Below are 144,179 nucleotides of genomic sequence, written 5' to 3' on the forward strand. Positions count from 1 at the left end.
ATACTTACGTTATCGAGCGGAAACCATGGATTCGTCTGTTTTGACGATTTTGACGACGCTGACATTGTTAAACCTTGTTGCCCTTGCGTTGCAGGCAACACAAAAACTGAATTATACAATAAAGCATCCACTGCGTTTTGAAATCGAATACATTGTGTCTTTACCTATCTATCACTTGCTATACAAAAACAAGTTAATGTAAAAATATGCACTTCCGGTGAGGGTAAATATATTTGAATATGTATCAAGTCAAATATCGGACAACGCTGTTCGACAAATGATATGAAACCTTCATTTTAATGTTGATTTAAAACTACACGTTTAAAAATATTAATCAAGAATATTATGTTTTACCTGTATAACAAGTCATATTTCATTAAAAAGGTTTCATTCGTATACAATTAACACACACAAACGTTGATAAATTGATAATAAATAATTGATTACCATCATAGGCAGAGAGGAAATAACAGAAATTGACACTGCAATGCTATTTTCCCGTTTCTAAATTGTTTTTATATTTATATTAAAAAAATGATCGTGTTAATAATATTATTCCAATAAAAGGTTTATTATTACAGTATTTATCGTCCTTTTACATTACAACCTACATGATATATCGTTTTAAATAGGAAAACGCTATTTATTTGCTACGTTACCTTTACAAAGTCAGTGTCAATGAAGGATTCGTTTTCTTCGATATCGAAGTGTCGTCGAAGACAACTACCCTCTCCCCATCAACACTTACTGTTGTGTCTGAAATACATATACAACATTTTAGTAAATATCATGTTAAATGATATGGGTTTTGAGAAACACAAAACTATGATGCTAATAACAACTGCATCGCTAATCATTGAATCAAGCAGACAAGAACAATATTGCATTATTTGCTTAAATGCCGACTTCCCGCTTCACCACATGCTAATGATTGCATGGTTTATAAATTCGTTAATATTAATTAATTTCACTGATAAAAATGGTATCTCAGAGAAAAGATTAAATGATAAGATGATATTTCTGTTACAGAGAGCCCCTAACAGAGTTGTACTGAAGTGAAATGGGTAACATAGGCATTCGAATTATTAAACTGTATATTAACATCTACAAATAGTTATTTGGGTTTTGCATCAGTTAGTTGTAAAACTTTATGAATATTTCACGTAAATTTATCAGCAAAATATTTCATCCATGCGCCCGTTAATTTCGATGAATTGATTTAGCAAAAGATCCCTTTTTGAAAAACAAAATATGGGAATTTTATTGGAATCGATGGGCATGTGTTATTAAACTACTTACCTGCGATATGTCTGTTTAATCTGCTAAAAGAACTTACTACATATAATGTGTAACTTTGCAAATGCCTGTGACATAAATGCTGGGGAAGTTATAATAAGTGATCAAAGTAACTCCGATGCCTAAGACTTTTATCTTGTTAATGTTACATGATAAAAAGATTAGTTGTATGTGTTGCATTTCATTCTTATGTTTTGTTTATTCATGTTATCAAAGAGGCATTTCATGCATGTTTGTATGTTTAACATTACATGCTGAAACTTAAATAAAGTAATCTGTTATGTATGAACATCATGCAAAACTGTATTAATTTGATTGTAGTAAACATATAGCAACAATATTAAGGACGGCTTTGTCCATAGAATGCGGTGTCATGCGTGAACGAACGAGGCAATTTTTTTGATCGGCAGTTTATAAACAAATCTAAGTAGAAAAATATTGAAAACAAAACAATTTTTGAACTTCTGACTTACAATGACCACTTGTGACCAATGCTCCATGATGCATCTGCATGTAACGTTCTATGTTTTATGCATGATGAGTAATGATTCCAGTTAAAATAACCTACCCATAATTTAAATGCAAACCGATGTGCCAAACGCTTCTTACTATGTCATTTTTCGTGATCGCTGTGATATTAAATTGTAAAAATCATAAAAGACTTGCCATGACGTGCAGCAAAAACATAATGCTAAATAAACACAAGATTAGCATTAGACCTTCACGATAAACTGACTAGTGGCACATCACATAAAAAATCCATTGGTATTAAGAAGTCTTTTATATAATACAAAAAAAAAAAATAAACTTGAACTTAAATTAAGCCAATCACATACATTTAAACAAGACTGATAGCACTTCATTCCAGTGCGATACAGGTCGGCTGAAGGTCATGCTGATAAATTAGGTAAGATTTTATAGAAAGCTAATAGTTTTAAATACTTTTCTTGAAAGGAGTAATATTCGTTACGTTTATTTAGTCACACATGGCTATTTTAGCAGAAACAAATACAATTTTAATTTATGTGATTTACAGTGTAGCATGACATGATGATGAATTACAATGGTATTCCATTTGCAATATTGCATGCTACAAAGATAAATATACAAAGTCAAATTTTGAAGCTTTGTAAGACGATTGTTGCAAGAATACCTAATAAGTTTGTGTTTTAATTACCTGTATTGATTACAGAGAGAAAATCACCTGAAACCAAAGGTATGGTAACTGATCTGAAAGTAGAAATATAATATTTAATATATCAATTCTAGTTTACCATTAATAAATTTTGCGCGTTGGAACAACATTAAAACAAAAAACAAAAAATATAATCGGAATATCATTAGGCATTATGAATATTAGCCGTTATGATATTGTAACACGATATACCAATATTTCAATTTGACTAATTCCATAACATATATTTAGCGTGTTTTTCAATTAAAAGTTAGGTATTATGTACATATTTACCTATTGAAGTGAATTGGCACGCTCAATTTACGCAAATTGGAATCAAATCTTTTAATTTGAATAACTAATACGGATTGGGCATTGACAACTGCAGTTGACTCAAGATGTGACTGACTCAAGACATCCGTCACAGTATCTGTTCAAAATAAAACATAATAAATGACTTGTTTTATGCAATATTTATATTTTAACATGTTCTCAATAAGCAGAAACAAATAAAGATATGGTCAATGTTATTGAAAATGTTCAAATGAACGTATTATATATATGTACAATGATACTTGAAAGTAGCACAATAAAATCATGGAACTAAAATATTTTAACTTCGAGTTAATAGTGCATAATGCATATGATGCATTGTGATTTTGTTTAAGTAAGAAGCACTGAATTTGGAACAAGGACGACAATTTTATGTTTTTAGTATGAATTTTCCACATCTTTATCTACATCACCAAATTAATAAACAGGTATTTAATATTAGATGTATGCTTGTATATATATTAAGCAGAAAAATATCTACATTGTATTGTCTTCTGACAACACTTGGTCTTTGAAGTATTAATCATCACATTCCTGCAATGATGGATTTTTCATGCCCGGCAATTCAACAGGTAATGTAGTCAGACTGTGGTTGTCGGATATTCGATTCTTAAAATAAGAAAAAATATTTTCAGCTACAACAAGCATTGATATATAACAGGTCTCCGTATAACCAGTCTGTGATTTGTTTCACACAATCAGTATAATATGAAGTATATTCTATCACTTTCAACCGCAGCATAATTAAGAATATCAAATATTACATTACCAAGATGTTAAGCGATTGTAAATAGAGCACATCTTTAAGGTATTCTTTGGAAAATGTATCGATTTCCGTATTTATATCATAGGCATAATTGATATGTCTTTGGAAAAGTTATAACACTTACATGTCCACATCTTGCACAGGTTCTGTTGTAATGTAGAACCACAGGCTGAATCATTTGCTTATCAGAAAAGCGGTACAATAACGCATTGATCAACATGCAAGGTCCTGCTGGCTTAGTACTTTTGTTTCTTGAAATTCTGGCATTTTCTTCGCAGTTTCCAGCATGAGAAATTATTCGATTAACACTATTTGTAACATTGTGAAACTTTTCAGTAAGCATTTGAGGAGTATCGGAAATCATATGACATTGTTCTTTGTTACATTGTTTTCAAACAACGATAACATACAATATGTAATGCTGAAGCAAATCACAAATATTGAAGCAATGTTTTTGCAGACTTCGATTTCGTTACTTACAAGTATGTTGTCTGTTGAATGCTTGAATGTCAAATCGCCTGTTTTCTGAGACATAATTTTAATATGTTTTGAACAACGTCGACTTCGGGCGGTTGTGAGTCTTCCTCTTCTGAGTGATCATGGATGCGTTCTGCAATAATTTGTATTCGTATGCTAAAGCAATACCATGGCAATGTAATACCACATGAAGATATGAAGTATAGGGATAGCATACCCAAAGGTCACATAATGTAGTGAAACCCGATGCTTTAAAAGTTAGTTTCAACATGTTGCGATTTTAAGGGTATAATATCACAGCACTTCATATCTAAATACGAAATATATTCTTATCTCATACCTACACCCGATTGGCCGTCTTTCCATAGATAAATTGAACGATGCTGCTGCAAATTAATTCCCATATATGACATAGTTTGATATAATTAAAGACAATTTTATTGTTTTATGGCGGCTTAATTTCATAAAATAACTTAACAATTCAATGAGAAAAAAAGTACAAATTGTATTTAAAAGTGAAGTCACGAAGGCGACCTATGGTATTCAATTTGATAAATTAGTATAACGCTCGTAACGATAAGAAATACTCTTTCTTATATGGATATTCTACCCGAGGGTCACAAAATTTAGTGAAACCCGAGGCTTGCCCGAGGGTCACAAAATGTTGTAACCCAAGGCTTGCATCGGGTTTTACTACATTTTGTTATCCAGCGGGTAGAATATCCCTATCCTTTATATCCATGTAGGAAAGATAACCTTTCTCTCATACCTCGTCGTTTTATTGCAAATTTCCTATTTTTTATGTCAGCTATTTCAATATTAATTATAAAAGAAACGACTGCCAGTCAATTCTAAGTACATGATAATTGTGTTATATTTTCAACACAAATTCAGTTGTTTGCATCTTCTGAAATAAATCCAGTCTAGTTTTTGAAAAAAAATATTACCTAGAACATATTATTTTTTGTTGATGCTGTGATGTCACGAGGCCTTATTGCATAGGTAGCCATGCAATACAGCCTCAGGTTGCATGAGCTTATTCCCCTGGACCAGCCGGTATCTCACGTGTAGGTATGAGGGAATAGACAATACGTACCCACATGCAATATAATCTATCATATTGCCATAATTATCAATAAAACGATCGTCTGTTTTTTGTATTTATATACAAATATGATGTACATTAGGTATACAAATATGAATATCTGTAAACGGTTACAGAAAATATGTCATTATTATATATATTATTTCACTATGCCAGTTCGGGGAAATATAGTATGATCAGGCGTGGGCATACAATTAGTTTTTGTTCACAAAGAGTCATTTTATCAAATACGTGCCTTTCTTCAATTATAGAGGGATTTTGTTAGTGTCATTTATTAATCATGTATATCTTATTTACATAATTTATCATAACTTACCCGAACATGTCTCGCTGAAATCGCTGAAATCTTTAAAGGCTTGTAGCGTCGAATTCAGCCAACATGTGTTGTCCTTGTTAATAAGGCCATGTTGTAGAATCCCATCGCTATCGTTGGTTTGTTTGTTTGTTTGTTTGATTAATTAACGTCCTATTAACAGCTATGGTCATGTAAGGACGGCCTCCCATGTATGCAGTGCTTGTGTGTATGTTGTGCGAGGTGCGTGTTTTTGGGAGACTGCGGTATATTCGTGTTATGTCTTCTTGTATAGTAAACTGTTGCCCTTTTTTATAGTGCTATATCACTGAAGCATGCCGCCGAAGACACCAAGCAACACACCCCACCCGGTCACATTATACATCGTTGGACACAGTTGGTTTTTGTGTTTCTTTGGTATTTGATGGCATCTTGATGTTAAAGTCCAGTTTCCCCCCCCCCCCCCCCCTTAGGTTTTCTGAGTTTTGGAGAAGGGATAGTGGCTGGCTTGTTGAAGTATCGGCTTTGCTTCGTACGTTTTCTGCCACTCCATTCCTCTTCCTTCAACTCAATGTTTGGAGTTTCATATGATTTCCTTTTGGTCTTTGACAGGGTAATTGATTGTTGGAAGCCTCTAAATCTTCCACGCAAAGTCTTCTTGCTTGTCTTCATAAATTCTCCGGCTCTCCTCCTTTTCTTTCTTTGACAAATGTTTTCCTTTAGAATTTTAAACCAATTCTCTATTATGTTATTCGTATCTCTTGTTTCTTCATCTTCAAGAAGGCAACCGCTCCACACCAGGAGAAGTGGCATATATTTCTGGAATATTCCAAGTACGTCTTCTGAAAAATTCGGATTGTTACAGTTATCCATATTTGACTGTTCTATGACGGAAAAACGTTCGAAATGTTTTGTGAATGGTGAGATTGCTTTGAGGCTTGTGTGCTCTCCCTTTTCATCGTTAGCAACCAAATCTTCTGGGTGATCAAATGACTCTAACCCTTCAGCTATATCTAGTTCGGGTTTTTCCGGCAAAATGCCACTCGTCTGTTCAATGCATTCACTGCCATATTTGTTTCGTCGTCCATGCTGCGACTGAGAAGAACTCTGGCAATATCTCTGTAGATATCCGTAGCTTCTTGCAAGGTTTTGGAATTCTGCGATAGCCCAAAGCAATACATCAGAAATTTCTTCATTTCATTGGAAAGGCTGGGGCTATTCAGTTTTGCTATCCTGTTTGCAACTGTCTTCATCATATGTGCAGCACACACATGGATAACGGTAAATTTATGGATGGAACCTGTCTCGGTTAGAAGGGTCCATGAGCTTTGCAAATATTTGGTGATGTTTTCTTGGTTATATACAAGAATGCTGCCATTAATTAGCGGCCAGGAAAAGTCAACCTCGATTCGATGAGGTTCTATTGGTTCTACTGTTACTTTAATGGATGCATGGCGGAATTTATTGAGAAAAGTCACAATTTTCACTGTGGTATGGTCATTGGTTACCATTTCTGCAACAGGCAAAGGTGGTTCTCCAATCTCTTGATTTTTTATGACCAGTGCGTACATGTAGAACAACACTCTTTTGTCTTGGGAGAATGGTTTTATAACTAGGGACTTGGGATAGCTGACTATTAATGATATTAATCTGAGATTCTGTGAAGATTATAACAGCAAAAGGCTCCAAACTAATGTCTTGCATGTAACCCTTTATCTTCGTACTCTAATAGTCAGTTTCTTCAAAAAGGTCCTTTGTCCTCATCAAGTAAAGCATTTCGCCTTGCGACAGAGATTCCATTCTGGCTTTTCCATACTTTGCCTGCTTGAATACATCTTTGGATGCACATGTCGTCATGTTTCCTGCTTGGAATGCATTTTCTTCCATGTCGCCAATGTTTTTGTAGTACATGTTACTTATCCCGTCTTCATTTGCTTTCTTAGCCACTTCTGTTCTCTTTATTCCCTTCAAGTGACGTTTATGGATGATTCCAGGGCTATGCTGCGCCTTCCCATGCCAGCGAGCATGAACAAGTATCTTTTCAGACTTTTCTATTGGGCACTTTGTAATCTTGAAGCTGTATTTACAACACTGCGAAAATTTGCATTTTGCTTTTCCTGTGAAGTCGCAACTACCTGATTTTCTTGACCTTTCTTGGACCACTTTATTATAGGTGAAGACCAACACACATGAAGGATTATTTTGAGCAAATCTTTCAGAAAATGTTTCTGTCTATCCTCTTCTTAATTTAGAGTCACGGACGCCACTCATTTTACTTGGCTGCATTTGATTCCATTCTGCGTTTGTTAATGTGAATCTGAATCTTTTTGAACAATCAATATTGATTACCCCATCATCAGGCTCAGCATAATGACTTTCAGAAATATTTTTTTCTCTTCCTCAAAATGGTTTCTTTGGCTGTCATCTGGTGATTTCAATCCATCTGTTTTCCTTTCTACCTTTTCTGTGGATGAGGTCTGTTTACCCTTGTCATCTTCCTCTAGATCCGTGAGAGTGACTTCATGAAAGCCATCACCGCTGGTATCGTTCACGAGAAACGTTTGTTTGGCTGTCGTCTGGTGATTTCAATCCATCTGTTTTCCTTTCCACCTTTTCTGTGGATGAACTTCGTTTATCACATCTTCTAAATCGGTGAGAATTCCTTTCATAAGGCAAATCATCGCTTTCACCGTCACAAGAATCATTTCCTTGGCTTTCCCCTGGTATTTATTTCCCTTGTGTCGTCAATCTTCATTTTGTGGATGAACTCCGTTTATCTGTGATATCTTCATCAAGATTCCCCAGAATGTCTTTCATTAGGCCATTACCTATTGTATCTCCACAGTTCCAAGAACCAACATCAGATGTTTCATCAGAAACCATTTCCTCTCATGCAATTCTGTTTCGAATTTCACAAAGTAAGAAGCATGTTTTAATAATTTTGGAAATTCGAACTCGCTCGATTTAATTTTTTTTAGGTCGAGTGCGCACCCTCTTTTTGACATTTTTTAAGATTGAAAGTTTATATACCTTCTACAAAATTGTGCTATCCCTTTTCTTGAATGTGCCATTTTTCTTCACGGGAAGACATTTGCAGATATTTGTGCAAGTTTCACTGTCAATTGCATATGGTGCAGTCAGTTCGTTTAAAGAGAAATGCCTAAAACTACGGCATACTTCCTGGAAAGTTAGTTTTCTTTTCTTTTTCATGTTCTTGCATCACATCCACATTTCCTGTGGGGAAAAAAATGAGAAAATAACCTCCAATCAAACATTTCATACACATATGACTGTGTATTTCATAATTGATATGTAGGAATATATATTTAAAGTGAGTTAAAAATGTATTGTAGTGTAAACAACTTTTCGGTCATCTGGCCGTTGTTTGATAATTACCGCATTTTATTTGTTTATATCTTTAATATCCTCCATACTTATGCAAATATGAACAATGCCTTGTTAATCTATTTAGATTATCATATATTACAATTAACATGTCTTATCATTTCACAATACTAATTAATTGTTAAACGTATATCATGTAATAAAATTATAGATTTATTTAGTCATACTATTTGATATCATTCAAAAACAACTTTAGCCATTACAATGTTAATTTATTCTTATACTGATGTAAATGTATTCGTTATAGCATATTTCAGGACTGTGGTTCGGTAATTTATATCCGTAATTCCAACTATTACAATTTATGGCTAAGGCCCATCTTTGGGCTCTAGGTTTTAATAACTAGTATCTATATTTATGAACAGTCGTAGTTATGTTACGATTGTCATCTAAAAAACATTTGGTATAATTAACCGTTTAGGGCAGCGATTTCAGTTCTTTTCAATCTACTCTTATTATCAATGGGACATATGTGGACTTTTTTTAATAAACTTAAGAAAGTGTTTTGTTTGAACTCGGTGGCTTTACCTATATTTAATAATCAAAAAAAAATAGTAGAGAATTAGTCAATCTATACTTAATATAAAGATAATGCCTAAGGTAATTCCACATTTAGATTACATCGTAATGGGAGTGTGATACGGGGCACAAATAAACTCTGGTCGGTTAAAATGGAAAGTTGTAGAACCTAACGCTTTTATTCAAATATCAAAATGCTATGCAAAACTTCCCGAAAAAAAAGAGTCTGGCAGGATCTCTAATAGACTGCAAAACTATAATCTCTAATCTTATATTGTACCTCAATTACGAAAACGGAGTCAACGGCATATAAGGTTCGAGTACAGTACGAAACGCTGCGTGCATATAATGTGAGGGGTCATATATATCCAAGGAATTCACCTCTCACAAACTACATGGAGATCGTGAGGAAAATTCATACTTCATACATTTGTACTATGGGATTCGAACTGTCTACCCAGAGGAGAGGACGACATGAAATAATACCACAAGCCTCCACCTATTTGCCGTGACAGTTTCGAATCCCATTTGCCAGGCAACTGACCGCTGGTAGGTTTGTTGTTTTTTCTCCTGGTATTTCGGGTATCATTATATCGGGACTATAAATGATACTTGCATGATGTACATTTACTGTACCATAAACATAAACATTCTCAATTCTCTGTCACGTGGAATGAAAAAATTGTGTATACTTTCTAACAAGTATCATATATGTACATATAATTTATTCTCTCTTTAAAACTGGACACCTAATAAATCATGTTATGACTATTGTCATGTGGTTATACAATGAGATATTCAAAACTATTTACGAAATACAATTTTACAAGATGATGGTTTTGGTTTGGGGTATCCACTCTCCACCCAGTGCTGAAGGCTCGTTCCTCTTTTCAATCCTAATTAGATTGCTATAGCGCCGAATGGGTTCAATTGGAACCATGGAGATGGCAGTCACCTTCAAAAGTCGTGGACGAGCACGTCTTCCCACTGCCTGGGACCGTATACGGCTTTATAATATAGACAAGATGTTTTAGGTTTTGGGTTGGGGATCCACTCTCCCACCAAGTGCTGAAGGTTCGTTCCTCTTTCAATCATAATTATATTGCAATTGAATGTTTCAATTGGAACCATGGAGATGGCAGCCACCTTCAAAAGTCGTGGACGAGCACGTCTCCCCACTGCCTGGGACCGTATACGGATTTTGATAATGTATATAAGATGTCTTATTTGACCCGGCGATCCAGTTTAACTACCTAGAGCTAAAGGCTCGTTCCGCTTTCAATCTGAATAAGATTGCTATGGAATATTCTAGATGGGCAGCACTGAATTTGCAGCCAACTTCAAAAGTCGTGCACGAGCACGTCTTCCCACTGCCTTGGACCGTATACGGATGATAATGTATATAAGATGTGTTATTTGACCCGGAAATCAGGTTTCCCGACCTTGAGCTCAGGGCCCGTTGCGCTTCCAAATTGGAATCAAAGATTTCTATGGAATTTTCATGGGCACCACTTAGTCGGCAGACACCTCCAAAAGTCGTGCAATATCATGTCTTATCACTGCCTGGGACCGTATACGGCTCTGAATGTTGTATATAGGATGTGTTATTTGACCCAGAGATCCGACCCGAAGCCCAGGGCGCGTTCCGCTTGTTAGTATTATGATCCAAATCACCTAACTCTTATATTTTTCTTTCTTATACATTTGAGTTAAAAAGTAAATAAATTATTTTACTGTAACCAAATCTTTGCGTTCACATTTATTTACTTTTTAACTCAAATGTATTAGAAGAAAAATATAAGAGTTAGGTGATTTGGATATCATAATACTAACAAGCGGAACGCAAAGATTTGGTTACAGTAAAATAATTTATTATCGACAATAAAACTCCAAAATGATTTAGAAAGGTCTGTGCGCTTTTAAAATATTTACTGGAAAACTCCGAAAAATAGTTATTCCAAGGAATTACACACAAAAAAAATGACTATTTAAATTTGGCTGCATCCGTCAAAAACAGGTGTGACGCTTGAATAACGTAAATAACTGTCTAAACTTTACTTTACCCGGCCAGAGGTAAAATTTAGACAGTTACTCGTTATTATTGTTATAATTACAAAATTCAACATTGTGGCTGCGCAAAAGGAAGCTTCGATCATTGTCATTTAAAGTAAGTGATTTACTTATATTGTTATGCCAAAGCTAGAATGTTTTTTGTGAATATGTTTTTTCTACTACTACATGTATATTCACAATTAGAGGAAAGTAGCACTTGTGAATATAATGCCATTTGTGGGTGGTTTAAAACACTGAAAGGTTGTTTACTTAGCCCTGTATCCCATTTCCTTAGACCCGTATCCCATTTCCGAGGAAAATGGAGTAATTAATTCAAAATCCTCTGAACACCACAAAAATTATCCGATCTGAATATTTATTAGCTTACATTGAAGACAATTCCTTACTGGCCACAATGGTATATGATATGATAAGATTATGGGCGAATTTTATTTCATATCGAAAGTTGAATTACGAGGATTCGTGTAAAAATCGTTAGTCGGAAAAGGACACGCTACACCCCCAGGTCACGATTCCCTAATGAGCACAGACCGAATAAAATCGCCATCCATTCAACGAATGCATCCTTGAAGTGCAGATCCTCAATATAAACTCACTTACATATAAAAAATGCACATTGGTATCCCTTGGCGATCCCCACGCTACATTTATTGTCATACAGAACACATGATCACCGATCTCGGCCATTTTTTGTCTGTCGTCGCCGATTTGATACAAGCTCTCCGATTGACTCCTAGGAGCGAGTGGACCAATCATCTTTTTATATGGGCGATCCAGTTGTCCCTCTCCCCGTTCTGCTGAGCGCTAAGCAGGAACAGAGACTACCACTTTTATAGACTTTGGTGTGTCTCGGACAGAACCCAGAGCCTTCCTCACAGGGGCGAACGCGAGACCAAAAGTGGGCGGTGCCAAGGGAGGCATTAGGAAAGATAACGTCAATTAGGAAGAAGAAAAAAGATAAGATCCTAAATTTAGTCGCCTTCTACGATCTTGCAATAGGGGCAGCTGGTACAATTCTAACAACCTACCTGCAGGGCATCTACCTGGATGAGAAAATGCATTAGAATGGAAGTACATGACGTTAAAATGGCCATTTGAAAGTGAACCAAATTATAATTTAGGAATGGGATACCACAGGGTTCAGTTTTAAGTACCTACTATTTATGTTATGACTGAAGGCAGGACCTTAAAGACACACTATACGTGTCTTTTCAGTTTTTTTAATCACATAAATTTACAATGATCAAACATTGTACCAATGACCTAGAATAATGATGAAAGTCGTGTATTATGACATTATTCCGTGCAGATAAACATTTGATATCGAACGGTCAAAAATCGTCTAGTAAACAAACCTTCCATATCGAAACAGTCGCCATTGCAAAACCGACAATTACCGAAGCATTTTTTCTACAGCCGATATCATGTCGACAGTGAGTGACAACTGTTCATGATTGTTGATGAGTGCATCAGAACTTTAAATGTGAAAATATTTTTCACTGCGCATAGCGGATGTACACATACTCTACATCCGACAAGGAAAATAATAGTACGAGTGCACTCGCACTCAAAATACCCTTATAAACTATATCAAAACACCAGGAATGAAATGCATCGCTGACTACATTTTCATCACTTTCGGTAAAGTTGTTTGTATATAGTATATAGGTGTATTTTTTTATATATGTATACTAAATAATTGTAACAAATATTGTCTCACGATAACTTTAAATGTTTAATTACTATTCTTAATTGTTTTTGTTAATTGTGTTTATTGCTTTGTATAAGTTTGTTTACTATACAGGCAATGCATGTTTTTCTCCTAAAATAGTCGTCTGCTACAGCACTGGCTCTGTCCCTGTGGTGAATGGCTTACCTGTGCCATGCTTGATTGCCTCTGAGGGGTCAAGCATGTGCATGAGAGGTCAGGCACCCAAGGTAGACAGGCAGAGCTGTAGTGTGGAAGTAGGGTATTTTTGTATATACATGTGTGCAAGGGAAATAGGCAGGCAGCAAACCTCACCGGTTCCTACCAGATTCTGATAACGCATGCGTATACGATATTCTAAAAATAACACAATCTATTATTAGATAGCCGTATGTAGCAATGCTAATAATATATATATAGGCCTATACGGTACAGACAGATTGGAAATGTATTTTATAGTGGACATCAACAAATATAAAAGTGATAGACACTGATGACCATATATGACCCAATATTTAAGATTTGTATTGGAACAAATAGGGCCTACAGCAATTTATAATCAACGGGAAATCATGGACTAAGATAAATATTTCATACATGTATAATTGACATAAATATACATACATGTACATGTATAAATTAAATCAAAATGTTAAAATTATCTATGCAGTTCGATTTTTTATATAATAAAAATTATTAATCAACACTATCTGTACTAGAAGTCTAAGCTGAAGTGATTCTTTATTCTTACATCAAACATAGTGTACAACGTATTGCACTTCAACAGTTCAGAATGATTATATTTAATAACTGCATCACGACAATACGTTTTGTTTTTTCCCATAAATGTGAATAATACACGTGCTGAAAAGCCAACCACCTCATTAAGTTACAGTACGTATATCTGTATTTGTTAAATAGACACTTAAACAGTAAACGATTATTGTACTTGTTATAGGTTATGAGAAGCATGTGTATGATATATCGACATACATCTTTTCTGATCTTATTATAAAACAAATTCTTGTTGGCGAATATTATTTCAGAATTAATGTTTCTTTACTTTTGAAGTATTTTCAAATATTATAATAAAATAAACAGAAACAAATCAAACAACAATTTTCAGTTATATACCATTCATCAATTTTTATTTTCACATTATTACATACTACATGTATATTCATGAATAGTAAGATAACAAAACGAAGTAACAACACACACACACAAACACTACACATTATTCCTCCCTATGTTTAGACAACATACCAAGCAACATACTAACCATACTGTATATATACTTATATACTGTATATACGCCCCCTACCCCAACTCTTATACCCCCTCACATACCTCATATCTGGTTCTATCTGGGTGACCGGTTAACCAATTTCACACCAGGTACAACCAGATATACCCCCTCCATACCCCTATACCCCTCCCATACCCCTATCTGGTTCTATCTGGTGAGATACCAATACACACACCGGATACAACCAGATATGCCCCCTACACCACACACCCCTTAACACCCTCCCATACCCCTATACCCCCTCCAATATCCTTATCGGGTTCTATCTTGGTGAGGTACCATACAACACCAGGTGCAAACCAGATATAACCCCCTCCGATACCCTTATACCCCCACATACCTCTATCTGGTTCTATCTGTGTGAGATATCAATACACACACCAGATACAACCAGATATAGCTCCCTCCATTATCTATATACCCCTCCCATACCCCTATCTGTTCTATCTGGTGAGGAACCAATATCACACCAGATACAACCAGATATACCCCCTACCACACCCCTATACCCCCCCACATACCCCTATCTGGTTTCTATCTGGTGAGATACAATACCACACCAGGTACAACCAGATAATGCCCCCTCCCATACCCTATATACCCCCTCCATACCCCTATCTGGTTCTATCTGGTGAGGTATCAATACCACACCAGGATACAACACCAGGATATACCCCCTCCCATACCTCATATACCCCCTAGATACCCCTATCTGGTTCTATCTGGTGAGGAACCAATATCACACCAGATACAACCAGATATACCCCCCTCCCATACCCCTATACCCCCTCACATACCCCTATCTGGTTCTATCTGGTGAGGATACCAATATCACACCAGATACAACCAGATATAACCCCCTACCACACCCCTATACCCCCTCACATACCCCTATCTGGTTCTATCTGGTGAGTGAACCAATACCACACCAGTACAACCAGATATACCCCCTCCGATACCCCTATACCCCCTCACATACCCCTATCTGGTTCTATCTGGTGAGATATCATATACACCACCTACAACCAGATATACCCCCTACCACCTCTATACCCCCTCCCATACCCCTATCTGGTTCTATCTGGTAACCAATACCACACCAGGATACAACCAGATATACCCCCCCACTCCCTATACCCCCTCACATACCCCTATCTGGTTCTATCTAGTGAGATATACACAATACCACACCAGGAACAACCAGATATACCCCTCCGATACCCTTATTACCCCTCCCATACCCCTATCTGGTTCTATCTGGTGAGAACCAATATCACACAGATACAACCAGATATACCCCCTACCACCATTAACCTCTATACCCCCTCACCATAACCCTATCTGGTTCTATCTGGTGATGAGATCAATACCACACCAGGTAAAACCAGTTATACCAACCCTCCGATACCCTCTTACCCCTCACATACACTATCTGGTTCTATCTGGTGATGAATCAATATCACACCAGATACAACCAGATATGCCCCCTCCCCATACCTCTATATCCTCTACCATACCCCTATCTGGTTCTATCTGGTGAGAGATCAATACCACACCAGGTAAAACCAGATACACCTCTCCGATACCCCTTTACCCCCTCAGATACCTCTATCTGCAATTCTATCTAGTGAGGTACCAATATCACACCGTATACAAAACCAGATATACCACTTCCACACCCCTATAACCCCTCCACATACCCCTATCTGGTGCTATCTGGTGGAGAGCTCAATATCACACCAGATACAACTAGATATACCACCCCTCCGATACCTCTATATCCCATACCCCTATCTGGCTTCTATCTGGTGAGATATCAATACCAACACCAGGTACACCAGATAATGCCCCCTACTACAACCCCTATAGACCCCCTCCCCATACCCCAATCTGGTTCTATCACTGTGAGATATTCAATACCACCCAGGTACAACCAGATATGCCCCCTACTGACACCCCTTAAAAACCCCTCCCATATATACCCCCTCCCATATATTCCCTGGTTTCTATCTGGTGATGTAGCCAAACCACACCAGGAAAACCAGATATACCCCTATCTGGATTCTATTTGGTGGATATACCACTAGTGAACTACCGGATATCACACCAGCCCCCTACCAACCAGATATACCCCCTTCCCATACCCCTATACCCCTCCAATATACTCGTATCTGGTTCTATCTGGTGAGGTACCAATATCACACCAGATACAACCAGATATACCCCCTCCCATACCCCTATACCCCTTCCCATACCTCTATCTGGTTCTATCTGGTGAGATACCAATATCACACCGGATACAACCAGATATGCCCCCTACCACATCCCTAAACCCCTTCCAATACCCCTATACCCCCTCCAATATCCTTATCTGGTTCTATCTGGTGAGGTACCAATACCAAACCAAGTATAACCCGATATATCCCTGCATGTACCCCTAAATTAGATATTGAAGTTACAACAGACAATAAAATACAAATATTCTTGATACAATAAAAATATGATACTTTCATCAGTAAAAATACACTAATTATTATTAAAAAGATATATTGATAAAGAGGTTTTATAAATGGAAACACTTTAAGGATGAAATATTTTTCATTTAACTTCTTATTAAGTAAGTTCACCGTGTCAGCCAATCAGAATGCGTAGAGTTTATACCACGTGTGGTATAAAAATTGTAAATCAACAGCTGCACTGTTTATTTGATACCCTGAGGGTTGAATATGTCACAAGAATAATGTATAATGTGGCAGGGTGAAATGCATTTCTTGGTTCTTTGTCAGTATGCTCCATTGATAGGTTAATGGTACAATGTACTAGAATTACAAGGAACAGTATTAAAGTATACTGACATATTGCTACCTACCAAATCAGGATACACAAATTGCACGTTCACAAACTCTTACACATGAAATGAAGTGGTTATCCTTGAATGACCTCAGCTGTTCATAGGATGATAAACATAATTTGCAATCAAATAAGGAAATGTACATACTGGTTGCCAAATAAATAACCGTATGGGCTATACAATGTAACATAAGAACACACGAAAGCAGAAATTGAATCTAAATGATGTGATATATTCAGTTTCTAACTTTAGTAGTATTGTGCCTTACACACAGGACATATAAAATCCTCATTTGGAGAGGATGCAATGTTGACACACGGTAAATGTGACCAACGGCCACAAACAGCACACTGCACCCACTCTGCAGAGGCAGGTGTTTGACATCCAAGCATGTCGCAGTGCTTCCTGTGAGATGGATGCTCTGTTGATGTTGAAATTAATTTATTCATGGCGAAATTTCTCATTGCAACAGCATATTGGTGTGAAGCCCTTGACAGGTCAATGCCACGAGCTAAACATGTTGCATTCTGAAAGAAATAATAATAATAATAATAATGCATATAAATTATGACAAAATATGATATGTGGACAGTGTTAAAGTATCATGGTACGTTTAGTATAATTAAGACTTTCAATTTAGGCTTCTATTATTACTAGAATTTACTCCTGTAATAAACTGTGTCTTACATTATTATGGATTTCACATTTGATCGTTAAGGACACACAACAGTACAATGCTTACCGTAGTATGCACAGTTTATTAGAAGAACAGGAGATGAAAGAATAAGAAAAAAAAATTTGAGTGATTTTATGAAAGATGAATTACCAGAAGCACAAAAGCGCCACATGCATTCCCATCCTCCTGTCGACAAGACACCAACTTTCCTTCTGTCCATATCTTATTGCCAAGCTCCCCGGTTTTAGCACTTCTGATTTGCATGTATTGCCTGTTAAGCATCAAGTGACATTGCATATTTACATGGTATTTTGTGTATTATGTAATATATTACATTGTATATGTAATGCTCCTCTTGCTGGGAATTCAAATTATAAAGGAGACATTTGTCTAACAGCCTAACTTTTCACACTATTAATATAGCATTAGTTTTGCCTGTAGCCATGCTTACATCCATTTCTGAGCAAGGTTCTTGTTGTTGCCCCCCATGGAATCAAGCACGGTGACTTCCCCTCGCTGGACATCTGCCGCCAACAACACCCAATGCATTCCACGAACATTGATAGGCATGAAAATCCATTTCAGGAAGGAAAATTTCACCTGGTGAAATAAAATTATTGTATGGGGTACCATCTTAATAGATTTTAGATCATTTCTGATGTATCTTGTTAACATTTCTGAATATCTATGTCACAAATTACAAAGTTGATTAATATCATCTCTGTCTTGCATTGAAAGAAAATAAAGTCTAATGGTTTGTCTCCTCTGTTCAACTTTGTCAATATAATATCGGTAATGGTTGAAATTCTATTAGCCTAAACCAGAAGTGCACAATTCTCCGTTTTAATAAAGCAATAGTATGGAAACCTCTTGTCAATGAAAGTTAAATACGTACAAGTGTGCATTATTCACTAACCTTTGAAAACAGCCAATGATCATATCTGTTACTGTCCCAGAGAACTGCCAAGTATGATGGGATGCAGAAGATGTGGTTCATCTCCTGATTGTTTTGCTCACGTTGCAAAACAGTGAGATATGCATTGATCACCTATAGATATGGTAAACATTCAATAAAGTCATATGTATTATCACTTAAATGTTTACTCGCTATAAAGTCACAATAGTCTCTCTTCGACAAAAATGTTATTATCTAGAAATTACTGAAATCTGTTTTCCATACTATGCTTTGTTGATATGAAAGGTTGTACAATAGCGGCACGATATATCAACACCTTTTATTACCTTATCATTTAGCCATTGGCGGCCTGTTAGAGTTTTGATATCCCTGTATTCCAGGACCTCTCCGCCAGTGAACAGTCTTGTACTCCCTTTGATGTTGTTCTTCTTTGCCGCCAGCAATTCCTCCAATATGGCTTCCACTAACAGTTTGAATATTACTACTTAATGATTCTGGATCCTAATCACTGATCATATCTGATAAGTTTAAATCACTGATCACTGAATCACTGAATATTTCTGATCAGTTTCCAAAAAGATTAATCTATGTCATCATTTATGAGGTTATAATATATAAATAATTATTATAAATGAATATGATGCACAAAATATAATAATGTGTATTACATACGTCTATTAGAAGTTGTTTCTTTCCATCTTTTAATCTATTCCCCTTTTGTCCCTCGTCGTGTATTGTAAGATAATAACCATGAAATATCTATGTATATTACCTTTACTCGGTGATTGAGAAGTATTCTCAAATCTCACTTTCTTTGCTTCATAAGCTCCTTTGCGGGATCCTGTCAAAATAGTTTCACATCTTTCATTTTTCGATTGCAAATAAAAGTCATGATACTTGTACCTTATAAACAATATGATATATATTTATGTAAATATATTGTTCTTATTAATAAAGGGTAAAATTACAATTAATAATAAAGGGTAAAATTACAATTAATTACATGTTTATTTGACAGAAATAAGAAAAAGTTACTTCATGCAATTTGTACTCACGTGTTGCCATACTTCGTTTGTTAAGACGCAGTATAGATTTTCTTGGCAAAGAATTTGAACTCTCTGAAACTATAATGTTATAATAATGTATACACGCAATCCAAAACAATGTGTGTCAAAATGACTATGTTCAATTAAACAGAACGAAGAAATGGATTAAAACACTGCACATTGACGAAGGTCAGTCACATAAAATTTCATTATACAATAGTAACATGAAGATAACACGATTATTTAATTCAAACACTTACAATCAGTTGAAGGGAGTTTGGGCCCCGGAATTTGATCTGTGCTGGCTTCAGCAGATGATGAAGCTGCAAAACAAATGTTTTTTTTTCATCATTATCCTTGGGTTTGCTATTTGGCGTAAAATCATGAATCTTTCCATTTATGTTTTCACTATTGAACTTTGAGGATATAAACGTATTATTGTTGATATGGATCATATCAAAAGTGTCATTCTATATGCATAGATAAATTGCACGTATCGTTGGAAAATGTTTAAGTGCTATCATCAAATTTATATTGAAACATATACTCACGCATTGCTCTTATTGAATCTATTAAATCCTTCATGAGTTTTACACTTTCAGCATCCTCTTTGGTCAAATCTCTTTTAAGAGGAAACTTCCCATATTTTACTGAAAAAGACAACAATCTCAATATAGTCTTTAGGATATTGTAATTAAATGGATGCAATATTCACATTGTACCATATTTCTTTGTTTGGAAATCTACACAACGATTTGCAATTCTGCTGATCTAATCTCCTCTCGCAAAGGGTAATCTTACCCCTCTCTTTTGCCCATTTTGTGGTCTTATCAAGTAAAATACAGTATACATGTGACAATGTATTACGATCTGATGACTCTATAGATTGACAACATTATTTCTGATATACATCTGTATTACATGTAATACCTAATCTGTGCAGCAGTACAAAAGAAAGTCTTAAAGTGGAGTCCACATTCAGGCTTTGAGGGGCCAGTTTTGATAGTTCCACCAACACCTCCTCCTGTTCCTCAGTTGGACAACACTCGTCTAAGACTGCACATGCTACCCTATGAGTCATGTCTCTGTCACTGCTCGGAGTTAATTTGGCTTCTTCCACCATACCTTCCCAGTCTTCCTCTGTGCTGCTTTTTACCATATCTTTAGAAATAAACAAAACAAAAATTTTAAACCTGGTCTGGTCAATGATATGTTTTTATTCTACCCCATTCCTATTATTCAGTCTATCAATATCAACAGTTTGTTACAGTGTACTAGTTAGCCCATCATCATTGTCCGTCCACTGATAATTCTTGCTGTCAGAAAGTTCAGAGGGATTTTTTCTCAGATTTCATGTGAAGGTTTCCTAGTTGTACATATTGCTTTTTGGGATTGATCAGGCAACCATCTTACATTTCGATAGTAGAATTTTAGTACCGCTATTTCTCAGAAAGTTCTAAAGGAATACCTATGTAATTTCATATCTTGCATGTTCGTTCCTATAAATTGTCAATTGCATTGTGTGAATAAAAAAGCAAAAAACTTGACTGATAAGTAGATATCTTGGATTCTCAGAAGATGTCTAGTTTTCTCAAATTAAACTTGTAGAATAGGTCTTTTTGGTCCTGTATTCTGCAAGGCCATTTTAAATTCTCTGGGATATCATGTTTTGTTGATATGTGTCATAAGTTACCTTTGATGCGGCAAATTACATCCTCTTTTGACACAGAGAATACTACTGCAATGAAACAAAAGATAATAGCATTGAAATCAACAAAATAAAATTTACATAACTCAATATTCTAGGATATATTATGATATTCACAGAACATCAAATAAAAAAAGTAAACAACATGTAGCTTATGACGTATCAAATTATTGAACGTGTTTGATAAATTTCATATTATATTGCCACTCATGTAAGATCCTCTATAACCCAAAATATTTTTTAACTCTGCAACTTACTGTCAAAACTTTTGCTAATCTTCAATGCTTTGGTTTTTCTTGTTACAACAGGCTCGCCTGAACAGAAGGAACATGTACTGTTATTGTTACAAACCTGAACAACATAATCCTTTATAGAAACATCAACATGTTGGAGTTTAAAATTGCACACATTTTTCTTAAACTGATTTGTTTAATATATGGACAATAACCTTCTCAACTAGATGATAGATATGATAATTAAACTACATGTAGGAACATGTGAAAAGAATTAAATGCACAATATGTGTATTGCAAATGTACATTTACGTAAATGACAAATACATGTATTTAGATATGTAGTATACCAGGTTATTTATTAGTATATAAAAAAACGTATAGATCTTACGTCTAGTAGAGCGGCTTCTTGAATCATTACTATTGATTTCATGTTCGCTTTTTTTTCCTGAAATATATAAATACAATTACTAGACTGATAAAAAGCAAGATTGAACTTCAAAAAAAGTGAATAACAGATTGCAATATTACTTTCAGTTAAGAAATGAAGTGATTCTTAGTAATAAATAGACAAATGGACAAGTGATGGTAATGAAAGTCTGGCGATAGTACATGTAAGTAATTAATTACTGACTATTCAAACATAAAGAAGTGCATATTCAAGTATCGATTGAAAAATATTCTTTTCTGAGCTTTAAGTGTCAGTTTTCAAAATTTAAAGGTTACAATGAAGGATCAAGGACAGAGGAAAATTACCAAAATAAGAAATATCCTTGCAATAATTCTCACGAAAACATCAAATTAAACTCACCTTTAAAATGTCATAAAAATGACAGCCATACAGATGAAAATTCTATGACAGCTAGGCTACAGTAATGGCTTATGTAATATGTACATAGCTCACCACGTGTTATTACCCGCATATTAATTTTATATCATGAAAATATATGGTATCTACTAGTACTGCTGTTTACATTACCTGTAGACATTCCTTCGTCAGGCTTTACAGAATCCTTTAAGTCTTTGTTGCTTTTTTGTTCTATAAAGTAATAATACAATCCAATGAATAATCCTATTATCCACTGACTATAAGCATTTATAATATATTGGCCCATCCGGCCCTTGAAATCAGTCAGTGAATTTATAAATTTGATTTTTTAATCTAAGAAGAGTATTTGGTTCCATCAAATCTGTGAATTCAGAAGAAGATTTTTGAAATTTAACCATTTTGACCCCTTTTAGCCCCACCCCTAAGGCCCCTGGGGGTCAGTCATAGAAAATATGTTAATATGATTCAATGGCCATTTCATAGGAATTATTCTGACAACATTTGGTTTGGTACACTAAACGTTGTTCAATTGGCTTCGTTTATTTAGCTCAATGTGTCCAAATCGATCACATACTTAAGACATAAGTGAATCAATAATTATTTCTATGCTTTTTCAGGAAAGATCTGCCTAGGCCTCTTTGACCTTGACGCTTAAACCTATTTGACTCCTGTGACCTTGAATGGAGTCAAGGTTATATCTTTGATCAAACTTGGTAACAATTCATCCCACCATCCTATAAGCCAAATTGCAGGACTCTAGGTGTCCTACTTATGAAAAAGAAGTTATTTTATGGGAAAAGTTGACGCCGAACAAAGGAGGACAGATGCCGCACTAGGCATTATCTCACCTGCCATTCGGGCTAAAAATTAGCACTTGTTAGTAAGTCGAACAAATTAATACCCATTTAAAGATACATACCTTTCTTAGTCAGATGACATTTCTTACGTGTTGGTAACGCCTTCAGATGTGACCTCACAGATGATTTTCTTTTCAAAGAGAGTTTGTTCTTCTGTGCTGGCTGTTCTAATAGAAGTGTTCCACTCTTTGGGCAACTTCCTTTCAACAGATCTGCAGTTGATTGGAGTTGCTGACGGACTTCGTTCAGAGTACTTTCTGATTGGCAAATATAAGAAAGGCTGGTGATGTAATGAAGTACATCACGGACCTGTTTTGCCAATTTCCCAACTTTCACTGAATTGCCATCTTCGGAAACTACCTCAGGACTGCTCTGTGAAAGCTTTGCACTTGTGCTTGGACAAATGTCATTAGAACAGATGGAGGTAGGAGGAATGCTGACATTCACACAGTCTCCGTCGATGACAAAAAGCGGATTGTTGATATAAAAGGATGGAAGAGAGTTCCAGCTTAAGCCTGTGCAGTGTGAAATGACAGCACATAGATGTTTACATGGCAAATGGCTCCTCTTAAATGCCTTGCACTGACATTTTGGCATTTCCTGACCAAGCTCTTTCCCAAGGTATACTCTGTACACCTTGTTTGATGGAGATCTAACATCAAAACATCCGTCTTCTTTTGGAACTATCATCTGAGAGGTTATATCTGAGGCTTTTGTAGTTGCGTCACGAATGTGATGAATAATGTGGGGAGGACGATGTTGGAGATCAACGGGTACATGTGTAGATGGCTCTCGCCAACCAGACGACATATCGACATTGCTTAGCATGTATCTACAAATTAAAGATACAGATAAAATATAGCATTAATTTAACAGATCAGATAGCTATTCTATGTGCAATAGTATTCAGACATACAATGTTTTTATATATATCTATAAATTTAATTCATCCATATATAGATATTTTATGTTTCTGTATAAAGTATGTGATTGGACATTTTCAGAATTTTTAAATCTTATATGCTCGGTTTACTGAAATTATACTGACACAACAATGAAATCCAAAAGGCAATCTGTTATTGTTAATGGCATATCATTATACAGTGTGCATGTCATAGGTGCATTGGTATGTTAGATTACAGCTTCAGTCATGTGGGAACATAATCATATACTTACAATATACTGAAAAAACTCAAATATTATTATCATAATTCATTGAAAAGTTCCCTTAGGGTTATAAAATAGGTTAAGATTTATTTAGTAATACGTATAATATTTGGTTATTGAGAGACACCGTGACAAAATCATGATGTTGCACACAAATTTAAAAAGCTGCACATACACTGCAATAAAACAAAACAATAAGCAAAAACTAGTCCACAAGAATGCACATGAAATGCTATTACTTTCACAAAAACAGCATATATAATAAATTTCATTGCTTTCACAAATCATACAGAACATACAGTAATGTCACACAAAACACTATTTTAAAAATACAGTTATATGCGTAAAATAATTTAACCTTTACCTTCAGATTATTTGTGCAGCTATCTATTGACTTATCTATCTATAATGCAATTACAGCATATACATGTGGTTTTGATAATTAACTCTTTCATATAAGAGTGACCACACTATTCACTGAACCCATTTGGATCAGGTAGAATCCATTATAAAGCTATAATCAAAAAATGTCTGATACACTAACATTGGAAAAGAAAAATCATAGCAGTCCTCAAGACATGACGCAGCTTCTGATTATACAATGAAGAGTACTATAGACACAACAATGATATAATGACAAATGTAAATGGACGAGTGTAGGACAAACAGTAATCATATAGAAACATGGGTCAGCAATGGAAAAACATTGAGTTCAAAATCTGTTTTAGCATTTTTACATTCTGGCTATAATCTGCAATCGAAAAATACTGTAAACAAAATTATTTTTGTGTGAGATTAATTTTGCGGGGCAATTAGAAATATTAATGTAAATACCATGATATTAAATCATCGCAAAAACATTGTTAGACGTGAAAACGTGAATTAATTTGCCACAAAAATAACTCGATTTACAGTACATGTTTCTCAGAGAATTTACATAATGGAAAAAGTGGATAGGAAGGATAGATATCGATACAAATAGTTCAATGTACAGTAATTTTGCTGCTATTAGCATTATAGCAAATATTCATTATTTGCTGAATATAATTTGGAAACTAAGAATTTTAATTACATCTTAAATGTAACAAATTGTTTGTTCCATGTTTTTGAATTCCAGGTTGTTTCGTTTTTTCAAACAATTTTACCATACATCACTGTGAGGGACATGTAAGGAAAATGTGATAAATACAACATAGTTCAGAGGTTAAAAAGCTCACACCAAGACCACAAAGCTTCCCATGACCTCATCTACTTTACTCACCATTATACTGAACTGAAAAAAGTAATTATTATTACACAATAAATGCCAGTTAACAGAGGTAAGTTATTATTTGGTGGCGAAGTGAATAGCACACTCGTCCTTCAGCACAGCAAGAAAGCCGAGCTGGGAGTCGAGACGTCAAAAGGTTATCTCATTTTTTTTGTAGTTTGTCTTGGTAATCCCATTTCATTTTCATAGAAATCTCCGCATATGCTGTAATCTAGGCTAATGGATTTATAGTTTAATATACCTGGTAAATTGATTGGCATGATTTGCCTACGTTTTGCACGCAGACTGAGTGATTTTTCTAAAATCAGAATATGCATGATGAGCATTATCTGCTGAACAGTGGAAACTATTACAAAATTTGAAAAAATACATGTGGGTTATGCATTGCAAGCTATTTCAAATACACTGCAAAAAGCAGGTAGCTAGCTGAGCTGCTCTCTATGTCAAATTATTTTTCACATGAAGTCATGTTCTGGAATTATTTCATGTTTTCAAACATATTTCTGCTATTAATAACTTAACATGTCTATGAATTAACATTTTCCAAATGAAGCCAAACTAACATAAACTCTCGTGCTATTATTAATACATACCACATACGGTATGTACTTCGAAGGATTACGTCGTGTGTAACCCGCAGGCAATATGCCGGTGCGTGTTATTAGAAATTTATTTTACAAAGTCATAGAAAATGCCTAATTTTGCAACCCGTTGGCTAACCTAGGTGCGGGTAATATTCAGGAAATTATAGTACATGTTGTTATAATCTGTTTTGATGTATTGCTACCAATAGAATGACTTAAACTCTTGATGACTTACAGAAGCTTCTATAATAGTGTAACTTACCTGCGTTCAGCATCAACGAAAAAGTCCTCCACTAAGACTGTCATGAGACTAGTCACCGTTTTCACTGGGAGGGAACTCAAATAGGCATGCTTAAACACCTTGTTCTGGGATTCCACCCCATTGTTAGTGTTGACTACTAAAGTCATGGCACAGTTTCTGAAGGCCCATACCCAGGTCTGTACAAGAAAAATATGCATGCTACTAGCTAGTAAAACAGCTTTCATAGATTTCTTTTCTTATACTCCAAATTCTGTAATTATCATTATCAAATGTACAAATGGAAATGGAAGAGAATATGGTTATCATGTTTTCACTCACATCAAAATATTTTATCAAGATGGCAATGTTTTTTTTAACAAAATAAAATAGAATATCTTACATTTTTCATTTGCTATGTTTTTTACATCATCTTCTTTAAAGATGCTCCACCGCCGACAAATGGTATTTTTTCATTATCAAAAACAGGAGCAGACGATTTGGTATATTTCTTCAGTTATAAAAGTTACTTACTTTACACCATTATCACCATTGAAAAGTTTGAGCTTCTAATTTTACTTCAAATTAAAAATATGAAAAATAATTAATTGCATCCCGAAAAAATTCCATGGCACTATATCTTATATGGAATGAAGTAATGATTGCGCATGCACCAAAGGCGAAATAAATTATTTCATGTTATTTTTTGTGTTAATTAGGCATATAAATACACGATTAAACTCCAAAATTATGAATATCATTTATGCTCTGTCGGCGGTGGAGCATCTTTAAACTTACACGCTTACCTCATGCTTGTTGAGCCACTGGGTCTGCATGTATTGTCTGAGCTTGGGCTGAGTCTTCCATATCTCACTTTCCTTAAGACGGTTCAAATTTTGCTTATACTCATCAGGAGTGCAAGATTCTGCAACAGCCTACAAATGATCATATCATCAGCCCAAACAATGAATTCATCCTGGAAAGTAATTACAATCATTGATTTTTGAATCATGCATAATTTATGAAGAGGCAATGTCTTCATATCTGAAACAGCAACTTACATTCATTAGCTTTAAGGTCTCATCCTGCTTGTTTACATCATTCTTCAGAGTATTCACCCATCTCAGCCATGCTTGTTTTCTGTGAAAGTCACATATGAACAATTTGGAGTCTGCAAAAAAAAGAACTCATATTTAACTATTGGCTTTGTGTGCAATATTGGTCAATGATGGTTAATTGGAGACCAGAAGCAAGGTGCAATCACATAACAATCATAAATGTTCTGATTTGAATAATCCTTATAAATTTGGTGTGTAGTTCAAGTTTGAAGCATTGAGGATAATAGGTGTGTAGTTCAAGTTTAATTCACACTTTATAGTGTTATGTCACTGGTCTTATTTTTGAACATTCAGATAAATAAGCTTATTCCGTAAAAAGATATGGGGAGGATACATTATATTTATATTCCAATTGGGTCATACCTGGGAAAGAAATGTTGATGGCGTTTGCTTCAACCTCAGAGGCATCAACCATGAAGCTACCTGGGTGCCACGTTGGATTGTTGTCCCTGATAACCTGGAGAGCCTCAGCCACAGAAGCAGTGTCTTCTCTCTCAGTTATGAAGGATCCAACAACACAATATCCAGAATTGGTTTGCACACAGAGAAAAAAGAGAGGCAAGGCATATTTGGTAGTCCTGTACGTAGCATCAAGGAATACTACTTCCTTCCCATATCTATCCAGCAATCTTCTTTGCCAGGCAGTTTGAAACACAACAAGGAAGCTGTCATCCTGTAGTTTTATAACTGCATCAGCTTCATCATCCTCTTCATCCTCATTAAGAGGCCTCTTGACAAAGGATGATAAGCGTAATGTCCATGAATCATCAGGATGATCATCTTTCCAGTGATTCATCTTCTCAACAAGATTTTCTTGGTCGATGAAGCTATGGATGGTTTTCCGTCTCTGATGATAGATAAGTTTTCGGATATCTTCCTTGCTAGGAAAGAACCTTCGGTTGATTATCTGGGGTAATTCTCTACCAGGGAAAAGCTCAGTCCTCACAAAGAGTTTAATATGACGTTGCATTTCCCTGGCATTGAAAATCCCCTCATCAACCAAGGCTCTGATCTTCTTACATACCCTCTCATCAATTGGAGCTTTTAAATCAGCAGCCTACAATGTAAACATTGAAATTATAACTTAATGAATGATAAACATTTTACAACAAATTCTAAATCACTCAACAAGAACTGTTACAGAACAGAATATGGGTATAGGAGGGGATGTATAGAGGTATGGTAGGGGGTATATTTGGTTGTATCTGGTGTGATATTGGTATCTCACCAGATAGAACCAGATAGGGGTATGGGAGGGGGTATAGGGGTATGGTAGGGGGTATATCTGGTTGTATCTGGTGAGGTATTGATATCTCACCAGATAGAACCAGATAGGGGTATGGGAGGGGGTATAGGGGTGTGGTAGGGGGTATATCTGGTTGTATCTGGTGAGGTATTGATATCTCACCAGATAGAACCAGATAGGGGTATGGGAGGGGGTATATGGGTATGGGAGGGGGTATATCTGGTTGTACCTGGTGTGGTATTGGTATCTCACCAGATAGAACCAGATAGGGGTATGGGAGGGGGTATAGGGGTGTGGTAGGGGGTATATCTGGTTGTATCTGGTGAGGTATTGATATCTCACCAGATAGAACCAGATAGGGGTATGGGAGGGGGTATAGGGTATGGAGGGGGTATATCTGGTGTGGTATTGGTATCTCACCAGATAGAACCAGATAGGGGTATGGGAGGGGGTATATGGGTATGGAAGGGGGTATATCTGGTTGTATCTGGTGAGTATTATATCTCACCAGATAGAACCAGATAGGGGTATGGGAGGGGGTATAGGTGTGGTAGGGGGTATATCTGGTTGTATCTGGTGAGGTATTGATATCTCACCAGATAGAACCAGATAGGGGTATGGGAGGGGGTATAGGGGGGTGTGGTAGGGGGTATATCTGGTTGTATCTGGTGAGGTATTGATATCTCACCAGATTAGAACCAGATAGGGGTATGGGAGGGGTATAGGGATGTGGGGGTATATCTGGTTGTACGGTGTGGTATTGGTATTCACCAGATAGAACCAGATAGGGGTATGGGAGGGGGTTATATCTGGTTGTACCTGGTGAGGGATATCTCACCAGATAGAACCAGATAGGGGTATGGGAGGGGGTATAGGGTATGGTGAGGGGGTATATCTGGTTGTATCTGGTGTGGTATTGGTATCTCACCAGATAGAACCCAGGGGATAGGGGTATGGGAGGGGGGATATGTAGGGTATGGGAAGGGGGTATATCTGGTTGTATCTGGTGAGGTGGTATTGATATCTCACCAGATAGAACCAGATAGGGGTATGGGAGGGGGTTATATGGAGGGGTGTATGGTAGGGGGTATATATGGTTGTATTTGAGTGAGGTATTGATTATCTCACCAGATAGAACCAGATAGGGGTATGGGAGGGGGTATAGAGGTCTATGGGAGGGGGTATATCTGGTTGTATCCTGGGTGTGGTATTGGTATCTCACCAGATAGAACCAGATAGGGGTATGGGAGGGGGTATATGGGTATGGGAGGGGGTATATCTGGTTGTACCTGGTGTGGTATTGGTATCTCACCAGATAGAACCAGATAGGGGTATGGGAGGGGGTATAGGGGTATGGTAGGGGGTATATCTGGTTGTATCTGGTGAGGTATTGATATCTCACCAGATAGAACCAGATAGGGGTATGGGAGGGGGTATAGTGGTATGGGAGGGGGTATATCTGGTTGTACCTGGTGTGGTATTGGTTATCTCACCAGATAGAACCAGATAGGGGTATGGGAGGGGGTATAGGGGTATGGTAGGGGGTATATCTGGTTGTATCTGGTGTGGTATTGGTACCTCACCAGATAGAACCAGATAGGGGTATGGGAGGGGGTATATGGGTATGGTAGGGGTATATCTGGTTGTACTGGTGTGGTATTGGTACTCACCAGATAGAACCAGATAGGGGTATGGGAGGGGGTATGGGTATGGAGGGGGTATATCTGGTTGTACCTGGTGTAGTATTGGTATCTCACCAGATAGAATCAGATAGGGGTATGTGAGGGGGTATAGGGGTGTGGTAGGGGGTAATCTGGTGGTATTGGTTAGGGTATGGGAGGGGGTATATCTGGTGTATCTGGTGTGGTATTGATATCTCACCAGATTGAACCAGATAGGGGTATGGGAGGGGGTATAGGGGAAGATTATTGAGATATATTGGTTGTATCTGTAGCATACCTTGCCCAGTATTCTGATATTGGTGAACATCAGTCATTGGTAGGTCAATATAGATGACCTTCTTGTAGACTACTTCTTCATATACTGGTGACAACAGGTCATTGCGCAACTCTGCAGATATCTTTTCCCGCCAATGCTGAGAGTCTTTTGAAATCTGGTAATTTACAAGTTACAGTTATTAGTAATTCTTTTATCAATTGTAATCATTACCACTTTAAATCTGTTATGTTTTTATTGTTCTTGTGCTTGCTAATATTGATAAGTGAAAGTAAATTATAACTGCATGAGAAAACATATTTCAAAATAATAATTGAATCGCCTTAAAAAAGATATCCAAGTAAAAAAAAAGAGTAAACACTACTATAAATTGATATTCACTCATGTGTAAAACTAAACATTTCAATTACTGTCTGCCTTTTATTTTTTTTGCCAACTCTTTTTTTAAATTTATTTAATTTTTTTTTTTAAATAAATGAAAAGTTGTAATGACCTGATATTGTGGGAAGTGAATTACTTCGCGCATCACAATGTGTGCTGGACAGCCCCTTTTCTTAGATCCAGTGATCTTTTTTTTGTTAGGTGCCAGGCTATATCCATGCTCAGGTATTTCATCTTCCTGTGTTTTAATGTTTAAGATTATGATAATGAAAAGGTATCAAATTGGGGTCACATAATCATATACAAAACCATTTATCAGAAAACATATTATCTTTTCTCTCATATCTGTGAGACTCTTTGGCATTACAAAATTCTGATAGGAAGGTACCAGTAGTAGATGTATAATGTAACTGGAAGGATATTTTGTAATTGAGAAATAATTTAGAAAAGGAAATAAAAACCTATGTTTGACTATCAATCGATATGTTTAGAAGCATTGAATATCATCACCATCTCCTAATATTTGTTCATCTATAACATATGATATGTAGAGCTGATTTTTTTATTACAATTGCAAATTATAGATTCCCAATTTTTTGCATATCTTTAGATTTTTAAATGGACTTTTGCTATAAATCTTATGCAGACACATGCTAACAAATGAATACGGTATAGAAAAAATCATTCTGAGGCTCTTACTACAATGTAGTACCAACAGCAATATGAATTGAAACAGTAAACAATAATATCAGTTATTTTATAATCCATACCGGCAATGATTTTGTGTTGTGTGATGGACCTTGGTGACATTCCATTCTCCTTAGTCCAACTATCATAAAGGGAGTGCCATCCGAAGGGATACGACAACTGTGCTGTACTTTAGAATCATCTTTGAATCGCACAACATGTTCTTCTTTGGAAAGCCCTAGAACACATTTAAATGTGAATGTACAAATATATATGAAATACAAACATGTATATATGGGCAGCCGTATAGGGGAATCATTTACTAAGACTAATATTGTGACACTTTTCATGAATTGTATTTGTATTATTGTTTTTATTTATAGGAATGTGTTGACATGTTACATGCAAAAAAAAAATACAAAATATGCATTTTGATATTGAAATTTCATTGGGAAAAAAATACAAAATATGCATTTAAATGCCATTATGAATAACACGTTGGAGTGAGCATCTCTTTTTATACACTATCATGCATACCCACTTGCATCGATACATACACATCAGGGTAACATAGGACCTACGTATGTCATATTACTTGTGATAAATAAGATAACGTCAATCATCCATGTGCCACTATCTACAATACTTATTACTTACCAAGTTCAAATTCTCCAAACCTTTTGCTAGATCTTGTTACAGTATAGGACGTGCAGGTGGCATACGAAAACTCACGAATCACGTCGACAGCATCGTCAATATCGTACACCCATCCATGAAATGGATCGCAGCATTCATTCGAAAAATACTGCATCCATGGGTATGTCTGATCTGACATTTTCCTTCAATAGAACAATGTACAATATGTATCATAAAGATTTCAGTAACTACCGGTATGTATAGCTTGCTCTAAATTAAAGGTGTGTGTAAGATTTGGATTTTCCCGAAGTTATTTTAGGAAATTTGAGGTGCGCATGCGTCATCAGAATCTGGTAGGAACCGGTGAGGTTTGCTGCCTGCCAAGGGAATAGGCCTATGCGAGTGCGAGTGTCGAGAGTGCAGTGAGTGATTCTGTGTGTGATTGGTTATATATATCTATATGTTGAATGGAAGGGATGTATCAGTGTCTGAAAGCCTATAATTACATATATAATTACCTCGTTTTATGTTATTGTTTGCGTGTAAATTGATTAGACTCCGCTGGGACTTGTCGTCTGTCACTGGTGTCGTCCATGTTGTTTACTGTACGTGTGCATGGGTGGAATGAAAGCTGTGTGCTGATTGGTCGAGTGGTAGACTGTCTGATATTGGCTACCGTATTTACTATAATACGGTAGCGCACGTGTGTTCGGCAGGCAGACGAGTAGCTCGCGCTGTGTCTGTCTCGTCGTTGGCTGTCATATATATTACAGGTGGGTGTCTGACGTGGTGTCATGTATGTTTGTCTATAAAACTATGTTTGTCTTGGGCGAAGCCAGGTAGCTGACCCACTGTGTTATGTATTGTACGTATGGTCTATCTGTGTGTCGTCCCAGCGGGACATTGTTATTATCTATGAATAAAAGTTATAGAAACTTATACGTGCATTGTTTATTTATGTTTCACATGGAAACCCAGGCTAGAACCAGGGTAGGGAGGTCACTCCTCCTACAGTAGTAGACCTCAGTTGGTGTTAGAGAGAGCTACAGTGTAGTGGTAGTACGAGAGCCAGCATGCAAGCCCAGCTACAAACGGTGAGTTCTATCAGTGTTCTTGGGTGAAGTCCACCCCTGAACTTGGTGATACTTCACCCAGGGTGAGAGGCCCCTGGTGAAGGTGTGGTGAAGGTGTGGTGAAGTCAGTGGTGGACCTCACCCTATCCAATGGTTCACTTGTATCATTATTGTACCAGTATAAATGTTATAGATGTAATGTAAATAAATAATAGGACCTTCTGTTTTGTGTTGTGTAGTCTTTACTGTAGGGCCCACCGTAGTGACTCCCTGCAGAGAGTAAAAGTCATCACAATATAATTGACAGAACGTCAAACTCCTGTGTGCTAACATTATTGGAGTAACCTAATGTCAGGCACTGTGAAGACAAGTCGTAATTTTTTATGAATTGTTTGTGCGAGTGTTTTCTCATTCACATTGGCATGTGGATATTTGCACTTGCAATTTGGAGTGGTGCAGAATGATGAGCAGAAAATTTCAAACTGCCACACCCTGCCTATCGGTGATTATGGAAAGAGTAATAAAGCCGATTGGTCATGGTCAAAGCAGGTGAGTACAACTCAGCCAGCTGTAGACCAGAAAGCAAATCAAGGAGGTCCTGTGCACAGGTGCATGTGGCCCTGTGTGACCCCAGCTCACTGACAGGAATACAATTAGACATTTTTTTGTAATTAAACAAAAATACAGTTGACACTTGGAGAGAGGGTGTTGTTGTTCTTCGTTCCTATCTATTGTAATAGAGTGGTTTTTGTGTTGATCTATGACTAGGCCTAAAATCTGGCTAATGCTTTCAGCTCCTCCGCAGTGAACAGGGGAGCCGATAGTAATTATGTTGGAAACATATATAGCGTAATGTAAATCTGTGTGAAATATGTTGTCCAGCCAACTTACCACTGAACTATACGTTTAAATACCCCCACCACCATCAAAACTGTACGGCAGAGAACTAGGATCTAGTAGTACTATTTCTAGAATCCTACATTAATATGACAATCGAATTGTTTTATTCAGGCTTCAGATAGCTATAGTTAGAACCTGATGGCAGATAGTGACAGTGATGGAGAGCGGGAGCCTACAGTCTTGAAGAGTCGGGGTCGGGGTAAAGGAAAACGTGGAGGGACGAGAGGCGAGGTAAAAGGAGGAAAGCTCAAACTTCATCGCCAAACGAGGGTGACAGTGGAGCAGTGCTAGGCAGAGGGCAAGGTGCCAGAGGTGTTGGTCGGGGCAGGGCACGTGGTAGCCGTCTAGGTTACCGTGTTGAGCAGGAAACTTTCCACACGGTCGAGTGAAGGACAGAGAGGATATAGGTAATTCATTTAAGCAGTATACAAAGTAATTTATTAGCCTGCTTGAATTCTATCACGTGGATAATTTCAATAACAGTATTTAAATCTTGAAGGTGACAATTGTTTGCTGCTCTGATGATTCTCATATTTATATTTTATTTATATATATACAGATGGACATGGAACCCATGTCATTGGATGAATTCAGTACAATGTGAAGTGTTGATGCAGCTGCAGTCGTAAAGTAATTGACTGCATTGTATTTGTGTTTTTCATTGTGCAAATATCTGTAAATTACCTCAATTTTACTTTACCTTGAATATGAAACCTACTTTGAAATAACTTTAGTGCCCATTTAAATTAAATGATTTTAGATTTTTCTGTTGTCATTTCTTCAAATCTCCAATGATTACTTTTCTAAATCTGCTAGAACTATTACTAGCCAGTACATGAACATATCATATATGTTGAAGGGGTTCTGGAAATTAAAGGTCCTGGCTGTTGACTTTCCCTTGCAGGGAAGCTATATCTCCTCCTATTTTACTGTGTACCAAATATTTCATTTCATTTTGATCTCTTCTAATGTAGCTTTTTGGCAACAAAACACTTAAAAAGTATTTCATTATCTGTGTCCGAGATGTTCAGAGACAAGGATATTAATATGGAGATTCCATGTATTCTTGAAATCACCTGCCATTTCCATGGACTAGTACTCCGCAGACGACACCAAGTTAAGTATTTTCAAATATTTTTTTTTTTTTTCTAAATTTCAGCCGTCTTGAAAAACATTTTTACTAACGGTTTCGCGACTGACTTGCCAAAACCACCCCTACCCCAATCTTTGTTGGCATGTCTTGTCCGAGAATTTTGTTCATTTGGAAATTTTTACACAAATTAGTGTTTGTCAATGCCAATTCTGAATAAGAATCCAACCTACTTACCCACTGATGAAATAACAAGTAGTGAAACCGCAACCAAACATATTTTTTATGATGTCCTTGACAGAAAGAGTGTTTTTTTTCCAATAAGAAATCCATAATTCTGAATGATAAAGATACTGATGTGTTATGAAGCATCATAGCCTAAGCGTGATATTAATTTCTCAGATACCTTCTCTAGTACAAGAGGTGACATTGTTCAATGCTTGTTGTATAGGCAATTTTAGTTTTTCCGCTCTCAGTCTCATTTTGGATGAAAAAGTAAAAAAAAAATGGTGTGACTGACTGATTATGTAAGTTAAAGAACATAATCGATGAGATGAATGAACAGCAGGTAAGGCATATCCAGCGTCAGATGACGGAAAGGGATCCCTCACTGCTATTTGACATCATCCAGCCATCACCTCGACAGCCAGGAGGTTACCCTCAGATATGCAAAACTCTGCTGAGGAAAATTGCCCGACAGCTGCATCTCTAGACTCCCTGTAAGCACACTTTGAGAATTGTTAAGAGGCAAAAGAGTGGTCAATGTTATAATTTAACTCCGAAGTTCAACCATTTCATTGATCGTTTATAAACTTTGTGGGTTGATGCACCATGGTCCAAGACTATTATAACACCTTTTGCTATGTGTTGCCATTGTTTTACTTGGTGGAAAGGTGTTATTTATTTGTGTTGTTGTATTACAGGACTTCCAAGAGCTCATCCTCGAAGAGGAAGTGTTGGCCTTGGCAAGACGCTACAGGAATGACGTCCTAGTGCTAAACCAGGAGCTCGATTAGAGGGCCAATCGTCTACAATGCTACAGACAATACATTATCTGGCAGCACGGACGTCTGGGTGCTGGTGTCAGGAGGGTAGTACCCAGTTGCTGTGTCTGGCGCATCCGGGATCGCTTCCCGGATGCGTTTGGCCATTACACTGAGTTCGTCCGTGGCAGACTTGGTTGAAACGTAGCAGAATCTATTGCGTCAATTTAGGGTTTGTCTTTTAAAACAATAACAATGTATACAAAAATTCCTGACAATCACGATTTGGTACATTTTCAAATATGTTTTAGAATTTAGTTTTTTTAATTGCATTTTACAAGATCTGTGCAAGTATAAGGTATCAGTCTTCTGTCACTGAGTACTGTGTAACTTATTATTCGTGTGCTATACAATTAATTAAAGATGCTCCTCCGCCGACAAATGGTATTTTTTCACTATCAAAAACAGGAGAAGACAATTTAGTATTTTTCTTCAGTAACAAAAGTTACTTACTTTACACCATTACCAACATTGAAAAGTTTGAGCTTCTAATTTCACTTCAAGTTAAAAATATGAAAAATAATTAATTGCATCCCGAACAAATTCCGTTTCACTATATCATATATGGAATGAAGTACTGATTGCGCATGCACCAACGGCAAAATAAATTATTTTATATTATTTTTTGTGTTACTTAGACATATATATACACCAATTATTGTTCAAATAATGAATATCATTGATGCTCTGTCGGCAGTGAAGCATCTTTAAGTTTTGTATTATAACTTTTTAAATAAATTTTCCGTCAAGTTTAATATTTGTATATGTATTACAAAGGACCGCGCGTGGACAGTTAGGTTAGGGTAATGTACAGGGTCAGGTGACTGTAAATACAGTGTAATATGTAACTCTGAAATTAAATAGAATTTACTATAGTAATTTTAAAATAAATACCTGTATATATATTTATTACTTTACAGTATAAATCTATATTATATAATAGCCGGTACATTTATTTATCACTATGTATTGCCAGGTATTGTTGTTTTAATTTCAGGTTATCTGTCTGCGTGTTTGTCAATATATAAATAAGCCGTCAACTGTTTATAACTGTTCATGCTTTTGGCTAGTTTGCATCGTGAACACTAGTGTGGTAAAAGTAATTTGGATAATTTCGGTTCAATTAATTTCAAACATTATGCTAGTGAAGGCTACATTTAAATCTGGTCTAAATAATCATACTACTGATAAGACTCTAAATCATATAACTATATAAATAGATCAATTGCGTCATTATCAACATTTAAAGACGTATTCATCTACAAGTTTAAATCTGTAAAATGTGATAAACTTTTATATTTGTTTACACTTCCAACTGTCCTATATTTACATATATTGCATGCTTGCTTCCCATGTAATAATTCCAACCTACTAACAGTTCACACACTGAAATGCACTGTAGCGGCAGTTGAGGATTGTCAGAAGATCAAGAGCTGAGTGAAACTGTTGCTGAAGATGGGTTTGTAAATGGTGTATTTGTTCGTCAGCGTATTGCATTATATATATGTAATCGAGACTTATAACATTATCATATATCAATTCCAATACTGTGTTGGTTATGAGTTGTAGTAAACTAAAGAAATTTATTGACAAACCTATGTCACATGTGGCCACAAGTAGTAAGGGATTTTACCTGAAACGACATTTGGATTTATTGCAAAATTTACGTTGTAATATTGAATTGTCAACAAGGTGGTCGTTTACACATTTTCTTTGTTGGTTAGAGACTAAATTTCCAGTCGAAGTCAGTTGTTATCCACACATTGTGTTATATGTTTTGCTAGGTAATGCGACCTTACTGTCAAGCAAGGCAAATTTTTTAGTCAAAGACACCAGACTTCTGAATTTGCAAATTATGATCTGCAATCTATTATCAACAAGTTTGTTTCTATTGTTTCCAATTTCCTTACTATACAGCTTATATTTTTGGAGATCCCTCCATACCCTATTCAAGAGTGGAACAAATTCAAGTGCCATCCAAATCCTGATTCATTCCAACATCAAGATGTTATCCTTAATGATTTGTTTGTTTGTTTGTTTGAGTAATTAACGTCCTATTAACAGCTATGGTCATGAAAGGACGGCCTCCCATGTATGCGTCGTGTTGCGTGTATGCTGTGCGAGGTACTTGTTTTGGGAGACTGCGGTATATTTATGTTGTGTCTTATATAGTGGAACTGTTGCCCTTTTTAAAGTGCTATATCACTGAAGCATGCCGCCAAAGACACCAAGCAACACACCCCACCTGGTCACATTATACTGACAACGAGCGAACCAGTCGTCCCACTCCCTGTATGCTGAGCGCTAAGCAGGAGCAGAAACTACCACTTTTATTGACTTTGATGTGTCTCGGCCTGGGGACAGAACCCAGAGCCTTCTTCACTGGGGCGAGTGTTATCCTTAATGGCAGGGTGTTGGAATTGAATAGTTTCCTTACGCAAATTAATAATAGACTTAGTGTCTGCTCTTTGTTTGACTTGGTAAGGTACAGGAAGGCGATACACCAGGATAAATCAATTTTAGTCTGTATAATGACGAAATTCACCCTACTCCACTACTAACTAGGTGTTGGATGAAAAGGCTTGTTGTTTCTATTTGTACATATTGCGTTTAAAGTTTTACTTAAAGTTTCTATTTGTATGATTAAGTGGTTATCTGGTTATTCTCGTAGGCAGGGATTGCCCCGATCACTTGGATACTAGATATTGTACTACTTATTTCGTCGGTTCTATTCATTGTCTTAATAACTTGTACTTTGTATTTTAATTTGTGTTTGGTATAACATGGCAACGTCAAAGCCAAACGCAGGATCTTCCAACTTGGCAGGCAGACTGATCTCATGACTAGCCTTTTGCGCCAGAATGACGACTGTGTCCTGTTTACCAAGGTGGAGTATGACAGTATGTTGAGCCAAAAAAAAACCTGGTTCTGTCACGACTCCTCCAGCGTCGTTATCGCCTGGACAGGTTAAGTCAAATACTGACAAAGGTATGGTAGGTGCCCTAGGTTATAGATTTGATTTTGTAGAACGTGGGGATGGAGTGAATACTAGTACTCCTTTGCCTCCTAAGGGTTGTGACACTAGTGATTCTCCATTTTCAGGGCTGGGGGAAGGATATGGAGTTCCACTTGCTCCACAACGTCAAAGAAGGAATACACACATTTTACCTCAAGTTTCGAAAATCTCCACATTCTCTGGGGACGAGTCACTTCAGTGTGGTAAACCCAACTATGAGGGATGGCGGTATGAGGTAAGATGTTTAGCAACCGACAGAGTTGATTCTCCAAGCCATAAGGAAACCACTCGGGGGAATTGCTCCTCAAACTCTTATACCACTAGGTCCTAGGGCAACTTTATCAGAAATTCTACAGAAACTAGACACCTTCTTTGGTAATATAGCTTCTAATGAAGACATGTTACAGCAGTTTTACTCTGCTACACCGAGAAAGAAGGTGAGTCTGCCACCGCTTATGTGTGCAGACTAGAAGCACTGTTACAGCTTGTCAGCTACAGTGGGACATGTAAGCTCTTCAGGCAGAGATGACATGCTCCGATCCAAATTTTGGACTGGCTTGCGCTGTGACAGATTGAAAGGCCAGACGCAATCTGATTAAAACACAGATCCTTCTAACCACTCCGTTCAATAGAGAATCTGACAATATCCCATAAGGGGTCACGTCCAGATGACCTTTATACCACGTGTACTTCAGAGCAAATGCAGTTTCTACACCTTACAACATCAATTGAAATCGTCTTTTCGCCCCAGTATACATATGCAATTAGCTTTGTTGTGCACTTCGGGCGAGATGACTTTATACTCGAAAATAATTTGGACAGCTTTTTCAAACTATTTCGTCCCCAGTCAAGATTCTGGCAGTGCCAATTTGATTGACCATTTCAAAAGGTCATCTTGACGTGACCCCTAATGGGATGTTCTCAGATCCTCTTATCCAACGTAGTGATAATAAGGATCTGTATTTTAATCAGATTGAAAGGCCAGACGCGTCAGAGGAATATGGCTCCATTAAGTCATATGACTTGCTGCTAAGGGAAGTCAGAGCGGTAGACCTTGAGCTTAACCCTTTGTTTGATTAATTAACGTCCTATTAACAGCTATGGTCATGTAAGGACGGCCTCCCACATATACTGTGTGTTGCGTGTATGTTGTGCTGGGTGCGTGTTTTGGGAGACTGCGGTATATTCATGTTGTGTCTTCTTGAATAGTTGAACTGTTTTTATAGTGCTATATCACTGAAGCATGCCGCCGAAGACACCAAGTAACACACCCACCCGGTCACATTATACTGACAACGGTTGAACCAGTCGTTCCACTTCCTGTATGCTGAGCGCTAAGCAGGAGAAACCAGCTCAAAAGGCAACCGATAAGGTAAGTGCCTTAATGAGTAAAATTAAGCTCCTTGAAAAGAAGCTTGAGGGTAATGATACGTCTTGAGCAAACCAAAATAAAGGGAAGGCTGGACGCAGCGATGGGTACTAGAAACATAATAAAGGTAATGCCAAGAAACCCTCAGCAGGAAAGTCTGAGCCAAAAAAAAATAACCTCCCCTGACTGGCAGTTTTGGCCTGCAGGTAGGGCGTTAGAATTGTACCTGCTGCCCCTATTGCATGATCGTAAAAGGCGACTAAATTTAGGATCTTATCTTTTCTCTTCTTCCTAACTGACATTATCTTTCCTAATGCCTCCCTTGGCACCGCCTCACTTTTGGCCTTGAGTTGAGCTTTCGCCCCTGTGAGGAAGGCTCTGGGTTCTGTCCCCTGGCCGAGACACACCAAAGTCTATAAAAGTGGTAGTTTCTGCTCCTGCTTGGCGCTCGACATACAGAGAGTGGGACAACTGGTTCGCCCGTTGTCAGTATAATGTGACCGGGTGGGGTGTGTTGCTTGGTGTCTTCGGCGGCATGCTTCAGTGATATAGCACTATAAAAAGGGCAACAGTTCCACTATACAAGAAGACACAACAAATATACCGCAGTCTCCCGAAACACGCACCTCGCACAACATACACGCAACACACCGCATGCATGGGAGGCCGTCCTTACATGACCATAGCTGTTAATAGGACGTTAATTAATAAAACATACAAACAAAGTATATTTGGAATTCCTTACCAGAAAAGACATTGAGCTTTACTTCTGTGAATTGCTTTAAAACAAATATATACAACGCATGACGTGAACACACAATTAAATTAAAACTCTCATTCCCATAGGAATGGTGTCGATAAATACTATGTATTTCGTTCCGCATGTTAGGCATTTAATTTCTATTTATTAATTTTAGTTATAGTCCGCATTATATATGTAATTTCATGTGGTTCCGAATTTACGGCATGGTCACAGAAGCTATGTTTTGAGATTTGGTGTAATCCAACGCTATCAATATGGTGGCAGCAAAGCGTGTGTGAATAAGCTGTCGTCAGATGTAATAACTATTGCGCAGTAGGCTAACGTACAGGAAGCCGGTGTTAGGTCAATCGTCAATCAGTTAACACGATTCTCCGTTTACCGCCAGAACTTAACTTGACGACAGGTAATGTCTTAGAAAATTTCAAGCCATGGAAACGTAGCATAGAGATCTACCTGGTCGCCAGCGGGATAAAAGAGATGGGAAAAAATGTTCAAACAGCAACCATTATAAATTGTGCCACGGAAGGTCTTCTTCGTATATATGACCATTGTAATAGGACCGGAAAAAATAACGATGATCCCAATGATGTTTTTAAAAAAATCAAAGTATTGCAATCCCAGACAGAATGAAGTTGCTGAAAGTCAAATAATTTCAACCACCTGCTGTCCCTATTGCATGATCTTAAAATGCGACTAAATTTAGGATCTTATCTTTTCTTTCTCCCTAAATTACTTTGTTCTTCCTAGAGTCTCCCTTGAAACCACCTCACTTTTGGCCTTTGGTTGAGCACTCGCCCCTGTGAGGAAGGCTCTGGGTTCTGTCCCCTGGCCGAGACACACTAAAGTCTATAAAAGTGGTAGTTTCTGCTCCTGCTTAGCGTTCAGCATACAGGGTGTGGGACGACTGGTTTGCCCGTTGTCAGTACAATATGACCGGGTGGGGTGTGTTGCTTGGTGTCTTCGGCGGCATGCTTCAGTGATATAGCACTATAAAAAGGGCAACAGTTCCACTATACAAGAAGACACAACACGAATATACCGCAGTCCAGGCTCCAAAACACGCACCTCGCACAACATACACGCAACACACCGCATACATGGGAGGCTGTCCTGACATGACCAAAGCTGTTAATAGGACGATAATTGATCAAACAAATAAAGCATAAAAACTTGAGTACATGACGTTAAAATGTTTTTTTTTGAAAGTAAAATCAAATTATAAGTTAGGAATGGGATACCACAGGGTTCAGGTTTAGGTGCCTACACCGTTATATATGCTTGCTTGATGGTTAAAAATAAGAATTGAACTTTGTGAAACTCTTGTAGAATTTTAACCCCTGTGTCCATAGCAAAACCGTACAAGTCTTTTTAAACAGTTTTCATCTTTCCCGTCTTTTTTCACGTCTCCCTTGACACCGTCCAATTTTGCAATAAGTTGAGTGCTCGTCCCGGTGAGGACGGCTCGGGGTTCCGGAGTCAGACCGATACACATATTCGTTAGTTGAGTTTTCCCTGACCAGACCTTATCATCAGCCAGTCTATGGTCATGTATAGCAGGGGATATAGATGTATATGTAATATACATAATATATGTCTAGGTAAGCACACTAGCCATGCTTTTTATCCGTGGATGTATTGTGTACCTGAACTGTGACCTTTGTATGCCTCTATACTGTGGGTAGTGTTTGTGTCGTGCATTTCTTTCTGGTGAGTTGTCCTATATGTGTGTCTGTATTATCTGTTGTGATTGGCTGTCTAGACCCGGGTATTGGGATAAATTTAGAGTAGAAAGTGTATGCTGGGCAGTCTGACGGAATGAGTTCCTGCGTGCTGCCAGCTGAGTTAGGTGACTATATTTTATATTGGTTAGAAAATTTAGGAAGGGTACGGATGGGAACTGTCATCGTCAATTAGGTACGAGAATGGGCGCTTTTTTAGGATATTTGTGTGGTTGTCTGAATTATGTATGTTGTAAATAGGTAATGGTTAATATGTCCCGACATATTACCACAAGCCCTCCACCTCTGGGAAGCGGGTTCGAATCCCATGTGGAGCAGTTGCCAGGTACTGACTGTTGATCGGTGGTTTTTCTCCGGGTACTCCGGCTTTCCTCCACCAACAAACCTGGCACGTCCTTACATGACCCTGGCTGTTAATAGGACGTAAAAATAAACAAACCAAAAAATAGGTAATGCTATATTTGTTAGTTAGTTGCTTTTAGAAATGACTGGAATGCTCTCTGTTGGCTAATGTAGAGCAAGCAGTTTGGATTTAGGAGTAAACATGTCTAACTGCTCTTACAGTATTATCTGATAGCTGTATGAGGAAATTGATAAAGGAAACCTCGTTGGTGTTATGTACATTGTGTTTAGGAAGGCTTTCGACCTTGTTAACCACAACATATTACTACAGAAATAGAACTTATATAGTTGTTCAGACAGTACTACCAAGTTTTTTTTCCACATCGTACCTGTGCAATCGTTTACAGACTATTTTTAAATCATCGCTTAGCGACCCATGTGAAATTTTACTGGGGTACCACATGGTTCCATTATTGGGCCTGTGATGTTTTTTTTTATTTGTAAACGAAATGCCTTTTCTATTGTAAACAATGTGTAGTTTTTTATGTATGTTGATGACATATCCATGGAAGAAGCAGACAGGAAAACTGATGTTATTGAGTCGTGTCTTCAATCTGACGTTGTAATTGTTAAAAGCTAGTGTGAAGCCAACAAAATCGTCATTGATACTGAAAAAAACCATGTATGGGTTAATAGGAAGTCAACAGAAAAAACAAAGGTGTCGAAATGAGATTAGTATAATATATGATGAATCATTCAATAGAAGTTATAAAATGTCAAACATGAAAAATTACTTGGTGTCTGTATTGGCCCTGCAGGTAGGGCGTTAGAATTGTGCCTGCTGCCCCTATTGCATGATCGTAAAAGGCGACTAAATTTAGGATCTTATCTTTTCTCTTCTTCCTAATTGACTTTATCTTTCCTAATGCCTACCTTGGCACCGCCTCACTTTTGGCCTTGAGTTGAGCGTTCGCCCCTGTGAGTAAGGCTCTGGGTTCTGTCCCCTGGCCGAGACACGCCAAAGTCTATAAAAGTGGTAGTTTCTGCTCCTGCTTAGCGTTCAGCACACAGGGAGTGGGACGACTGGTTCGCCCGTTGTCAGTATAATGTGACCGGGTGGGGTGTGTTGCTTGGTGTCTTCGGCGGCATGCTTCAGTGATATAGCACTATAAAAAGGGCAACAGTTCCACTATACAAGAAGACACAACACGAACATACCGCAGTCTCCCAGTACACTCACCTCGCACAACATACACGCAACGCACCGCATACATGGGAGGCCGTCCTTACATGACCATAGCTGTTAATAGGACGTTAATAAATCAACAAACAAACAAAGTATTGATGATACTCTTACCTTGGATAAACATGTCCAATATTGTATACAAAAGGTCAATTTTAAAATTTATCAGTTATGTCGTTTAAAACACGAATATACCGCAGTCTCCCAAAACACGCACCTCGCACAACATACACGCAATACTACGCATACATGGGAGGCCGTCCTTACATGACCATAGCTGTTAATAGGACGTTAATAAATCAAACAAACAAACAAACAAAATTTATCAGTTATGTCGTTTAAAGCATTTATTACCAGTTTGATCTAGAATTACGTATTTTAACTTTTTCATTTAACCGTATCTTGATTATTGTTCAAATGTTTGGGGCCATTGTAGCCAGCGGTACATAAACAAACTTGAACGAATGCAGAAGAGTTTACTTCGTATTATTCTAGACGAAGATTATTCTGTATCAGGTGATGAATTTAATTTTAAATTAAAGATGCTCCACCGCCGAGAGAGCATAAATGATATTCATCATTTGAACAATAATGGGTGTTTAATCGTGTATATATATGCCTAATTGGCACAAAAATAATATAAAATAATTTATTTCGCCGTCGGTGCCTGCGCTATCAGGACTTCATTCCGTATAGGATATAGTGACACAGAATTTTTTCGGGATGCAATTAATTATTTTTATATGTTTAACTTGGAAGTAAAATTAGAAGCTCAAACTTTTTAATGGTGGTAATGGTGTGAAGTAAGTAACTTTTGTATCTGAAGAAAAATACTAAATCGTCTGCTCCTGTTTTTGAGAGTGAAAAAATACCATTTGTCTGTGGTGGAGCATCTTTAAAATGGCTGCCTTTTAGCAAAAGGGTGAAATATAATGAGCGTAATTTTATGTCCACATTATTTAGATTGTAACAATCTAATATCCAATGATCATGAAAAGAAGACTAGATCAGCCACCATAGTAAAATATGTATAACATGATTTAAAACACACAAAAAAAAAACATATGAGCCCCTAGTAATGTGGACCATCACTATGAACTGATTTGCAAGAAATTATTTCTAAAAATTCAAAACTTTCTAAATTCAAATTCGAATGCCAAAAACATTTTCTACGTGTATATTAATAATCACTGTTCCATGTGCTTCTTAATATATATATCAGTAAACTCATCACTTTTTGTTCTTTTTGTCTTTTTAGTAAACTAAGCAGATTAGGTACTCGTCGACTCGTCTGGACGAGTGAAAATGCCACGGTGCCGGGTAGGTTCGTCTTTACCACTCTTCCAAGTGCCGAGTAAACTTTTCCCACGGAAATATGTTGGGCATATCAGTATAGTCAAAACATCGTTCAAAAATCATATGTAAATACTAACACATTAATGTATAGCCACAAAAAAATAAACAAAATATTTTGTTGCGTTTTTGCGTCAGTCATTTCATCTGGTCATCTTCACTTGTGCGCTTATAATAAGTCACGTTAATGTTATATCTAAAGCGTCGATAGGACTCCTGTTAATTTGGGGAATTTTCCACTTTGCTCAGTATTGATAGTGAGAAATGGCAACCGAAAAACAAAAAAGAAAACAACAGACTAGCCTAGCCGGTTGTTTTTTTTTTCAAAGAAAAAGAACACGATACCATACACGAAGTTCAATGTAGTACACATGAAGCTAAAACTTCGGGCATTGACAATGAAACAAAGGTAAAGAAAGTCGAAAACCCCAAAAAAAGAAAGTAGGCCAAAACGAAAGCAAACGACGAAACCTAAAAGTGAACCTAGTCCCTCCTCAAGGAAATAATAAGAAAATTAAAAAAAATGAATGGAAAAAGGAAATTTCCCTGGGTTGTGCATGACGACATAAAAGACAATGTACTGTAAAAGTCTCCACAAAGAAGCAATGTAGAAAAGCACATGACAGGTCAACATTTGAATTTTGCGTATGTGTGCCAGCAATGTAAACGACTTATGAACAGGCCTGATTCCAAGAATGGATGCAATGCCCCTATTACGCCAGTAAAACGCACCAACATGCAATATGGTCCGGAGGAACAGGAGGAATTTAGACTGTTTCAAATCGCCAGAAGCGGCAAGGTGAAAACAGTCATGAGGGAAATACCACTTCCTCCAGAGAAGATGCTTAAGAAAGGCAGCAACACCACCCCTCACACTCCAAAAAGGAAATCTACCATCTTTGTTGATTTGCCTACCAAGAGTCCTAAGAAGTCATTGTCTTCAACTGTGAGTACGGCCACTACAATCTCTCCTCAGCATCTGCCGGTCAGTTCTGAGCCATCATCTCAACCTACAAAGAACACCCGTGTTCCTATTCGCCATGTATCATTTAAAGCTATTGACAATTTATCTGTATCTTCTTCATCAGCGTCATCATCTCCCTCTATTAGTGTCTGCACGCCTAGTATATTGTTACCTCTGCCAGCAGAAAAGCAGCAGGCTCCAATTGTGTCATCCATAATCACTCCTGAAATTGAGGAAACTAGTGGAAATATTTCTTCAACGGGTACTGTGAATGAGTAAGAGTATATTCCTGTTAATCCATCTGGAGATAATGTTACTCTACCTGTGTATGAGCCAACCAGTAAAACCGATATTAAGCTTAAAGGGCTCCAGGAGTTTCAAGACAACCGGTGCATCCTAAATGTTGGTGGTCGAAGATTCGAAACCAGTCGTACAACCCTGAAGGTTGATCCTTCTTCGATTCTTGCAGGGATGGTTTCTTGTAACATGAAGCCGTATCAAGAGCATGGTAATGACCGTTACTTTTTAGATAGAAGTGCCAAAATGTTTGACTTTGTTTTATGTTTTCTTCGTAATGGTCCGAGCATCACCAGGAGGAATCTCCCCTGAACCATTCCCCAGCTGCGTGAATTGTTGACTGAGGCCGAATTTTATGAACTGAGTGGATTGAAAGTGATAGTGGAATCGAAGATTAAGTCTCTTCTACTGAACTTTGGGGACGACATCTAAATGATGAACCAAAAATGAAATATGAACAGTGACATTTGTAAATATTATAGACATTAATTTATTGAGTTGAATATTGGTTCTTTTATGCATTAGTCATTACATTGTAGATAGATTTGTAAAATAATTATAAGTTATAATCTTCAAATGAAATATAATTTCATGAATAAGTGTATAAATATATTCTTGGAATAATTGTATATAATGTAAGTAATACTTACTTCTTCATTTTTTATCATCTAGACATATCCTCATGACATGTTTCAAGTTTGCATAGTTGACCTTACGAGAAGAAAATACCAGTTATTATAACTTATTATATTGTTGAAAATATTATAAAATATTTATTCAAATTGTTTATATATGTATATAGAATAGGGATTTGTGAATATTCATATATGCTAAAATTATGAAAATGGAGTTTCATTAATACTCAATGGTCTATCCGGTTGGATACTTGATTAAGCTTAAAAGCTACTTACTTTTTTTTTTGGCCCTGCAGGTAGGGCGTTAGAATTGTACCTGCTGCCCCTATTGCATGATCGTAAGAGGCGACTAAATTTAGGATCTTATCTTTTCTTTCTTCCTAAATTACTTCATTCTTCCTAACGTCTTCCTTGACACCACCTCACTTTTGGCCTTTAGTTGAGCGCTCGCCCCTGTGAGGAAGGCTCTGGGTTCTGTCCCCTGGCCGAGACACACCAAAGTCTATAAAAGTGGTAGTTTCTGCTCCTGCTTAGCGCTCAGCATAACGGGAGTGGGACGACTGGTTCGCCCGTTGTCAGTATAATGTGACCGGGTAGGTTGTGTTGCTTGGTGTCTTCGGCGGCATGCTTCAGTGATATACATACACGCAACACACCGCATACATGGGAGGCCGTCCTTACATGACCATAGCTGTTAATAGGACGTTAATAAATCAAACAAACAACTTTGCAATGATTATCCATTTATGTACATATTTCTATTAATTATGTAAATATTCACTTCAAATGAAATGCATTAATTTAATTAAATTGCTGTTTTAACTTTATAAACCTGTGTTTGTACGGTCTCTTGCTTGCTCGTCTGAAGTGAGAATCTCAACCACGCCATTTTGCAGAATTTTGAAAATAAACCTTGACACGCATAGCGCGTGCTCAACTAATGGAAATTTCCAGTTAACCTAATTTAATATTACGTCATTCGGGACGAATGCTTCACGAAGGAGGGGGCAATGTTACGAATATTACATTATCTACTTTTTAGCAGATAATCATAATATCTATGTTTATAAAACATGAGATATATCCTGACGTAAATATATTATACTTGATTTATAACGGAAATTCACGACAACTTTGACATGGCGGATCGACCATGCCATTCAAAATGGCGAGATTCATCAACTTTGATTCAGACGATTGAAGACGATTACAGGTCGATTATCTTACCTTATACTGTAAACGAAGCATGTTTAGATTCTTCATGATGTTATTAACTCGTGTATTATTGTTGTATGCACTCTAAACCATCAGAAAGCGCATTATTCTGCGAAATTCCATGCCAGAGAGCGGCGGTTGTTTACAGTTTGGCGGAATCTAGATTGTTACGTCACAACATGTAAGCTCGATTCTGATTGGTCAATAGGGTCTCGGCGGCGAGTATAAAAGGCCGTCCGAAAACGTCAAACGTCAGTTCGATTTTCGACTCACACTCTGCTGGTCATAATACCTTCAGACTTCACAACCTTACCTTAGAGGATGTCGTCAGTTACACCTAAACGATGGGTAGGCATCCAAGTTTGTTTGGTTTCTCAATACTAGTGTTCTATATATTCGAGCATTACTTACTATTTACGTTAACGTCATCTTACGTTGGTTTACCTACACAACGACGTGATGCATTATGGGATACTCCCAAAAGCAGACGATATACTTTGTAAAGGAAACAATGTGAATATGATTCTGACTTATAATTAAATGCTTACAAGTTGATGTGATACGATCCAAGGGAAGCAACCTCTACAGAAATTAGTAGCACAAGTCATTTTGGCTCTATTATTTATATTTTTATCATAAACGATCGCAACTATTACAAGTACAGTACGATCTCACCAGATGAGCTAACGTATCGACATTTTTACTAATATAACAGAACAGCTACTGAAGTATCTGTTCCAAAATTACATATCAGTGTACTTTATTGTAACCTTATATCATTCTTGTTAACATAATAAATATACCAGAACTTTTACCAAAGTGTTTGTCAAGTATATCTAATAAATCCATGATACTGGACAGGAGCGAACCTGGGGTTATGTAACACCCGTTAAAAACGTTACACAAGTGCCTACCAACTTGACTGAAATGGTGCCGGGTAAAATTTGGTGGTGCCGAGTAAGTTCTCGGTAGTCACTAGGCACAGTGCCTAGAAGCAGAAAAAAACCTTAAAGCTGACAATGCAAATTAAAACATGCATTTGAAATTAAAAAAAAAAGATAACGAAATATTTTTTTCGAAAATTGTTTCTGAGACATCCCCTAGTTATGACAGTGCGGTATCTAAGGAAGTGGCAGCCATTTTTCTTTTGCTCTGCTTAGTAACTTTCACTGCCCAACCCCCTATATAAAACACGGGACACTTGACACACGTGTGTCATTCTTAAGGTTCATGTAATGGCTTTAACCAGTGATATTTTGCAAGCCTAAAACGCATTACTGTGCTGCAATTGAACAGAACTAATTTCATTAATTGTTGGTATATACCCTGGCTAACTGTCAGTCTTACTGTTGATATGTAATTTGTGAAGCTGCTTGTAAATTTCAGTAAAATAAGAGAAAAATGTATATTTCTGGAGAAGACATAGAACTCGTGTGAATTGCATTGATGGCACCAAATACACATGCTATTGTGTTCAGTAGTGACTATGCCAGGTACTCCACCAGTTTGTTTAGCAAAATCGGACCAGCGAATAGCGCAGGAGCCTATTGTTGTAAATGCAAATGGCTGCTTTAAATGGCGGATCACAAATATAGCATATAAGAAGACATTTTAATTGATACAAGTGCTCTTATATACACTATAAGGTACTCTGAACATGACAAGAAGACTATTTACGAAAAAAGAATAGTTAAAATGTGGACTTTGAGGCTCTTTCCGGAAATTTGCATTTTTCGCCCCAAACAGATTGTTTGAACTATTTTTTTTCGTGAAGAGTCTTCTTGTTATGTTCAGAGTACCTTATGGTGTCTATAAAAACATTTGTATCAATTGAGATGGCTTCTTATATGCGATATTTTCGATCCGCCATTTATAGCAGCCATTTGCATTTACTACAATAGGCTCCTGCGCTATTTGCTGGTCCGATTTTGCCAAACACACTGTTGGAGTACCTGGCATATTCACAACTGAACACGATGGCATGATTATTTGGTTCCATCAATACAATTCACACGAGTTCTATGTCTTCTCCAGAAATATACATTTTTCTCATATTTTACTGTATTTTACACGCAGCTTCACAAATAACATATCAAAAGTAAGACTGACAGTTAGCCAGGGTATATACCAACAATTAATGAAATTAGTTCTGTTCAATTGCAGCACAGTAATGAGTTTAAGGCTTGCAAAATATCACTGTTTAAAGCCATTACATGAACCTTAACATGGCTTGTCTCAGATACACATGCCCTGATATTGCAAATTGAAAATAAACACTGCACTCACCCGACAATATTTCATTGAAGTAATGGATGAATGTGTTGTCAGCTATATCCCAACATATGTCCAATACGAACTAATAAAACACTTCAATGTACACTAGGTTTTACACGTACATGTACATCGACACGTGTGTGTCCTTGATAGTTGTCGCTCGTTCGGGTCAGGTACTATAGTCACATGTATATGGTCAGTTGAGTGCATCGAGTACGGTGATATACGTAGAGATATGTGGACGTATTATTGTTTGGATTTCTATTCACTTGCGTTGAAATTTTATTTTGAGAAACATCTAAATGACAACTTAGAGGAGTTGACATGTTTTCTTGCTGAAACAAGTCCCATATAGTCTTACAGGTGAGTGTTTTGTTTACCTATTTGTAGGTGATAAATACTGTGGACTGCTAGGTGTATATGTACATGAATGAGCGCACGTGTGTCGATTCACGCGCTTTATATAGGGTCGGTGAGTCGTCGGAATGTAAAACAAAAATGGCTGTCCTCAACCGGAGAATGTCTCATAAACGATTCTTGAAATTCGATTATACTTATTTAAAAAAAAATCATTTTAATAATTTTAACTTGCTTTGTCAGCTTTAATATAAGTCCTGATTACAACAATTAATTAATCAAACAAAATCAATTTTAATACATGTTCAATCTGATTAAAACACAGATCCTTATAACCACTCCGTTCAATAGAGGATCTGACAATATCCAATAAGGGGTCACGTCCAGATGACCTGCATACCATGTGTGTTTCAGAGCAAATGCAGTTTCTACACCTTACAACATCAATTGAAAACGTCTTTTCGCCCCAGTATATATATACAATTAGCTTTGTTGTGCACTTCGGGCGAGATGACTACATACACAAAAATAATTTTGACAGCTTTTTCAAACTATTTCGTCCCCAGTCAAGATTCTGGCGGTGCCAATTTGATTGGCCATTTCAAAAGGTCATCTTGACGTGACCCCTAAAGGGACGTTCTCAGATCCTCTTATCCAACGTAGTGATAATAAGGATCTGTATTTTAATCAGATTGATACATGCTATAATAGCATATATCATGTCATTTTTTATTCCTTGGTCATATTGACATATATGTATATTAGACACTAATTCATTAAGATGTGTTTTTTAGTTTCCATATATTTATGCACCTTGAGATTTATCAGTATTTTAAAAGTTTTTTTACTTATTTTCTGTGATATTCATTGTATTGTCTGTGATGTATATCTCATGTTGTAAATATTGTACATTTTTTGTCAACCACTTGAAAGACGAGTCTTTGTCTCTAGGTGTTATTGATATACAATAAAGACAAGTATTATTATTATTATAGTTGATTGCTATCAAAATAGTTTGTTCTTCTCAACAATAGTATACAACAATATCTTACTTTACTACACCCTGATTAATCTGACCAAACAAGTTGATCCCACGTGGTGTCGGATTAGTCAGGTTTCACACTTTACCAGTGCAATGCTACCACATCAATCAGACATGGTTATTTTATCATATATGAAATATGTGCATGGTCGATTTTTAAAAAACCAGAAATGTTTAAAGGGACAATTCAGTCTAAGAGAACATTAAAATTTGTACATATATCGGAAAAACCTAGTTCTAATGGAAATTAGATCAGTCGGTTTTACTGTGATATGCCAGAAAAGCCCATGGTGGTGAAATGCGTATGAAACGTTCAAACTCGCTCGCTGTCCGCCATTACACGTTGTGGTCGAACATCTTGTATGCCGAACCCTGTCCCTTGCACGTAGAGCAATGACGCTTTTGAATAAAACTGCTCAAATCGCTCTGACAGTAGTGTGTTTACCTTACTAGGTGAATTTTCTTGCCTAAAAAATCATTTTATCACCTCCTCCGTAGTTATGTAGTTCATTTGTTTAACGTGTGTGACTTTGACTCTGGTATAGGTACAGCGTACATATTGTACCTGGTTAATCGTATTGATCAACGATTTGTAATTACAACGGTATCAATTAAAATACTAAACAATGACGTGGAATTTGCCAACGTTTTATGTTGCATGTTTCATAAGAAATGAAGAGCAATACATTTATGCCCATATTTTGCTTCTTGGTTATGTGAAAGAATTAGCCTGAGTGAATTGTCCGTTTAAATTATAGGGAAAACTTACCTTGCTTGTATGCATTTTATGTAAAGTTAGACAATGCACATGTCCTTGTAAGAACAATTACTCCGGTTAGAACGTTATATCATCTGAATCACGGTTGTGTACATCCCTAAATGATGACCGGGTAAGGAATATATCACTATGCGACATGTTCAAAAACACTGTTGTGCCTCCAAAGGTGTTAAACTAAATGATTGTGCATGTATCTCAAGATTGTTAGCCCATTATTTGTCACAGGTGAGTGAACAATTGTGCAATACCTGAAGTGGGATGTCCCATTTCTCTAGCAGGGTAAGCAAGGTATAGTGGATAGTGGTATGATTGGTTTTAAGTAGGATAAATTCCTCAACCTGTTCATTATTAGAGAGAATGGATTGTACCTCGCCCTGCTTGCCCGGTACAATCCATTCTCAGAAATTTTTCAGTTTTTATCAGAAATTATCTATTACATAAAAGAGACCTAAACAACTTAACAATCCTGCTTTAAACATGGGAAAACAGCGGTTACTCAGTGGAAAGATGATACCAGCAATTAAAAATAACCTAATTTAAGCACGTGATCCTAAAGCAAGTCATGTCGAGATCTACATGTAGTACTTAACATCAATCTCGAGCTATCAAATCGTTGAAAATCATTTTAATTAGTAAGGGAGAATGTTCGAGTAAGTGTCTATTCCTTAAAAAAAAGCCGAGGACCATTCATTTTAAGGAATGGACACTTACAAAGGATATTCCCCCGCTTAAAATACACCTCAATTTTGCCCCATTTTTACCTGTATATGACTGTCAGATCTGAGATAAGGAATGGAGAGTTTTTGTTTAAAATACACCCCAATTGTGCCCCATTTTTACCTGTATATGACTGTCAGACCTGATCGAGCTAAGGAATGGAGAGTTTTTGTTATGCATATTAGGTCATGTCATGCACATGCAAAATGTGCTAAATAGCACAGGAGACATACTGAAAGCTCTATATCTGTATGATAATCTACTCCAGACCTATCATTTGAGAATATGTCTTCATCAAGTGAGGATGAAAGTATTCTTACTCAGAGTAATTACTCTGCGAAACAACAGTCAGACCATGATACCGATAATGTGGTAGAAGACATTTTATCACTGGAAAACAAGGAAAATATTGTTAAAAAGCAGCCAGTTTATGTTAGAAATGATGAGTCAGCGACATCAGCGAAGAAGAATTGTCTCTGACATGTCAAAATATAGAAAAGGAGTTAAGTGGATGCAAAAAACAAAGCAGATTTAAGATTCCAAAATCTGACATGGAAATAAGCAGTCTAAAATGTAAAAGGTAAGTAAATTAATTACTTTTATTGGTAATAAATTCAGTATGAATTGTATACCTTATCTAACTAAAAATACAAAAAGTGGTTTCTGAATAAAACCTTGTCAGGAATCCCCCTCTTGCCTAAAATTCCCCTGAAGATCTAAAAATTCCCCTTTGTGAAGCTAAAACATGACCGTTTTTTTAACACAATTTCCCTTGTGACTTATTTTTCATTATTTTTTTAGACCTTTTATTTGCAAATTTCTTCATATTTATCATACAGCTACTGCATATTTTGTGATAAACTCAAACTTTTAATTATATTGAGCTTAAAATCTTGCTTTACTAAATCTAACAAAAAATCAGTTGTTTTACAGCACTATTTTGTCAAATGAATATAATTTTGGACCAAAAGAAGAAAAAAGTAAAATTCCCCATTATTTCTTCAAAATTTTCCCTATTTTGAAAAAGGGTAGCTTCCTCCAAACCTATCTTTATTTACTTTTGTCTAGATTTCTATAATAACATTCTATATCTTAAAGGTATATATTTAATTTCATAGCAGTGAATGGAATCTAATAAGATTATTTTCTATATTTCAGATTTGCAGCCAACACTATGAATAAAATCCAATGGGCTGTTAAAATTTGTAAAGAATGGCAAACTGACAGGAATGAAATGGCAAAGACTATGAACATCAGTCCAATCCTAGTGGAGCTAGAAAATATGACAAGGGATGAGCTGAACTATTCGATTTCGCGCTTTATTTGTGAAGCAAAGAAAGTCGATGGATCCGACCACCCAGCTGATACTATTCATACAATCGTGATTTGTCTACAGCTGCACTTGAGTACTTTGGATAAAAGTTATAAATTTTTAAGCGACACTTCGTTTAGTCAAATAAAAAACACTCTGGATAATGTCATGAAAGAAAAGGCACAGCAACATATTGGAGGACCAAAAAATCAAGCACTGCCTATTTCCGACGTTGAAGAGGATATCATGTGGTCTAAGGATGTGCTTAACTCGGATACTCCAGAAAAGTTAGTCAGAACTTAATTAGTGTATTTATTGGGAGTGAACTTTGCTCTGCGTGGTGGACAGGAACACCGGAATCTGCGTAGAGGGAATACCTCCCAGCTTAGTGTAGGAGAAAATGAAAAAGGGAACTTTTTGAAATATACAGAGGATGTATCTAAAACTAACCAAGGTGGGCCATGTTTGTACGCATTTGAAAACAACGAAAACCCTGATCGCTGTGTTTTGGCATTGTACACAAAATATTGTGGTCTTTGTCCATCTAATGTCGCAAGTAAATCGGAAGCTTTTTATTTACGTCCTTTGCAAAAACCATCTGCATCAGTGTGGTATGCTAACCAACCTTTAGGCAGACACAAACTAGCTAATGTTGTTTCTTGTTTGTGCAAAGAAGCTGGACTTTCAGGGCATCGCACAAACCATTCTCTTCGTGCGTCTGCAGCAACGCGCCTCTATCACGCCGGGGTTGATGAACAATTAATTTCGGAGGTAACAGGACACAGATCAAATGCCATTAGGAGCTATAAGAGGACAACTGCCGCACAAAAACGCTCAGTGAGTACCATTATTCAAGGATAATCAGAAACTGCCAACAAAGATTCAAAAATTGAAGACTAGCACAAATGACACTAAAGGTAATCTTATTGAGGTGACAGTGAATGTCAATGTTAATAAAAACTCACAGAAAATTGTGAATGTTGATGTAAAAGAACAACACTGGAAATATAATAAACAAAATTTGTTGGGATATTTTTGTTTTATTGTATCTTTGTTCATTACAACGCTCCATTCCTGAAAAAGAATGGAGAGTTAAGACAAAGGATTAAGAACAAGTACTTAACTAAGTCACTGTGAACTATTTTTTTTTTTATTTTTCCATCACTTTTTTTGAAAATTTTCTTTATAAAGCCAAGATTTGAAAGCAAAAACTGCAAAAACTGTTTTCTCTTATATTTAATGAATTCTGGTTTAAACAATGAAAACGGAATTTTCACCCTTTAACCTCTGCAATTACGATGAGAAGGATAGGATATTCTGATAAACATTTGATACGAGTGCTGACATATCTAAAATATTTTGCTTATCATTGAGTGACCGCAAAACGGCTCAAACTAATACCCCTCCTTTTAATATTGAACACCAGACATCTTGTCTATCAGTTCGGGTAATTTGTGATGCTTGAAATTTGCTGTCTGCTTAAGCCTGCTTATTCATTGATTCAGAGGTATTCAGGGTTTTTGGCCAGCTATTTTGGGAAAAGGACCGTCCAAAGCAATTTTTGAAAAGTTCTGGAAAATTTATCAGGAATCACCCTTGAACTTGGGCACAATGAGAGAAAAAATCTCCCTCACCTCATTTCAATGAGATTTTTCAGATAATTTTTTTTCTTTTTGCATAATTACATTACAACACAATGTACACAGTCACATAAAACAATATACAGGTACACATATATATGTATTCACAATCACATATCACTCGCGAGCACACACATAAAAACACACATACACACACCCACACATCCTCACACTCCCACCCACACACTCACCCTTACACACACCCACATTCGTGCAAGAATGTACACACAAATATTTCATTTTAAGGGAAAATTTTAGAATTGAATTTTATAATTGTTATAAATAGCACAATATTAATATCAAGTGTATTGTTGTACTAGTTTAAAATACGTATTTGAACAGGCAATGTATTTTCAATCACAACTTACAAAATCAGTTATCCAGTAATAAAAAGATTATAATGATTTATCTTGAAATATCTTATATATTTTACTCAAATGACTTGGTAAATATCTAATGAAAAACACATTTCTAATACTTAAATGTACATGTATCATTGTACTCTCACACATATTCTCTGCCTCAAGCGCATACACCCACACACAGCCCTCACCTCATTTCAATGAGATTTTTCAGATATGGATGGGATTTTTTCCTTCGCCTCCTTTTTTTACAAGGTATATTCTGTGTTAATGTAAATTGTTGTTATCTTATTTAAGATTGATTATGAAATGAGTGTCATAGATTGATGTCAATAAAATAAACAAGGCTTATTGGGTGTTGGTGTTATTTTTATGTTCTCAAGAAAATTTTCCTAGTTTTGGCATTCTTCCAAGTCGTGAAAGCCTCATCAAAGTTGAATTCTTTCAAATCTGACCCTCCCAACATAATTCTCATAAGCTGCTCACAATGTTCTCCACTGATACGATTTCTCAGTGGTGTGACAACAGCATTTTGGGCAGAAAATGCCCTTTCGCAGTCACTGGTATGAATTGGGTGGGCAAGAGCTAGAGCAGCCAGTTTCATAAGATTTGGGAAATCCTCCCTGTGGTACTGCCCAGGGAGATTCCAAATCATAGCTGTGGAAGTCCGTGGGTACTGCTGGTACTTGACCACCTGTTTGACCTGCAAGAAAAAAGGTATTTTAGATTTTTTGAAATAATTGTACATTCTTACCTAGCTAATTCAATCCATTGGTTGATCATCAATAAGTTTGTTTGTTTGTTTGATTAATTAACGTCCTATTAACAGCTATGGTCATGTAAGGACGGCCTCCCATGTATGCGGTGTGTTGCGTGTATGTTGTGCGAGGTGCGTGTTTTGGGAGATTGCGGTAAATTCATGTTATGTCTTCTTGTATAGTGGAACTATTGCCCTTTTTATAGTGCTATATCACTGAAGCATGCCGCCGAAGACACCAAGCAACACACCCCACCCGGTCACATTATACTGACAACGGGCGAACCAGTCGTCCCACTCCCCGTTTGCTGAGCGCTAAGCAGGAGAAGAAACTACCACTTTTATAGACTTTGGTGTGTCTCGGCCAGGGGACAGAACCCAGAGCCTTCCTCATAGGGGCGAACGCTCAACGCAAGGCCAAAAGTGAGGCGGTGCCAAGGAAGGCATTAGGAAAGATAAAGTCAGTTAGGAAGAAAAGAAAGGATAATATCCTAAATTTAGTCGCCTTTTACGATCATGCAATAGGGGCAGCAGGTACAATTCTAACGCCCTACCTGCAGGGATATTGATCATCAATAATAGCTGATGAAAAAGTAGACAAAAGAAACCACATTTGTGATCACAACAAAGAACAAATATGTTTTTATATTTCTTTAAAATAACACAATCTTTGATTAAAACAAATTGAAAATTAAATACCTTCATCAACTCCTGCATTGTCAATTCTGTGTCTATCACTGCCTCACTCCTGGATTCCTGGTTCACTCCATCAAGCTTGAAGCAACGAACTTTCTCTTTGTCAAAGTGTTCACATAGAACTTGGATGGATTCGTCTCCCCAGGTATTCAGTTAATTATACAATTATTAATATGATCCTTTAAATCACACATTTTGCAAAACTTGTCATACCTGTCACTTGCTTCATATCTATATCTCTGTCAGCCAAGTGTTTTTTATTTCTTCTAAGATGCCAATTCCAGTTGCAGAGGAGATCTTCAAATCAGTCAAAAAAGGGTAGTTGGATACATTCTTGGGTTAACAATACGTGCCGTCAGGCACAATTTGTGATGTACTGCCATATTCGTACTTTCATATGTCATGATGGTTAACACAGGCGACTCTGATAATTGTTTTGTGACATTATTGTCAATCGTGTTGCTTGCTCAAGGCTTGGAGCATGGAGACAGCTGTATTGTAGCTCGTGTATTATGTTTTGTTGAAATTCTAAACGTCTATGTTAGGTATGTCGAGTTCTTTTAAGAGTGTCATTAAACTCTGGTATTTTGAAAGAGCTATGGATTCTTTGCCAACCAATACACTACTTTTAAGCATACCTGGATCCATTTTTTCTCTTTGGAATCGGAATTCCCTACAGCTGTATTAAGATGGGGGATAAAAATTGCCCTCTTTTGGTCAGCGCTCATTACGTGTCTTTCTAATGTTGTGGTTTTGAAATTCTGTGTTCCAACGCTAAGTGTATTGTTCATATTAGACGATCTGCATAAATTACAGAACATCGCGTTTTCTTCGTCATCAAAGGATAGCCAGGTGTATTTTAACTGCCATTTCTTCTGAAACTTTGGTCTTGAAATTGTTGTTGTAACATCAGAAGCGTTAATATCGTCATTGGCAGTATCGGTCGCGCTGGCCACTGCGCCGGCGGAGTCGCTGGAGATTTTACCGTCATTTTCATTAACATGTTCAATATCTGAAACAGGCGGTTTCATAAACCTAGACAGAACAGGTTGTTGGGGGTCGACTTTAAACATTTTTTTCGGTGGCATTTTATATAATTACCCACCTTTTGCAGACGACGCTAGGTCCTGTCTTGCGCCGGCGGCTTTATCATTTAAGCGTTTGGATTTCGAACATAGATGTAAGTGCAACAGAGACACTGATTGGGACTCACTATCATAAGGAATTGTAAAACAAAACTATTTCCGGAACACTGCGATCGGTAAACTTTTTGTGAGTTTTTGACTGCGTGATTTTTTCTTGCATTAAGACAGGCTTTAATGCGACTTCTATGAAAATAATGCTAGAATATCGCGAAATCGCGCCCAAAAGTGAACCCTGATTAATGATTTTTGCAAAGATTTTACAATATATTAATATCATTGTTGTAGCTTTGAGGGTTTTACCTTAATTTTACAACAATTGGGAAAATATTGACTGAATTTGGGAAAATACAGTGCTATTTTGCAATTGTGAATGGGTTCTTTTACCGGGCCTACAAAGGCCTGGCAAAAACCCTAGTATTGTTGGTCTAAACTCCGATTTCAATTTCTTTCCGAAGGATGCAATGACAAATGACTGCAATTTTGGTTTCAGAAAATTTTGCGAATATCTCACAAAGTGATTTCTTAACTATCTGATTAAATAAAATACTACGTTGGATAAGAGGATCTGAGAACATCCCTTTAGGGGTCACGTCAAAATGACCTTTTGAAATGGCCAATCAAATTGGCACTGCCAGAATCTTGACTGGGGACGAAATAGTTTGAAAAAGCTGTCTAAATTATTTTCGTGTATGTAGTCATCTCGCCCGAAGTACACAACAAAGCTAATTGTATATATATACTGGGGCGAAAAGACGTTTTCAATTGATGTTGTAAGGTGTAGAAACTGCATTTGCTCTGAAACACACGTGGTATAAAGGTCATCTGGACGTGACCCCATATGGGATATTGTCAGATCTTCTATTGAACGGAGTGGTTATAAGGATCTATGTTTTAATCAAATTGATTTATAAAATATGGCTCCGAATCGTCATTTCTGTTGGCATATTCCATATTATTTTCGCTAAAAACAATTGCGTCCTTGATATCATAAATGCTCTGTCTGTCTTTAATAGATGTACCCTTTTTCTCTAAGAATCTGTTCAAATTTTCTTTAATGTGTCTGATGCGCAATCAATGTGTCTGGTGCGCAATCAAAAGTTTCCATTTGGAAAGGCATCGTGAAGTGCATTGGTCTTCGCTCCTCGTCACTTCCTATAGTTACTTCACTAGTGCCTAGTCCAGTGCGTGTTTTATTTTTATTTTTTAGAGATTGATACAACCTGGCAAAAGTGATCAGAGCTGACGTGTTCAAAGGCCAGACAAAATTGGTGGACTAGGGATCTTTGAGAGTGAAAAGCAGATTCCGGGACATAGATGAGGGGATTCTTTCATCTACCAGACTTGCAGATTTGTCAACATGGCCAACAATATTACAGAAAGGTTATTCTTTCATACCTACACGTGTAATACTGGCTGGTCTAGGGCAATACACTCATGTCGCCTGAGGCTGTATTGCATGGCTACCCATGCAATAAAGCCTCGTGACGTCACGGCGTCAATAAAATCTCTATTTCCTCGGTAAAATTTTAACATTTTTTTCACAAAATTGACTGGTTTTACTATAAAAGATGCAAGCAACGGAATTTGTGTTGAAAATGTCACGTAATTTTTCATGTATGGAAATTGACTTCCAGTCGTGGATTTCTTCGAATTTATTTCAAAATGGCGGGATATTATGGTTGTAAAATTGCAGTAGAACGTCGTGGTATGAAAGAAAAATACTCTTTCATAAGTGGATATGAAGGATAGGGATATTCTACCCTCGGGATCACAAAATGTTGCAAAACCCTCGGCAAGCCTCGGGTTTTACTACATTTTGTGACCCTCGGGTAGAATATCCCTATCCTTCATATCCACATATGAAAGAGTCTTATAATACTAATATATTTTAATGTAGAAGCTAGAATTTGTGCTTATGCTAAGATTACATTCGGAATGTAGTTATATCTAGTGAATTGAGATATCATCCCAGCTAAACCTCACTTATCAGTTATCAACTTATTACTATATAAACTTTAATTAACCTTTCTACTTGACTTTGTCACTCATCAATGATCAGTACAGAGTAAAGTACGAAAACATATTTGCGGTAATTGATATTCTCCTTACCATACCAGCATCAAGCACAGAGTGTGAAAGGGAATTCAGCTGCATGAAGCAGGTTAAAACTGAATACAGAAACCGACTAAGCTCTGCAGCCATGTCGGGTATGGCCAAAACAAGGCTAATCTCATTAAAAAAAAGTAGTAGTTTAAAAGTCTATATTACCCCCTTACCCCTGTATGAGGTATGTATTTTATAAGGTAATGAAATCTGTTTTTCAGACCTTATGGCAGTTCAACTCCTATCCCCAGCAATTGAACAATTTAACCCAAGCCCAGCCATCCATAAGTCACCGAAGCAGATGACACCTTATTGTTAGAGGTGCCACTTCCACAGTGGAAGGAGGAAGATGACATAAATGCTTCCGATTCGGATTTTTCAGAGTTGGACTCTGACATACCATCAACACTTTCTGATTTGGGTTCCGAAATGGAGATCTAAGCGACATAGAACTGAATAAAGTGCTTTTATATATATTGCTTTGTTAATCGTTTGTTTGCTTGGTGTCTTCGGCGGTATGCTTCAGTGATATAGCACTATAAAAAGGACAACAGTTCCACTATACAAGAAGACACAACACGAACATACCACAGTCTCCCAAAACACGCACCTCACACAACATACACGCATCACACCGCAAACATAGGAGGCCGTCCTTACATGACCATAGCTGTTAATAGGACGTTAATTACTCAAACAAACAAACAAACAAATGTTAGTAAAACTGTTATTTAGCTAAGTTAACTAGTAACATTAAAAACTACAAGGAGGAATTGTGATTTTGTTAGGACCAGTAACTTTCAGTCAGGACCAGTCACTTTTTGCGTCAGCCGGTCCTTAGGACCGGTAGGAAAAAAATCCTTATGGGAGAACACTGGTGCATACGTGCGAACAGAAATAATGATAACTTTAGTAATCTGCATCCCAATGTAGACGAATAGTCCTAACAGATTTTCGTTTATTTATTCAAGTACCATTCCTTTGTTTTTGAAAGTGATTTTCCTCGATTACATGTTCTATTCACACCATGACACTTGACCCCCACCCAATACAGTTTGCTTTTTCCCCCTAAGGGCAAGAGTTCCACAACACAAGAAAACACAACACGAATACACCGTAGTCTCACAGAACACACACCTTGAACTTCATACAAGCCGCATACATAGGAGGCCGTCCATACATGAATTGTATTTATGCAGTGTATTTTGACAATACTTTTTGTTTTATTTTTCATAAAGAATTTAGAACAATAATTTTATGTAATAGTTTGCTTTATGTGTGAACTTCGCCGAATTATTCCTTTAAGGGTTTTGAACCTATTTTAATCTAGTTATACATGTATTTGATATGTCTATATATCAATTCTTAGGTGTATTTGAACATGATATAATCTACATCCACCATTTGCAGTGCAATGTCACAAAGGACTCGATGTTTATGTTTTTGTCTATAAGTCGAAACCGGTCAAACAAGCGCTCCTTGTACGTGATAGAAATATTTGCCGAATCCCGTGGACTTGTTAAATTGAAAGATACAATTTTGTATATTTTCCCAAAGTTACAAACACCACAACATTCTATGAGTACACATTAATACCTTATGAGGTAAGCCTGATGCATACATTTAATGTTATGTTCAAGTACACCTATGAAGTGATATGTAGCCATTCAAAATATCATGAGTTTAAAAGAAACTAAAATTATAAGCAATTATGAATGATATTTTAATATCGATTATTACAGATATATAGCATATAGTATGAATGTTAATAACGTTGGATTGCCAGGCCATTATGACTGATATCCAGTTTTAATTTGAAACTTTAGATATATTGCCAACTCTAGTTGATATAATCCTTTGTCTGTTTTTGTTCAGGGTGCTTCAGATTCAATGCTATTATTGTACTTAAGCACAGGTTAATTTTGTTTGTAACACTTCCTCTGACTATGTGATAACATGGCAATGACGTCATCGTGACTGATGGATTAGAAGGCAAAGATTAAACTTGACCCAAGTTATGTCACACGATTTGTTTCGAATAACTGTAAAAACCGCTTGTATGTAAATCATATCACACACATATCGTTGCCTTCATCTGTCTTTTAAGTTGACCATTCAAACTGTTGTTCGAATTGTAGACTTCAGAATTTCATTCGTTGACTGATGACATGATCGTAATAAGTTATTATACCCCCGCAACAAAGTTAAACGAGTGTTTGGGGGTGTTATACTTAAATCCGGTGGCCTGTCTGTTTGTAGGCACACCTTTTTCCTAAGAACTCCTCCTAAACTACTTGACATATTTGGAATTCTGACATAAGGGGAGTTGTTTTTACTATATATGATTCTTCAATAGGATTCATTTAATAATAAAAATAAACTAGTTAACAGGGGGGATAATCGTCCACTCTAGCCACAGTTCTAGTTCATGAAAGGGGTTTAAGGTTAGGTCAGAGACTTTAATGTGTTTTGTGATGTTCATCTTTCCATGTTTCATCAGAAATACAGGCGAACCTGTATGTTTACTAGTCCAAAATTAAATAATTTCGAATTATATTTACTGCAATATTAGATAAAAATATATTGTATAAGACATGTGAAGAAATTTATAATTTATGTAGAAAGTTTTTTAACGAACTAAGCAGATATATAAAAAGTGATTTTTCTGTCCCCCGGCATAAACTATCAATATTATTTCGCCTACACCTCTAACGGACCTTACTAATAACAAAAAAAAAACATTAAAGATGCTCCACTGCTCACAAATGGTATTTTTTCACTATTAAAAACAGGAGCAGACGATTTAGTATTTTTCTTCAGTTAGAAAAGTTACTAAGTATACACTATTACCACCATTGAAAAGTTTGAGCTTCTAATTTTACTTCAAGTTAAAAATATGAAAAATAATTAATTGCATCCCGAAAAAATTCCGTGGCACTATATTCTAAAAGGAATGAAGTACTAATTGCACATGCACAACAGGCGAAATAATTTATTTTATATTATTTTTTGTGTTAATTAGACATATTTATACACGATTTAACACCAATTATTGTTCAAATGATGAATATCATTTATACTCTGTAGGCGGTGGAGCATCTTTTAAGCAAATCACTAAAGTGCAACCGGGGCGACCCGTAACTGACGTTTATTACACAACCACTTCCTAATCAACAGTATAACTCTCGTGCATGTACAATATATGTATACATCATCACCCAAAAACCAACAAAACTGTTTATGAACAGTCTTGCCTTAGACCAAAGATTTAAATAGTCTCTATTTAAATACAACTAAATCTCCCAATGTGTTAATATACCCTGAAAAATGTACATGTATACATAACGTAATTTTTACCACGATTTTATCGTTTATTGAACCAACAGAAACTATTAAAAATTGACCGCCTCCGAAAGAGATGTATATAGGTAGACTGCGGTCGCAAAATTACGAAGCACATTGAAACACGTACGTGCTTTCCGACCACGCTCACGACGCCACCTGGCGGTCCATGATAAGATAGGAGAAATTAACTTCGTTTTAATCCGTTGTCAAACGAAAAAATAATATTTATCTTGCTTGAGACCTTATACTGCTGGGTATGCACTTTTCAACATACACGATCATTTTTAAGTATTGTTTTCAAACAATGACGATACATATTGCAATTCCGTCTTTGCATATTCCAAAGTATTTTGCCCTTACGGATAAAAATCGATTGTGAGGTCATTATTCGTGAACAAAATCCACTTCGTTTTTCATAGAAACATATTCCGTTGTAATTGTAAAAACACGACGTCACCATAAATACCAAGTCGCTGAGTGGCGTTAGATAAATAGAGTTTCCCCAACAAGTGACAGTTGCTTACCATATTTATCAAAATCGAGTTAGTTAATTTCCAAATTCAGAAAAAAACCATGAGCTTTAGCGAGTGTCTTTTAAAAAATTAACTAACGAGAGTTTAGATAAACATGGCAAACATGATAACTAATAGCCATTGAGGAACTTATTCATTCCATAACTATAACTCTATATTTATACCGTATTGACAATTTTCTCGTCTTCATTCAGGGAAATGTACCACCATACAATATGCAGTGATAACTTTCCGCCATAGAATATAGTGCCTAAGAAGAGAGCCAATATTCACCTGTTTAATACTTTGAATAAGCAATTACCCGTTATGCAGTAAATACAATGATATTGGAAAGAAAATGTGCTATGAAAAGTAGCCTGAAGTTAAAAGCCAATCGGAATCGAGACATCATTGGAGTTGACCAATCAGAGGTGCATTAAGGGTTTACACACTGAATTGTGAAAACATAAATGATAACTAACTGTTATGAAATTAATCACATGGGTTTTCCATTGCGAAAGATACATAGTTATGAGTTAGATATTTTTGAATCTTTACTACGTATTAGAAGAAGGCAACTACCGTTCCACCCCAAAAAACACACATTTTACACAGGAAAAAGTGCATACACGTTTTACGTACGTTATAAAACGCATGTAAAACGCATGTTGAGGACCACGCATGTAAAATGTACGTACGAAACGTATGTAATACGTGTGTTAAACATGCGTAATACGCATGGTAAACAGACGTAAAACGTAACGCATGTAAAACGGACACATCAAAACATGTGTTATACATACGTTTGATCCTATTACAAAATCCACCTTTTTAAATGTTTTATGTACATTTACATGGTCTTTGAAGTTGCAACATATATTTGTCATTTTCAAAAGAAAAGTTTAATTCCATTTTATTTGTATTATCGGTTCCTGTCCAATGACTGATATTTTTTCATACATAGTTTGTTGTATTTACAAACGAGTGACTACATATTGATAAATTTCATAATCTTAGGATGATTTTATTTTTTCTTACATCAATCTGTCCTTAACGTCACTTCATCACTAACATTTTAATAAAGGCTTAAATTTTTACTAAAGTCGTGCCCAATGTTCAATTGTTTTTCAAATTATGGCTCAGTGAGTCCAGAAATCAATTTACGCGAAAATACAGTTATATGGGACCCTAAAGATGTGTTGGACTATTTACGAACATTTAGATGACTCTTCCCTAAAACACTGACATTCAAAACAGTATGTTTACTGGGCTGTGTTAACTGGACACGTGCCCAGTCATTACATATTACTAGACATCAATAACATGTTGTGACTGACCATTTGTGAAGCTCCGTTTTGGCGATGTACTGACACCAAACTAGACCAGGCTATCATCAAAGTGAAATAACTCTAGAGAAATTTCCATCAAATATTAAGTTGTGTGTGGTGGACAACAGTGAAGAAATATCTCCAGAAGACAGCCAGTGTAAGGAAAAATAAAACTTGTTTTGTGTTACTCAGTTATCAAAGACCATTTAAAGGTGTTTCAAAGGCAACTATATCCCCGGTGGATTAACAAAAAGTAACATTACAGCAGCTGGAGTGAATATGAGTATTTTTACACCTCACAGTACAAGGGCTGCATCTACATCAGCAGCTTTGAGGGCACATGTACCACTAAATTAAACAATTTTAAAAAAACTGCCGGATGGAACAACTCCTGTACATTCGCAAAATTTTACTCGAAACCACTTCAAACTGAAAATGGTATATGTAACATCAAGATCTGGCACAAACTGTTATTAGACTGCTGAACTGTGTTGTATTTCTTTAATTGCGCTGGATATATTTGGGATCATATATACTAACTGTACTTTCATATTATGATTTGTGTTGATCTATGACTGTCACTTGTGAATCAATAGACTTTCTCAGATATTTGTGGACTTGTTAAAATAATATATAATTTGTGAAGACGCGAAAGACATTTGTTGATACAGTTTTTATTACTGTATGTGTTTTTTTCATTCATTAAATTGTTAAACTTACCATTGTTTTTCCTTTATAGTTTTTCGTGAACACTCTCTTTAAACATCTCATGTGGTCCCGTAGTACCAAGCAGATGTGAATGACAGAATTCAAAAATTAAATGAGACTTAGTACCTGTAAGTTGAAATTCGATTGGAATTCTGTCTTCACATCTGTTGGTTACGAAGGGATCACATGCCCACCACTTACCACCCACCCTGGTTTCTATTTTTGTCTATGATTATTTTCCAATTTTCTGTAATTGTGATCCCTTAAGCTTGAAGTGTTCACTCAACATTGAAGTATGAATATTTATGGAAGCTGGCGCACGCATCTCATGTGTATTTCCTTCGTAACCAACAGATGTGACAGACAGAATTCCAATCAAAAATTTCAGCTTACAGGTAAGTCTATTTAATTTTTGAATTATGAATGATGTTTTGATATGGATTAATACAGATGTATTAGCATATAGTATGAATGTTCATAACGTTGGATTGCTAGGCCATTATGACTGATATCCAGTTTTTTTTTATTTGAAACTTTAGATATATTGCAATCTAGTTAATATAATCCTTTGTTGTTTTTGATTCAGGGTGCTTCAGATTCCATGCAACGTACTTGTACTTAAACACGGTGTTATTTTGTTAGTAACACATTCCTCTGACTAGGTGATATCACATGGCAATGACGTCAACGTGACTGATGGATTAGGAGGCAAAGATTAAACTTGACCCTAGTTATGTCACACGATTTGTTTCGAATAACTGTAAAAACCGCTTGTATGTAAATCATATCACACACATATCGTTGCCTTCATCTGTCTTTTAAGTTGACCATTCAAATGGTTGTTCGAATTGTAGACTTCAGAATTTTATTCGTTGACTGATAACATGATCGTAATAAGTTATTGTACCCCCGCAACAAAGTTAAACGAGTGTTTGGGGGTGTTATACTTAAATCCGGCTGTCTGTATGTTTGTAGGAATTCTGACATAAGGGGAGTTGTGTTAAATATATAGGATTCTACAATGTCCCCATTTAATAATAAAAATAAACTTGTTAACAGGGGGTGGGATAATCGTCCACTCTAGCCACAGTTCTAGTTCAAAATCTTTTTGCATATATATCTCAATGTTAGTAGGTTATATATGAAATGGGTGAAAGGTTAGGTCAAAGACCATTTATATTTGTTTCCAATTTTCAGATGATTCTTTAAGAAGTATTAATATGATTTAAAACCATATCATATATTTGTAAGATGGTAACAATAACATGATTATATAACTGTCCTTTGCGTTTATGTGTTTTGTGATGTTCATCTTCCCATGTTTCATCAGAAATACAGGCAAACCTGTATGTTTACTATTCCAAAATTAAATAATTTAGAATTATATTTACTGCAATATTAGATAAAATATATCTGTATAAGACATGTGGAAGAAATTTTATTAATTTATTATAGGAAAGTTTTTTAAAGAAACTAAGCAGATATGTAAAAAGTTATATTTCATTCCACCTGGCATACTACTATCAATATTATTTCGCCTCTACCGCATGAAAATACCGCAGTCTCCCAAAACATGCAACTCTGCAACAACATAGTATTCACAACACCACGCATACATGGGAGGCCGTCTTACATGACATAGCTGTTAATAGGACGTTAATTAAATCAAACAAACAAAACAAATGTTAGCCAGCAGAGCCCAAATTAATACCCCTCTCATTTAAGGTAGTATTAGCGCACCATCCGCAGATGTTTGTCTGATCATTTTAACATCCTATTTATCAGTTCTGGGTCATGTAAGAACGGCCTCCCATGTATGTGCCGTGTGTAGCGTAGTGAAGCTGCGAGGTGCGTGTTTTTGGAGATCACTGTTTGTTCGTGTTGTATCGATTGTGAAAAAGATACTGTTCTCATTAATATATATTCATATTTTTAATATTGTCAAATAAGTTAATAAACCTGTGATCGTGCTTGAAGCAATGTAAAGTAGACCGACTATCTTTAATTACGAAAAATATCAGGCGGGTGACTCAATTCTGAGGTGATGAACAGCAGTTCAACTCAACTTGTATGTTCAAGATACTAAGTTGTTCGTACAAGATACTATCTTGTACGTACAAGATACTATCTTGTACGTACAAGATGCTATGAGTTGTACGTACAAGATAGTAACTTGTACGTACAAGATAGTAACTTGTACGTACAAGATAGTAACTTGTACGTACAAGATAATAACTTGTACGTACAAGATATAAGTTGTTCTTCATGGAAAGTATGCCCGAAGCGGCATGGTTGGTCGTCATTTTTCCGTGAAACATATTCTTTTGAGTCACGTGATTTCCCACCCTGTACACTGGTAGCTAAGCATAGTATGACTAAAATAAATTTTGCGATCACCGATACAAAAGAAGGATGGAAATATGGTTAATTTTTTTCAGGTTTTGAAAATGCTTATGAAAGATGAAGATCTGACAGAATTGTCAAGGGAGTTCCAACAACGAAGTGTTGACGGTAAAAATGAAGATGACTTTGACAATAATTTGCAATTCTGGAATTCTATAACCTTTTTCATTTCTCAATGGATATCTAACATTATCTTGAACTGTAGATCGAAGATATTTATTTTCGAGTTTGATCGTTATACATCTTATACAAAAGTATTTACTACATTTTCACTCGTTGGGTCAATGAGGGTAGGTATAGTCTGTGAAGTACACTAGATTTTATACGTCTTTTAATCAATCTCCAATGAGCCTCAGGATCAGAAGAAAAATTTTAATCGATGATGCCATGAACATTGACGACTATATTTTTTCATATGTCTTTTTAATGCAAATATAATATTTTTTATATTTATATGTATTTTTTTCATATTGTTAACCTTTTTCTTTTAATTTCTTGTATATCTCGAGGATGATTAGATAATCTTAATATTTTGTAAAGTCGATTCTGTTTTCTTAAATCTGACGTCATCCATGATTTGTCATTTGGCCTGATTCAGATATTCAAATCCTTTCGTGAGTGGAAATGTGCGTACCAAAGTTTTTTTCTGAGCATTGCGGTAATACCAAACGTATCGAAAAATGGGGTTCTGTCCCCTGGCCAAGACACACCAAAGTCTATAAAAGTGGTAGTTTCTGCTCTTGCTTAGCGCTCAGGATATAGGGAGTGGGACGACTGGTTTGCCCGTTGTCAGTATAATGTGACCGGGTGGGATGTGTTGCTTGGTGTCTTCGGCGGCGTGCTTCAGTGATATAGGGCTATAAAAAGGGCAACAGTTCCACTATACAAGAAGACACTACATGAATATACCGCAGTCTCCCAAACCACGCAGCATACATGGGAGGCCGTCCTTACATGACCATAGCTGTTAATAGGATGTTAATTAATCAAACAAACAAACAAAAAGTATTACAAAAGGTCTCTTGCAACTATTGTAGGTTTTGCACTCTGATTTTCCAAAACGGCTTCTCAGCGGTCATCTTGGTTTTCAATAATAACATAAAAATGAAAGTTGTTTGGAAGGAAGTGGGGAATTGTTCTCAAATTTAGTAAGATCATTCAACATGCGACGAGATCTGTTGTGTAACGTTATGGACAAACTTAATTCAAAATTGCTACTAAGCAGCCACATAAGGGAGGGGGGCGACTGATTTGCCTTCCAAAAGTATAATGTGACCGCGAGTGGTATGCTTAGTCGGTGTCTTCGGTAAATGCTTCTGTGAGTTTGTTTTGAATTGGTTATTTACATATTACAAAGGAACAATTCATTCTAGAAGTGTATTAAAATCTGCACATATATAGGAAACAAACCAGTTCTTATTGAAGTAGTTGATATTACTATGATATGTCAGAAAAGCTGTTTGTGGGAAATGGGTATCAAAAGTTGCTCACTGTCTGCCACTACAAAATTGTAGTTGGACGTCTTGTATGCCTAATATTGGCCCTTGCCAGTAGAGTAAAGCTATTTTTGTCTAGAACTACTCAAATCGCCTGTCTCCAGTGTCTAGTAATATAGCTTAGTAGTAACCCTGTCCCGGGCTTCAAGTTAGATAACCTATTTGGCAATATTTCTGTCTTATTACCATATCTCAGTCTTGGTTTTAATCAATTTTAGGTTACCCTGTTCCCTTGTATCTACATGTATATTTTATTGAAAATACCATATGCAGCTAATGATGAAGCTTTTCATTTTGAAATTTGCCTTAGAATATTTTCTTCTCTATGTCATTAGCTTTTACTGCATATACATGCACATTTATGGGACTGCCATGGCAGCAGTATTTGATGTAATATATTGACATGACTGCCTTGATGTAGATTAGTTATGGGGGGAATTACGAATATAAACAATAATTAAAAAAGCATAATTACTGCCCCCTGACACATACCATCGTTATTTTTAACATAGCTTCAGATCTTATATGTTGATGTGTGCACTTTGCCTTATTATCCCCCGCAAGACGCTTATTAAATTGGGCTCCGTGCGTTCGTCCGAGAATATTTCGCTGGCTATAACTCTCAAAACCGTTCGACGCAGCTCCTTGAAAATTTTGTATCTAGTAGAGTGCCGACGTTGTGTCTTTTTCTATTGCAGACCGTCTATTTTCGGTATGTTTTCTGTCACCATGGAAAAACATAAATTTACTAAAGTTATATATTAATAACTCTTTCTTTAAGCTTTATATGAACCTGTGTTTGGGTTCACATTACAACTAAAATTCAACAAAATCTAAATTGGCTCTTAACTTATTCAATCAGCTTAAGGAGTATTTCAGCCGTGCGTAGAACGTCAAATGAACGGTAAATATCTCCTTGCGAACAAATACTTAAAAAAAAACCTTATCAAGGTACATGCTCGGACTACTTCCAATTTATGTAATGTATAGCGTGTATGAAGCGTGTTGTGCGTGTTTTTGTGAGACTGTTGTATATTTTTGTTGTGCCTTCTTATATAGTGGAACTCTTGCCCTTTTCATAGTGCAATATAACTGAGACATGCCGCCGAAGATACTGACAACCGGCAAACCAGTCTCCTACATCTACTTGCTGGGTTTTTATTTCATACACGGAAGGCCGTTCTTAAATGACCTTAGCTGCTTATATAATGAACAAACTATGAAATCGACCAACCGAGTATTTATGTACACGTGAATGTCATTTAAAGCTTACATGTACTTTTATACAGAAACTATCAGCATATACATACATAGCTAATAATGAATCCGATTTATAAAGTGGTATTCTCTAAATATGCCCCAATCATGTTTGTTAATCATTTTAGGCGTGTCTCAGCGGAATGCATGATTGTATCAATATAAAAAGGTTAAGGCTTCCGTTTATAAGGAGACGTAACACGAATATACCACAGCCTCCCAAAACATACAGACATTCGCATACACAACGCAATGCATTTAAATGCGGCCGTCCGTAAATGTAAGTAGTTAAAATGACATTAAGTTTTATCAACCACCTAGCCACCTTAAATAGCCCTTGCTGTCAATATGATATTACATCTTATTGTTCAACTGGAATATTTCAATGTAATTTTACAAAACGAGTAATAAATACGCTAAATACTTTGAATTTCTATTTAAAGATATAATCTCTTTGCGATTAGGAATAACTTTTTAACGTCACAGGTTTGCCACGAAGAAAACTGCACAATTTTCAGACAAAAACTATGACGTACCCATCAATACTGTTCCTTAAGTTAAGAGGACTCTTTAATAGTGAGAAGTGTTCTTTGATTGAAAATGACAGGACATTATTTTATTCATAGGGGAGGGGGCTATTTAATTATGTTTTATTAACTGATCATAAATATCTTCTTAAAACCTTCTGCGGTATTAAAGGCAATATTTAAAAAGTACCCAGTTTGCGTGGTAATAGTTTTGTATATCTAGCAGTTTATTACCTCCGGAATAATATTCTTGGGAAGTCTTATAATTTTGCTCAGTACAAAAACGCATTAATCCTATAATCCTACATTTTAACTGGAAATAAGTCGGGCAATATCCTTGCACGGAACATTTGAACATAAAATGAGTGATTAATAAAAATAACACATCCTCGCTGAATATCTAAGATGATTTTATAAGTAGATATCGGTCACATAAATACACGGGCGTTGATTAAGAATTATATTAAGGAAATATTTAAAATGATCCATAAACGACAATAAAATATATTATATCAAGACTTTATTTCAAAATTTTTGGCTTTACATCTAATGGTCGTATATGATTTTTCAAAACGAAATCGATTACACGGGATTGAGATCTGAAAATGTTCAGGTTTATCGCACGTTGTTAGTATCCTGAAATGTAAAAAAAAAATCTTTAACACAAAATCACACAAATATACCAATAATGGACCTTTGTTGTGGAATATATGGTAGGACGTAAGAATTGTACATGCTGTCCCTATTGCATGATCGTAAAAGGCGACTAAATTTAGGATCTTATCTTTTCTCTTCTACCTAACTGACTTTATCTTTCCTAATGCCTCCCTTGGCACCGCCTCACTTTTGGCCTTGAGTTTAGCGTTCGCCCCTGTGAGGAAGGCTCAGGGTTCGGTCCCTTGGCCGAGTTACACCAAAGTCTATAAAAGTGGTAGTTTCTGCTCCTGCTTAGCGCTCAGCATAACGGGAGTGGGACGACTGGTTCGCCCGTTGTCAGTATAATGGGACCGGGTGGGTAGTGTTGCTTGGTATCTTAGGCGGCATGCCTCAGTGATATAGCACTGTAAAAAGGAGAACAGTTCTACTATACAAGAAGACATAACATGGATATATCGCAGTCTCATGGCACGCAACTCGCACAACATACACGCAACACACCGCATACATGGGATGCCGTCCTTTCATGACCATAACTGTTGATAGGACGTTAATTAATCAAACAAACTATATCGCCCGAGCAGAATGAATTATGACCGAGGGCGTACCAGAGGTCATTATTTGAAGTACTAGGCTACAAGGGCGATATAACACCATATATGAGCAGAAGCAAAGGTTCTTAATTTTCATATTAGTAAGGCCTTGCCTGATGCCAAATATATTTTTTAAATACTGTAAGTTGCTTTCTGTAAGCATTTGTTACTTAAATAATACAACTCCTTCAGTACTTGGGCCTTGCTTTATGCCAAATTATTATTTAAAATACTGTTAGTTGTGTTCTATATGCATTTGAGTTACTTCATAGATTCTAGTTTGGGTATTATTAGTACCATTTTATTTTACCAAACAGCTAGGGAATGTTTCATTTCCTTTATAGTGAAATGCCTGCCGCACCAGGGTATTGCATTTGCATATATCAGTTTCATTATTCTTTGCATTCTAAATTCATACTTGTTTTGATGTAATTTCGTTATTGCATTCTCAATTTATTAAATTGTCAAATATTGTGACTTAGCCTGGAATTGATTAGATTTGTTTGTTTGTTTGATTAATTAACGTCCTATAAACAGCTATGGTCATGTAAGGACGTCCTCCCATGTATGCGGTGTGTTGCGCGTTTGTTCTGTGAAGTGCGTGTTTGGGGAGACTGCGGTATATTCGTGTTGTATTTCTTTGTATAGTGGAACTGTTGCCCAATGTCACTGAAGCATGCCACCGAAGACACCAAGCAACACAACCCACCCGGTCACATTATACTGAGAACGAGCGAACCAGTCGTCCGACTCCCGGTATGCTGAGCGCTAAGCAGGAGCGGAAACTACCACTTTTATAGACTTTGGTGTGTCTCGGCCAGGGGAGAACCCAGAGCCTTCCTCACAGGGGCGAACGCTGAACTCAAAGCCAAAAGTGAGGCGGTACCAAGGGAGGCAAAAGGGAAAGATAAAGTCAGTTAGGAAAAAGAGAAAAGATAAGATCCTAAATTTAGTCGCCTTTTACGATCATGCAATAGGGGCAGCAGGTACAATTCTAACGCCCTACCTGCAAGGCCAGAATTATTCAGATAATCTTATGTAATTGGATAATCTTATATCGTTAACGTTTTACATATCTTGAACTCTTCAACTTGTTTTTTTAATAATTCATGCGAAAATTGATAAAAAATACATTCTGTTCAAATTTTATCCTCGTTTTATGTAAATATATCAGCTTTAAGGTTTTTATCATATTTTTCATTGAGTAACACCAAGACAAAGAATAACAAATCTACTACCAACGGTTATTATTTAATAAATATAATCATTTCCTACCTCCTCGCAGTTGGTTATTTTTCGACAAAAGAAGCAAAATATCGTCATCAAGGTCTCGTCTCCGGTTAAGTCTTCGTTCAAAGTTCTCTGACGAATCATAAATTTGTTTTTCTTTTTCAGAAGGTCTAGTAATCCTTCTCCATGCATCCTGTGGGTACGAATGGTGACGTTTGCCTATCCGAGGAAGATCGTTTTCTTTACTGTAGGTGTAGAACAGTGCGCTTGATAGATGCAGGACCGCCAAAGTTATCAAAAAGGATGTAAATGCCATGGCAAGACTAACCTGTTCAAAATAAACAATATGTATAAGTAGTGGTGTATAAAAATGCATTGACTATTTCGTCTTTGCTTATAACAGAATCACATGTCTTGAGAGTAGGTAACCATTTTTACGCCATTATTTTGTGGGTGAAACCCACGTCTTTTCCTCTTAAAAGTTAGACGTATCGAATGGAATTTGTTGACGTCATAATCAATACCTACCAGCAGTATGGGCAGGTTAATCTATGATACGATATCTAAATACAGAATTCGAATAACTAATCATTGGTAGATATACATTGCATCCTGAATGCTTGCCGTAAATTGCTCTCAGAATACTACCACAAACCTTTTTAATTCTACTTTTCTGAAAATATATGGAGACAACAAAATGTTGATGTTTTCGAGTTTACAATGAAGGGAAAACAAGAAATTTGTTTTTTATCGTATTTTGAGAAATACAACAATCAAGCGTATTCATTGCAACAACGTTATATTTTTATGTTTTGTTTCAAAACGTATTTATGAAAGGTTTACTCTGTGAAACTGTGTTCTTTTTGTTGCTACGAAAGGATGCTATGCCTTCTACCTATTTTCGTTTTGTATGTTAGGATTAACGAAATGATTATATCTATATATCTTACAATTCTTGCCTAGTTTTCTTTCCTTACATTTAAAATTCGAACATGAATACGATTTATATGGACAGAGAATCTTTCATTAAGCTTAGTAGTACAGACACCTTTATCTGATAGTCCAGACACATTATCTATAACTTAAGCACGACGAAGAATCAATTGAATTGTACGTTTAAACGTATTTTATATTATCACATAGTCTGAAAAATTCATTATAAGATGTAGTAAAAAAATAGTGACATCAATGCTTAAATATTTACGTGAGCGAAACTTATTCCGCTTTTTTCTGAAAAGTATAACGTAACGCCGACAAACTGATGACGTCAAAATTAGTACCCACCTGCCAGTGTAAATGACTTTGCAATAATCAAATATAGATTTGTTAAGGTGTGAGTAGTGTTCCGCCAGCCGGGCTCGAACCCGCGACCCGGACTTACAGGTCCACCGCTCTATCGATCTACCGACTGAGCTAAAGGGAAATTCCCCCTAGCACGAAGCTAGAAGGCAACCATATCATTATTTACGATTAAAACTTGCTACACTACTCCCCCTTTCAAAAGTGTTTGTCCCCGAACACAGACCCAGGTTCTCTCCAGCGAAGCCTCTCAATCTTGTATAGCTTTCGCTTGGAGTGGTCTACAGCACCAAATGTAACAGGGCAAAATAGTGAGTCGCCAGCCAGGCTCGAATCCACGACCCCGGACTTACTGGTCCACCGCTCTACCGACTGAGCTGAAGGGAAATCCCCCCTAGCGCGAAGCTAGAAGGTAACCGTATCACTATGTACAATTAAAATATACTACAGATTAATAGGAATGTACCGCGCAGTAACCTTGCGTTTTTCCTTTTTAGCAGTCAATGCCAGTGAAAAGGCGAACTTTTAATGATGAAAATGTCTCTCTATCGTACGGAAATTAATAAACACAATATGTAGTTTAAGTCCATAACTGTCGCCTGCCGTTTATCAACATTTTAAAAGAATCCAACGTTTATCCTCAATGTAGGCGTAATTATATTGAAACCCTCTCCTTTAAACGGTTTTAACGACTTTCGGTTATTAAAAGTAACATGTTTTGTTAAAAAAAAAGATGAGTTTATTTTCAAATGCAATTAAATATTAATGTAATGCGTTTATAAAATGTCACGATCTTCGTCCGGAAGTTTTGGTCTGAAAATTGTAATTCCGGAATTTAAACTCCCATGAGTCCATGACAGTACTATGTGGAAACGTCTCAGTCACGCTAAATAGTCAACTTTGCCATAATGAGTAGGCCCAATAGGCCTAGGAGTAAATGTTTACAAGTTATGTACATGTATGACGTATCTGCAATCCTTGTCTTGATGTTACATAATTATGTTAATTTGTTTTATGCCGTAAATTGTTCATTTTTGTCGGCTTTGTTTCCCGCCGTATGTCCTTCAGTGTCGTCTGCTTGTTTGCAATACCTCTACATGTGTTTAACTTAGATGGTTACGTAATAAGTTGTGTTTGATAATATATAATTTCATATTCATATTGTTATTAGTTGTGGAATTGATATAAACTAGTCATAATTTCATATTATAAGTGGTTCTTTTATTTACACCATGTAAGCACAGGGACTTTTGAAATGGAATATGCTGATAATAATTATAAGTGAAGTTTGTTTACAGATAATTTTCATGATATACTGTCCCATACTTTTATATAAAGATGTCTGGAATGACTGATATTTTCTATATATATAGTAATTCATTTATTTTGTTTGCAAATTTCACCACCCTGTTTCAGCCTCCTTTCAGGCTAAATTCACTTAGTGGGGTTTGTGATGTGCGATTATGAATAAAGAAGTAAGACTGTCTGATTATTTCACTCATAGTACATCAATTATTTACAACCGGTTAATACAGAAATGTTAGATTAATTGATGCCACATGTGGTATAAGTTTTATGCAATATGGTGTCTTGATTGGTTGACACAGTGACCTTTGCTCTATATCACGTGATTCCATGCATCGTTAGATGGTCGATTTTTTTCAGATTTCACCCACTCACTGATGTAAGAGGCTACTAAGAGCGCATATCAAATATTTAAAATATAAATGATGTACACTGTATACATCAAATATCGATGGCTAGAGAGAACTACTTTCGTTTTCAATGTAAATGATTTTCAACAGCAGTTTCCAGGTGTAACTATCTTATAATTTGTAACATAAAACATATCTCATTGCACGGGCCTGATGCAGATGCATGTACAGGAAATTAGGCCTACAGGAAGAAGTTCGCGAGTACTAAATGTCTTGCGTCTATGTTTCTAATTCATTTGGGAAAAGATAAATGTTGTGATAGGAAATTAGGGCTTTAGGAAGTAGCAGTTCGCGACAACTTAATGTCTTACAAACATATGGGGGAAAATATTGAGATAATATATCTCTTAATATGAGCAATACAAAAACCATACCGTCATGATAAATTATAGTGTGTCAAAGCAAAATAACTGCCTTCGCTGGAACTTTCAAAACACGTTCCTATTGGAAATGACGCACCAGATATATAACATACAAATATTACAAATCATGGGAAATACAAGCGATTTATTTATTTATTTAGACGGTTGGACGAGTAGTTTGCCTATTTAAAGTCAGTATAATGTGACCGGGTGAGGTGTTCCTGCTCAGTGTCTTCGGCGGCATGTTTCAATGAGATAGCACTATAAAAAGACACGAGTTTCACTATTACCGCCAGATACCACATGAATATACGGCAGGCTCAAAAACATTACCGTAGCTTTTAATATGACGTAAACCTAATAAAACCAGCTCAGTACAATATATACAAAATACGTCATCATAACAAGATCTGAGCTGGTATTAGGAAATTGATCAGTTGACCGGCTAACTCTAGTTGATGCGGTTTTGATTGAGAGTTTTTATCTAAACTTATAATCTAGGTTTGATTTACGTGATCATGAGGTTCATAGGAAATTTGATAGGGTATTTACCGGATTGTAAATAGAGAAATGAACTTATATTGATATTGGAAATAATATGATATTCCACGTTATAAGATATCAATTTTTTAATCTCTTTTAATCTCTTGGAGAGTACACATTTAACGCAATACCAGCACGACTAGCAAAGATCTATAAATGTTTAAATGATTAAATCAATCAAATATTCTGTAATTAATAATGCAAAGATATTTTTGAAATTCAAATGATTTCCGCAAATGTTACGGAATCTCTATTTGGTTTAACCTGATCGATGTTGCATAATAGGTGAGTAATCACATACCTCACATTCCCCTTGTATTAACGGTCATTTTTCCATTAGGACTCCATGCTGAGTTTGCAATTGTAATTGATGAGGATTAACTTGAACGCATTTTACTGTAAATCAACTTTCTGCCGCAGCTTCTCGCGATTTTAATACATGTTGCGAAGATTACCTTTCACTGATTTAAAAACTGAGTGGAAATCCATACCAATATAGATGATGCTATCATTTTTAGCGGGGATAGATAAATGTACTTGGATCTCGAAATTCATGAAAATCAATAGCATTTGTAAGAAGGTTTCTAGTGTGACGAGAGTACGCTGAAGTTTCGTTACAGCCCCTCATATAATAAAGTATTAAAGTAAATATTTCAAAATTAATCTAATCCCGAGGAATCCCATATTTTTGATGGACTCTTTATTCTATGAAATCATTACGCCGTTTCTGAGCCAATCAGAGGCGACGTTACAAACGGTGATGCTATTTATACCTTACCAGATAATAACATGGAATTGCAATCCAATTAAACGCTCGTATAAATTGACTTTTTCACAATTAATTACAAACGCACACCGCTGTCAAAAAACGTTCATTATCCTAATATTTCCAATTAGATGTTGCCTGTGTGAGATGAATTGGTTCATATCAGACTGTTATGTCATTTTTGTTAATCTACAAAATCAGGCCTGATGGGTAATTGATATGGCAACCGTTCTGACTAGTTGGTGAATGGTCGACATCGGATGGAGTTACGACTGAATATCTCGATCATACCATGTGGATTTCATGGCCTGAAAGCAAGCCGAGCTTTGACATAGCTACTGTTATTTCATTAGAACTTAACGACACAAACACACAAATAAATACGGAGTTATATTAGAAATGATGTTTTATGCATTAAAGGCTACGTTTCCGAAGCAAAGATTAAATGTTTAGTAATAACAATCATAATTTCAGAGTATCTATATTCAGAGCGGTTAAGATGAAATTACAAACCAAACAAAATGAAAGATACCGTTAGTAACTATATTTTTCAAGTGTAATGATGTAGCTTCATTTCGCTGTTTTGTCGCTTTGCGTAGTGAGCCTAGTGATGCGCTGTAATGAAGAGGACACCGGGAAACATAAGATGGTCCGCATTATGGGTATAATTAAAGTTATTCCGAAAGTTATGAACGGAAAGTTATATTTACAGCTAACTTCTGTATAAATTATTAAAACGGCTTTACAGGTTAATTTCAAAAGTTAAACGCAACTTCGGTTAATGTATATATACCTTTTTCACTCTTTTATAATTTACCGCTTTTCAAAATTTGCTCCACCACCGACGGAAGCATAAACCATGCCCATAATTCGAAATAAAGTAAGTAAAAAAACTAATAGTGCTTATAAAATAACCTTATTTGGATGAAATAGTTACAGTATAGTAATTCGATATAATTTACCGCGTTCTAGATAAATCTTTTTATATAGATGTTTGTGCTACACGCACTGTTCCTCTTCGTATTGCGCAAATGAATTAAAAATTAGATATTAGTCATTTAAGAACACCCACCGTCTGTTATACTATTGGCAAAGAGGCAAGGCATTCTTTGATTTGATACCTACAGAAGTTGATTTATAAAATCAATAATTGATATCCCATTTTATTGTTGGATGTATTCAAGGTAAAAATGGTATGTCATAAATGTCAATGCACTATCTCGGCTTATTTTACACCTCGATGTCTTTTTCACACACTTAAACGAGAAACATCATCCGATTATTACTATAAACTTCGATTACTATTGTTTTGACGACCAAGTTCCTGTGGAAATTTTTAATTTCTTTTGAAAAAAGATTAAAATAAATTTATGAATTACATTACAGTGACATTTATAACCCGAAAACGTAAATGCTTTCAAGTTATAAAACAAGTAACAGATTTAATGTACTTTAAAAGTTATATGTGCCATAATTGGGCAAAAAAAATGTGACATGCTGTTTGTTCTTCAGTAAGCCATTGAAACCTACAAGGTTTGATGAATTAAGCCGTGAAAATCATCCAAGAGCACAGAAGAACATGTATCATGCTTAAAAGCATTGTCAACACTACTACTTTTTTCACTGTAATAGTTCACGTTTAACACTTTATGTATGGCTAGATCACATCTAAAGGTATCACTTAATAATTATACTGAACGCCAAAAAAACTACACTTTTGAAAATTATATATTTTTGTTGAATAAATGGTTCACTCGAAAACGTTATTTCACACATCAAGTAACAGTATTGTGCATAACATTTTGACATTTCAGAAACAAAAAATCATATTGGCTTATGACGTTTTACGTCTTCCATAGTTTTTAACCCTTCGATTGCCGATTGGCAGAGCGTGCACGAAATCACGTGCAAAATGGTAAACGGGTATATGATGTAGTGAATAACAAATGGCCACTCAATTTGTGCGTGATTTCAAGATGGCGTTTTGAGCGCGCAACCGTTACAGCTACATTGTAGGGCAACAAATGGTACCCATAATCGACCAGTCAGTGCCCACACAGTACGACGACGTCTTTCCGCAGCCGGATTAAGAGCTAAACGTCCGTACGTAGGTCCCATCTTAACTCAACGTCATCGCCAGCAACGTCTTACTTGGACGATCGCGCATCAGCGATGGACGCGCCAACAGTGGAGAGGCGTCCTCTTTTCGGACGAAAGTAAGTTCAACGTGAACAATGCTGACGGTAGACTTCGTGTTTATCGACGTCGAGGTGAGCGTTATGCTCGAAACTATGTTCTGGAGACCAACAAATGGGGAGGTGGAAGTGTGATGGTTTGGGCAGGAATTTCGGAGGAACGCAGGACTGATCTGCATGTTTTCCGAGGTAGAGTCAACGCCGTTAACTACCTTGACAATATTCTACGTCCGATTGTGATAACGTTCATCAGAAACAACGGTCTGGCAGTCTTTCAACAAGACAATGCTCGCCCTCATACAGCGAGGGTATCTATGGACTACCTGCAGCAGCAAGGCATCGATGTGATGCCTTGGCCATCTTTGAGTGCGGATCTAAACCCCATCGAGCATATCTGGGATGAGCTCGGGCGTCGTGTACGGGCACGACAACCTCAGCTGGAACCTGCTCTGCGCCAGGAATGGCGTCGGATGCCCCAGGCCATCATCAGACGCGTCGTACATTCCATGAGGAGACGTTGCATAGCCGTACGTAACAACAATGCAGGACGAAAGAAATATTGAACGTTTATGTGATCTGTGTGATATCTCAACAGTGCCTTGTATAGCTGTGAAAACTAGAAATGACCCCTAGTCACTTTGAAACTCCATGACGTCATAATACTGAGGCTGATTTGAATATTTGTTGTGGCAAATAATTCAAAAGGGATCAAATGTGGTTTTCGTAATGATTTCCCCGAACAAAATCCAAAACAAAATTAAGTATTTGAGACCCCCATGTATAGTTTTTTTTTGGCGTTCAGTATACTACTCTCGATGTAAAAATGTATGAAATTGTAGACCACAGCTTGGCCTCTTGGTTAAACCATGTGTACCCATTTTACTGCATTGTAGACGTAAATATCATGATTTTGGTAGTGCTGCCAAAATTCATATTGAGCTCTTATTTAACGTTATTAATTGACTTTATAGCAAAAGCAAAATATATATATATATATAATTTAATAGCATGTATAAATATAAGCGCATTCGGTGCTTCAATACCGGAAATACGCTTTTACATTATTTACCGTTGAGAATACCTTGCTCATTCATTGACCTTTAACTTTTAAATTTTCAAATTGATTTGAGCGAATTGTATTACGGTCTAAGTAATGCGAATGAGTTTAAACATTCAGATAGCATAGCATATATATAAAAACAACATAAAATAAGGTGTACTATATGTTATGTGAGCGGTGAGCAAACACATTATCATGAAGTATGTAAACAATACTTGATGAGTTTCGTAGATGCAGGTACTTCCTAAAATAACAGTAAATAGGATCCTATACAATATAAATGACTATTCAAGAAACTAATATTTCCATACATTAAACACATTAGGATATAAATTTTATGAAGGAAAAATACAATGATAGTAGTTATTTTAACATGTTTCTCTTTCCCTAAAACGTGGAAAATGTCTGTTTACCACATTTCTAGAAAAAAATGCATGTGGAATGCGAATTTGAGCATTCTCATATTGAAAATATATTTCGATAACAACATGAAAATCTAAACCAATTGCACGATACTTACAATGAAACAAATGTAGCATATGCTTGATGTATTGTCCAGAAGTATGTTGTAATGACAATGAAAAGAAACGCCGTCTGCGACACGGTAACTTTAACACATTTACATTTGCTAAATTTCCAAACGATTTGGATTCTGGTCTAAGTAATGTTCGAATAACAGTTAATGTTATAAGTTGACGTGAAGTAACAACACGAAAAAAGCAAAACAAATATTTCCTTGTGTGTTCGGTTATATTACAGCAGGCAAAAACAATATACACATCGTTTAAATTGATTAGGATGAGCAACAGAATTGCAAAATACGGAAGTGGTAATTCACTGTGGAACATCCAGTGATGACATGATACGATTAACGCCTTCCATATGTAGCAGAAATGAAATATGAAATAAATTCATTCATGATAGGTTCTAAATGTTTGATCTAAAAACATTTCAAATGCGGGTGATCTATTGGAAAACAGCTAAATATTACACCAGATTGAGCCTATGACACAATTCGTTTACTTAATGGCTTTGACATATAGCAGGATAAAAGTTTATTCATAATTTATTCTGAATATTTATACAGGAATAATTTCAAAATGAAGAAGTGGTATGTTTTAAAATACTACCAAATATTACATGCAATGCGGTGATAGAATTAACGTAATTAACTCCTTTGGCATCTTAATTAATGCACTATTTAAACATTTATTAAAGGCATTCCTTATAATACAGTTTAATCTTGTAAAGATTCAAATTTTTCGATTCTTTTTTTCTACACGTATGATATCATGATGTCGTTGTTAAACAACCAATCAGAAATGATGTCACAAACGGCGACGTCATATACCACGTTATGAGGTGATACATAAATTGCTAAGCTAATGAAGCGTTCGCCCCTGTGAGGAAGGCTCTGGGTTCTGTCCCCTGGCCGAGACACACCAAAGTCTATAAAAGTGGTAGTTTCTGCTCCTGCTTAGCGCTTAGCAAACAGGGAGTGGGACGACTGGTTTGCCCGTTGTCAGTATAATGTGACCGGGTGGGGTGTGTTGCTTGGTGTCTTCGGCGGCATGCTTCAGTGATATAGCACTATAAAAAGGACAATAGTTCCACTATACAAGAAGACACAACAAGAATATACCACAGTCTCCCAAAACATGCACCTGGCACAACATACACGCAACACACCGCATACATGGGAGGCCGTCCTTACATGACCATAGCTGTTAATAGGACGAAAAATAATCAAACAAACAAACAAACAAAGCTAAGCTAATGAAAACGTTTGTTACAAAGACGATTGAATATGTTCTAAAAACCTCGTGCAGGAAACTTCTAAAATCAACCAATATCAAATAAACACCAGAAATGCTTTAAAACAGCAACGCACTCATAAGAATAAAATATTATCTAAATGGATTCATGATATATTTAACATCCTTCATAAGAAACATCTAAATTAAATATCATCAGAATTGAATTTACACTAGAAAATACTGCAACAACAATGTTATCACAAAAACAGCAAAATATCTAAATGAATTCAAAAAATATTCCACATCATCCAAACATCAGAAATACTCCAAAAACATTGCTCACGTAGGAATGAAAAAACATCCAATTTGATTTATAATATGTTCTACATTCACCACACAAGACACTTCAAACACTGAATCCACTGCAATGAAATGATATTAGACTTTTCAAACAATTCTAAAATCATCACTAGAAATGACAATAAGAACTATCAAAATCTGAATTAATTGTCAAAGAACTGATAATAGACTTCAAAACTCAACACTGTACCAGAAATGTTTTAAAGGATTGCTTTCTACATGAAGGAAAGAACAATAAAATTATGAATCAGATGTCAAAGAACTGAGTAAATGCTTACCTGATGGCGACAAACCTGTCGGTTAAATGAATGCGACAATACATACACCTGTAGCAGCTCTATATATATACACATCATCTCCAATACGTCACGCTTCTAAAAATCATAAACAACCAATGAAACGAAAATGAAGCTTACCGTCATATACAAAAAAAAAGGATTTTAAATTTTAATCTAGGAAAGTAATACATATTCCTAAAGATAATATTTATGTGTCTATTCATTTTCGATGTATCAAGGATGGTGTTTCTAATGCAATTACTTCAGAATATATTTGGTATTTAATTTAATCGCGTCCAGACTTCTGTGAATATTAAATTTCATTTGCTTTTTTTTGCTTTTTTTTTGTTGTTGGTTGTTTTTTAACATTTTTTTCAAGCTGCTTCTGTCAATATAATGTTAAAATATCAACAATTGTTTTTGGTTTTCTACCGTGTGATATGATATAAAAACTTCCGGAAAAACATTAAAGACGCTACACCGCTGATGAATGGTAATTTTTCTCTATCAAAAACAGCAACAGACGAATTAGTAATTTTCTTCAGTTACAAAAGTTACTTAATATACATCATTACCACCGTTGAAAAATCTTAGACTCTCATTTTACCTCAAGAAAGAATATTAAAAATAATGTTTTGCGTCCTGAAAAAAAACTACACAGCTATATTTGTATGCCCTATATAGAAAGAAGTACTGAATAAGTACTGAACGCAAAATAAGTCAATTTTCTTTCATTAAATAAATCAATAAAATTGGGCAACAGACTAGGCCTTTATAAGCCCTCTCCTAGCCAGAGATTATACAATTTAAATTGTATATATGAATTAAGTTGATCAATTTAACAACATACAAAGCGTATTAATTAAACATATAAGGTAAGTATCAAAACGGTTGTATTAATATATCATATACTATTCTCATATAAGTCTCATATAAAATCAATTAAATTAGTAATGATACATTTACAACATTTAAAGTTATATGTGTCGTATTTTTCCTACTCATTAATGAAGATGAGCTTCCAATATGTTATTCATCACCAAAATGTAACATTTTGAGAATAACAGTACTTTAAATGCATAAAATTCAATTTTATAAATACAAATAAGAGCCGAAAATGATTTTTAGCAATACTTACAAAAATAATTTTATTTCCTTCTATAATGAAGTCAAATAAGTACATACGATCAATATACGAAGCCAAATTGTGGTCTACAATTCCATATAACTTTTTGTAGTGTTATTAGTAATTGTATAGTAAGTTATACATGCACGTGTCCATCTAAACATACATAAGACATAAAAACAACAATACAGTACATAATTTGTATGCTGTAAATACCGTTAATAAGGCATGTGAAGCCATTTAAATGATTCTCGCAGCTTAATTCATCAGAACTAAAAGCTTCTAATAGATTCATGAAGAAAAATTTACATGTCAAAATTTTTGGCCAGTTACGCCACATATAACGTTGTACAGTGTAACCTAGTCAAGAATCTGAAAAAGAAATTAAGACCTGAAAAATGTTAATATCAAATTTAAAATTTAAATCAGTATACAAATACAAAGTACACTTTTTCTGCTAATATTATTATCAGGGCAATATTCTAATCTACATCCTCACACTTGATTGCTAATGTTGTTATCAGGGAAACATTCCACAGTCTACCATACACATCCTCACTTATTTGATCTTGCTATAACCAAGGAAACATTTAACATGTTAACATACATACCATCACTTGTTTGTAAATGTTATTAACAGGAACATATCCAACACTCTAACCTACACCAGTGCTGCAGATAATTTTTTGAAGGTGGGCAATTGTAATTGGACTTTTGAAAAGGGAGGGGTACAACTCTGAACCCTGCGCGAACCCAAAACATAAAAGATATGTTTAAAAAGGTTATGTGGTTACAGTATAAAGTAAACGATGACAACCTACTGCAGTAGCAATTGTGTAATTATATATTTGAAACAAGAGCACAGTTGATGCAAACTCTTGGGTATGACTTGAATTCTTTTGATTTTACTAAATGTCTTCTGATTTTTTTTCGGGATTTAAGCGCTCATAATAATTGGGTTGCATAATACAGATAATTGTAGTGGTAAGTAGTACCCGTTCATACATTTTTAGGGGTAATTGATAGCTTTTAATGGGTAGTTTACTCGTCTTAACTGGCGCACTGCTACACACCATCACTTGTTTGCTGATGATGTTATCGGGAAAATATCAAACATTATAACCTAACGTGACTACAGAAATTGGAACAACTTTTGATGATAATTGTATTTTTTTCTAACGTGTGCTTGGATCCATTTTCCTCTGAACATTTCACAAATATATGCCTTTAGTTGTGATTCCATGATCTGTTTACCTGGCAGCAGTACAAATATTTATAATATTAATTAAAAATAAAATGAAAAAAAAAATATTATAAAAGGCAGCTAAGTAGTTAGCTAATTTATGCATCGGAAACACCACTACAAGTTTCATTTTATTAGATTTATGTAAGACTTTGTTTCTGTTAATTATGTCCTTTTCCACAGCATATAGACTAATTCGAGTTATACCCCTTTTAAGGATTTTACCTTTTTTGACAGTACGAGTTATGCCCCTTGGGGATAGAGGAGGGGCATTTGATTGGACAATTTGTCCGAAATGGGTCCCAGACTCCAAATATTTCATCAGAACCCTTAGCGTCAGGCAACCATATTGAAATATTCTTGCATCGACAGTTTAAATATGTTTCGATTTTGGCTTTAAAACTTTAATTTCGAACTCACTCCCTTTTCACACCGTGTAAAAGGTTTTACTTTGTATACCCCACATATTGACTCTTTCTTACTTCATAAAACAAATACATTTTACATGTATTTCCAGGGTATTTTTACTCTGTAAACACCGGTAGTTTTGCGGTTTTTACTTTGTACCCTAAGTGCGGTTTTTACATTGTAAACCCCACATTAGCATTTTAGTTTTTAAGTTTTGAAACAAAAAATGTTTTATATGTATTTCACATAAGTTTTGTCATGTTTTATAATGGATTATCATTTGCAGTTGATTAAATAAACATCCTGTCACCCTCTGTGACGGTAGCCTTAATTCCGTCAATATGGTTGTTGAGTTGTTACTAGTAAGTGTGTAGATGCATAGATATAAGTGCTTTAAAGCAAGGAGAGTTCAAATATTTTAGTCACATATATGTCAAACACATTACATTCAGCAATTGTTTATTGTTTTAAAGTTTCAAAATTGTTCAAATGATGTTATATATCGTGTTTTTAGGGTTGTCGCTCGACCCGATTTTCACAATTTCATAATTTTCATGTTTACTAAGAGAAGCATCAGAAAAGAAAATGACGTATACAAATTATCCCACTTATTCAGCACCTTTATTTTTGTTCAGGACAATTATTATTAGTTTAGATTTAAAACTGAATTCCATATCACATATTTTAAGTGTTTCATTTTGGGTAGCGTCACGATAGAGAAACATTCAACATTCTTCACCCCCTAATTTATTTTCTAATGCTGATACATTTTGTATTACGGAACATCCATCTTCGCAATCTACACCCCCTCATTTGTTTTTGCTGAATATGCTTTTATCAGGGGATATTCAACATTGTAATCTACACCTACTCTTCCGGATAACAGTTTGAAGCAAATGTTATGCATGCACAACGGTGATTGTCCGTAGGTGGCTCGGCTGTCGGCTGTATGTCGTGCTTCTCTCCACCTTCAGTAGCTGCAATCCTAAAGCATGTATGATAAGACAAAATCGTTAAAAACGGCACTGTCTTCAACATATACATGTTTGAAATTGATGTTCATACCATGGGAGAACGAGAGATAATTTTTATCATATAAATTTTGGAAATAGACCTTCATACACTTATAAATTATTATTTTGTTAAATGAATAAAACGATTATTTTCTTTTAATAAAAAATAATGTTTCAAAATTGTTCAAATGATGTTAAAAATTACAGTGCATTCAAAGTGTTAATGAGGCTGTGAAATGTGAAATTCCACTGGATTAGTTTTAACTATGAGGATTATAAAAACAGATATACACGATGCGATTCATTTAAAATACAGTAATTTCCATAACATAAACGGATGTTGAATTTTAATTTTTTTCTCTTCGATATCGTAGCGAACGCCATTTAATCAACCAATGAAAAGGAACGTAATTATCCTGTCATAGAAAGTTATCACTTATACCGAGCTTTTCCATGGCACCGCTGATTTTCGTGGATATAAATGGCACAGACAATATATTTTAAAGAAAGAAGCAATGCCACAAATTACTGTTGATAGTTATTTGGAGAATATTTCATTTAATCTAAAACAGTTTTATGTATCTCCCTGGAACCTTTTTCTCAACGAAGCAACACATTTTATGGTAAAAATACGAGACAAATTACTTATGAAACCAACCTAAGACTATAAAAAATACTTGAAGAAAACGTGCCTTGAAATTATCAATACCAAGTTTGTGATATTGACCTTAAAGGAATGAGTACATGGGAGTTGATAAATATAATATCGACCGGTGTTTCATGATCACGTTGTTTAACACGCGACACTGTCTTATTTTTCTCGGCATACTAATGGAGTATTAGTAATTGATATTTTCTATTTTATATCTATATAATCCTAAAGTATGTAAGGTCAACCAATCTACGTCATAATGTATTATTGTCATTGTAACTAAGTAACACCAATTGAGCGTTATTGCCTAATGAAGACCGTTTGTTTGACTTCTGCAATATAATTTTGATATAATTTGGACCGAATAATGAAAAAATTATACTTTTTCATATTTAGAATTATTTGTAAAGTGAAACCTTCCTGGTCGACCATTTGATTAATAAGACTACTTTCTTTGGGTCCCAAAGGATCAATTTTAACACAGGTTGCCCTGTATATCAAGTCAGCATGACTATCAATGGTCTTTAAGACAGGTTTGAAAGATTTCTAGTGGTCTTAGGCATGTGTTCAGATTCTAATAAACCATTATAAATACCTTATAGCCTGTAACTTTCGCGGGTGAAAATTTTTGAAATTTCGATCTAAATCTCGAAAATTAAAATTAAGCGACAGAACTTTTAGAATATATAATTCAAACTATCGATCATATCGTACATATCAGAATTTCGCGACCGTAGCGATGACCTGCAAAAATATCCCCGCGATATACGTTAACCATTATTTGTCAGAACAAGTCCATATTATCCAACATGATCGTAAATATACCCCGCAGATTAATCAAACAAGAGGCCAATGGGCCTCGATGGTCATCTGACTAATAGCTCAAAACAAAATAGTCAAAGTATAAAGTTGTGGCTTACAATAAATATCAGTGATACAAGGAACTCCTTAATTGAATATGTAAGTTTTTGAAATATTTCATAACTTTGACCTTAAAGGCATGTAAAGGTATTTCGTTGAACAAACTTGGTAGCCTTCTATCCTATTATGTTGTAGGCCAATATCAGGTTTCTAGGCCTCTTATTTATTCACTAGAAGAGTTTTTTTATTTTAGCCTATTTGACCCTTGTGGCATTGAATAGTCGTCAAAGTCATCGATTTGAATAATATGTTTCTACAAATGTTCCAGGAAAGATATGGTTGTCAAATTTCAGCATAGCTCCAATCGTTCTGTCCCCATGGGTCTTACCTGTGTCTTTTATAAAATATGATGGTCCTCACCTAATGATGGTTCGTGACAAATATGGTTGTAATCCACTCAAAGATTCAGGACGGGTAGGATATTAAAGCAAAATTTTAGCAAAGTACTCCCTTCTGAGTTCCGCCCCTCTGTCCCCAGGGGTCGAACCTGACTCATTTATATAAGATAATATTGTCCTTCCCCAATGATGTTTCACACCAAATATGGTTGTAATTCACTTAAAGGTTTAGTGGGAGTAGGATTTTAAAGCAAAATTTCAGCAAAGTTCCCTCTTCTTAGCCCCGCCCCTCTGTTCCCAGGGGTCCGACCTAACTCATTTATATAAAATATGATTGTCCTACCCCAATGATGTTTCACACCAAATATGGTTGTAATCCACTTTGGGGTTAAGTAGAAGTAGGCTTTTGTTTGCAATAGCCACATGGCGCACGGCGCACGACGACGGACGAAACACGATGACAATAGGTCATCCTGACCTTCGTCAAAGATGACTAAAAATCGTCTTTCTTGATGACCCATAAAGAACCAAATAGGTTTATTTTGCCGTATGATTAATTTTCATATATTATTAGGTATGATAATTGTTAAAGTAGTACACAATATCACGTGAGTTTGCATGAAATCGATATAATGTCTCCGATTTCGGCTGTCAACTATTTTAGTATCTTAAAGTTGATTCTTGGGCGTTTTATTGTATCTTAGAAACTAGGAACAACTGTTTGAATCAGCTTCATACTTACCATACGGTTTGTTTTGTATTGTATTAACGTGTGCTTTCTACATCGTGGAATTTCTCTTAATGTTCAAAAATAAATTCTGATATGATATAGACACTAAATCAATAGTATTAAACGCGTGGTAAGTATTTTTTAGCAGACAAATGAAATATAAGCATAATGTGAAACAAATCTAATCACATCTTATCTCAAATTTTCAATTTTTGAAAAATAATATCCTTTGGTTAATGCCACTTAACAATAATATGAAAATATCAAAGTTAAACACACGTGAACATTATTTATTTAAGTATATTGAATGTCTAGATGAACTGTACACAAATGTAAATTTCTCTGTAACGAGGTCTCACATTTTGCCAAGATAGGCGTTAGTATACTAACATTTTTTTAAACATTTTAATCATAACATTTTCACTTATTGTAGAAAATGAGGCTAATATGTTTAGAAGTTTTAGTATGGAGTTTTTCTAAGAGGACGATAAAACGTCTATTTCGATGCTTTTATAATCTGTCATTACAGTCGATCACTGTTTTCCGATTGGCATTGGATAACTGTAAACTTTAAGAGATCTTCAGTATAATTTTTAAGCATGACACACATGTATATGTTGATTACAGCCCCACCCAGAAGATAGAAGATTGTGCAAAGATCGTGGGTTGAGCCAGGGTCACTTAAGGTCGGCCTTTCGTGAATGAACGTTATATGTCGCCAATGACACCACACAGTAACACCTATCAAGACGTGTTTATAACGTTATCTATATATATATTTATTATTTAAAGTTCCGTATTTTTGTTTTGTGATTCTGTCTCGCAGGTAGGGCGTTAGAAATGTACATGCTACCCCTATTGTATGATTCTAAAAGACGATTAAATTTAGGATCCTATCTTTTCTCTTCTTTCTGACTATTAAAATCCTTGTATGGTAGCTTCCAATCAAGTGAAGCCGACAAAAAAGCACATTTAGGATCTTATCTGTCTTCCTACTTTACCTGGGTCTTCCTAACGTCTCCATTGACACCATCCCGCGTTTGGCCTTCGGTTGAGCGCTCGCCCTGTGAGATGGGCTCTAGGTTCTGTCCCCTGGCTGAATCACATCAAAGTCTATAATAATAATAATAAACGGGCGCAGACATACTGCCGATGTATCCAGATTGCAAATCATATTATACATCCCGACTATTAATAAGTTCATTATTATCTATCTCGTGATTAAAGAAGCTTTCGGGTTGCCCTCGATGCTTATCCAAGCGGGATTCAAATGGTTTTATTGTTGGTGAAATAACCAAGGCTTCGGGAAGAGTGTTGCAGTGGTTAATGATCGGCTCATTGAAGGAATATCTCTGAAATTTACAGTTTCACGTGCAGTATTTTTCATACTAACAAATCAAGACAAGCTTTCAATATGTTATTCATCATCAAAAGGTACTCACATCTTGAAAATTACTGTGGTTTTAATGCATTGGTTTTAATTTTACAAATACAAATAAGAACAGATATGATTTTTAGCAGTACTGCCATATACATCTATAGTGAAGGTCAGACCATGAAGCCAATTTATGGTCTACAATTTCATTTAAAATTGTTTGTAGTGTTATTAGTTATTGTAATGTGATTTCTGCAGGAAGTTTCCATCTAAACATACATAAGGCATATAAAACAACAATTTTACAATACATAATTTCTGTGTTAAACGAACGTTTATAAGGAATCTGAAGCCATTTGAATGATATTCAACGCTTAATTCGTCAAACATTATGGTTTTCAATAGATTAATGAAGAAAAATAAACATGAAAATTTTTCGCCCAGTTTCGACACATACATGTATAACTTTATAGTGTCAAAGAATGGCCCCTATTTTGTTTTTGTTTTTTTGTTGTTGTTATTATTTTAAATAAAAAATCCCTCTGTGACGACTCGATCATATTCTCCATGTATCAATTTATATACTTGGATCATGTCTCCTTTGTGTTTTAGTGTAGGTAACTTCAGGATCCTCAGTCTGTTTCCATTTCTTAGATCTTTTATTTCCGGTGTTTATTTTGTTACTCTTCTTTATATCTCGTTTAATTGTGTTTGTAAGTACGTGTTCCATATGTAGGCGTATTCCAAATGTGGTCTGAAAGTGCTTTATATAATAGACAGAATATTTGATTATCTAAATAATTGTAGATTCTCCGGATAGTTCCCATTATTCTACATTTTTTTATTTGCTTTATTGACGGCATAATGAATATTTTCCCTGGGGGCTGTTAATTGTAAGTTGTTATTCAAAGATCCCTTTTTTCGAGACCTGTATTATTCCTTCCAAAGTGATTTTAAATAAATGTAGGGCCATTTTATTTGGATTCTGCCCTAGGTATAGAACTTTACATTTGTCAGGATGAAATTTTTAAAGCCATCGATCAGACCATTTTTGGAGTTGATTTAGATCCTCCGGTAGATTTGTGTTTTTGTTATAGTTAAAATTTGAAACTAATCCGATTCAGATTTTTTTCCTCGACGTTTATTTCAGTGATATGAATGTCACATGTAATTACTGAAAACAAAGATCTGTCGTAGACATTATAGCCATGAAAACAGTGTATATTCGATAGCCATATAGGGATTGAATGTGTTTTAAAATTTCTAATTTTCATAGCGGTTATGAATAGCAGAAACTATCTACATATCCCGTGGAGCGCGTTAACACTCATCGGAAGATATGTAGATAGCTTCTGCTATTCACAGCCGCTATAAAAATTAGAAAAATACATTCAATCCATATATTTATATTAGAATAATTTCTGAAAATAAAAATTATTGCATTAATACATTATATTTAAAATTATGACACCTTTATACGACGAGAAACGAGATTAATGGAACAGCTGGATGCAAAAGTCGTTCCACAACGTCGCATTTTCGAGCTTCTGCCTTCCGGTCGACCTTTTTTGCAAATATATTCTTAGTACACCACGTAGGATTCAAACTCATATTGATAGATTGTGGCTCCCTGAATGTAAAAAATACCGCGGAAGTTCATACTTTTTATAGACTTCTATTTCATTACCGCATAATTAGTACGATAGATACTGAGCAAGACAAGTCGTCACGATTCTTACCTTCACGCGCAGGAGAGCTAATCAAGGTTGACAAAACAGATGGATAATAACGCTTGATTTCATTCCCAATTGTCTTAAAATGTTTCCAAGTTAAACCCTCTTATCATATATGTGTACAAGGCTCCGTATCTCAAATGTCAAAAATGCATCAGTGTCTGAGAAGTATAATCAGGGTTTCTATACCTTATTATATAAATGATGATTACTGCAAATCACAAGCAGATTTATGCCAATTATCTGAATTTAAGGGGATCAACAAACTGCCATGTCATTAATGGGACATATTTTGCCAATGTGTGGGCAAACAATAAACATTTGGCCTACCACTACATTGTATTGATTTTATAATTGTATACGCAGGCTCAAATAATAAGAAAAAACAAAGGTTGTAAACTAACAAAAGTGATAGCATTTCTACATCTATATTTGAATGGACATACATTTCTTTTAAAAAGAACAAACGTTGCAAACAACTACATTTCCGACCGTGTTAGTTTTTACGTCAATGCTAGTTAGTGGAAAGGTTTTTTGTTGTAGATATCGATTACGTGATTTTCTCGATTGTTTTTATTATTATTTCATAAAACAAAAACGTTACTGGGTTTGAAGCCCTGGGTTCAATAGTCCGTTCAATTACCTGTCCTCGTTATTACCTGAGTTGAAAGTTTTTGTTGTAGATCAATTATGCCTGCAGATACATGTAGGGCGTAACAGTCTACCTGCTGTCCCTATTGTATGGTCGTAAAAGGCGACTAAATTTAGCATATTATATATTCCTTCTTCTTAACTTACTTTCTGCAACCTAGCTATTTTGCATTCCCTATTACAGAACTTTTCATGAAAAAAGTCATAGCATGAATTGAACATATCTTGAAAATGCATGACTTATGTAGTAAAAAAATGTCGTTATCGGATACTTTTGGCACATTACTTTAGATCCCCTCGGATCTTGTCGTGCAATTTCAATCAATGTTTCCGAAGAGTTCAATTGAAATGTTCGTTCAAACGTTTTACACGATTCGATATGAAAACAAATGTTGATGTCCTGTCCATGAACCAGGTTTCTCATCTCTGTTTACCAGAAGATCACGATATCTTGACACGGGGGTTAAATTTTGCATTTACTAGGAATGGAATAATAGGATTATTCACACGCTATGTTAAAAAGGCTGTTTGATTACATTTTGTTAATATTAATTTAGTATGATCCTGAGGTTGTGCTAGCATTGAAAAACAATAGGTACCGATCCCCTAATAAATAAATCTGTTTAATGGTTCAAATCCGCGAACAACGTTTTAAAGTCATTTTAAAGTCAAATGGTATTGATCGCGTATGATATTTTCCAAATGTTTGTCGAGTTTTTAAATAACGCATTTTAAGCCTCACTCCCCTGTCATTACGGTATTATGATCGGGTTCCTGGGGTTATTGTGTGTCATCTTCGTCAAGTTTGGGTTACAGCGAATAGGATCTTAAATTAATGTTAACGAGAACAGTTCTGAACAAGGAGATGGAAAAGTAACGAGTTAACACAAAGATAGGAAATTAATAAACAACAACCAACATGATGCATAACGGGGTCTGAATATGATAATTTATAGTAACATTTTTTTTATAATAAAAATATTTAAAACAAACAAGTTTTGAATCGATATTTCACTTGAATGAATAAATTTAATAGTAATAATTTCTTATAAATGTGGAATGATTTAAAAAAAAATCTATGTATACAAAAATTATATTTTGTTTAATAAATTATACAGCTGACCATAATGTTTGTTATTTGAAATAATGCGAAATAAAATTTCGTCTTTGTATATGGCAGAGTTACCACTCTTGTGGTTAGGTATCCATTGTGACGTCATTATTTTGTGGGTGCAATCACGTCGTTTTATCCGAAAAGTATGACGTTACGCTCGCAAACACTTGATGTCACAATCAATATCTACCTGTAAGGGAAGATAACTCTGTAATATGCAAATATAGAATAACATTGATGGCCGGAGTTATCTTTTGTATAGGTCATTAATCATTCTGCGCCCAAACTAATAACGCAAAATCATGATAATTATAACGAAACAAATAAATTGTGAAAGAAGCATGTAAGAAGAAATCGTTGTCGCTGATTTAGAATATTTATTAATTACCATTTTCCCGTTTACTATTTCATAACCCTTTTAAAGTCTGAAGACCAAAATTTGACTTACAATTTTAGTATTGTGTACTTTTTATGACCAGTCTACGTTGAAGAATTTATTACTCGATCCAAAAATGATCATTCTTTTGTTACATATTTCTTTATTGAAACCGTTGTAGGTGGTTACTGTGAAAAGATTTATGATAATTTGATTAAAAACAGAGGCTACCTAGGTCATTTGGTTGATTTTACGTACTAAATCCTCCTCATTGAAAGGCAGTGAAAAGATAAGCAGTTACATTTTATTGGATGCCATATCTTCTGATATATTGTGGAAATAATGAGACATTTTATGTGAAGTTTTAATCGCGCTGATAAGTTTCAATTTATTTCTGATAATTCTGGCAGTATTCTACTTATAGCAATGATTTTGGTTTCTCTCCATACTTCACTCTCATAAATCTTATAATTTAAAACGTTTCATTAAAAACGTCTTGCACATTGATCATACCAATATTTTAATTCGGACAGCAATTTAAGAGTGTCCTGAAAGAACAATGACCCTTAACTTCTTTAGAAACAACAGCCGATGTATAGGGATTATCTGCAGACATTATTTGTTTTCAGTGAACATATTACCCGCCAGACATTAACGTTCATTAAAACTAAAGCCTCTCGGTGACATGCTTCTATAAGATAGCGCTATTAAAAGGACTGGAGTTCCATTTTTAATATTATTATTAAAAGAATAAACACGAATATACTACAGCCTCCCAAAACATTCATCCACACACTGCACACATATTTTACACGTGTCCTTAAATGATTCTGTCTGTTCACGTAGACTGTCCCTTCCATGACATCATACATTTGTCTCTTCGCTATCCAGATCCCGGTTAACGTTCTGACATTTGTATCTGAGCAAAATTTGAGTGTTTTCTTGACGTGTACCGATATATAATTGAAGTCACATGAAAATATTATGAAGATCCCCGTTTAAAATAAAATCCTATTATCTCAATTTACCAGACCACTTTGTGACAGTGTTATAAGGGGAGACAACTGTACATACACTCTACTTAAGGATTAAAGTCTCTTTCTATATATATTTCACTGCAACATTGTTGCGCTAAAATACTAAAATACTTCTTATAATAATACTGTAAAATTCTTTATGTAGCCATTTTTGTGATTGGACGAGTTCATCCTTGCACTAAGCTATTCAGGATATTGATTTTGCTCAAATGAAAAGACGGCGCTAAAATGAATATACTGTAATAAAATCGGGGAAATGTTGTTTTTATCTTGTCGAGTTGTTTGATATTGTAAATGACATGTCAATATTTACTTTACATGGAACTTATGTCAGTAGTGAATATATATGCTAAATAGAAGATTTATTGAAATAAACATTTTTGATAAACAACTTTGCCTATGTTCCACCAAGGCACCCCCCTCTAATAACTATTTTAACCTAAATATGCACAATAGATTGGTACACGATAACGAAAAACGATAACGTAGAATTTTGTATTGTTTCGTCACTGCTCTATGTGATTTATTACAATGTATATATACGAACCTTTTTGTACTGACTTCAGATAAACGAATCCTATTAAAATTATTGTATTGTGGCTTCCAATCAAAAGAAGCCGACAAGAAAACTGACTTAATTTAGCATCTTATCCTTTCTTTCTTTCTTCCTTCTTTATTTTGATCTTCCTAACATCTCTCTTGACACCACCTCACTTTTGGTCTTCTGTTGAGTGATCGCTCCTGGAGGAAGGCTTTAGGTTGTCCCCTGGCCGAGACATACCATAGTGTATAAAATGTCTCCTCCTGCTTAGCGCTCAGCATAAAGGTACAAAATGGTAGTATCAGCCCTGCAGGTAGGGCGTTAGAATTGTGCCTGCTGCCCCTATTGCATGATCGTAAAAGGCGACTTAATTTAGGATCTTATCTTTTCTCTTCTTACTAACTGACTTTATGTTTCCTAATGCCTCCCTTGGCACCACCTCACTTTTGGACTTGAGTTGAGCGATGGCCCCTGTGAGGAAGGCTCTGGGTACTGTCCCCTGGCCGAGACACACCAAAGTCTATAATAATGGTAGTTTCTGCTCCAGCTTAGCGCTCAGCAAACAGGGAGTGGGACGACTGGTTCCCCCGTTGTCAGCATAATGTGACAGGATGGGGTGTGTAGCTTAAGACCTCCGGCAGCATGCCTCAGTGATATAGCACTATAAATGGGCAATAGTTCCTCTATACAAGAAGACACAACACGATTATACTGCAGTCGCCCAAAAAACGCACCAGACACTTCACACACGATACTCACAGCATACATATGATGGTCGTCCTTACATGACTCTGGCTGTTCATAGGACGTTCTTTCATCTAACAAACAGTCAGCAAATGACACCTAATTGAAATAATCAAGTAAATTTATTATTCAGTATATTATGTAAATATACATAATCAGAGGAATTATATTACAATATTTTAGCTCTAAAAAGGATGAGTCGGTGAGATGACATCCACAATATGCAGAGTAAGGACGGCGGTAAACAAACAATAATCCATCCTATTGTGTAAATATTCATATAATCATTCTTATTATATGCCAGTTCTACGGTCCTTAACCTAAACTTGGTCGTGTTGTTAATCCGAATGTTGATATTGCGTTGTTTTTTATATCATGATAAATGTATGATTTCGTCAATGGATTAAATGGCAGAAGTAATAATGCGATATGATTTGAAAGTGTCAAATTAAAGTTCATTGACAGTAATATAGCACTGCTTTGTTCATGGTTTATCACTTATTTAACTACCAGTCGAGTACAACTATGTCAGTTCATAATACATCATGTCAATAAACGTGATTTTGAGGATTGGATACTCCAAAATGCTTAGTCATCTTCAACTTCTATAGGGAATCGGAGCAGTATATATATTTATATAATTTCTTGGATGGCCATGGACCATGATACATATAAACTTTTTCGTGTAGAAAAGATAGTAATTGAAATAAATAAAAACAATAAAACGCAGACATTGCCACTTTCACAGACGACTTTTGGGACTCCTGAAAACACCTAGAAACGCAGAAATACCTTGAGAGAAATACACTCTTCTACAGGGATATTCAGTAAATCTCGCATTTTCATGCGTATCGGCATATTCACGCGACTTTATTTTTTTTATTTTTTTTCTCAATATTACTCACATGTTTGTACACAAAAGCCTCAAATGAAGAGATAAGTTTAAGTGTAAAAATATTTTCCGAGTTCATACTTTCATACACGTATTTACTCCCAAGAACATTTAAATCAGTGTTTATTAATAAAATATAAATCAAAATTGTTCGCTGAACATGTCCCTTTGCTTTTAAGATTGGTACTAGGGTATTTGCACTTAACTATATGATGATAAACCAAATAGCCATGATCTTAAAGGGGGACAGTCTGATGTTCAACTACAACTTGTAACTTTATATTTATTTTTTAGAGAATCTATGTATTGGGATAAATTTGGAATTTCACTATAACCGATTTTTATAAAAATTTCTAGACCATTTTTTTTTCTTATTAGGATGAATGTATTTTCGCAAATAGCCAGATAGATTCATTAATAACGAAAATGCGTATAACAGAGATAGCGTGAACCAAGCATGGGTATTAAAATCTTAACTTCAATACATAACTACATATCAAAATAGTTGGAACGATCCATTAATATTAAATCAAAACGGACAACAATTTACTGTAATCAAACTTCTTCCCGCAGCTTACTGTTCACTATTAAGACTTTTATAACGCACTTTCGCTTTAACACATTTTGGAGGAGATTAATTTTCAGTATATCTATTTTAGGCCAGTTGACACCAATTCCCCGTTCATCGTCGACCGTCTTGCTCCTGTGCCGTCCGCCTTTCGTAAACTTCTCATTCAAACGACTTCTTCTCAAAAGGCCCAGGGTACTGATATTTGGCCGGTAGCATTCTGGGATAAAGGGCTTCATTCAAAGTCACAGGAATCAAATAGGCTACAATCTTTAACGATTGACAGTGTATATCAGTTAAACTATAATATGTTGTATTTCATCAATAGTCAAATTACCTTTATAGAGGCCCATTGGGCCTCTTGCTCTTACATATACCTGCATGTTTAAAGAAAGAAAAAAACAGTAATTGTTTTCAGATGCTCCACCGGCGACAGAGCATAAACGATATTTATCAAATTGACATTAATTAGTGTTTAATTTACACAAAAATAATATGAAATAATTTATTTTGCTCTTGGTGCAAACGCAATTGATAATTCATGCCATATAACACATGGACAAAGTGTCACGGATTATGGGATGCAATTAAAAAAAAAATCTTGAAGTAAAATTAGAAGCTCAAACTTTTTAATGGTGGTAATGGTGTAAAGTAAGTTACTTTTGTAAGTTAAGCAAAATACTGAATCGTCTGCTCCTGGTTTCGATAGCGAAAAATGCCATTTGTCAGCGTTGGAGCATCAGTGTCAGTTGATCAGTTCGGCCTACTTTTCTTTGAAACACATTCATCATATAGTATATTGATGTCAAGAATCAGAAATACGAAACATGTCAATAACCAGAAAAGTTGATCATGGAAATTCAAGCCATCTACACAGCTTAATCAGAAAATACTAATCTGAAACCAATAAACGCTGTACCAGTAATGAGAACTGTCAAGAGGATATTAATACACGAATATCAAATAACATATTTAGCTTGTATCCCAGAACGAATATTTGTATGTTATATGTATTTTTAGCGTTTTTACATATCATAAGAAACATTCAATGTTAACGAAGGTAGTCAGGTTTATCGTACGCCAGTATGTGTATGGTCTCAAAAGGAAAATCATTCATTCCGTAGTACTTAAGTAGGTCATTGTAGTGGATTGGGTGTTCACAATCTGTATTATTATACCCCACTTTCATTTAGGATGTTCTGATTGGATTAAACTTGACCACTAGACCTTGAATAAGTTATATATGTCCCCGCAATTGGAAGGCGAGGGAAAAACCCCGAGAGAAATAATCCCCAAGGGAAATAACCCCTGGGAAATAACCCTTTGAAAGCTCCGCACGTGACCGACAGTTGACGTCATCTGCAACGTCAAGCAAGAGCCCGACGAATTTAGCAATGTTGGGAAATATCTTCGTGAGTTCTTTTACCAGAGATGTTTTTCTTTTAATTTTGTTCGGTATGATAAAATAATTATGTCCCTTCGCCCTCTAGAAAATAACTCTTTCCAAGGAGACAATTCTAGATGTGTCCTTCCACAAAGGTCCATTCCCCCTCATCAAAATATAGTATATACATTTCACATTACCAGAAATGAATAACTTATTCTGATATATCTGATGTCGAATTCTTATTTAAAAACAAAATTCTGATATATTTTATTGAAAAAATGTGTTGGGAAATAACAGGGTTATTTTTTTTATTATTAATATTTGATATTACTATTCTTATTATCTTAAATTATTAAATATGCGCCATCGCCGACAGAGCATAAACGGTACCCATCATTTGACTAATGTTTAACAGTCTATATATAAGTCCAATTAACACAAATACACATATTAAATAACTTATTTTGCATTTGATACATGCGCAATCAGTACCTCATTCCATATAGGGTATAGTGCCATGGAATATTTTCGGGACGCAATTTAATATTTTTGGTATTTTTTCCTTGAAGTAAAATAAGAATCTCAAACTTTTCAATAGTGGTAATGGTGTAAAGTAAGTGACTTTTGTATCTGAAGAAACATAATTATTCCGCTGCTCCTGTATTGGATTGAAAAATATACAATTTTTGTAACGGTGTAGCATCTTCAGAATATAAAATTGTAAAATAATCGTAAAGACGAAAACCTAAAAACTATTTCTACTTGCACTACTTAAAGCCATGTACGAAAAAATGACCAGTTTATACAGATGACGATTTAATTGTTCAATAAGAATTGATCATATAGGGATTGGATTACGCTTTTATGTTAACCATGCTTGTATGGAGCAATTCCTCTAAGAATATATTCAATATGAGGCGCGTAACGCGCCCCATAGAATATATTCTTAGAGGAATTGCTCCATACAAACATAGTTAACATAAAAGCGAAATCCAATCCCTATATTTACACTAACACAACTTTTTGTTTATATTTTATGCAATAAAATCGTCATTTGAAAGTGATGTAATTATTCAATAGAAGTCGGTCAAAAGTGGGAGGAGCTTACTCAATTGAACAGCGAATGATGACTCTTTACGTAAGATAAAATTATTCTCATCCGCGACGACAAAAAAGTTCAATATTTTAGTGTAAAATTAACATGATAAACGAAGTCAATTTCAGAGATAATTTTATTTAATAAGATAAGACCTTTAAATAGATATTCAATTTTGCTAAAAGTCAATATATAGCGTAATAACGTAAAGTATTTGTACTCGGCCACATGTGTGAACTCGGTGACCGTTATTTGTGCAGCGAGGCGAAGCTGACGCACGCTTACACACTGGAGTTTGCCGAAGTTGTCAAAACACCAGTGTTCAAGTAGCTCAAAGTGTTTGAGATTATCGTCTGACTTGACGATATTACATCCTTGGGAGCCATATGATTATATAATCTACGCTTAGATCCATCGCCATCGATAGATGGAACAACTTCACTTGTGTTCGATGGATACAATGTATTTGTGGTGACGCATAGCTGTCAACACGTGGATCGGTGCATGTTTTATAATAGATCTACAGTACACACGATTAAATTCTCAAAGAACAAAGACAAGAGGATATGTTTATAACTGACCTCTGTCAGAGGGTCTCACGCCCGTCCACCCCAAAGACTCGATCGTAGGACGAACACAGACACACTACAGAGGTAATGTTTACATTTGACATCCAACATTTTTAACAAAAATGAAAGCACTGCACGTCGCCCCGGTTGGGTTGTTTCACGTTTCTTTATACATTGGTAATTTTAAAAAAATGTTGGTATCATATATAAATATAATATATATATATATTGTTTACATTTTTCCAAAATTCTATGAAAAACAATATACACGTAATGTTGTGTCAAAATGTAAACAATGCCATGTGTTTCTTTTTAAAAAAGTAGCCCCTTTACGTTGCATAGAACATTTTCATACGCAAGTTCAAAGTTCAATGTTACCATGCAGTTATGGTAAACAAAATCGGCTAGTACTTGCGTATAGTAAACAAGCCAACCAAGTGTAAATATAAGAAAATACAACAAAATATATCATCACAATTCACATGCTATATGTTAAGGATTCTACCTACTATTAAATATACTCTTTTAAAAGGATAGATATTTTTTAAAGAGAATAGCTCTATAGACAAGTGCCAAAATTGATAAAATGTGCTTAGTTTTACTATAAGTGAAACAAACTATGATTAATAATTTTCGGATATATGTGTATATAAATATGTAAGCAAATTGTATTAAAAGTGGTCCATATGGTACTTGTTGTACCTGCTGAATTGCTGAATTGGTTATGCCATGCTTCTATAAGCTATGTTTATAAAAAATTACATTTGTATTTTTGAACACTTCAAGGAATGTTTTTGCAATTACGCATTGATATCTTTGATTTTGTTTTATTTATTTCATAGGAATATGGAAAGAAAATTTGTACACAAACTTTTGTGAGAATTCGCGTACGCATAAAAAAGTATTAAAGTGGAGATTCTTGAAGCCGATCTAAATACAAAATGTACGTTGTTAGTAGTTTGTCCCCCTACACACACCTATCACTGCTCCAACTCTATATATCATTATAATTAGGGATTTTCATTCAGGATGGAAATCCCTATTGTTATTGTTCTGTTTTAGGGATTTCCATTCAGGATGGAAATCCCTAATGTTTTCGTTCTGTTTTTTCTTCATATTATTATTCTTATTTTTTCCACAAAACCTTCTTAACACTTTTGCTCACTAACGGAACAAGTTACGAGATCAACTTTGGACACGTTATGTACGTACACGAGTTCGAGTTCTTGAAACGTACGCTCGATTTTGGACGATAACGTTCAAGGTCAAGGTCACAGACGTAAAAAACTACTTTTTCGAACGAATTTTAAACGCTCATAATTTCATAACCGTACGCTACACAACATGTACGTTTCGTTCTTATGGTATATCGCGCACTGCACGTTTTTTTCTCATTACATGTTATCAGAAATTATGTCAAATTCACGAGTTCGCTAAGGTCTCAAATGAGGTCAAACAAAGGTCAAAAATGAACTTTAACATAGAAATCGAAATTTTAGTTTTTATTTGTCCTTGCCCGAGACGTTTCACCGCCTTTAAACCTGTATATACAGTCTTGATTTTTCGTACCTGTGTTGTATAAACTTTGTCTTCAAAATTAATGAATTTCAAGGGGCTATATAGAAAAATGGCGGAAATATAGCTCTCCAAATATGGCAATTTGTTTGGTTTCTTTATTTTTTCCCGTAATTTGTGAGCTCGTAGGGCTTTTCTCATTTAATGTAGGGTGTTGTTTTTTGCAAATATAGACATTGGCGTATTATCTGTACAGGGTTTTAATTTCAAGGTCATGGATTTGAAAATGGCGTAAATATAGTCCTTCGAATATGTCATTTCGTTCAATTTTTAACGGAAATTTTGAGATTTCCGATAAAAATGTTCTGAAGATTGGATATGAAAGAGCATGTTCTCAGACACATATAATGACTAATTTCAAGGTCATATGATTTAAAATGGCGGAGATATAACACTTCAATTTTCCTTTCGGCGATTTTATTTTGTGCGTTGGATGTTGCTTATCATGTAGTTGTACGAATGTGATGAGATTGCATTATGTGGCCAAAGGGAGATAATCGTCACTCTAATTGTACGAGTTATTCCCCATCGGTCGAAGATCTTCATAAGAAAGGAGAATGAACGTGGAGTTGAAACCGAACATATGTGTTTTTTGTTGTGAAGAATCAAGAAATGTAGAGCGAGTTCCGCAACCCAACCTCACGTCCATGACACAGCTGTAGTTTGGTAAAAGGCTTCAAGTACTACAAGATAGGTTATTCGGAATCTTTTTGTATAGAAGATAAAAAGGTGCAAGAGAGGTGGGGCCAAAGAGTCAAATTAAAATAACGATTAAAAAATTATCAAAAAGATCTTATTATTACTTATATCAATACCTGGGTGGGAATGCCGTGTTTTGATCGCAATCAAATCTAGTTTCAGTTGTCTTTGTGGCAGCTTGAGTCCAGTTACAACATTATTTTCATAATCATAATATCAATGCATATAATCTAGTTTTGAGACATCCAGATAAGATGAAATAAGTTTTAATGTTCATTAATTTCCGACCGGATTTTTCTCTAAATCAACGCATCTACAATGTCTCCATGTCGAGAGAACATCTAATTCAGTGTTTCGCAGCATTCTCTCGTTGTTTTTGGATAGAGGTATGAGCAAATATGCCGATCAGAAAGTCAGTTATGGTATCAGAAAACATATTATATAAACATTTCAATTATGTATGTTTAAAAAGTGTTCAAATTTAGTTGGTATCATGTTATAAAACAATTCCTCTCATACCTACACGTGTAATACTGGCTGGTCTAGGGCAATACACTCATGGCGCCTGAAGCGTTATTGCATGGCTACCGTGCAATAAAGCCTCGTGACGTCTCAGCGTCAACAAACTTGCTACTTTCTCGCTGCAATTTTGACATTTTTTTTCAGAAATTATGCTGTATCTACATTAAAAGATACAAACAATAGAATTTGCGTTGAAAATATCACGCATTTATCATGTATGGAGGAACATTTTTTTCGAATTCATTTCAAAATGGCAGAAAGTTGTAGTAGTAAAATTGCAATTAAACGTCGAAGTATGAGAGAAAAATACTCTTTCATACGTGGATAAGAAGGATAGGGATATTCTACCCTCGAGATCACAAAATGTTGTAAAACCCTCGGCAATCCTCGGGTTTTACAACATTTTGTGACCCTCGGGTAAAATATCCCTATCCTTTATATCCACATATGAAAGTTCCAAACACGTTTACAACGAACTATCCCCGTCATAGTTCCTATGTATAATATATATACAACTTACGGCGACTGATGTGTCCAAAAAGACGAAGGTTTGCTAATTATTGAGCATCAATTGCGACTATTCGTGTTTTATATTTCGTCTTTTCGCTTCGAAAACAAAAACACGAGATACAGAAATGGTTATTTTTCGACTTTACGAAATTGCACAAAGCAGCCACTGTAACAACGAACTGTGCTTATTATGAAAAGACTGTGTTGGTTTCGTTATGACCATGTTTTACTGTTCTCGGTTATTCAACAGGTTACCATATTTTAACGACATTGAGTGCACGTTTTGAAAAAATTCAAAAGCAAGAGAGATTGGTAACTCCGCCATTTTTACGATCGGCAGATGTATCTCTGTATGTGTCTAAGGGTTTTCCCCTATTCTCTAAAATAGTAAAGAGGGTACCTTTGACATGCTCATATAGTTCAATAATTCTCAGATAGTGTGTGTAAATCTTTGATACGAAAAAATAATGTTTTAACAAATATGGCGACAAAAGAATTCACTTCCGGCTTTGAATGTCTGATTTTCGAAAAACTAGGTAAAACTGCTTATTTTTTTGCTTTCAAAAATAATATTCAAACTTTAATAGGAACAACTGGTCATATCAGACCTTGAGATAATGTCTAAGCTTCATAACCATGCATCGTTAAAAGAATACGTTTAAAAATGGGTAGCCAACGGAAAATGCTTATAAGCCGAGGGTCCCTCTGTCGTTAGCAATGACAAAGAAGTTTTCAATCTCTATGTATATGTTTCTGCAAATACACACACCTTGCATTGCTTGCTTGGCTTAACAAATGAAAAGGAGAGTTCCGTAAAAGGGAAGTAACTAAAGATTGGGTATACTAATGGGAGAACTAAAAACGAACAGCTTACATTTGATAACCCACCTTAATCAATAATTCGACTAAATTCATGTAATTGAGCGATACTTTGACGTCGGTTTAACACAAGGACATATTGTGGGAGTTTCTGTTAATGTTCCTAAAACGTATCGGGAATGGTTAATATCAATAAAACTGTATCACTATTTTAGGGCTATCAACCACCAAACGTACTGACCACGTGTATAGTATTCCCACGCAGCGAGCACCGTATTTGAATTACATTAATTTAAGTTGATGGCCTACGATGCAGTAAATTTATCGATGGCCTTCGATATAGAGTCTGGCGTTATAATTGCTAACAATTAATGTTTATTTTTTAGTCCCCTGCTGCTGCTGCCGGTGAAATCGGAGGGGAATGCAGTGTTTAAAATTGGTTCCCGTCTGTCTGTTTGTCTCGATTGGGTTTCTAGATGACAACTTGCGAATGAATCAATGGAATTTGATCAAACTACACACAATGGTAGCATATGGGAAAATACAGCTTTGGATGGAATTTAGGGTCAAATGGTCAAATATAAAAGTCTCTATTACTAAAAATAGATTTTTACTAAAATATTAGTTTCCAGACGATAACTTGAGTATTCATGGACGGATTTTGATTGAACTTCACACAATGGTAGTATATGCGAGAATACAGCTTGGGATCTTATTTGGAGTCAAAAGGTAAACAAACAAAGGTCACTGTTACTAAAATAGATTATTGCAAAAAGATTAGTTTCCGGACGATAACTTGAAAACACGTCAACATACTTTGTCCAAACTTCATACAATGACAACATAGGAGTTAACACAGCTTTACATTGGGGTTAAAGGTCAACTACAAAGGTCACCATTCCTAAAAATAGATTGGGGTACTCGTGTTTTCCTATCAGGATCATATAACATACAAAATCGAGCGAGGAAGGCTTATCTTGGAGTAAATAAATATACGTCAAATGTTGGAGTTCGTGAAGATTTTGGATGGAAATACGGGTGTCAGCATAACAACACCATGGAAGTTTTTTGGAGACTTGTACTGTTTTGTTATACGTACTGTTAATACGGGTAGACTTCTACTTAGGGAGTATATATGATCTTCCAGGAGAGGAAATTCTTGGGAAGCGAGAGTCCGTAAACTAAGGAAAAACCAATGTATTAAATATTGTCGATAACCGAACATCGGAAGAATGCAAATTGTAAAAAATGTCTACCGTATTAACAGGAATGACGAAACCGTATGGTTCAGCAAATTGTGAAGCGAAAACACGGGTAGTTAATAGAGATCATACATAATACACAAAAAGGACAAGATCACGGAACATTATATCTCGTCAATTATACCACGTCACTATATCGGAGCCATCACGCCAAGCTTAGACTCGGTTGTCACCCTTTACTATCAGAAACTGGGCGATACACGAACTTGCCAGTGGAGCAGCATAACTGTCCTTTTTGTCCAGATAAAGTGGAATATGAGCCTCGTTTTCTCTGTGACTGTCCCGTTTATAGCGATATCAGACTCTATCTGTTCGAAAAAGCAGCAAAATGTTACAGAAATTTTAATGAGCTCACTGCAATTGAAAAGATGTTTTATTTATTCTGTGATGATGAACTTCAATTCCTATTATCTAAAACAATATATCAAATGATGAAACGAAGAAGGCTAATTTTAAGAATATAAAGAATTATTTCAAATGATACAATGATGAAATTTTACTTTTGTCCTTCACTTTATTTTTAACATAGTTTTAATATGTATAACAATGAGGATTTTTAACTCCATGTTCATTTTCATAAGTGTCTCGTAAGCCGATATCGGCTGGGCATCAAAAATTACTTTTATCAATGAGTGTATATTTTTACGATGCGTTACACTGAAATAAAATATTGATTGATTGATCATATTCATGGAGATCAAAATTCACGAAAAAAAGTATTTGCCAGCTATTTTGTTTTCTAATCTACCTCAAATGCAATGTGCATTATGAGGTAGAAAAGACAATATAATACTACTTAATGTGAAAATTCAAACATAATCCATACAGTACATTATGACAAATAGCGATGATAAGATCCAGCGTACATTATGACAAATAGCGATGATAAGATCCAGCGTGAAAATTCAAAATTGCCGCCCGCCTGTCACGTTGTTTTTCATACTGTCCCAAAATACATAACTAGGGGCAAATAAAATTTGAGATAGATTCTTGAATGTCTTTCTGAAAATTAGATATAAAATGATTTGGTAGAGGATGGATAGACGGATAAGGGGTCACGGACGAACACGTGTGATTTATATAGTCTGTCATTATTATTACACGATCATCATTGATATCCAAGGGGTTCCTATCACTGTCAGAAAAATATTCCTATGAAATATTCCTAAGGTCGATATAACGACAGCGAAATAGTAACCCCTGGACTATTGAGGATGCACCATTATCTGATCATGACAGATGATGGACTAAAATAAATGTAGCTATATGGTCAATGCTGAAGTTACCTTATACTAATACATTCTAATACGGGATTTTGTCGTCAGTAAAAAGTAGTTTGTACCCTCCCCCGTTACATCTGAAGACTAACAAAGTTTGACCTACATACATAAAATCGCAACGTCCTCTGTCGTTAAAAATACATGTTGAAAGGGAACAAATGGCTATATATATTACTACATCGATACTCCAGGGGTTATTTTCACTGTCGTTATATCCATCCCTACTTTACAGTACATAGTTGTTAACCTTGTGTCTTTGAAGTTGGGCGTCGCTCACTGTAATCTTCAATAGGAAATTTCTGCAGGAATGTGATTGGTTAGTTTTTTTTCACTCCTAAACTGTCTTCAGTTTTGCAATGCGATAGCTAGGGGGGGGTCTACGGCGGTGATAAAAACCTCTGGAAAATGTAGGATGCATTTAATCGTACAAAATTGATAGTAGAAAATAAAGAATCTGATTGACAATTATGGTATGAGGGGAATGTTCACAATAGAAAACAACGACATCATCCAAACACGAATTTGATTGATGTAGACTTTTGTTATCAGACTCGTTCAGGAATCCTCAACTGGTGGCGACCATGTATGTACAGATGAATTGTAGATATCAATTTGGTATTTTCTCTGCAATGACTTAAATTATCAAAAACATACCAGTCAACCATATCCTTTTTTTATTTCTTCCAAAATTACCATGTGCAAAGCTGCTGAATACAAAAACCTATGTCTTTTGACACAATCGAATTTTTTGAAGCATCATTGTATCATTTATTTTTGTTTTATCACAATATTCCAATGGATACTGTCAACGGAAATTTACGCGGGGAGGGGGGATTTACGCTAATTACACGAAGGTCGCTTGATCACGAAAATTCCCTCCCGCGCGTACTATTTTGTACATGTATAGACTTTGTTGTTAAAAGTCTGAAAGTGTGTCTATCACGAAAATAACAGCACCGCGAAAGTTCCATGATAGGAATTAATCACTCGCGAAAAAAATCCACGTTTCCAGTACAATGTGAACGATTCGGATAAGGGCTAATAAACTAAACTTGGCAAATCACGTGAACTGTTTTCATGTTCTATCACAAAAATACATACTGATGTATACATTCAATTATAAACTAACCTAATTGTATCGACACTTTAAGACCAGAAAATCCCATCAAACAGACGACCGGATCCCGATTTAGCACCTCAAAAAGTTTCCAAAAACACGCGAGTCTAATAAATACAGTTCAGTACTTGTTACAATTTTAAACGTCCAAGTCTATAAAGATACACATACAGTTTAAAATATTTAGGTGACTGCGAAGTAAACATCACCTGCAGAAATGTCGATTTGAATATTCATATAAGAAACCAAAATTTCAAAGTACTCTTTATTTGTATGTTGTAAAGCCATCTGTCCTTGGAGCAGGTATTGATCACGATTAGTGTTTGCAAGCGTGGCGCGAGAGAGTTTTCAGTGAAAACAACTTGAGTCTTGCTAACAAAGTAACACTGACTTCCCAACAGATATCGCCCCGCAAGGGAGGTAACTCTCTAATGTTTGTTATAATACCTTGTCTTTCCATCCATTGGATAATTACATAATTGTCTCAAAATAATCGTGCAAAAAGGGTGATTTTGAAAGGAAGCGAAAATTACATCAGGATACATTTGTCACTTGTATCTTGGATACAAAGTGCAGAATTGTCTGAAAGCCTCGATACATCCTTGGTCACGAAGCTGGGAAAGCTCTGTGAATAAGCCTTGTAAATCAGACATAATTGTCTCAAAATAATCTTGCAAAAAGGGTGATTTTGAAAGGAAGCGAAAATTACATCAGGATACATTTGTCACTTCTATCTTCTGGATACAAAGTGCAGAATTGTCTGAACGCCTCGATACATCCTTGATCACGAAGCTGGGAAAGCTCTGTGAATAAGCCTTGCAAATCAGCCTTCATCCGTTGCAATGACATTGCAGCCTGTATGAAATGGGTTTCCGAGATATCCCTAAATAGGTTTAGACGCTTCTCCTTTTCGAATCCAGATAAGACCTTGAACATGGATATGACATTTGGGTTCCCGTAGAAGTAATGCGGCAGGAATCTCGCGTCGATACTTGTCTCTAGAAACCCGATAAGATAGCCAAGAGCTTCTTTGACACCCGAAACCTGCAGCTTGAACAGGAGGCAATGGATGGTGATGTTCTTAATGTGGTAGGATGTCATGAGACTACGCAGTTGGGAGGAGCGATCCATTCCGTCCAGGTAGGCCTTTATAATCCTACACGCGGTAAGGATGAAGAGGCTGTTTCTATCTCTTTGGCCGATATCGATAATGTGCTTCTCATATCCACAGGAGCTCTCTCTCCACATCAGTTCGGGGTGAGAATACTCAGCCGTGTACCGTTCTTTGTGTACCCACTTCATGACCGCATATCTGTCACAAGTCATCGGTATCCAGCTATCTGGATTGGAGACAAGATCTGTTTTAAGAAGGATGCCAGGTACAATGTCGAACTCAATAACTTTGTTGCTTAGATTCCATGCTTCTCCATAACATCCTTCAAATCTAACAACATCTCTGCTTTCACGTTGACATCTTCGGAACATCTGTTGACCATACAGCAAATCATCGAAGTCATCATCACTTTTTATTTTTATCTTGAATCTGTATGTCGGTGGAAATACGCTTGCTTTGGTAAGAGTAAAAGAACAAGGTTCGTTTTCGGTTTCTGCTTCGATTTCGTTTTGTATGAGAGATATAGTAGTGTCCATGATTGACAATATCACCTTTGTATGGAAATTCTTTGCATTCAGGTACAAATCTGAACCTTGGCGATCAAAGACGTTGTTTCGTCTAAATGAATCATACTTGAAATCAGTCTCGACATTTCCCATTTGAGCTTCTGGTACCCGGAGTGTAACATGTGCTGGGATCTGCTCACCACTGCTATCAAGAGCCGGAACAGACTGTATATCAACTCCTTCAATCGTGAACGGAAGAATCATATCAAACTCGTCAGGATCGCGAACTTTCAAACCTTCCCGTGAACTTCCTTGCTTTACAAAATCACCGAATATGAGGCATGGATGATGCTTCGCAGAAACGGTCGTAAGTGTTTTATGGAAAACTCGCGATATCTCGTCAACGACCCCACACGACTTGTTCCACAGATCATCTGATATCTGATAATCACCAATGCATCTGTTTTCTCGAAGTTGCACATCAAGGTTCCTCTCATTGGCTGCAAATGACTGAACAGGGGTCTGCCAGCCATTGAAATGGCTTCCAACTGATCTATCCCCTGTCCTACCAGTTCCATCTTTCCATATTTTTTTAACGTTCCGGTTTACTGTCTTCACACTGGAATCATCAGACCATGTCGACCCCATATTCTGTCCTGAAATTCTGTACTTTGTCACCTCTGCTTGACAGATAACTGTTCGAGAAAGGAAAAGAATTGTATAATACAGTGGAAAATATTACAAGTACAAATACTATTACTATTTTTTAATTAAATACAAAAGTTTTCTTCCCTGGGGTTGTTTTAGTCTCTCCAAAACCTTTATCAAAGTTGTTTTTTCCAACTTCTACATACGGGCTCACGGAACCCTATAGGGTCAGAACCCGGGTTACACAGCATTGATAAGTAAAATATATATTGAATGAAGATTATATCTACTACAATATAAACAAGAAGCCGAAGGTCCTTAACAGTCATCTGACTACGTGGCACTAATCGTATAGGCAATTAATTAGATATGGCGTCATAGTAGCTATGTTCGATTTGGGATCAACCAGAGATGTAACAACACCTTGTCAAGTGATTATCCACCCGTACCAAGATTATTTTAGGCAAGTTTTATCCAAATCGCACCGGAAAAACCTGAAATTCAAAATGTGTTTTCAAGATGGAGGCTGTGTCGGCAATCTAGGATCGAGTCAAAAAATAACAACACTTTGTCGGGACCATGTTAGGATCATGTCAGGCAAGTTTCAGCCAAATTGCATGAGTAGAACTTTAGAAGTTCAAAATGTGTGTTCAAGATGGCGGCTGTGGCGGCCGTCTTGGATTTCAGACCGACCCGAAAAATAACAACACTTTGTCGGGACCATGTCAGGACCATTTCATGCAAGTTTCAGCTAAATCACACCAGTAGAACTTGAAAAGAAGTTTACGCACGGCGAACGACGACGGAAAGGTGATACCTATATGCCTTCGGATCATGATCAGATGACCTATTTATAAACCTCAGATTCATATATAATAAACAGCCAACATGAAATAATTAAACATATTGCCTTACTTGTCACCGAGCATACTACGTATATACGTAAACCATTGTTACAAATGTTAAAAAATGCATTATAGGTTTTCTGTTTCTGTTTTGGGCATGAATAAAGGGAGCTAACTCTGACAAAACGCATGCATGTATTGAACAGCTCTACTGTATTTTTAAAATTGAACTGTATGATTTATAAGACAAGCAGCATATTTGGTTTACGAGACAATAATGTTTTCATTCTACTGTAAACTGATGAAGCTATACTACCATATTGATATTGTACAATGTATTTGACTCATATGTACTGACCAGGCGGTTGTTTTTCTCCGGATACTCTATCCATAAAACTAGCAGTTCTATTAATAGGATGTTGAAATAATCATACAAAATCAACATTTATAAACCTACAATAAAAAGAGTTACTGTTTTTTTGTATTTGCTTCAACTATATCTAAAACTTGATATTTTGTGCTAGGGTTAATTATAAAAGCCAAATTATGACATCACTTATGTAATTCAAAGTGAATCCTTAATTAAAATATTTGATAAAATAGGTTTTTTTTGTGTGTGTTGATTATGAATATATCCATTCCTGTATAAAAGTAAATCATTTTACCCTTACATTTTTCGGAAACATTTTTAAACTAAACAAGATAATCCTTCACCACTGGTTCCCATATATGTAGTCTGTTAATTAAAACAGAAAATGAAACGACGGCAAGTACCTCTGATCGACTAGACTGCTGTTTTATATTGGATTGGATCGATATATGCATGACCTCTTCTCTTATCAAAGTTATAAACGTACACACCTATACATATGAAAAGATTATAAATCACGAAGCACCTAACGTACACAAGGTATTCGTGTAGCGTTTTGCCTGGTGTAAACACAATGGAAACAGAAGTTCTGACATTTTCCTTATTCGGCAGAGGCCCGCCTGGCCCCTGGAGGCCTAGAACCTTGAATTATACATTGTCTACATTAATTCCCTTTCAGTAAAGGATGCTGTAGTCTATGGGCAAATATGAACCAAAATGATTTCATTCCTAAATTCCTACAATAGTAAAAGGATTGCTTTGAATTCCTTTATTTCCCGTATTAGGCCCCACCACTAGTCCCCTACTGGAGCCCATACAGTGGCGTAGGAAGATGAAACGTAATGGGGGGCAAAGGTCCTCAATATTTTGCAACCCCCCGCCGCACCTACAGGAGGAGATTAATTCAACACACAACCATATATACTTTATATACCTTTTTTATATATATATTATCATTAAATATAATCCTTGTACACTACACATTTATTGACAGTGGGGCCGCTAAAAGGAAATTAACGAATACGCAAATTGGCCAAATTAGTGTGTGAGCGCCGAAGGCGCAAGATTTTCGACCCCGGGAAAATATTACGATTTAGAATGGCTGAGGTGACTATTACAATGAATTTTGATAATTTTGCGAGCGCGAGATTTTGGTGTTTGGGGGGTTCGGGGGTCTCCCCCGGGAAAAAATATTACGATTTAGAATGGCTAAGATGAGTTTTACGATGCATTTGGATGAATTTATGAGCGCCCGAAGGCGCGAGATTTTGGTGTTTGGGGGGTCCAGGGGTCTCCCCCGGGAAAAAGTATTACGATTTAGAATGGCTAAGATGAATTTTACGATGCATTTTGATGAATTTATGAGCGCTCGAAGGCGTGAGATTTTGGTGTTTGGGGGGTCCGGGGGTCTCCCCCGGGAAAAAATATTACGATTTAGAATGGCTAAGATGAGTTTTACGATGCATTTGGATGAATTTATGAGCGCCCGAAGGCGCGAGATTTGGGTGTTTGGGGGGGTCCGGGGGTCTCCCCCGGCAAAAAAAAAAATACGATTTAGAATGGCTTAGATGAGTTTTACGATGTATTTTAATGATTTTAAAGCGTTCTTACCATGGTAATTTTTCGATTTAAAGTAACATGCATTTAGAAATGATAATTGTGTCGTTATATCATTGTGCAACCCTGCTCGATCTGAACTCAAAATAATAATGAATTAATTGTCTTGCTAAGACATATAAGCAAAGTATAATCTTTTAAGAGACATTTTTTGAAATACAAATGTAGTACGTAGAATCCTTTAATGGACATTTTCAGTGTAGTTCATGTGTATTGAATTTCTGCTATTAATTAAAAGTTTGAACATTATGTGCTTGAACGTTTTAGGAAATGCGCCGCGCAGCGGAAAATTTTTTAGAATGAAGAACGAAAAATGTGCAGGAGGACCCATTTTGCTTTCAAATATGCATTTTTAGAACATTTCAGTCGGCGAAAATGGGGGGGGGAGGCAAAAAGACATGTTTGCCCCCCCCTCCTGGGGAACGGGGGGGGCAGTTGCCCCCCCCCCTGCCCCCGCTTTCCTACGCCCCTGCCATACCATTGTAACCACAAACCCTTGCATTCCTTTCAGTCGTTCATGACTTTATTATCGATTAAACGAAATATTGACAGAGGACGGACAAACAAGTGTAGCCCCTGGATTTGTATAATTTTGAATCCCCACTAAGAATGTTATCTGTGAGTGTAGCCCGAGATAATCTGGTCCTGACACCAGACTTAGACATTAAGACAGATATATAGATGTACACCAGACATCTATCTATCATGCTATCTTAAGTCTGGTGTCAGTGCCAGTCTATGAGTACTGCTGCTATTAAATGTTTAGTTTCAGAGGTCTTTTTGACCCCGCCCCTCCAAGTACAATATATGTTGTTCTAACTTATAACCATACTGTAGATAACATATAATGCATACATACTTAGCTATACTAAATACTCTTAGTCTTATTATCTAGACGAGTATACGTATGTACAAACACAGAAACCTAGGCGGGTCAGAACCTTGGTTAGAGCTTTGCATTCTGTCAATAAAATATATCATAAATATATAATACATTTTTTTTGTGTACCCCCTATATACAGTAATATATCAATAACTACGTATATCGAACGAAGACTATTCCTAACACAATACAGATGGTATTTATAAATCATAAACCTAAGACTAATTCCAAATCAACAGTAAACATGAAATAATTAAAACATACTGTCTTACCTGCCACTGAGCATACACGTGTACACCAGCACGTTGACAAAAATTGTAAAGAAATTTCGTGGAATTCACTCACTGTTGGTTTCGGTTTCCGTTTTGGATACGAGTAAAGGGGAATAACTCTTACATAAAACATGTCTTACGAAGCATATATAATCACTAGTATATTATGAGCTTTTTGTCAATCAGACAATATATGTACACGTATAAAGTTGTCTTTTAGATTTTAATTTATTTACTTAATAGCATTTTCAAATTGAACCTTCCGCCTGTGGTTTAACGATTATGACGATTATAACTACATTGCGGTGTGGCAGGCTTTTGTCCCCAAATTTAAGAACTTAATATAAAAAACACAAGTGAAATTGTTTTCATAAAACCAGTAGAGATTTTTAAATGTAATAAAAAACATATTGAAATCATAAACAGGAAGAAGATAAACCGATATCAGTGCCCTGTTTCACGAATATTCCTAAACTTAAAATATCCCATAGGAAAGCATTACAGAAGTTCAGGAAAAATCTTAAGTTAAGGAGCCTCCTTTAAAATCTGTAATGCTTTCCTATGTGGAATTTTAAGTTAAGTAATTCCTAAATGTTAAAAAGTAATGTTTGCGAAAGTGGGCCCACATACCTGTCAAATTTTAAGAATTGCAATGCGGGAGAAAGCGCGTGAGCGAAATTTTCAACAGTCCAACTGAGGCGCTACGCGTCGCTTATCATTTATTACTTGTGATGTTTTAGCATAAACCTTGTTTATCTTTGGCAAATAACATGGGATGGAAACATTTCAATATTTAATGAATTTATATCCTGTAAATCAAAAAGTTGTGTCTTTAACATCAAAGGTTTGTGTCTTTTTAAAAAAAAACATTTGTGTAATTAATCAAGTGAAGAAAGAGAAGGAGAAATGGTTCTAATAATAAATTCATGTGGCAACTGCAAAATATTGTAACAATTGAAGTCAATTTGATCCATGTATTAAAGTAACGTCATCAGAAAATACGTTTCGTCTGCACCGGTACTTTTCTACTTTCACTTTCAATCTCCTTCTGAATCCGTCCAGGTTTATTAATATAATATATAAATTAAATGAATTACAGAAAAAAATATATATCTTACATTTACATGTAATGTATATGTTGTGGAAAGGAAAGCTGAGAGGGAATTCATTTAATTAATTATCAAATTATTGATAAAGGAAATCTACAAAGAGGATACATGATTTATGCAAATCTACAAACATTATATATTAAAATGCGATATCATCAATTGAAGCCATCAGTAGCTTTTAACTTTTGAAATGGGAATGTAAAACGAGATAAACAATTCTGTTATACCACAAAAGTTTATCGTTAATATGACATGCATCATCGACTTCTGAAAAAAATAACATAAATTAATTGATTCTGTTATCTAATAGGAAATTACACAACCCATTTTTATGCATGACGTTTCGGTGACTAGTGCGTTGTGTACCAGGTCAAAAAAAAATTGGTTTGAAAAAATTGCAAACATAATTTATTTCATAACCCGATGGAATAAAAAATAGTAACATCAACGCTTATAATTAATTTTCTTGATAAAATGAAATAAATGTACGTTTAGACGTAGGATTGCATTCATTTACAAACGATTTTTTTTACCAAATCAATATGAAATGTCGATGACGTTACGAATATTTCGCATAGGTTTTGGTTTGGTTTGTTTAGTTTTACGTCTTTCGCAATGTAAGGACGTGCCGGTTTGTGTAGAGGTACCCGGAGAAAACCACAGCGGTGTACCTCAAGCCCACATGGGATTCGAACCCGCATCCCAGAGGTGGAAATATGTCGGAATCGGCCACCGCGCCCCAAAAATACAATTAAAAATAAAAATAAAAAAAAATTCGCGACCAAGTATGAAGAAAAGAATCCGCTTAATCGACGATCAGACAACCGGATTTAGTTTGAAAACAAAGGAAAATAATTATAGTTTATAATGTATCTAGACCCACCAGAGTGCTCATAGACCATTTGTTGACATGTACAATGTTATATTATACGAAAAAAGCAGGAAAGATAGCCGAGACAAAATATCTACACAACCTAGCTAAAACGTCGTGTTTCAATTGATGAAAAAACCGGTCACCGCTCTTGGATAGATGGATAATTTTCCAATTAAAAACATCGTACACAACTATACAAAATGTCGTCAGCAAAACGATACAAGGCGCCCCGTTTCAACAAAAAATTCACAAAGAAATAGCCTCAGTTGGGTTTTGGAAATGGATTGGCGCACATCTGTCAATAAGGTGGTGAGTTTAAATATACACTTAAATCTTATTACCATACTAAAGCAGTTTAATCACCATTCGTTATTCATCTCAGCACAATAAAACAATGATTCCAATGCTATTGAATGGACGTCTTTTGAGTTGAAAGCAGACTGATTTTAAGAGCGAAACAGTCCGCTGTGTTCGTGCTATCAATGTATGTTTAATGTACATTAAATGAATATCAAAAGATAATTATGTAGACCTGAGTTCACTCTCTTTTCGCAATTGATTTTCTGACATTTCATTTTACTCGTTAATTGCGTTAATCACGTTTCGCTATAAAGCCTCGTTGTCTTCATCAGCTCAACGGAATTAGCATTATTAAGGAAGTAACGTATAAGCAACAAGGACGTAACTAACGTCTTTTCTGTATTCACTGTTCCGTCATATACTACAAAATTGTATGCCCTTGGGAGGAGTAAGTAGCCATTCGTTAAAATTCACGGGTTTTTTTTTTCTTCAAAATATAACGTTGCTCTTACAAATACATAATGTAATAATCGATACCTACCCTGTACTACACACAATAAATAATATTTACATTTTGCCACAGAGACTTCCATTACTCTAATAAAAATCGTGATCTGCATTAGGAGTCTTTAAATGCAGCCTAGAACATCTTCACGTGTCAAGGCAAGACAATCCATTACACCCATTACTAGCCTTCACAGAATCCTCCACTTTTACGGTGCTATACTACTGCTGCCATGTGGTGGCACAAATTTTTACTAAAGTCCCGTTATGGGTCGATGACGTAAACTCTGACCAATCAGAGCGCTCGTTTCTTTTTAGCGCTACTTTTGCTTTCAGACAGCCACGCTGTTGATTTGTAACGGGCGCTCTGATTGTGCTGTCGATTCACACTGTAGCCAATCAGCTCCCGGTTTTCCCAGGTACCAGAAAACCGGGTCATCGGTATCGTTTGGTAGGCGAAGGTAAGCCAAGACTTGGTGTAGTATTACCTGTACATAAAAAGGGGTCCTGTTTACTGATACCAAGTTAATTAGTCCACCGGGGCAATGTATTTAAATGAATCAGTTTAGCTATGGAATAATAAAAAATATATTTTTAATGTCTGGATTATTAATGGAAAACTGAAAAGTTATTGAAACAAAAATCAATTTTTGTTGTTGTTTTTTTCTGTTCAGGTTAAATGCTTGAAGCGGGGTTAAAACTTATAATAAATCGAAAGCCGAGAAATTCCAACTATTGAGAGACTCTTTTTTGAAATCACTTCGCGTTTGTTTCAGCCAATCAGAGCCAGCGTTACAAACGGCTACATCATTTCTTTACGTTATGAGATGATGACATATATTGTTGATTAAGCCAATGGAAATTCCTTTTGCTACATACCACAGTCTCAAAACCAGATAATCAACCAAGGAACCAACGAACCAACCGAATGACCGGAGTTGTATTCGAAGACTTCATTCATTTGATGCCATTGCTCTTGCAAAATTAAGTAAGAATGCCAAAAGAGATACAATTAGAATACGCAAGCGCAGGGACCTCCGAGTACAATATAACCAAAAGGACACAGTCATATTGTTGAAATAATTAACCAAATTCAAATAGGAGTAGGAAAACAAGTATTGCGCGATAATTGCACGGAGTCTATATCCGGATCGTGTCGAAACAGGCGACCAGAACGATACGACACAGCATGGCTACCGACTCACATCGATCCACCGTCCACCTTCATCAGTGATCGACGCGAACAAACCATTAACGAGCGGATGTGTTTTGCGCTGATAAGTCTCTGGTACTTTCAAAACATCATAAAACGTCTAGCTTGACGACAAACACGTGATATGTTTATCGATATAGACGTGTGACGATGATGATCAGTTCGAAGTGAATTTTACAGGTGCACGGGGATTAAGGAAGATATTTAATGTCATGGATTCATTGACATTTCATCTTTACCTTATAGCAATGTGTTGGTCTATTTTCAATGAAACATCAGCTGTAACATGTAAGTATAACCGTTCTTAACGCACTAAATGTATGATAAAGAATTACGTGGTAGGCTATAAAATAATATATGTGATATACCTGATCAAAAAATTTGAATGTTTTGTTTTATTTTAGTTAGAAAATCTGCTTACACCCACAAGGTTGTAAAAATCATTCAAACATTAGACAAACATTGATGACCTAATATAGTCACTTGACTGCACAGTTGATGTAAATATTCTGACTTAAACCATTATTACCCTAGCTCATTGCCTTTTATTTGGCTTTGCAACATATTTTCATTGAAAGTATTGTAATTTTGGAGCTGTTGATTTTTGTTTTATTTTTATCAGGGAATCTGTTAACACCCACAATGTTGTAGAAATCATTAAGACATTAGACAAACATTTATGATGCTTTTTGAACATTTATTTACTTGTTATTTAGACGGTTACGCAATACATGTATCTTTTCACAATTATTTATAACACTGTAAAACTGTAAAATGAGATTGTAGACCACTGTTGGGCTTCTTTACTTGGCTTTTCCTTGTATTTTCACCTTACTGCACAGTTGATGTAAATATTCTGACTTATACCATACTTACTCTAGCTCATTATCTTTTATTTGTATGACTTTGCAGCTTTTACATCTTTTCGTTAAACATGTTGTTATTCCCGAGTTGTTGGTAACAATCGGGACTGGTTAACATATCAATAGTTCTTTTTGATTTGTTGTTATAATAATAATGATTCAAGATACGTTACATAATGGTTACAAGTAACAAGATATAATCCTGTGTATTTTTTTTCGTGGTTTAGAAAATATCACACGGGTAGACATATTCGTGGTTTGCCTTTGGGAAGTGATTCCAATAATGTATGAAAACCGATTGTTTTAAATATTCGAAAACAACAAAAGTTTTTTTCTTCAAAAAACAGAAGTTTTATTTTTTCAAAGAGCATTTCATGTTATACTGAACGTAACTTTAATATAAATATATGGGGTTTTTTTTCATTACCGAATAAATATTATCAACAAAACCAACATTCCATGATGTTACTGTTGCAAATAAAGTCTGTTAAAAATTTCAATTCTAAAATTTTCCCTTAAAATGAAATATTTGTGTGTACATTCTTGCACGAATGTGGGTGTGTGTAAGGGTGAGTGTGTGGGTGGGAGTGTGTGGGTGTGAGGATGTGTGGGTGTGTGTATGTGTGTTTTTATGTGTGCTCGCGAGTGATATGTGATTGTGAATACATATATATATGTGTACCTGTATATTGTTTTATGTGACTGTGTACATTGTGTTGTAATGTAATTATGCAAAAAAAAAAAAAAAAAAAAAAAATTATAAAAAAAAAGTCTGTTAAAAATTGGCTTTTTTTTTGCTCACTGGTGTTTCATTGGAATACCATTTTCACGACTTAGAATACCGTACAGCCGGGTATTTTTTTTTTTTTTTGGGGGGGGGGGGGGGGATGATATTTTCGCGATTTTGCGGCACATTGCTATGATCGCGAAAATTTGATCCGCGAAATATTGAGAAATGGTTGAATGATATCTAACCTAAAATCCATATCGCGATAATTTAAAATCGCATACATAGGATTTTTTCGTTTTTAGATCAAATCGCGAAAATTTTGGTCCGCGAAAATAACCGGCTATACTGTAATACTTAGTTACTAATACTGATCATCCTACTACATAATCGGAATACATGTACCTGTTAGAATGTTCGCTATTAGAATAATTACATACATAATACATGGAATGGGAATTAATGATACAGTCAATGTTATTATTATATAGAAATATTTTCTTCCAACTTTTTTTCACTATTGATTTAGTTTAGGATAGCATTTTATATTAGTTGGGCTCACTGCGGTTTTTTTTAAATTCCACGAGAAAGCTAGCACGTGAAATCAAATCGAAAATTGCATAAAACGTAAAAGTACAAGATTATATTAATACAAATGTACAAGATTTCTAGGCCGTAAATAAGCTGAAAAGACGTAAATTAAGTGGTTTATAGTTCTGAATTTTTTCATTAAATTGTCTCTACTGCACGTGTTTACAGAGAATCCGGTATTGAACGGGATTTTTATCGATACTTAATTAGCGATTCTTAATTAATTTATTGTATTTGTCACCTAAGAAACTAGACACAGAATTGTCAACTGGAAATAACGAGGTACACACACAAAAGCACCAACTTTTTTAAGATTTTCCAATTTCCTGTATTAGTGGTTGTTGCAACAATGCAAGAAATTGCAAAATCTTAATGTTATGCTTTTATCTCTTACCGAAGATACTGCCAGATAGCCAACAGCGTATCTTATCCTGTCAAATTCCCACATTTTACCACTTTGATCGACAAGGAAATGGAACCAAGAGCGTTATTGTGGCATCTCAGTTTTGAACTTTTAGCAAAGACATCATATCGAGACCGTTTTAAAGTCCCAATTTCCTCCCCAAAATATGGTCATTGTAATATGACTGAAGGCAAAGACTTAGAGGGCGCAGCCAGATGTTTCAGTAACCATTTATTATGCAATGTTAAAAAGTGCAATTTATGGAAACAACGGAGCCGAATTTTCTGGACATGTTTTATTCACATTATTCACACTCTATCCTTGTCCCAAAACCCCCATTAGAAGAAATTTTATTTCCGTAACAGATATTCCGTTTTTGGTCAGATGATTTACATGGGAAGGTGGTCTCAATCACTTGAACGTTTGCAAATAAAGAGCGATTGCACTAAGCTTCTGTCGGATGAAGATTACGTTTGTCAGATCATAAGAGCGTTTCAACCGCTTGATTATATAATGAGCTTACTTCAAAGCATCATATCCATGGTGATAACCCATGATTCCCCTCCTCATATGTATAAAAATGGCGACCGCATACTAAAGCTGTCAGTATGTCGGATTGGATTATTAAGGTTGATTTTTTCTTATAATTTCATGTGTGTTTAGAAGTGCTTCGCAATTTGGGCACGAAGGGATGCGCCCATATTATTGCTAATATTCGCGGGAGACTAAATTTCGCTAAATTCGCCGGTCCATTCAAAATCGCGAAATTTAATACCCCGCGAAGTTTATCAAACATGGTTTCACGTAGTGTAGTATGTCATTAGAATGGGACTTTCAAAGGCGAGAAAAATGATTCGCGAAAATAAACCCCCGCGAATAAGTCCAATAGTAAAACGCTAAGTTTAACAACTATACAGTAGGATCTTTGTTACACCTACTACAAATGTACCTGTGTGGTCAAAAGTGTTTGTTAAGGTTGATAGGTAACTGCTTTAGCACAATTGTCGATTAAAATTTAACAATAATTTAAATTCACCTTAATGGATGAGGTGGACTATCCGGTGTAATATCATTACGCTATGTCTGACGATTTAACATAAGTTTAAACATACCCGTGATGTTTTGGTCTATCTTTCTATTAGTCCGCAATCATCTCGAAACCGACTTTCCCTTATAATCATTGTTATCGTAACCCTTTTGCATAAATGAAGCTTAGTCACGATGACCTGACAGCGGGTTGTTTAAGCTAAAATGTCAATAATTTTTCTTAATGGGATTATAAGTGATTTCGATTTAATGATGATTATTTTCCAGTCCATTTTGCACTTGATGTGTTAAATTGTATCCCTTTTAAATGAATTTGAAATAAAATACAGTCATAATTCGGTATTCTCTATTCCAACAATGGCGTTAACCGTTTTAATTATGTAAATGTAATGCTGCATGTCCAGTAGACCGTAAACACAAAGTAAACATTAGTGCACGATCGTTATTTGCATATACATGTATGTATACGTAAACACGTTCAGTGGAATAATTTGGTCACGCAATACCCACAGGTGAATGTCCGTAAGAAGGAAGTCAATAAATTGAACACTCGACTTCAATAGGAAGTATACTTAGGAATACTATATACTGTAAACCAGGTGATTTCCGTGGTGACTTATTTCGCGTTTTCATGCATAACGTCTTGTTTCATGGATATATATTTTCGGGTTTTAGGGTCATATTGCTCATATGGTTGGTCCATTTTCGCGAATTCTTTTCTTTCGTAAATTACGCGAAAGTTGACAGCACCCAAGAATACGTATGTTCATACTGTCATGAATGGTAACTTTAGTTAGTATTTGCTACTTAATTATCAAATTTTGTTGTTAAACTGAATTTGTACTTTAATTTTTAATCGCTAATCGTTAAAGCGATCTTCCCGACAACAACGGCATTCTGGCAATCATAGCATTTGTTTCTTGCATTTAAAAAAAATTATGTTCCATAATTCCAATAATGGTAACTTTGGTAACTGTCCAGGTAAATTGAGTTTTCAGGTCTTGTTCCTTAGTGCTGAATTTGAAGAAGGTAGTAAACTGAAAATCAGTCATCTCGCTTAACTTTTACATTGGGTCTGTCATCTTCACAAATTCCGATAAATTGCATTCCTGATTATCTCCCTTTGACACAAACAGACATTGATTCTAAAATGTCTTTACACATTTCACATACTTAAATACCCAACCAGCAAACGGCAACGCGTCAAACAATCCACGAAAACTTAATTTCCAGAAATCTAATTTTGGTTTGGTTTTGCGATCCAAGAAGTTCAGTATCATTCAGAGAGATTTATATGAAAGAAAACAGTTGAAATTAAATTCATTTATACATTTTTGAATTTGACATTGAATATATATACAGAATATACATCTCTTGAATATGAACGTGATTCAAATCTATGCACACATTCAAATGATGCTTACTTTATTGCAGATGAAACAACAACATTGATGTTTTTATCTCACGGATCTGGAGTCAATTTTGTAAACACTTGGAATGGCCCAGTCCTTAATGACCCTTCAAGCGACAAACACACGTTGAGTGTGACGTCATTGATACCAAATGGGAATTTCCGGAGTGCCAATGTCGACTCCTGGACTGTGTATAACGCCCCAGTAGAAGTAAGTCTTTTCGAAAATATAATGTCGTTTTTTTCGTTATTATGCCTTTCGCTAATGAGGCATGTGATAGGCCTGTGAATGAAAAAAAATGCTTTGGCGTTAAGAAGACATTTTACTTTTATAAATTGCGCTTATGTTTGTCCCCGTTTCGAAGCCGTCGCGCGCAATAGCTTCAATCAAAGCTAGTATAATTTGATTAGATATACGGTGTATTGTAGTCCACATATAGATATGATGAGTAAATTGAGAAATTAATTTCCAACATGGGAATATGGCAGCTTTTAATTTACTGTCGTAACATTGTTTGCTGTAAAATTGTTGCGAGGAGAAATTCTCACCATTTCCTATTTGCTACTAATTCAGGAGAAGAAATATTCGATATGTGAATCGCATTTGTAAATTTCTAATAGTAATAAGCCATACAGATTATTGTACATGTCATTCGTTCCATTTTAATTCACGGTATTTAAGATTGCAGAAATGAACTTAACCTCTATGATATCATTATAAATCCCCCACGATTTGTTAAGTTGGTAAAAATCACGGTTTAACTCTTCCTAAATTGTAATACTGAACATTTATCGAAATGTTCACTCATACTTTAGAGGTGGTTGAGGAGGAAGAGACATAATTTATTAACAGAACGCCTTTTTCCAAATGATCATCATCTTCAGCAAGACTCGCGTCATCAATTTTTGTTAAACAAAGCCTCTACGCATGTCAATCATTAAAAAACCATGTCCATCCTCTTCGCATGTTCTCCCTTGGATAAACTTGACAAGCCTTCTGTGATCGCATTAAATGGTGATAGACCGAGGGAATCATTCAGACAATAAACTGCCATATCGTCCTTAAGGTATATCTACATGTATATATATACATTTTTGTGATTTTGTGCACATTTGCAAGCTTAATTCCTTAATATGTAATTGAATTTGTCTTTTTGTTGTCCTGTTAAAAGGGCAAATCTTCTCGACAATATGACAATATTGTTTTAATATTTTCAATTGCATTCTTTAGATCTCTTCTTTGTCCAAAATTTCCTACTTCAAGTGGTTCGTATCATGCAAACATGCCTCTGTAAGGTGTCAGTGTTATTTTAAATACAACCGTTGATATCTCCTTTTACCCATATGACAATAATACATATTCTCACCCATTCCATTAGGCCCGTTATACATTTTATCATTGTACTTCGTTCTGCACGCAACCGCGGAATGAAGTATTCACAAAAAAAGTCTGTTCACAGTAAGTGCAATATCAAAGGTTCATATGTTTTTTTTTTTCTCAACAAAATGAATCTCGTGCAGAAAAACATATTACATTCCATAATTACTCGTAAACCTGTACATAGACTGCATAGTAAATGACGAAACATAAAGCATAATACATGGTATCTGTTTTATTTTATCTGCAATTACTCGTATACATGTACATACATTGTATAGTAAATGATGAAATATATAGCATAATACATGGTATCTGTTTTATTTTATCTGCAATTACTCGTATACATGTACATACATTGTATAGTAAATGATGAAATATATAGCATAATACATGGTATCTGTTTTATTTTATCTGCAATTACTCGTATACATGTACATACATTGTATAGTAAATGATGAAATATATAGCATAATACATAATACATGGTATCTGTTTTGTTTTATCTGCAATTACTCGTATACATGTACATACATTGTATAGTAAATGATGAAATATATAGCATAATACATGGTATCTGTTTTATTTTATCTGCAATTACTCGTATACATGTACATACATTGTATAGTAAATGATGAAATATATAGCATAATACATGGTATCTGTTTTATTTTATCTGCAATTACTCGTATACATGTACATACATTGTATAGTAAATGATGAAATATATAGCATAATACATGGTATCTGTTTTATTTTATCTGCAATTACTCGTATACATGTACATACATTGTATAGTAAATGATGAAATATATAGCATAATACATAGTACATGGTATCTGTTTTACTATAAACACATTAAAAGGCGACACGTTAACATCAAACAACATTTATATATAGCATATATGATTAAACATGGAAACATGCATGCATCCTGATATTGATAATTTGATGAGTGAATTAAAACATTATATGACACAAAGTGCGACTAGAACTGCGATCGCATTTAGTGCCACCTGCGGCGAGTTTGCTTAAGAAGAATATTTCCGTGCTGGATGACAACAGGTAGAGAGTAGCTACTTAATTGAGTTTTCATGTTTAATGCAAAATCATTAAGTCATGTTAACACCTGATGTACCTATGCAGAACCCATATCACATCAACACAGAATGTCGGTTTAATAAAATGAGATATTGATGTCTGATAATGAATATGATCATTTACTAACTCAGCATGGTACCTACTAAAACTGCTGCGAATGTCATAAAATTTCGTTAGCGTGACAAATGGAAACCAAATAGACGTTATATTTTTAATTAACCCGAATCAAGCCACGGTTTGACCTGGTTGTCAGACTGGATCCGTAAAATAGATTTCGATATTCACATTTTATTTCCAATCGTATTCACATGATTTTCGTTTTAATTTAGTCATACAGTTTGTAAGATCTTAGATTAAAAAGCCTTGATAATGCCAGGGCATCATTTTGCAACCGGCTTTGACTACTTCTAGACTTAAAAGACATTGGTATTTTTTTTTTTTATAAAAGTGGTTATTTGAGTAGTTTTTTTAATAAAATTTTAATAAAGCTGTCATGCAAGGCGTTCGAATACCTCTACTACTTTTAAAGATCTTTTAACCTATATGGAGAAAACAAATGCAAATCAAAATGTTCAATTTACAAGTTCAGAAAAGCTATATACATATATGAAATATAAAAAAGTTTGTACAGACTACGATTTTGTATAGCTTTGAAATGATAATGTTAGTAGTTTTATTATTTTAAGCTGCCATGAAAGTTTTATTATTTTAAGCTGCCATGAAGGGCATTCGAACATATTTAAAACTTTAGAGAACTAACCGGTAAGAATGAGTTGATAATCACGATAACGTAAAACACCCACTCACTACGTGCATTTTTTCGCAATTTTGTTAAAATTGTAAAATAATTAAAATGTCTCTACTTATTCGAAAACAAGCCATTATTTTTTATAATGAAATATACACTCAAGCTACAGGAATCGTGATGTTTTGTGGTCGCAATACATTGAATACGTAAAAATCATTTTTTCACATATATAATAAGAGTATTATCGTTAAAGGGATCCACAAATATATTTTATTTAAATAAAAAAATGAAAATCAACATTTCAAAAAGTAATTTGTATATCAACATAATATATGGTATGTCGATATGTATGTATAAATGGATGAGTATTCTATTGAAACAAGACAAAAAATAACTGTCCGTACGGACTAAATGTGAGTGTCTATGGGAAAACCACAGATGATACAATGTCAGTTAAATCCTTAATGTCTTTAATTAAACTTTGAAATATATTCTTGGAAAATAATTTGTGATTGGTGTAAACAGATAATTATACTTCTTTATTAAAATCTAAAAATGGTAAGGAATTCTTGATTTATTTCTATTCGAATGAAATAACAAATAAGGTTATTTTAGTATTTTTATTCTGCTTTAATTACTTCCCGCTATAATGAATAATTGTTGTTTAAATGTACGTTGAATACAATGATACTAATGTTATACAGGTGATGCTGAAGGCCTATAATCTCCAAGGTGATGAGTTGTGGGATATTGTATTTGACGGCAGCGGCTGTAACTTCAATATCGATTGTTGGATGGTGCCAGGAAGAATATTGAGCTCTAAAAGTTCCATCACGTCATCTTCAACTGCAATTACGGTTTCGTATGTTTATCTTTTTCTAATTTAGATTACTGTAAACCAAATTATTTTTGCGATGACTTAATTTCGCTTTTAACGACATTTTCGCTCACAAAATACGCTTTTGCGTTTTATTACCCACGAAAATAAGTTTATTTGCGGTATGAAGCGTAAGAGAGTCACAGAAAATCCTGTTCTAGACGTTATTATAATAATACTATGAACACCTACAGTTTGAGGAGGTGAAACGTGATTTATAAACATATGTGACCAACCAATAAATTATATATAATCTTCTGTATAAAACAGTTGTTTTAGAGGATACCAATAACACACATAAACCAGAGCTTGTGGTTTATGGTTTTTCATATAACATTAAGTAAAAACAGCAGGGACCCCAAGTTCAAATTAATCCTCATATTTTAAAATGAGAACCATAATACATGGACATGAATGCCATTCAATTAACTTTTGTTATGTCACATTTTCATTATGTCTTCATCATTGAGAAAATAATAAACATATTAAATAAAAAAAAACTTTGAATAAATTAAATAGTCTTTTATTCTTAAATCTAGATATTTCATATTTGATTGACTACGAAAAGATATTTGGATGTACTCACATATAAACATGTAACAAAATAATCATTATGAACAACTTTATTTGATGAAAATGATAATAGATTGCTAAAAAGTTTCCAAATCGTTGACGATTTAGCGTGCATAGATCTTAATATACACTGGTTACAATTCGCAAGATAAGCACGATTTTTCGTATTTTCTTTCAATATCTTCCCTACAGGGCAAACCAGACGAACCAGATGCTTATAACATCATCCGCAGATACCAGCCTGATATGGTTCACGTTGTGGAATGCAGACTTGCTCTCATCACCTGATCCACCCATGTTTTTATTCTCTAACAATATCACCACACCTTTCCCGATCTCAACTGTCGGTAAGATTTACTCTTTGTCTTTTACAAAAGCAACAGAGCTACCCTTTTTGATATATCGAATGAAAACACGAATGTGGTCCGGTTATTCAAGGTTGACTAGCTTAATCACAGTTTAAAGGGAATTGTCAAATCAAGATAAACTCATTTGTTTTAATACTAATTCTACAAGTTTTTTAAGAACACTATTATTTTCCTATTTACTCATTTTAGCGAAGATACATTAACAGGTTCTCGCAGCAAATGAAAAATAAAAATTTCACTAATCCAGGGCGAAGTTGTCCAAAGGGTGACAAGGCTAATCAAAGTGTAATGACTTTTCAATTCAAAATAAAATTATTTCTTGTTTTTACAAATTATGAAGTATTTCACTTTTTAGAAATTTGACCACTAAAGAGGATATAAATACAGGTTTTGCAGCATATTACAAAATTAATGTAAATTTTATTAAATTAATTAAGTGATTAACCTAATCACCTTTTATATTAGCAAGCCTGATGAAGTATAACAAGGGAATAAGAATAAGTATAATAAATTCATTTTATTGTTAATTTTCAATTATTAAATATCAAATGATATCTTTTCATCCTTTTTACCATATAGGAAGGGGAGAATATACAGATATATTTGATAAATATTGAATAGTTTGCAACATTTTCAAAATGGAGACGGATTAACATAAGCTAATCAATCACCTTTTATTTAAGTCCTGGTGAAATAAAACAAGGGAATAAGAATAAGTAATACGTTTATTTTATTGTTAATTTTCAATTATTATATATTATATAATCTTCTATTCATCGTTTTTACCATATATATAGGGGGGCCTAGAGTTATTTGATAAGGATTGCATATTTTGCAAAATTTTCAAAATTGAGACAGATTAACATATTTTTTGACGCTTGTTTCCGAATCCAATTTTTGATGAATTGCTTTGATTGTGTACCGTTTATATGTTTTAAATGAATAAAAAAATAAAGTTTACTTTAAAATGTGTAGGATATCGATTTTATCAACTGAAATATCACACGAGACCAATGGTAACACTCGTAACTGGAGATCACAACTTAAGTCCAGTGTTTTTACAGCATAGACTTCAGCAACAGATCAATACTCCAGCTATTCCTGTGTTCTTGTTTATTATAAAAGATATATATACACCAAATGAAGCATATCATACGCTTAATTAAGTAAAGAATATATTAATACAATTAAAGCTCCGGATGGCGTACGTCCTGCCACAGTGACGGTGTAGATAAGCGGACTTTAACGGCATGTAGTGAATAGGAATATCGATACTAACTGTGAATTGTACTCTAGCTGACCTCCACTTAACGTACATTATACATGTGTTTATATTCGGAAAAAAATAGATCAATATATAAACGAAAGAAATTTGTAAACAGGATGACAGAAAAATCAACTTAATTTGTACAATAACTAATTGCTAAAATAAATAATAAAAAGTAATAATTAATATAATTATAGTCACTGTATACATAAATATTGATTGAAGTATGGGAAAAAATGTTCAAAGATACAAGTTCTCGATTATAGTTCTACGTTAATTTTTTATTTTAAGATTTCCATGACTGTATAGATTATGATCTGCATACCAAGCTTGTAAAGCAACTTGCTGAACATATGCTGGTCGGTGATTTCTCTTCGAGAACTCCGGGTTTCTTCCCCTAAAATATTTTTTGCGTTCTTTGAAGACCCTGAAGTTAATTACTTACGTAACCTAGCAAAAATACACACACTTTGTTTCGTTTGCAAAATTTCGCGGGAACCAATTTTATCATCAAAGTCTTTCATTTTTATTTTTACAGAATCTGTTCCTTCTGGACCGACCTTACTAACATATCAAGGATGTTTCTCCATATCTGCTTTCACGTCTACTCTGGTCCTTACTGACGTTTCCACTATGTCGGTCTCACTGTGCCAGACATTATGCGCGCCATCTTATACGTTTCTTATTCTTGAGGTAAACACATTTGTTTAAGTTATTTAGGTTTATCCGTTTAAGCATTGAATGTCTTTCAGTTGGCATCCATAGCCAATATGAATGCCAACTAGACAGAGACTAATTCCATGACGCGCGCTAGCGGTTCATGTTGGATTTGCTTTTGTCCAGTTGGCATTCACATTGGCTATGAATGCCAGCTTAAAGACGTTCAATGCCTATATTTACATTTGGCTACAATTTATTTTGAAATACCAAAGGATTTTACATCTATATTGAATTTACCATTCGTTATCGTCAAGGATATAACAGTCATTTGAACAGCCGTTTTCCATGATCGCTGACACACCAATTGTGACGTCACAATGATAATGACGTCATGATAAGCGATTGAAGTTCATAGTCAATATGACTGCCTAGTGCGCTTGGTCAGATTACATAGTCGGACTGCAGAGAAAATGTAATTATACTCCTTTGTAATTCGTTACTGTAAACACGCTTATTTTAGCGCTTTGGTCTTTAGAGCGATTTTTCATATACAGCGCGAAATGTTGTAAAAGGGTGGTTCTGGTAATGACGACTGAGCTGCGTTTATTTTATGTCTTTATTCATAAATAATAATTTCCATTTTTTATATTTCCATTTCCAGTAATCGTTTTCTGTTGTAGCTTGTATCTTTCATAATATTTCTTAACAACAATAACCATCGATCATATAGAAAACATGTTTCGTTGTTTTAATGTTCATGGATCCATTTCATAAAAAAAACAACGAACATTTCTATAGAACGAAAATGTAATGGTATTATAATGCTGTATGTCATAGAAAAAATGAACGCACTTGAGAGGAAAAATAACGCACAAACCGTACTTCAATACAATTTCACTGTACCGTTGTACAATCAACCGATTTCGTTTGATGTACATCATATGCTCAACCTATCGTGTTTTATTATCTGATACCAAATGTATCACAGACAGCAAATCGGTTTAACTCTAATTCATCCTTGAAATTCCAGAGGATACTAACACCCACCTGTTGACAATCCCAACTTAAGACTCTGTCTCCGACAACGACTGAGTATGTAGTTAACTTGATCCTTTGATGTAACAAAGGAGTCTAATAACGGGACATTGCGGTTGACTTTAATTTATGGATTTGAAGTTATGCGCCGCTCTTTATGATCTGCGGGCCTGTTCATGATCAGAATTTTTCACCTGAACTGCATTCAGTTTTACTATAAGATAGTTCAGATGTTGATATAACGATAGTGAAAGTAACCCATGGGTTAACAAGGATGACTTTGACTGGCGGTATTTCTATAGGTATCGTAGCCAAACTTAGATAGAAATCAAAACAATATCTTACTTTAAATAATCTTCCTTGAAACAACAACAGCCACAATAACAATAATAATGATACGATATTTGCTTCGACATCGAATGAAAACACGTGCGTTTATGACCAGGAGACGCTGCTCAATGAAAACGCGAATACAGCGCCTATAAACTGCCCGCATAATATCACCGTTATGCAGTATATATTATATGTTTTGTTTTTATTGCAGGTTCAGGTACATTGTTACTGTGCTACCCAAGGAGACATGTCGTCGCCCTTGTCTGACACTTTGTGTGACAAAACCTGCCCGGGAGATCCATCTCAGTGGTGTGGGGATCTCTCCTCACTTGGAGCTGTATACACTTGTAGGATAATTCTAAACATTTAATAAGAGATGCTCTACCGCCGACAAAACAAAATCGATACCCATCATTTGAGCAATAACTGATGTTTAACCATGTATAAATATATATTTATACAGCATGGCTACTTTTAGTTTTTGGTAGATCCGGCCTTCGGCTGCCACTTGCCGAAGGGTTAATTGCGATTTTTGACCTGTCATTTTTAATTCTGAATCTTTGATCTACCGAAAACGGTGCGTTTTGATGATTTAAGCTGTAATACTCATTCATAAGCTCAGACAAACATGTCTAATGATACTTTTAGACATTAGCTACAACACATAATTTATTCACCGTAAAAACTCTTGTTTTTTATGCATTATGTATCTTTAGATGTATACATATCTAAAGAAGTCACTTTATACTTACATATATCTCTGTAAATATGTGTAATGAAATGGTAGATCACAAATTGACATCTAGGTTGACCATGTGTTCCTATTTTACTGCGCTATAGGCATTTGCATGATTTTCGGCAGTACTGTCAAAATTCATTTTAAACTCTTATTTAAATTTGTGGAATTAAAGCCTATTTATTTTAAGTAATGATTTTCAAAATGTTTTTTATTGTTGTGGTGAAGACCATATCAAAAGCTCTTTTTGGTTCAGGAGTATGAAGATTACGACACATATAACTTTAAGGTTGAATGTAGAGTATAATGGTATTGTTATAATTCAATATCACATGCATATTATCATTCATAACCGCTGACTTTACATGTATTTTAAGACAACCATATTGAGCGTTGTCCTTTCATAAACAGAAATAATTTGATTTCTAAAAAAAGGCATAAACCCATATAATTTGACCTTACACCAAAACAGAGCACTTATCATGGTCTATCATATTTGTCTTTATCAACCTTCAAACTGTGTTAATTCTAACATAAAAAATACCGAAACATTATTCAGAACTTCCATCTTAAAATCAATATTTATCGACTGACATTAACCTAAAAGTTTTATTTTCAGATACAACAATAAGTTCATCACAAACAGTTCCAACATACTCAGAAGTTGAGGGCCAAGTAGACATTGCGTCTTCGTGGAACGCAGGCACAACAGATATGGTGGTAAATATATAGTCAATATATAGGCTGAAAATATGTGTCACGGTACAACGGTTACTGTCAACCAACTAATTATTTGAGTGCAATTAAATTTCAAAAATTTCGCGGGGGTGGGAATCTGTGAAAATAAACAGCAGCGACATTGTTCGGCGTACAGGTACGGGAAAAATCATTCGCAATCTAAATCGCGAAAGAATATGTCGGTAGAATCAAAGACGCAAAAGATAACTTACCGCCCATATAAGTTGGTTTCAAATATACATTTCGAGGGATTTTATTATCAATTTTTTTTTTATCACGAGTTACTGAACTGTGTTTCTTTTTTTAACATTGAGTGTCTTTGATAAAGTAAAATAATACCAAGCTTGATTGCTTGAAGTTATTGCGGTTAAAAAAATCGTTTGTCAATGATGATATAATCCTTATGATGGAACAATCATTTTCATCTTGATATGATGCAGTAGCAACACGCGTGGCTTGAATTTCTATGAACCTGGAAGTGGCCAAAAGGCCAAAATTTTTCAAAAGAGACAATTGTACTGTTTTAAATATATATTTTCTCCCGTTGGATGACGATTGCTTAATAATAATAACACTCTCCGGTATAAGGTTCACAATAATGATTACATCAATATATTAGTTAAAGTTATATGTGCTGTAACTGGGCTTGAAATTTAACATGCTATTTTTTCCTTAGTAATTTATTGAAAACCTTAAGGTGTGATGAATTCGTGAAAATCATTCAAATTTACAGCCAAACATGCATTATAAAAATTAGGTTCAACACAGAGTCTATGTACTGTAAAATTAAAAAATTATGCCTTATGTGTGTTTGGATGGAAATGTACCTGTATAAAACTCTTTACAATACTAATAAAACCGTAGAAATGTGAAATGAAATTTTAAACCACTATTTGGCTTCATAGTCTGATCGTATATACATATTTCACTGCACAGTAAATATAAATATACTGATGTGTATTTGAACTTGTAGCGTTATTCTCAATATGTTGGTAATGTTTGAAGGTAAATAAATATTAAAAGCTCCTCTTAATTCATGAATTCGAAACTTACGACGGCACATATAACTTAAATGTTTACATTGAGTCTACTAATTCGAAGAAGCTTGACACGTTTTATCTAATAAAGGTACTAGTACGAATACCTGGTAGTTAGCTGCATTGATCATCAAACAAATTTGATAATAATTGCCACTATCAAAAAGAAGCACAAGGCAAACTTTTATCTCGGCATTCATTTTTTTAACTGACCAGGATGCACACTGTCAAGTACCACTTTCAAGTGAGAAAGTGAGTGAGAAAGTGATTTATTTTGTAATCCGTCCTTGTACATTTGTATATGTGAAAAATGCAAATAAAAATTGTTGAAAAGTAAAATATTTCCTTTCATACAGTATTGACTTTATTTACAGGTTGATTTATCGAATTATATCGGAGATTCGTCCAACACCGGTTTTATAACTGGCCTTGCCCTGACAATGTCACCTGTGAAAACCTACATCTTAGACTACAGCAGCCTACAATGCTCATCAAACAGTAGAAACACCCTGGATCCAGTCGGAAGCTTAACTATGGTATTGAAACATTCTTTAAATTTTTCCTCTATCATGTAACATCAAAACGTTTTATACTGTATCTGTTTTAGCTTTTCACGCATAGCGACCTACCACATCATTGGTTTTAAGACATATTTCATGCAAATTTTGCTTATAAAAAATCCTAAAATAAACTAATTATTGCATGGAAATTTTACCATTTGGGAAGTTTTATAATAATTTAATACTATAAGTAAAGGCATATTTTTATCGATTTAACGACAATGTAGGGCATACTACAGGCGTTTAAAAATTGTTTTGCGTCTTAGTCGTAACTTGACAGAAAAATTGAAAACTTTAAGTGTTTCTGACGGAAATTATTTGCCCAATAGCTTAATTAAGGTATACTTGCAATTTGAAAATGACGCATATCTTAGACACGGAAATGAAAATGTTTTGGATTTGAAGTATTTAAAATTTTTTTTTTAAAAATCAATGCATAAGTGTACAAAGGTCCTAAACAAGGTACAAACGTGCTTTGCTATCTGCAAGAACTTAATGTTGAGTCGCGTAGATTTCCTTTATTGTGCTATTGAAGTGTACATTTCTATATTTCACCTCGAAGATATATCGCTAGAAAACAAATTATCTAAAATATAAATTAAGTTTTTTAATTATAAATCATGAAATTAATTAATTCGTCCTGAACAATCATTAAGCATGCGAACGCGAAATCAAATGGTCGCAAATACTGCCTGTGATGGTCGCAAATACTGCCGTGATTGTGAGGATGTCTCCATGCATTATTTACACAAGGTTTTAAACAAGGTAGAATAATCAATAAGGATGTTGTTTGATAGGTTTGGTGTTAATGTACATCAAAGTAATTCAATTTTATATGGTCGTGTAAGTTACCATGTGCCAATGTAGTCGCTTTAAGTGATAGCATTTTTTAGGATTTATGTCAACCTTTCGCTAATGTACTTGTTTGAGTTACTAGTGAACGCATCGCAAACAGAAAATCTCTCAATATACACCGATTCTTGAAACTAAAGCTTATTTCAATGTCGGTGAAATCGGAGGATGCCATACACAGACAATATTTCTGCACGTACTTTATACCCTCCACCTCTGGGATGCGGGTTCGAATCCCATGTGGGGCAGTTGCCAGGTACTGACCGCTGACCGGTGGTTTTTCTCCGGGTACTCCGGCTTTCCTCCACCAACAAACCTGGCACGTCCTTACATGACCCTGGCTGTTCATAGGACGTAAAACTAAACAAACCACAAACCGTCCATGCTACGGTGCCAAAGTGTTTACATTAAGATGTCCCGACACATTACCACATGCTATCCACCTCTGGGTCGCAAGTTCTAGTTCCATGTGAGGCAGGTGCCAGGTACTGACCAGTGGTCGTGTTTTTTTTCTCTTGGGTAATCCGGGTTTCCTCTACCAACAAACCTCACACGTTCTTACATGAACCTGGCTGTTAGTATGACCTTAAACTAATTAAACCCAAACCCGTCCGGACGATAACTCGAGAACACATTGATAAGAGATCGGTAGATTATAAGGTAGCATAATTTGGAATTCAAGTTGGTAACAAAACTACAAAGGTATATTTTACAAAATTAAAATGTTTTGGCAAATTTTGTGTTATAGACGATAACTTGTAAATGTATTGATAGATTTTGCTAAAACATCACACAATGTTACATGTACAATGAAGTAACAGAGTTGAAATAGGGGTCAACTGCCAAGGTTACTGTGATAGTTTGTGGTGATCGGCGGGGAACAAGTATTACTGTCAAAATTTAATTAGGATGATTAAATTTGATGTAAATCCGTCAACTACTTTAGGACCTGTAGCGATATAAAGGGATTCCTTGTATTATTGTGTTTAAGTTTCTTTTGCAGCCCTTATCTAGCGATGGGACCAAGGTCACCACGGGTATCCTGGAGGTAAAGTGCTTATGGTTCGTGTTCCCTGATTCATCAAGTAGTACATTACCCACCCGTGTCACATTGTATTACCAGAACGGTACGTAGTTGTTGGATATTGTACTTTGATGACATATATCTACCATTGGGTAATTTTTAGATCACGTGACATGACAGTGACTCGGCTTGCCGATTTAATTATGTCAATAAGTCGAAGTATAGCACTACTTAAGTTAAGTTATATAGTAAACCCTGTTATAACGAACCTCTGTGACAGTCATAAATACTTTGTTATGAGCATAGTTTATTATACACATATTGCAAACAGAAACGTTTGTGAAAAATAATTATTATATTAATAGCTACGATTGTGTTATAAGATGTCATCCCGATATATTTATTTCAAAGAAGCGACTAGTAGTCATAATTTGTTTGTTAAAGCTACAATAATTCGGCCTAAAATGGCCACAATCGCCATGATGGCATATATATGCCACTAAATGGTCTTAAACATATCAAATCAGTTTGAATTTTTCTGTGTTACATTCCTAGTATCATAAACTAGTTAATAAATTAATATCAAAAACATCTGAGAGTTTGTTCTACTGTATAGTGTCATACTGTGCTTTGTGTACAAGAATACACATTGACGACATTCAATTGTTTTATTTTTTAGCATTTTAGCAATTTATCTCATTATAGCATTAAGTGAAATATTCGTTTTCCGTTTTAGCATATAGGAAATATTCAATTGTTTTCATTTTAAGCACTTAAAAACTATTCTTTGAAAATTTATGATTACTATCAATCTACTATTATTCCTCCGTCTCGGGGCTACACGATTAACCTTGCGAAGGCCACGTTTGATGTAATTGGTGTAGGTCGATGATTTATTTTGGCTACCTTACAATTTGATTCTGATCGTCCTAATAACGACGGCAGCAACTCTTTATTGCAATGCAAAGAAAAAAAAGAGAATCCACATTAATATTTAAACTAATAAAAAAATATTTATTAAGATCTCAGAAAAAAATGGTCTTGGATTGCTAATTAAATAATGACCAGAGTTTCTACTTGGAAATTGTCGTAAAATACTGTAACTATAATATTGTGTCGACGGCCATGTCTGTAATCATTTACATCTTCGTTTCTGTCTATTGCCGGACAAATAAATCCTATATTTTTTTTATAATGCAACTTATTTTATGTATGGTTTTGTTTTGCTCTAACCTCTCATACTAAATACTATCATATTTCGCTGGTTTACGCTTTGTCAATAATCGAGTTTTTTTATGTTTCAGAGACAAGATTTATTAGTGCTCCATACCTAGCTGTACATGTCGTTCATCCCATTGGTTGGTATTTTGATGTTTACAATATCATGTTAGACATTATGATAATAATATAACAACAATATCAATACATAAGGCCGTATCAGTGTATAGTCTTTATAACTTTCTGAAAAGAATTACCTCAGTAATTATCTCAGACTTGAGATTCTAAAAAAAATGTCTGTCCTACCAGGAATCACGTGGATAAAATTATCACTAAAGAATATCCTTTGCATATCTAAAAGTTGCGTTTTGAGTCTTTATAATGTTTTAAGAGATAAAGGTGAATCGATGGTAAAAAGACGCGGTATCGTTATCATTTCAACGGTCTTTAGAGAGCAACCAACTAAATGATTTTACATAGACCACAGTGTTAAACTTTGTTAAAGTTTTGTACTGTATTATTAAAACAAAGGAATATTAGTTAGCTGTTGTGTTCTATAATTAAAGTCTAGGTTCTCATATAACACTAAATGGAAAAAAAAGTTTGG

The 144,179-nt window shown here is 35.4% G+C and overlaps 3 protein-coding genes, 2 long non-coding RNA genes and 1 pseudogene across 8 annotated transcripts; 1 reads left to right on the forward strand and 5 right to left on the reverse strand.

Moving 5' to 3' along the window:
• Positions 1-16,774: 16,774 nt before the first annotated feature.
• Positions 16,775-26,013, reverse strand: LOC138330197 (uncharacterized). The gene is made up of 16 exons (XM_069277643.1): positions 26,002-26,013; positions 23,636-24,405; positions 22,867-22,926; positions 22,279-22,335; positions 21,912-21,968; positions 21,640-21,684; positions 20,877-21,107; positions 20,498-20,596; positions 20,207-20,269; positions 19,956-20,024; positions 19,673-19,741; positions 19,227-19,363; positions 18,901-19,032; positions 18,436-18,584; positions 18,135-18,255; positions 16,775-17,835 (listed from the first exon to the last, which is right to left on the reverse strand). The coding sequence occupies exons 2-16, from the start codon at positions 24,399-24,401 to the stop codon at positions 17,557-17,559; spliced, it is 2,334 nt and encodes a 777-aa protein (XP_069133744.1). The 5' UTR covers positions 24,402-24,405; positions 26,002-26,013; the 3' UTR covers positions 16,775-17,556.
• Positions 26,014-26,047: 34 nt separating this feature from the next.
• LOC138330198 (uncharacterized) lies at positions 26,048-33,232 on the reverse strand. The gene is made up of 7 exons (XM_069277644.1): positions 32,304-33,232; positions 31,646-31,771; positions 31,156-31,309; positions 28,314-29,007; positions 27,894-28,003; positions 27,639-27,767; positions 26,048-27,032 (listed from the first exon to the last, which is right to left on the reverse strand). Exons 3-7 carry the CDS (start codon positions 31,183-31,185, stop codon positions 26,853-26,855), a joined length of 1,143 nt encoding a protein of 380 aa, XP_069133745.1. The 5' UTR covers positions 31,186-31,309; positions 31,646-31,771; positions 32,304-33,232; the 3' UTR covers positions 26,048-26,852.
• Positions 33,233-38,316: 5,084 nt separating this feature from the next.
• On the forward strand, positions 38,317-63,524 carry LOC138328932 (uncharacterized). 2 transcript variants are annotated; one of them, XR_011209377.1, is made up of 5 exons: positions 38,317-38,421; positions 40,065-40,213; positions 46,693-46,754; positions 62,186-62,358; positions 63,303-63,524. It is a non-coding gene; the product is annotated as an uncharacterized lncRNA (long non-coding RNA). The 2 variants fall into 2 exon arrangements; XR_011209378.1 differs by lacking the exon at positions 46,693-46,754.
• On the reverse strand, positions 58,751-60,921 carry LOC138328846 (uncharacterized; annotated as a pseudogene).
• Positions 63,525-75,168: 11,644 nt separating the features above from the next.
• LOC138328933 (uncharacterized) lies at positions 75,169-95,023 on the reverse strand. Of its 3 annotated transcripts, XR_011209379.1 has the most exons (4): positions 94,905-95,023; positions 91,121-91,234; positions 77,183-77,465; positions 75,169-75,293 (listed from the first exon to the last, which is right to left on the reverse strand). It is a non-coding gene; the product is annotated as an uncharacterized lncRNA (long non-coding RNA). The 3 variants fall into 3 exon arrangements; XR_011209381.1 differs by lacking the exon at positions 91,121-91,234 and having other exon boundaries at positions 94,905-95,017; XR_011209380.1 differs by lacking the exons at positions 91,121-91,234; positions 94,905-95,023 and adding an exon at positions 87,473-87,521.
• An 18,289-nt stretch (positions 95,024-113,312) lies between these two features.
• LOC138330199 (uncharacterized) lies at positions 113,313-120,110 on the reverse strand. Its single transcript, XM_069277645.1, has 2 exons — positions 120,026-120,110; positions 113,313-116,085 (listed from the first exon to the last, which is right to left on the reverse strand). Exon 2 carries the CDS (start codon positions 116,036-116,038, stop codon positions 114,476-114,478), a length of 1,563 nt encoding a protein of 520 aa, XP_069133746.1. The 5' UTR covers positions 116,039-116,085; positions 120,026-120,110; the 3' UTR covers positions 113,313-114,475.
• Between the last annotated feature and the right edge of the window lie 24,069 nt (positions 120,111-144,179).

The sequence above is a fragment of the Argopecten irradians genome, chromosome 8 (genome assembly GCF_041381155.1).
Source record: "Argopecten irradians isolate NY chromosome 8, Ai_NY, whole genome shotgun sequence".
Classification (NCBI taxonomy): domain Eukaryota; kingdom Metazoa; phylum Mollusca; class Bivalvia; order Pectinida; family Pectinidae; genus Argopecten; species Argopecten irradians.

Excerpts from the sequence above, each read along its gene's own strand:
- LOC138330197 (XM_069277643.1), bottom strand. The coding sequence starts at position 24,401 with ATGCTAAGCAATGTCGATATGTCGTCTGGTTGGCGAGAGCCATCTACA. Across the intron at positions 18,585-18,900 it reads ATCATTGGCTGTTTTCAAAG|GTGAAATTTTCCTTCCTGAA; the intron begins GTTAGTGAATAA and ends TTATTTCACCAG. Across the intron at positions 18,256-18,435 it reads AACCTTGCTCAGAAATGGAT|GCAATACATGCAAATCAGAA; the intron begins GTAAGCATGGCT and ends GATGCTTAACAG.
- LOC138330198 (XM_069277644.1), bottom strand. The coding sequence starts at position 31,185 with ATGTTCACCAATATCAGAATACTGGGCAAG. Across the intron at positions 28,004-28,313 it reads CATCAACATTTCTTTCCCAG|ACTCCAAATTGTTCATATGT; the intron begins GTATGACCCAAT and ends TTTTTTTTGCAG. Across the intron at positions 27,033-27,638 it reads AGTGGCTCAACAAGCATGAG|ACCTGGGTATGGGCCTTCAG; the intron begins GTAAGCGTGTAA and ends TTTCTTGTACAG.
- LOC138330199 (XM_069277645.1), bottom strand. The coding sequence starts at position 116,038 with ATGGGGTCGACATGGTCTGATGATTCCAGTGTGAAGACAGTAAACCGG.